Source organism: Homarus americanus, unplaced genomic scaffold (genome assembly GCF_018991925.1).
Source record: "Homarus americanus isolate GMGI-L3 unplaced genomic scaffold, GMGI_Hamer_2.0 scaffold16430, whole genome shotgun sequence".
Classification (NCBI taxonomy): domain Eukaryota; kingdom Metazoa; phylum Arthropoda; class Malacostraca; order Decapoda; family Nephropidae; genus Homarus; species Homarus americanus.
In genome coordinates this window covers 2,755,029-2,899,207 of record NW_024729259.1, presented here as the reverse complement: position 1 = coordinate 2,899,207, position 144,179 = coordinate 2,755,029, and the positions used below count along the sequence as shown (strand labels likewise).

Here is a 144,179-nt window from a genome sequence, read left to right as displayed (position 1 = left end):
GAATCCATGGGTGGTAGAGACAAATAAGTGGGACACATGATTAGAGTTGAAAGAGGTTACATACAAGGGTGTGATAGAGACTTTACCAACTAAGGTTAGTGGATAGAAATATTTACATATACATGAATAAAGCCTTCCAATAGGGTAAATGTGTAAGGATAGTAGAAGGCTGAAAAGGGAGTTTATGACTAACAAAATAAAGGCATGGAAAGCTATGTATAGTGAGAAGTGGTCTTTTAACAAAATAAATGAGTAGCTGAAGATAAGGAAAGGGAGTAATGAAATAAGACATGAAGTTTAAATTGCAGGTATACTTGAAATTTAGGAAATTATTTGTTTTGTACATTATTATGAAAAAACTGGACAATTGGGTCTAAATTGGGATACTTGAAATGATATGATCCAACAGAAAATATTTTATTTATTGGTAGAACTAAGTTAATTGGGTAGAAGTTGGTATTTATCAGAGATAGGAGACAGAAGAGCAAGTATTAGCACTCCTTTATTCTCGCCCTTTCCATAGTGGCTCTCATAATAGTGTACAGTACAGGGTACAGACTGGGAAGTTAGACTACAGTATAATGCACTATCAGCTACCTATTTCTGGAATTTAGGGTGATTTATTAACTTTTTACATATCCTCCCTCCTTCCCATTTGCATTGTCCCTTTATATTTTGGGTTATTTGGTGGAGCATTTGTTCTTTGGGATAGGAGGTTTTACATAGCCTAGCCTGTCCCACCCTACATGTTCCCCTCTCTGGCTTACATCTGCCAGGTAGTAAGCAAGACATAATGCTGGCTATAATCGAAAGTAAAGCACAAGCTTGACTTTTCTCAGACCACTATTTCAACAAACCAGAGTCAAAACCCTTTTGATAAGAAAGACTTTGGATAATCAACAGGAAATCATGCAGTTCTAGCTGTTACCATGCAGCAAGATTGATATTTAGTGCATGGATAATGGTTATGTAAAGTTTGTTATACAGTATATAATTACAGCCTCGCCAAATCCCAGCAAACCTCATGACGGGGTGGCTAGCCTTAGTTCTGGACATGTGGTTACCTACTCACATTCATGTACAGTACTGTAGTCCATAGTATTTATTTATTTATTATTTCTAAGTTCCATTTTTCATCCCAATGGAGTAAATCCAATGAGAATTGGCCTTTGAATGCATCACAGCACTTGAGTATATATTGCAAGTATCGATGGATGGTGTCTCTTGAGGGTAGCAAACCTGCTTGTTAAATCACCCTTTACAATTTTCTTGGGAGGACTGGTATGCCTACTTCTGATTTTAATACCTTAGTCATATGCATCCTCTTTAGGGATCTATGGGTAATGCTAATGGGTTAGGGTGGACAGTGTAGTGTACTTTTGATAGGTATGATAAATGAACTCCCCTGAACCTTGCTAGTAACCTAGGTACCCACTGTAATCAGTAACTCACTCCTTCACACTCCAAAAGGGACTTAACTGAGTTTACATTTTGGAAAGTATAGTTTTGAAGCAAGTAAATGTGTAAATTGTAACTTTTACAAACAAGTATAATGTGTATTATGCATATACTGTTCTTTACAAGAGTTTCAACTGGGTGGAGGAAGCCTTTATTGATGGCAAGAGGACCTTCTGTTTAAGTCAGTGGTTCTTAACCTTTTTAGGGTGCCCCCCCCCCCCTTATAGCAGTTGGTCCCCACCCCACCCCCCCCTCCTTCCTTCATATAAAATTCTAAATCTAAAAAATCTAAAACAATTTCCTCTTGAATTAAATAGGAAAATTGAGAAACTAGTTTTTCATTTGTTACTTTAATAACTTTAATTATTCAAAAGAGTCTGTATAAGCAACCGTTGCAGTCAGTGTTGACAAATATTCTAATGTGAATTATCGTACTGGAGCCTCAAAATTATCGTTTCTTTATCAAATTATGATACACTTCCCGACATTATTCCTTCCTTAATTCAGTCACTTTTAGTGGAATTTTACATTTTGATTGACGTAGTTATCATTTACGACATTTTGAAGTATCTGTGGGCAGCGAGCGCCCCCCCACACCACCACGAAAATTCAAATAAGTACATACACATACCTGTTAAGGCCATTCCTGTATAGAGGCAGGCTGAGGGATGAGAAGTGAGCCAGGGTAGGCCAAAAATGACTTGGGGAGAGGTCAGAAGAAATTACATTAGAGTTAGTAACCTGAGAAGAAATACTGCAAGAGTATATGCAGCATGGAGAGCTTCAGGCCATTTCTCACCTATGCATTCAGATTTTGTTATTTAATTTTTTCTTTGGTAGAGCGGGTAGTTTCAAAAGTGAAGTTAGATGTTCCAGTGCAATCATGAATTTTATGGTTCCCAGCTTCTCTTTTTCATGTTTACTTAGTTTAGGATTGTATCATTCTTACACTTAAGATTTTGTTCCTAATACAGTAGTACAGTATATTTTGTATTTCCATACTAAGAGAAACACAATTCCATTAACCCTTAAACTGTGACTACAGCAAACCTGGCAACTGCTGCATACTTAAAACACACAAAAAAAAATTTAAAGCAATTTATTTTCTTACAAATTTAAAGACCTATATGTAGAAGTGTGAAAAATGAAAATTATATATCCTTCATTTATCTTAATGTGGGGCTCGAGTGATGAAAGGGAGAAGGGAGGAGCTGGCGGGGTCACTGTGGTAGACGGCAACAAACCTGCATCTCTCATGTACACTAAGATGGTACTGAGGCCTGAGGGTTACTTGGGTATTGTGAGAGCTGTTTAGGGACAAGTGATGCACACTTATGAATGTTATTTCTGGTGCATAATTGTCAAACAGTCATGCATTATTGGAATGGAATGAATGACAACTGTTTCTACTGATTCTTTAAACATATAAATTTCATACAATATTATGTAATTTCCTCAGACTAGAACTTATCATAATTATGTTTAATTGCCCTTAAATCACGCATGTTGAATTAGTTCTTCTCATGGTTAAATGCTTGCCACTTGTATTTTTTTGCAATATGAATTCATAACCAGATTTCAATATCTGCACTAATGAATATGGTAAAGAAGATTGGTACAGTATTGTATAATTTTGCTATATTTTTACTTGAGGAAAATGCATGAAAAATTTAAATTTTGAAGGAAATATCCAGTACAGGTTGTACCTCTCTAGTCCGGCAACCTCGGGACCTGACCGGTGCCGGACCATGGAAATTCACCCTTTTCCTGGATAGATAGTTACTTGTGCTTATGCTTTGAAGCACTAGCACCACTTTTTCTGCTTCATGGTCTCTTTGAAGACATATTGAAGGGTTAAATGTCGTACAGTAGCTTCTCAAATTTCGCGAGTTTTTAATTCGACGTTTTCTATTTGAACACACAAAAAAAAAAAACACATTTAAAAATTTTGACGCCGGAAACTCGAATTTCGACGGGTTTGAACGGCCCGCCAACGTGCAGACAACGTGCACAATCGTGTAAACAGCGTCATTTCTCTTATGTACAAAATATTCATTATTGTTTATTACTGAAAGTCTTTTTGATTGAATTAATGTTTGTGTGTGCAAAATGAGCAATACAATTCATTAATAATACGTAGAATATTAAAACACACGAGGAAATGATACAGCATTGTTTTCGTTGATTACAAAACCACTGACTGACTGGTTCTACATATAAAACTGAAGAAAATAAGACCCTGGTTGTAGCTGTAGTAAAATTAATATGGTTGTTTTAAGTAATGTTATTTAATGTTAATAAATGGAACAATAGAAGTAGCTAACGATAATGGTAAAGAAAAAAGAGAGATCGCGTATGTAAGTGCGCACACGTGAAAACATATCGTCATTACTTTACATAAGAATATGAAAGCAACACTTATTTACTGTTCATATATATTTTAATTAATGTTTCTGAATTTGTTTTTAATGAATTAATGTTTGTGTGTGCAAAAATAACAATAAAATTTATTAATAATACGTGGAATATTAGAGGAGACGAGACGGCTGCCGGCATTGTCTTTGTTAAAGCTTACAAAACCAGTGACTGATTGGTTCTACATATAAAACTGAAGAAAATAAGACCCTGATTGTAGCTGTAGTAAAATTAATGTAAAAAAATTAATATGGTTGTTTGAAGTACCTGTAATGTTATTTAATGTTAATAAATGGAACAATATAAGTCGCTAACCATTAATGGTAAAAAAAAAATTGAGACTGCGCATATGTAAGTGCGCACATGTGAAAACATATCGTCATTATTCTACATAAGAAAATGAAAGCAACACTTATCTACTGCTCATATATATTGAAGGGTTAAATTTTATACTCTGTATAGACAAGCAGAGAGAGAGAGAGAGAGAGAGCAGCCGAACTGCCGGATGTAAACAAACCATAATTTCCCGCGGCTTTGTTGTTGTTGTTTTTTTACGGGGATTAGCCCACCCGGGCATAGGTCACTAACCTACATTGGGGCCTGAGGGGCAAAAATTTAATACTCCTGTAATAATAATAATAGTTCAGACAAGTAAAAAAAAAAAAAAAAAAGCTGCCTATCTACCTATTGGACAAACTAAAATCGTTCCGGACCACGGGAGTTTCCGGACCACAGAATGCCGGACTAGAGAGGTACAACCTGTACCATATTTAGACCATTTCTAGTCAAATTACTTTCATGTAAACCATACTGTTACCAGCAGACTTGATACAAGGTGCTTGTATAAGTTGTATAAGCTTATAATGAACTTTGTTTGTTGTGTTGTGCATTGGAAGTTGATATATGTTAATGTTATGCTGTCAGTGTTGATGTGGAAGTACCAGTCAATATAGAACTGGAAGCTGAGCTCTTTCATTTGCTGAATGTTCTCATATTCCTTATAAGCCTTAGAAGAGGGTTTCTAAACATTCTTTCTATGACATTGTAAAATTGTCTTGGAAAATAGAGATGCCGTTGGTGAGTGTTGAAGCTTGAAGAAAAAATTTATATAAAAATTAAAGCAGGTTTGGGAATTGGAATTTATTTCATGCTTGGTATAAAGTGATATAAAAAGATACCTGTAATAATTTGAAGATATGTATTCTTCCTAGTTTGATGCATGTGATCTACTCCATTAAGTTAGGGTTGGATTGACACTGATATATACAGTACAATAGAATAACTGATGTCTCCGTATAAAAAAAAAAACAATTACACCCTTTACTGTTCGATCACTTTCAGTAGTAAAGACAGACTGACATGATTAATAACTTTATTTGTAAGCAATTTGAGTGATTAATCATATACTGTAATTCTTTTAGGTGGGGAACCGAAATAGCAAACAGCGAAGTGGACATGTCGGGCTGGGACTGTCGTAACAAGTCTATACTATTTATACCTCCTCTGACATTAGAGTATGGTATATATAGGTTCACTTATTTTGTGAACATCACAGGTGAGATACATTTACATTTAGAATTAACAGGATCTCTTTCTGATAAATGCTTTAGTGTGTTAAGTATAATGGGAGTAGTGGAAGACCTCAACAAGGATTTGATTTACAAAAATTTGCAGTAACTAGAGTTTTTCCATGCTTTGATGTACAGTACTTCCTTGCCAACAGCGGATTTTCCATCCTCGAATTTCAGGTATCCACAGTTTTTACTCCATTCAGCGGTCCCTCGGTTAACGAGCACAATTCGTTCCCGAAGGTTGCTCGTTAACTGAAAAATTCGTTAACCGAAACCATTGTTTCAATGGGTTTTTGGGTAATTGGTTCCAGCTCACCGAAAATTGCCAAAAGTCAACAAAAAAGGTAGTGAAGTACACTTACTTTGAGGTGTGTATGTAGAAGGCTCCTGGATATTGATGCTGATGTGAATTTGAAGTGGGAGGTGCAGGAAGAGAAGGAAGAAGAGAAGGAAGTGGAGGTGGAGGAGAAGCATTTTACTGCCTCTTGGAAGGTGAGTCACCTTCCATGAAAATGTCAGGAATCTCTGGACTGACAGATTCTCCACCAGGAACATCCTCTCTCCTTGAAGTGGAAGGCTGAGGGCTAGCATCTTGTTCCCGCTGCCTTTTTGTGAAGAAACTGTCAATTTTTGCCTGTGGGGCATCTCTCCTCCTCATCATTAACTGAGGTTTGAAGAAGGAGACCACTGTGTCCTCAACATTACACAAAGCTAGTTCTGATTTCTCCACATCTGGGTGCCTTGAAGCCAGTTTCCTGAACTTCTCCCAGTGGTGAACAACATCTTTTAAGTCTGAAGTTGACATATGGTCATCACTTTCCCTTTCCTCCTCACCACTGTCAGCCTCTAACATCTCATCCAGTTGCTGCAAATCATCAGGAGTAAGTTCCTCCTCATGAGACATCACAAGCTCTTCTACATCATCCTCCTCCACTTCAAGGCCCAATGACTGACCAATGGACACAATCTCCTGGTCCAACTCTGCTTCATCCTGAAATCCCTCAAAATCATGGATTACTGATGGCCACAGTGCTTTCCATGAAGAATTGAGGGATCTAGTCGAGACTTCTTGCCATGAGGACACAATCAATTTTACGGCCTCCAGGATGTTGTATTGTGTCTTCCAGAACTGTGACAGTGTTAGATCAGGATCAGTGGAAGTTGCCTGATGACACCTCCTGAACATTTTCTTCATGTACAGCTTCTTAAAGTTGCTGATCACATTCTGGTCCATTGGCTGTATGATTGATGTAGTGTTGGGAGGCAAAAACAACACTTTCTCAAAGTCTAATTGAGACTCCAATGTGCTGGCAAGTTGAGGGTCATGACCAGGGGCATTATCCATAAGGAGAAGAGCCTTTAAAGGGAGTTTATTGGTGGTTAGGTAGCTCTTCACAGAAGGGCAAAACACCTCAACAGCCCATTCATTAAAGTGCTGTCTTGTTACCCATGCCTTACGGTTGGACTTCCAATAAACTCCAAGCCATCCTCTTACGACTTTTTGTTGCTTGAACACCCTGGGGTTCTCAGAGTGGTAGACAAGCATAGGCTTCAGTCGGAAATCCCCTGAAGCATTGGCACAAAGCAATAGAGTGAGACGGTCTTTCATGGGTTTATGCCCAGGCAAAGAGGCTTCATCTCTGGTGATGAATGTCCTTTTGGGCATTTTCTTCCAGAACAGCCCAGTTTTGTCCACAATGAACACTTGCTGTGGAAGATAATTTTCTTCAGCCATCAGTTCTTTAAACTCCACTAAAAATTTTGCTGCTCCTTCATTATCAGCACTAGCAGCCTCACCATGCCTAACAACACTAAAAATGTCGCTTCTTTTCTTAAATTTTTCGAACCAGCCTTTGCTGGCCCTAAAATATTCAAATTCTGTGCCTGAAGAACCAGGTTGATCTGTCTTTAAATGTTCGTAAATCTCCCTGGCTCTTTCACAAATAAATTCGGTCAAAACTGAATCACCTTTCATCCGTTTTTCCCTAATCCAAATGAGAAGTAACCTCTCTGCCGTTGTGGCTTAAAGGGAAAAATAAAAAAGTGTTGCACTTGGGGTATTTCAGCCATCGCAGCGTGGCTTACCTCGTGGCAGCTCATCTCCCCCCACAAGTGCACACTACCCGTATTCCCACTAAAACTAGATTTAGTCACCTTGTTCAGGCCAAGTACGACACCCTGGGGCACGGAGGAAGAGGGGAGGGAGGGAAGAATATCAAGTACTCCAATGAATAACAATATGCAAGTACAGAAATTCATTTATTTTTGTGAAAATTTTTATGTAATATTTTTATGCAATACATTTAACCAATAATTTACAATTATTTTTTCAAGTGAATTTCGAAAATAATAAGCATTTCTAAATATATTATGTATAGTTTGTGTAAAAATTGATGTAAAAATTATAGAAACTTTGAGCAAGGCATACTGTACAGTATAGTCTTCATTTACGCGGTCAATTGAACCCGTGAAAGTCCGCGTAAAACGAGAAACTCGTAAATGAAACAACAGAACATATGGGATTAATTGAAATAGAGACTGGGCCGACACCCAAACTCCAGTTTTTCCAACACAATATGCACGTTGTAGTCAAAATAACATCTTAATTTTATGATGGTATGCACACACAATTAATAATTAAGAGAAATATCAATAATACAGTGGGGTATGCTAACGAATCTAATTGGTTCTAGTACCTTGTTCGTTATAGCATTCGTTCGTTATAGGATTAATCTGTTCCAGGCCCCCAAATACAACCACTTAACACTGAAAAATATAATATAAAATTGTAATAATTGTAAAAAAGTGAATAAATATGCATCTAAACCCCTGAAATAAAGAATATCATTAATACTTGTAATAAAAAAACAATAAATTAGTAAAAAAAAAAAAAAAAAATTTTTTTTTTAAATAATGTTCGTTGTAGGAGTTTCGTTCGTGATAGCATTCTCAATTTTATAGGTAAAACCGTTCGTTATAGGAATATTCATAGTAGGATCCATTCGTTATAGCATACCCCACTGTATTAGGTTTTTTAACACTTACAATAGTAGAAAAGTTGGGTCGGCACACGTGGATAGCGGCTTGGGCTGGATGTGGTTGTGGTGGATTGCGGGCAAGGAAGTCCTCAATACTACGTTGACGACTAGCATTGATGTTGTCGAGATAGATCTGGATATATGGCTCCATAACTTTCGACAGATGGTTATTAAACACTTCATACCTATGCTTGTCTGGGTCGTTGTCAAGGATGAGCTTAATTTTCTCCCCCAACTCGATGATTTCCTTCACACATTCATGGCTTGGTCCAGGTAATTCAAGGTTTTCTCGGGTGGTGGGGGTCCAGCGAAAGCCATTGTGAGGGGAATAGTGAGCACAAGAGAGAACTGTATACGTGGACTGAGAACAATGAGACAGGCCCGGCTAGGTCAGTGGCTTCTACCCTCTGGTGGCAGGGCACATCATGTTACATTAGACCAATCACAGCTAGCGGCGGAGGGAATGCGTGGGTGGTAAGGATGCGTGGCCCAATCACAGTCCGATATGTCATATGACGTCAGCGATAACGTAAGAGCGGCCTAATGCACACCACTCACCGCGCCGCTTCCCGCGTAAGTGACCAAATTTACCGCGTAATTAAAACATTTCATTCTGGCAAGGCACCGTGTAAATGACCAAACGCGTAAACAAAAACCACATAAATCCAAGCTATACTGTATTCGCTTTTGGGAGCTTGAGTGGCAGTCATGCACTACAATTTGTGTTATACTCACGCTTACATATAGATTTGATAATTTATTGTGATTACCTCTATGAAACTATTTTGGGCTAATGTTTTTTTTTTTTTACAGGATTAGCCCACCTGGGCTCAGGTCACTGACCCACATCGAGGCCTGGGTGGCAAAAATTTAATAATAATAATAATAATAATAATAATAATTAGTTCATAGTAATAAAAAAATGAAAAGAGATCAATAGTGAGAAACGATATATGCATTTTGTGTTGTCCAAGTAAGAGAAGCAATTCAGACCCTGCAATTGTGTGTAAATGTGGCAGAAAGTCAGATCAGCAACATGGGAATTGGTCATAATTTTTGTGATGCCATATGGCAGCAGGGTCTACCATTAGACAACACATTATCTCCAATAGTAAGCTTGATGTGACTCGGTATGTGCAGTTAGCTTTTGTGCGCGATAGGAAAAAATTAATCTGTATTCTGCCTGGTCGCTCTCATCAGAACGCACAATTTACACCACCATTTTGTAGTGAAATACTGTACAGTATTACCCCGCTTAACGCGGTTTCACTGAGCGCGTTTTACCGTATACTCGGTGCCTCGCCAGAGCTGAACTTTCACTTAACGCGGGTTTTTTCCACGTATACGCGGTGAGTGTCCGGCTCGAGAGCTATTTTTAGATTCCCCCCACCCGCCACCCTGCCTGACTGCCTGTTTTAGCTCATAAAATTCATACAAATTACCCGGCCAGAATATAATTTACATTGCTGGAATTCTTACAATATGATGATCATTTTGAATATAAACATCATAGATTTTGTATTAGACATACAAATCTTAGATATAATGTTTACTCTGAGTAAATATGTTATCTTTTGTGCAAAATATATGACATTTATATTCAAAATATTCCTGGTCTTACAAGGAATCCAGCAATGTTTTATATTTTCCTAACTTTAGTCTGATTTATTACTAAAAAGGTAAACAGTCTGGTATTCCCACACATTTATCTGGGAGGGAGGGAGGGACCAGCGACTGATCACCTGGCACGGTGTGAAGAATATTTTTTTTTTTTATTAACTGAAGATATTTGTTTTAGCTTATAAAATTCATACAAATTACCCGGCCAGAATATAATTTACATTGCTGGAATTCTTACAATTTCATGATCATTTTGAATATGAACATCATAGATTTTGCATTAGACATACAAATTTTAGATATAATGTTTACTCTGAGTAAATATGTTATCTTTTGTGCAAAATATATGACATTTATATTCAAAATATTCCTGGTTTTACAAGGAATCCAGCAATGTCAATTATATTATCCTAACTTTAATCTGAGGTATTATTTAATACTAAATGTTAAAATCTAGTTTTTTCACCCAACCTTTCTCTTGAAGGGAGGGTTGGTGGGGGGTGGGGGGGAGGGTTGGGACGGACCGACCATCTGGCGCGGTTGGAAGAGGGGGAAGGCAAGGTGGGGTACTTTGATTGACAGATAGTGTCGTGAAGAATATTTTTTTTTATTAACTGAAGATATTTGTTTTAGCTCATAAAATTCATACAAATTACCCGGCCAGAATATAATTTACATTGCTGGAATTCTTACAATTTCATGATCATTTTGAATATAAACATCATAGATTTTGCATTAGACATACAAATTTTAGATATAATGTTTACTCTGAGTAAATATGTTATCTTTTGTGCAAAATATATGACATTTATATTCAAAATATTCCTGGTCTTACAAGGAATCCAGCAATGTCAATTATATTATTCTAACTTTAGTTTGAGGTATTATTTATTACTATACCTGGTTTTCCCCCAAAAATTTCTCAGAGAGGGAAGAGCCAGCGAGTGTAGTGTGAGAAGAGGGGGAGGGAGTTGAGTCCATTATTTGAATAGACATTAACTTGGCGACTGTATTTCTCTATTTCTCTTAAGTATTAATTGTGTGCATGTACCATCATAAAATTAAGATGTTATTTTTACTAGAACATAGGTATTGTGTTGGAAAAAGTGGAGTTTGGGAGTCAGCTGGTCTCTATTTCATTTAATCCCGTATGTTATGTTATTCACTTTACGCGTTTCTCACTTTCCGCGGTACCCTGTGGGTTATATTAACCGCGTGAAGTGAGGGTTGACTGTATTTACTTTTTTAGTAATAAATAATACCTCAGACTAAAGTTAGGATAATATAATTGACATTTCTGGATTCCTTGCAGGTCAGGGAATATTTTGAATGTAAACTTCATATATTTTGCACAAAAGATAAAACATTAGCTTATTTTCATGATCTCCTTAAATTACATCTAAAATTTGTATGTCTAATGCAAATGTTAAGATGTTTATATTTAAAATTATCACCATCTTGTACGGATTCCAGCAATGTAAATTATATATTTTATGAGCTAAAAACATATATATCCTCAGTTAATAAACAAATTATACTTCACCCGCGTAAATGAATAAATTCACCGCGTAAATCGGGCATCCCGGTTCTGGCAAGGTACCCCGTAAATGACCACACGCGTAAACGAGAACCGCGTAAATCGAGGTTCAACTGGACAGTATGTACAGTAGCTAAAACAACTATCTGTGCATACTTTGCTGGAAGCAATATGAAACCATGGACGATAAATTTTGGTATGTGAGGGCTGTCACTAGTCACACATAAAATTTCGGACCATATTGACCTCCAACTTCACAGATAATTGTTTTAGCTACTGTACCCTTTATAATGGAATAAAGTTTATTTTGCGATCACATGAAATAACTTGCGCTTACATATAGAAATAATTTTTTTATCATTATTAATTATATTAAACTATTTGTAGATAATTTATTTACAATACTAATGCAACAAACCCCTTTTTATTTTATCGCAAATACAGGTTGACAATCCCTTATCCAAAATCCTTGGGGCCAGATGTGTATCGGATTTCAGAATTTTTTGGATTTCAAAGTCAATAGGTTAGGTTAGGTATGAATGAAATTGTGGGGTAAATATGTATTTAGGATAATGTGTACATGTAAATGAGTAAAAATAAATGAACAAAGTTATGTATATCTACCCAAAAATACAGTTGAAAAACTTGTCCTAAAATGGACTACACTAGTGGACTAAAATTTATATCTCTTCTGCAAAATATATGATGTCTCCATTCAAATTATTCGCTGTCTTGCAAGGAATCCAACAATGCAAGTTATATTTTGCTGCGACACAACTGATGCCGACACAACTGATGCCTCACACCTGCGTGGGTCAAGCTTCAGCTGTGTCGGATCATGTTCGGCTTCATTCTGGGTATGTCGTGCACATGAGTGATGCTCCACAAAAAACTTTTGGTTTCCAGAGCTTTTTCTCATTTTGGAATTACATGTAAGGGATTGTGGACCTGTAGCAAGTTTGCTATGACTCATTCCATTCAATTACCTCTCGTGTTGTTCAGTTAAATGCGGTGAGGTGAGCATCTGGCCAGACCACGTCGGAGCACACCTCCCTAAACCCAAGACTGTTGAACCTGGCCCTAAGGCACTGCTCTCAAAGACATGTCCTTTGTGGTCAGCTTGGAAGTACTGTAGCTTTGAATTGGAAGAAAACACAGGTGTTCATGCTGCAATATACTCATGTAAAAACCAACCTTATATATGGTGTCATTTCTGATCTCCACAGGTAATGCTACGGATCCCCTTGATGCATCAGAACCATTTGTGCGTGCTACAGACACATATATAAACATTACCAAGACACCTTTAGTGTTGAAAATGACCAGTGGAGGAGTGACGAAGATAACCCGGGGGTTCAACCAAACTATCACTGTTGATATGTCAGCTAATTCAGTTGATCCTGACTTTCCTGGTGACAAGGTAAACTTCCTTACATTGTTCTTCTGTTTTACAAATTAGTTATCTATGTCAAGGTGGTGCTGTGATTCCTTATTTTTTAACAAATAATTTTACTCAAATTCCAGCTGGAACATCATTATGGATATACAGTCGGCCCTTAACATATTCGGGGGTTACGTAACAGAGATAACCGTGGATGTTAAAAATCCGCGTATATGTGCTGCCCCCCCAAAAAAAAGTCCCTGGCCCCCATGTCCTTATTTACCGTATATATAGTTCGAGTTTTTAAGACCAAATTATTTGGCAAAAAATTGGGGGTCGATCTCTAAAAGGGTACTAGTTTCGTTAGGTTGAAAAATATTTACCAGTAACTACCAGTAAACAATGGAAACGATGCACCAACGCACCACCACCTGTGAGTGTCGGTACAGTTGCCAGGGCAGATCTCTTGCGTCATCATAGCAAGCCCAAAGTAGCCAAATGCATGGTATGGTAGCACAGGACGATGTAAAACATAAAGTATTCATTTATTAAAGTGTATTTATAGATACTGTACATAAATTTTTGTTCATTACCTTTGAAACATCAATCTTTGTTAATTAAATTTGAAACAAAAGAAAACTACGATACCGTATTTTCATTAAAATATTACATCACAAGTATATTTTACCTTAACTGTGACTGAATGAATATATTCTCGGAAATAAATATGGAAATGTAATATTTTTGCTGGAATGACGTACATATTACAGTGGAAAGTGGGATAAAATCATGACGAAAACAAAGACTTTCGCTTTCTTTCATTGTTCAAAAGATTTTACTGTAATCTCTTTTCAAATGGTTTTCAGTTAAAAAACTGTTGTACTCGTACTGTATTGCAATAATATTCTATCCTATCATTAGCCTTATAATCCCACAACTGAAAACCATTCGAAAAGCGATTACGGTAACATCTTTTGAACGAAAGAAAGAGAAAGTCATTGCTTTCGTCACAATTTTATCCCACTTTCCACTGTAATACGTACATCATTTCAGCAAAAATATTACATTTCCATATTCTCAGAAGTAAATGGTAGTTTTGTTGAAATGTATGTACAGTATTTAATATTAAAATGCAAAAAGAGCTATAAAAACAATTAATACTGTACACCTGTAATGTACTGGCTGGCATCTCCACTCGTCCCTGCTCCCACCAGTCACCTCCTCCCTGCTCTATCCCACTGCCTCCTCCCCGCTCTATCCCTCTGCCTCCTCCCCGCTCTATGCCTCCGCCTCCTCTCCGCTCTATCCCTCCGCCTCCTCCCCACTCTATCCCTCCGCCTCCTCCACATCGTCACTACTGTTGTATTACAATAATATTCTATCCTAATTCACTTGAATAAATACTACGATACCATATTTCGGAATATTTTCATTAAAATCCAACAAAATCATTTTCCTTGTCATCGTCTTCAACACCAAACAGCTCCTCCCAGTCTTCTCCTTGAACAGGGCTAGAGGGTACGTGTTTTTCGAATCGTTTTCAATTAAAACAATGTTACAGCACATGTATATTTTACCTAAACTGTGCCTGAATGAATATATTCTCAGAAATAAATAGTAGTTTTGCTGAAACGTGATGTATTTCAATGTAAAATAGGATGAAATACATGACGAAAACAAAAGAATTTACCTAGCCTTCCAATGTTCAAGAGATGTTACTCGTTTTTTTAAAAGTTTTCGGTTAAAATACTGTTATATTACAATGATATTATATTCATACTGTGCTTGATATACTACATTCACGGAAATGTAATATTTTTGCTGAAATTACGTACGTATTACAGTGGAAAGTGGGATAAAATCGTGATGAAAACAATGGCTTTCGCTTTCTTTCGTTCAAAAGATGTTACCGTAATCGCTTTTCGAATGGTTTTCAGTTAAAAAACTGTTGCACCACAAGTGAATTAGGATAGAATATTATTGTAATACAACAGTTTTTTAACTGAAAACCATTCGAAAAGCGATTACGGTAACATCTTTTGAACGAAAGAAAGTGAGTCATTGCTTTCGTCACTTTCCACTGTAATACATACGTCATTTCAGCAAAATATTACATTTCCATATTCTCAGAAATAAATAGTAGTTTTGCTGAAACGTAATGCATTTCAATGTAAATTAGGATAAACTACATGAAAACAAAAGACTTTACCTAACCTTCCGATGTTCAAGATATGTTACTCGTTTTTTAGTAGTTTTTGGTTAAAATACTCTTATATTAGTGATATTCTATTCATACTGTGCTTGATATAATACATTCACGGAAATGTAATATTTTTGCAACTACAATGCTGATGTCAACACAAGCGTGGTTACAGCGAGACTGACTGAGTGAGGGAGAGCTGTGCGTGTGTGTGTGTGAGGTTGCGGGAGCGGGCGGTGTCCCGTGTTCGGTGCCGCGCGTGTGTTGAATGGCGCGCGATTTGAATGTACTTCAATTACTTTAATGTACAGAATATTCCTCCGGCGGGGCAATCCGCGTATTTGCAAATCCGTGTATTATAAACCCAAGTATGTTAAGGACTGAATGTATTCGTTTTTCTTGCCAACTTTTCAACTAGACTTTTACTTTTATCCTGTTCACCACTGATCGGCTCGTTAGCCGCTTGGGCAAGCTGTCGCGTCTCTGTTACTTTTCTTTTTCTTTTATCCTATTCACCAAATCATTGGCTCGTTAGCCTCTTGGGTGATCGGTCACGTCTCTGTTACGCACTGTTGGCAAGACTGGGCATGCACTGGCTCCTGAATGTACCTGAACCTGCTCCAGTGTTGGTCAAGTCTTGTCTTGAAAGAGCTCACACTCAGTGCCGTCACAACACTTTCTGGTAGATTGTTCCAAGAGTTCACAACTCTCACTCTGAAAAAGTTTGCCCTCACAGTTTTATGGACTTGCGGCTTCTTCAATCTTGAGCTGTGACCCCTTGTGGGGCGAGCGTCCGCCAGCTCCAAGTAAGGACACTCGACTGAGTAGTGCCCCTTAAGATGCTTGTACAATTAGGTCGCCCCTTGCCCATATTTATTATAAACTAGGCACTTTATATATATATTTATATTTATATATATATATATATATACACAATTCATTTTTAGTCCATATAACACGCGGACTTTGAACATATAATCAATGACCTCACCAGCCAGGACTCAAGCCCTCAACCTAATGCATGGGACCAGGGAACGCTACCGACCATACCACAAGAGCACTAAAAGCAGTTCTAAGACTGTGATATTTCACACAAAGCCTGTTCATCGAGCTGATGGCGCCGTGAACCTCTCATTGGGAACTGCCCGTGCTGCTTATGTGGATGTCAGTAGCATTTTACCGAATCCAACTGGTATGAAACACGAGGTACCATGTATACTTCATTTTCAGTCCATATAACACACAGACTTTGAACATATAATCAACGACCTCACCAGCCAGGACATATATATATATATACGAAATCCCAGGAACGTAAGCCTAGCGTAAGTTACGAGTTTACTGTACTCCACGTCACCTTTAACCAGTGTTGAGGGGTGGTATTCCCTGAGGAGCTGCTCCAATACTCAGAGGCGAAACTGCTGGAGGAGCTCCGAGTCCAAAAGTTGGTTAAAGTGGACAGGTTCTGCAAGAAATAAAATGGCATTCTTAGCCCTACACCAACTCTGTTATTGACATTTGATTGCTCCAAACTTCTAACTTCTTTCAAGGTTGCCTGGATCTCTCTTAAGGTGAAACCATACATCCCAAACACTAGATGATGCTTCAGTTGTCAGATGTATGGCCATGTCAGGATACAGTGTTCCATATTCATACTCTCTCAGACATATGGGAGTTGCAATCTCATACATACACAGTTTGGGTGCTTATATTTGTTTACACAGGCATCTACAATCCCACATTGGGACCCATTCCCACTAAAATAATGAATGTCATCTGTTTTCAGAACTTTGAGTGTGAATGGTTTTGTCACCGCATCCATCCAAATATTGAAAGTTTACTGCGAGATTCTGAAAACCATCTTCAGTCAGATCTGGTTTCGAACCCCCTGAACTCTCTCAGTGATGTCTTCTACTTGGTCTACAGTGCCACCACCAATACCACCATTACCATGGAATATGAGGACAAGGGAGGCTGCTTTGGAGATGGTCCAGGTAAGGTTCTATGCAGTCTGAAGTGGGTTTCAGAGACACTTCATTTTGATAGTATTTTCTGTCATTGCAAAAAATATCATCATCATCATCATCATCATTTTGCAGCCATTTTCCATGCTTTAGTGCAGTGGTTCTCAACCTTGTTTGCCCCATGCACCCCTTTCACCATATGTCAGAATGTCATTCCCCCCTCCTTTCCAAGATTGTCTGCCTCGAAAAGTGCATTCCAAATAATATGCATATAATACTGAAAATCCTTTATTTTTTCCATATTAGTAAATATACATTTACAATTTTACATGGATTATTTTTATAGTGGAGTTTTACAAATTAAATGCCAATTGAAAATGTTGATGGATTCATAAAACTTGAATAAAAGTAAAATAGTTTTTTTTATATTTATAATGAATTACTTAACAGACCAAACTGAAGCATAATGCAATAAACAAAAAGTTCAATAGAATACCAGGATATTGTAAACTTGTAATTAATTTTATTCAGATGAAGATTACAGTCAATGAGAAACCTGTGATTGTTTTTTCTTCGCCAATTCTGGGATACGCGGAGGAGTGCTTGAAAGGGCACAACGCAGGTCATTTTCTACCTCTAATCTACTACGTTGCTTCGTTTTAATTTGAAACAGAGTTGAAAAGCCTGACTCACAAAGATATGTCAACACAAACGGAAGCAATGCACGGATAGCTCTTTCTGCCACTTTTGGGTAGGAATCGCACATCAAGGGCCAAAATTCTGTGATTGATTTCTCATCGAACATATCTCTTGCTCCCGAATCAGTTTCCCCCCCCCTGAAAACCTGAATTCCCCCCCTGGGGGGAATTCCCCCCTGGTTGAGAACCCCTGCTTTAGTGGGTTAAGCCATGATTGCATGTTGGAAGCTCTCCATGCTGCTTAGTCTCTCCCCAAGTCAGCTTTGCCTACCCCTGCTTCTCCTCCCCTCCACATTTAGACTCGTGCATCTCCTAATCCAGTTGATCTCCTCCATCTTTCTGCATCCCTAAACTATCTCACCCTGTGTCTATGTAAAACCTCACCACTACTCTCAATATCTAGTAAAGTACAGTATAGGGTTTCTGTGCTCAGTGTCACATTACACATCCATCTCACCATTTTCATTTTAGCTCACCTAAGTGTGTGTACTGTATGTCATATTCTTCCTTCCTTTTACACAAAGAGAAGATCCTCTCTCTATCAATAAAGATAACAGTTCCTAAACTTCTTCCAGTCACTTCTGAGCTAGCTACAGCATCACCCCCAGCATTGATCGACACAGTCCAAGGATTTGTACCCAGTGTCAAGCTTTTCCAATCTTGCTGGGCCAAATGATTACATGTACACACAACACACCTTAACCCTTAACAAGGATTAATGTAGCATCTGCATTTTGGCAATTGCTGAAGATTATTGTGGAATTCACATTTTCGGTCTGCATGACAAGTTTTGAAACATCCCTTTTTCTCTGATGAATTCAAAAAGGGTTTATGAGTGAGCCTGCACCTGTAATGATTGCATACATTCACCCTCCACTCACAAAGCAAAAAGTGGCAAATGAGTTAGTTAATTACACCATTTAAAGAACTAATGCCCTTTCCTTTGGGATAATAAGTACAGGAATTCACCATGCATACAGTGTTGCAATATTGTACCCTCATATATTGCCCATAGTCAAGGAAGAATTCTGCCATGAATGCATCTCCATTAATTGGAATGTCCTTTTATAGTTATTTCTTACTGCACTGTTTTTCAGGAGAATATGTCAAGCCACATGTTAGATAATATTTATGTGTGCATACAAACATAGAGACTGTAAAATTTGAAGCTAATTCTTAATATATATACTGTATATATTTTTTTTACTGCTCCAGGAAAGATAAATATAACAGGTTGTCAGTTGGACCTAAACACTCTGCAGCTACGAGCCACTAACACAACCTACAGGATCACTGGAACCATAAAGAAGGACACACGTAGGGCTGAAAGTTACCTTGACTGTGAAATAGTTCCTGGATCTCCACCTGTGATTGATATCAAGTAGGTTGTCATTACTCTGCACAGATTTTTGTATTGGAGAAGAGAAGTGACAAGTTCCTGACAGCATGGTTTTTATGTTGATGGTAGCATTTCTTATACTGATAAGTGTTCTTTGTTAAATAGATAATAATTCAAGGATTTAATCCTGAAATTACGATTTCTGGTCAAGGATCACATAAAAGGGACAAACATTTCCAGACTGCATCTCTTTCATGGCCGACTGTGCCTTGTCACTAATAACTTCTTTAATAAGATAATGACAGGGAGTTGTACGTGAACTCCATAGATATCCATCGATTTGTTGGTTGTACAGTAAAACCTTGATAAATTGGACTTCTGTATACAGAGCATAGGTTATTTTTTTTTTTTAACTCTGATGTGCTCTCATCATCAGAAATACCCCCAAAAAATAAAGAACATATTTTAAGAAATGGGGAAGGTTAAAAAAATTATGAAATGAACAACACTTACTCAATGAATACAGTATACTCTCTATTTAATGGAATCCAATATAACGAACTCTCAATTTAGTGCAAGGAATTTTTTTCGCTATTTTTCGCTCGATTTATGGAACTAGTTCACTAAATCAAGATTAATTCCGTTAATACACTCACACCTACGGAGACACCTCAGACACATGATATGGTCAGTACTGTACATAAAACCATTAGAAACATTATTCATGGCTTACCTTAAACTAAGGGGTTCAGTGTTTGTTTTCCATTTTTCCTATTACAGTAGTACCCCGATTTACGCGGTCATGTGAACCCACAGGGTACCGCGGAAAGTGAAATCCGCGTAAATGGAACAACAGAACATATGGGATTAATTCCAATAGAGACTGGCCCGACCCCCAAACTCCACTTTTTCCGACACAATACCTATGTTGTAGTAAAAATAACATCTAAATTTTATGATGGTATGCTCACACAATTAATATTTAAGAGAAATACAGTCGCCAGGTTAATGTCCATTAGGGGGCAGGGAAAAAACACTTTTATTTGAGTTGCAGGCTGCACTTTTCAGGCATTGTTTGTATAGCTGTAACAAACACCTGTGCAAAATTTCATGCCATTTCATGCATACTTACCCTGCCGCATCGCGAAAGACTTTTTGTCAACTTTTAGTGTACAGTGGGGTATGCTATAACGAACGGATCCTACTACGAATATTCCTATAACGAACGGATTTACCTATAAAATTGAGAATGCTATAACGAACGAAACTCCTACAACGAACATTATTTAAAAAAAAAAATTTTTTATTTTTTTTTTTTTACTAATTTATTGTTTTTTTATTACAAGTATTAATGATATTGGTTATTTCAGGGGTTTAGATGCATATTTATGCACTTTTTAACAATTTTTACAATTTTATATTATATTTTTCAGTGTTAAGTGGTTGTATTTGGTGGCCTGGAACGGATTAATCCTATAACGAACGAATGCTATAACGAACAAGGTTCTACAACCAATTACAGTTTTACCCCGCTTAACGCGCTTTCACTTAACGCGTTTTCGCATATACGCGGTGCCTTGCCAAAGCTGAACTTTCACTTAACGCGGTGAGTGTCCGGCTCGAGAGCTATTTTTAGATTCGCACCACCCGCCACCCTGCCTGACTGCCTGTTTTAGCTCATAAAATTCATACAAATTACCCAGCCAGAATATAATTTACATTGCAGGAATTCTTATAATTTGGTGATCATTTTGAATATAAACAACATATATTTTGCATTAAACATACAATTTTTAGATAAAAATATTTCTCTAGGTAACTATGTTATCTTTTGTCCAAAATATATGACATTTATATTCAAAATATTCCTGGTCTTACAAGGAATCCAGCAATGTCAATTATATTATCCTAACTTTAGTTTGAGGTATTATTTATTAAAATTTAGTGGTTATCCCACACATCTCCTTGGGACGGTTGGTGGGGGGTGGGGGGTGGGGGGGAGGGAGGGACCGACCGACCGACCATCTGTTACCCGTGAAGAATTATTTTTTTTATTAACTGAAGATATTTGTTTTAGCTCATAAAATTCATACAAATTACCCGGTCAGAATATAATTTACATTGCTGGAATTCTTATAATTTGGTGATCATTTTGAATATAAACAACATATATTTTGCATTAAACATACAATTTTTAGATAAAAATTGTTCTCTAGGTAACTATGTTATCTTTTGTCCAAAATATATGACATTTATATTCAAAATATTCCTGGTCTTACAAGGAATCCAGCAATGTCAATTATATTATCCTAACTTTAATCTGAGGTATTATTTAATACTAAATGTTATAAACTCTGGAAGGGAGGATTGGTGGGGGGTGGGGGGAGGGTTGGGACTGACCACGCGGTTGGAAGAGGGGGGGAAGGCAAGGTGGGGTACTTTGATTGACAGATAGTGTCGAAGAATATTTTTTTTTTTTTATTAACTGAAGATATTTGTTTTAGCTCATAAAATTCATACAAATTATCCGGCCAGAATATAATTTACATTGCTGGAATTCTTACAATTTGCTGATCATTTTGAATATAAACATCATAGATTTTGCATTAGACATACAAATTTTTGATGTAAAGTTTATTCTGAGTAAATATGTTATCTTTTGTGAAAAATATATGACATTTATATTCAAAATATTCCTGGTCTTACAAGGAATCCAGCAATGTCAATTATATTATCCTAACTTTAGTTTGAGGAATTATTTATTACTATACCTGGTTTTCCCCAAAAAATTTCTCAGAGGGAAGAGCCAGTGAGTGTAGTGTGAGAAGAGGGGGAGGGAGTTGAGTCCATTATTTGAATGGACATTAACTTGGTGACTGTATTTCTCTATTTCTCTTAAGTATTAATTGTGTGCATGTACCATCATAAAATTAAGATGTTATTTTTACTACAACATAGTTATTTGTCGTCAAAAAGTGGAGTTTGGGGGTCGGGCTGGGTTCTATTGGAATTAATCCCATATGTTCTGTTATTCACTTAACGCGGTTTTCACTTAACGCGGGACCCTCTGGGTTCAATTGACCGCGTTAAGTGGGGTACAACTGTAGATTCGTTATAGCATACCCCACTGTATACCCAAAATTAGGTGTCATTTAATGTTTTCCAGGATAATGATAAATTTTACATGGGTGACATCGATTTGATTCGCATGTTATTTTACAGGTACACCGTATAGAAAATCATTACAAGTTCATATTGAAATTCTTTTTTGTGCGGAACCTTGGCATCATTTTCCTAGACAATAATCTTTGCCTAATATATCCATCTCTCGATTCGTATCCCGTCACTTCAGTGCAAGCTTCAGTCATCACTTTTATGCCTCTCTCGACCGCCTGAGTGCTGTTTGGCCACTTGGGCACCACTAATGGTGTCTCAAGAATGTCATTAACCTGTAGATTTGACAGAGAAGCAATGTAAGGAGGCTCAGTCTTGAGTTCATTCCTCCAGTTAATCATGGAATGATAGTTTTTTGCTTGCCACTTTAGTTTCGGAGTCACCACCTTTCTCATGTTGACTACAGGAGGCACATCCTCATTCCCATCTCCATCTTTACCCTCCTCATCAGTATAGTTTAACAAATTCTCGTCAACAGCAGCATCAGAATCTTCCTCCTCCTCTTCAGATCTGCCAGTGCATTCTTCCTTTTGCTGATTCTCCTCTCTAATTTTTCTTATCATTGAGACAGCTTTTTCTCTAACAGTCATGTCCTCATCTGCACACATACCAAGAAGAAGTTCATCTGTGTGGGTGAAGTATGCATTTCTCTGGACAGCCTTCTTCACTATCGTCTTCTCCTCACTATTCAGGTGTTTCATATATAGCAGGGACTGGAATACGTTCCTTGAGCCGTGTGTTACGTAAGGGTGTATCTTGATGTAAAACCACATTGGAGCACTGAACTTTATTATTGTAATGACAATTCTTTTCAACTCATGGCTGGGTCTTGATGTTGCTACATACAGCCTGAGGATTCTACTCCATAAGGTGTTCCACCTTGACACACAGGGAGGACCTGGCTCAATAGCAGCCAAGTCATCTTCAACAACACCTGTGATAACTCCTTTACAAATCCTATACAGGTATTTCTGATCCCAGGACAGATCTTTCTCCACTTCATCATTAAACACAGGTCTCCCCTACATTACAGTACAGTAACACAACATTGAGAAATGAAATGAGAAAAGGCTGATAATCAATATAGACATAGCACCATACTCATCTGCAACAAGACAACTTAAATGAAATAAGAGATATGAAAAAAAAGTTGATAAACACTGAACAGAACATTGCACCGCCACAGCGGCTGTTTGGCTAGTACTGTAGGTAAATTTAAAAATTTCAGTAGAAAATGCGGCAGACTAAACCTCGACATATCAGCTTCAAATTTGGCATGGAGTCTTAGATATGTATAAGGAACAATGCCTGAAGAGTGCAGCTTTGAGCAAAATTTCACTGCCCCCTAATGTCCATTCAAATAATAGACTCAAATCCCCCCCCCCTCTTCCCAGCTCACTAGCTCCTCCCTCTCTGAGAAATGATTGGGTGAAACACTAGATTTTAACGTTTAGTAATAAATAATACCTCAGACTAAACTTAGGATAATATAATTGACATTTCTGGATTCCTTGCAGGTCAGGGAATATTTTGAATGTAAACTTCATATATTTTGCACAAAAGATAGAATACTTGCTTTGTGTAAACCAAATTATTACATTAGATCTAAAATTTGTATGTCTATTGCAAAATCCATGATGTTTATATTCAAAATGATCATCATATTGTAAGAATTCCAGCAATGTAAATTATATTCTGGTCCAGTAATTTGTATGAATTTTATGAGCTAAAACAAATATCTTCAGTTAAAAAAAAAATAAAAATATTCTTCACGACACTATCTGTCAATCAAAGTACCCCACCTTGCCTCCCCCCCTCTTCCAACAGCGCCAGATGGTCGGTCGGTCCCTCCCTACCAGAGAAGCTTAGGGAGAAAATAGTAATTTACATTTTTAGTAATAAATAATACCTCAGACTAAACTTAGGATAATATAATTGACATTTCTGGATTCCTTGCAGGTCAGGGAATATTTTGAATGTAAACTTCATATATTTTGCGCAAAAGATAAAATACTTGCTTTGTGTAAACCAAATTATTACATTTGACCTAAAATTTGTATGTCTAATGCAAAATCCATGATGTTTATATTCACAATGATCATCATATTGTAAGAATTCCAGCAATGTAAATTATATTCTGGCCGGGTAATTTGTATGAATTTTTTGAGCTAAATAAAAAAATAAAAAAAATTATACTTCACGCATATATGAGTAGATGCACCGCGGAACGTGAAAGTCCCTCTTCCAACTGCATGGTCAGTCCCAACCCTCCCCCCCACCCCCCACCCCCCACCAATCCTCCCTTCAAAAGATGTTGGGTGAAAAAACTAAATTTTAACATTTAGTATTAAATAATACCTCAGATTAAAGTTAGGATAATATAATTGACATTGCTGGATTCCTTGTAAGACCAGGAATATTTTGAATACAAATGTCATATATTTTGCACAAAAAATAACATATTTACTCAGAGTAAACTTTATATCTAAAATTTGTATGTCTAATGCAAAATCTATGATGTTTATATTCAAAATGATCACCAAATTGTAAGAATTCCAGCAATGTAAATTATATTCTGGCCGGGTAATTTGTATGAATTTTATGAGCTAAAACAAATATCTTCAGTTAATAAAAAAAAAAATATTCTTCAGACACTATCTGTCAATCAAAGTACCCCACCTTGCCTTCCCCCCTCTTCCAACCGCGCGGTCAGTCCCAACCCTCCCCCCCACCCCCCACCAATCCTCCCTTCAAGAGATGTTGGGTGAAAAAACTAAATTTTAACATTTAGTATTAAATAATACCTCAGATTAAAGTTAGGATAATATAATTGACATTGCTGGATTCCTTGTAAGACCAGGAATATTTTGAATATAAATGTCATATATTTTGCACAAAATATAACATATTTACTCAAGAGTAAACATTACATCTAAAATTTGTATGTCTAATGCAAAATCTATGATGTTTATATTCAAAATGATCATCAAATTATAAGAATTCTAGCAATGTAAATTATATTCTGGCTGTGTAATTTGTATGAATTTTATGAGCTAAAACAAATATCTTCAGTTAATAAAAAAAAAAAATATTCTTCACACTGTAACAGATGGTCGGTCGGTCCCTCCCTCCCCCCCACCCCCCACCAACCGTCCCACCAGATGTGTGGGAAAACCAGAATATTTACCTTTTTAGTAATAAATAATACCTCAAACTAAAGTTTGGATAATATAATTGACATTGCTGGATTCCTTGTAAGCCCAGGAATATTTTGAATACAAATGTCATATATTTTGCACAAAAAATAACATATTTACTCAGAGTAAACTTTATATCTAAAATTTGTATGTCTAATGCAAAATCTATGATGTTTATATTCAAAATGATCATCATATTGTAAGAATTCCAGCAATGTAAATTATATTCTGACTGGGTAATTTGTATGAATTTTATGAGCTAAAACAGGCAGTCAGGCAGGGTGGCGGGTGGGGGGGTGGGGCGAATCTAAAAATAGCTCTCGAGCCGGACACTCACCGCGTATACGTGGAAAAAACCCGCGTTAAGTGAAAGTTCAGCTCTGGCGAGGCACCGCGTATACGGTGAAACGCGCTAAGCGAAACCACGTTAAGCGGGGTAATACTGTATATATATATATATATATATTGACCAGCGCATCTCAGACTCCGAAAAAAGTGAATTCCGATATATTGAAGTCCAATTTATCGAGGTTTTACTTTACTTATATTCTTTAACGGAAATACTTAAGGATTTTAATAAATGGGTAAAATTATATAGAGTACTGTACCTATTTTAAGAAATACCCTGTTACCGCCTCCAACGGCAACCATCCGATATGGGTGTGCAAGTGAAATGCCATCTACTTGCACTGATGGCATGCCGCTCGGACTTTACAGTGGCTATTTATACCTTCCCTCTGAAGGACTAAATTATTGGGAAGACATTGATTATCCCAGTATCCTTATTACCACTACAAAACATAAGTAGTTAATAAGGTTAATGTCCTTCTGGACCTGCCCTTCTTAATATAGTTACTGTAGGTTAAATCCCTTAGTGACATGCATGTCATATTACCAACTGGAATGTTTATAGTTCTTCCTCCAATTTTCTAGCTGAATTCAGCAACACAAGTCGCTTGTTGGAAGACTCTGGGCCAAAAATGGAGTATTAATTCTGAAATCTCATTTTTTTTTCTAGCTGGCAAGTAAGCAACTCACATACCCTCTGCACTATGAATGGGTTGAGGGAAATCATCTGAAACTGAGATATATATAAGTCCAGAAGTTTGATTATTGTTGATCCAGAGGATGGCAAGACACCTACATGCTAGTGTGATGTTACTACCCTTTAACCCACTGCTTTAATTGGTGACAATTGATTCCAATCCCCATTTTTGAAATCTACAATTTCAACAGGAGTATATAAATTAATCATTAGGGTAATTCCCTTCTTCTGCTGTTAATTGTTACTCATATTTGGTGCCTGGGGATATCAGGGACTGTCATGCCACTGGGAGATTGCTTTGCCCCTCCTCCGCATTAACCATACATGGGTGACTCATGGTTTTTTAATGGAGAGGGTCCCATTGTCTCTTTGACACCACCTGGTGGAGTGCTACAGTCTCAGAGATCTTCATCGTAAGAATCTCTCCCAGTGCTAGGGGAAGGGGCGGGGAAAACAGGTCTTACCGTCTCTTTTTGGTGCTGGGGGGGATAGTGGGTAGCGTGGGAGGGGATGTCATCTCCTTCATGGAGGAAGCCAGCCTTCTAAACAAGCTTTGAATTTTATATATTAATGTTTAAATGGTTTTTATGAAAGTTCTAGCTATTTATTATTTATGTTTCTTACCTTGCATTATTTGATTTTAGTCTTCTAAGCCTTTATTTTAATTCGCGACAAATGACCGAAGCTGTTGCATCGCCAGGGATGTAATTACCACAATCGGTAAATCATACTTGTGACTAATTACAGTTGCTTTTGCAGGTGTCAGTTTGAAAATATGTGCAGAATCACACAAGGGGGGGTTATAGTTAACCCCTCTGGTCGTGTTGCCTTAGAGGGCGTATGTACTGATTACTGCTCTGACGAACTCAAGTATGCCTGGAGTATCAGTACACTTGTTAACGGTGTGAAAAGTCTAATAACGGTAAGATGAATTGAGTGTACATTATTTATAAACATGTTTCTTATTTTACATATACAGTACGTACTTAACATTTTTAGATTTTTCAAGACTGAATTACTGTTAAGGTCCTGCTTTGTGAGTGATATACCGCCCTGAAAAATTGCTTGTTAGGTAAAATTCATTTAATGGGATCCATTTGCCCATAGGATCCCATGTTAAAGACTGGTTTGTGTTCTATCCCCTTTTTTTATAACCCTAAACCCCACTTAGATGTATTCCACCTCAAAGAATTTTTACCTTCAAATTTAACCTATCAAGATAATCATGATGATAATAAAAATTATAATAATATTAAAATAGTACTGTATTTATAAACTATGCAGTTATACACTTCAGCATGAATATAGACAATGTAGGTATACAGGGTACAGTACATTGTCTGTGGGAGTATGCAGTTTCCTGTGTGCAGATACAGTGCAAGTAAACAATAATGTTAAACAGTAAGGTAACCTGACCAAGGAGAGCCGACAAAGCTGTCAGCTGCTTATTTCCAGAAGGATCCTTTGCTTAGGCTTATGTTTGTGTATCTAATCAGTAATATTATGTCTACAGGAGCATTATTGAAAGTTTATTTCATAGAACTCAACAAGCATTGCATTGCGCTTCGACTGTCTAAGGCTGGCGGATCACTTCTGCAGATTAAACACTGGTTTAGTGTACTGTACTTACCAGAGCTGAAGAATAATGCTGCTTGTGTGGGCCTAACATTGTTGGTTTAAGGTGTAGATTGTTAGTGGGTGGAGAGGACAGGCATCTTCCCTGCCTTTCCATCTGAAGAAAAAGTTGTTGCTGATTGTGCACACTGTTGATGAAACTAACCCCAGAGCTCTGCCGATATCACACACACTTTTTCATTGTACTTCAGTCATTATAGTGCATCTAGTTACATCTCTTAGATGTTGGTCTTCTTCATTCTTGGACAGGTACTGCCTGTAGTGCTGGCTGTCTTCTTTGTACTTATCTTTGTTGGAGTTGATTGAAAAATAATGAGAAATGAGCAAATGAATGTGATTAAATGTCCTATGACTACAATAATGCTGTTGACAATGAGGAAATCAATTGTGCTTAGAGAAAATACTCTGATCGCCTGCAGAATGAGGCATTCAACTGAGGCAGGGGAAGCCTAGGAGCAGCAGAGCCAATATAATAAGGTACTTGCCCAAGTATTGAAAGGGAGTGGGTGAAGAAGGCAATTGACAAAATGAAGAATGGAAAAGCTGTTGGTAGCCCTGAAATAGTTGCAGAAATGTTGAAAGAATTCGATAATATTGTCATGATGATGTTGACAAAATTGATCACTGGTAATGACTTTATGATGTTGAAGAGCAAGATTGTGAATACTCTACTTACAACTGTAAAGGTGATGCACTTGGAGGTGTGAACTGCAGGGGCCTGAAGCTGCTAGATCAGCCAATCAAAGTTGTGGATAGAGTGTTTGAAAAATTTATAAGGGAGAGAGAGTGGACATTAATGAAGTGCAGTGTAGGTTTATGTTAAGTAGGGAACTACATAGGCAATCGTTATGGCCAGGCAACTACAAATGAAATATCTAGGGAAGGAGTGAAAACTGCATTTGTAGACATAGAGAAGGTATTTAACATGTGGGTAGTGCAGTGGGCACTGAGAATGTTAAGGGTTAAGGAGTCTCTTGTTCAAGTGTTTATGGCTTTGAGGTGAAAGGGTTTGTTTTAAGCCCCCTTCTTTTTATCGTGGTGTACAGTATCTTTATATTGTTTTTAATTTTTTATGTAATTTAAATTCAAGTAGAACATAACTTAAAGCATCTTACCTTTGACAATGTACTAAGATGTAGTGTTATTTTTAATCAAATACTTATGTGTCCTATTTTATTATAATATTATGATGTTAGTTCCCACTATTTTATTTGGTTTCCATTTATAACAAAATGTACCTGTATGGTAATTGATAAAGTGTACAGAGGAAGCTATTCAGCAACGTCTCATAAAATGACAAGATAAAATAATGTCTAAGAACCAGACACATTCAGACTACAGTATTTTTGAGTTAAGGAAAATATTACCTGTTCTCCTCAATAAAGTTTTGAGATTTTACATATTAAAAAAAAAATTTGTTGCACAAAAATGAATTTACTTGAGTATTGTTTCTCAAGTAATAATAGAATAGGATTCTTTAGAATTATAGTAATGGATATTATGTCTTGAACAGGATGGCACCAGCTATATGATTGGACATGATAAGCCCAAAGTGGTTATTCAAAAGACTCTATTCATTGATCATCCGACTGTACTGGAGTTTCACATCAAGCAAATTATATCGCGTTTAGTGGACAACGAGGGTGGAGTGGGCACCATGGTTTTGAAAATCAACAAACCACCAGGAGGAGGAACTTGCACACTCACACCTCCACCAGGCCGTGTATTTATTGAAGAAAATACAATTATTGATCCGGAAACAGGTGGGTTCTATTGCTGGTATACAGTGTCTTATCTGCATAAAGGTGCCTTTGGTATGGGGGCACCTTAAATTTAAAAAAATTCAGCATGACCTTAAATTTTGCAGGGGTTAGGTTCTCAAAATGGCCGCGAATAGCCAAATCCGCAAATAACATTTGCTGACAAGGGGGGGGGGAATATTTTTACCTGTTTGCAAAGAAATGTATATTCCCATTATGTGTTTGCCCTGTACATGCAAACCTCGCCGAGGTCCCACTTACGCTGCCTATCGTTTACGCACGTCAAAACCGAATGTTTACCATGCATCCCTTTATGAGAGCTTAGTCGCGCCATTTTTGGATCCAAACCTCCCGCCCTCTCCTGCCATCCGCCGTGTTGTGTAAGCGGCGCGAGTAGGTTGCGCAGTGTGTGTCTTTGTTGCGTTATCAGTGACGTCATATGACGTATCGGACTGTAATTGGGCCATGCATCCTTACCTCCCTCCGCTGCTAGCTGTGATTGGTTTAAAGTAATAATAATAATAATAATAATAATTAACGGTTTATTGAAAGAGCTTGGCAGCCAGAAGGCTGAAAATATACAGTTACATATTTGGGGAATGGGTTACGAATTACAAATAATATACAAGTAACATAAGTGATACAAATAAGATATATAATAACTAGATGGGGAAAAGCTCAAACTACAGTGCATTTCAACATAGTGACAGTGCAAGAAGTAGTATTTACTGGGAGTGAATACACTGGTTTATTACAAGTTATTGATTATTTTTACAATGGTTGGGACTGGGCTGTTCTTATTGCGATCAGTTCGTGCACGTATGGGCTGGATGCGGTTGTGGTGTCGAACAGCAATTCTCGGGCTAGGGATCTCAGGTGGTAGTAGGAGCCGGTGTCGAGGATGGTGTAGAAGCTTCTTACCAAATTTGCAGATGAGGTAGTGGTGATGGTCAGGAAGGGGAGAGAATTATCTTGCAAGCCCTCTTTTGCACTTTTTCTAGGTGTTTACGTTGTGTGGCATTTAGGGAGGAAGACCAGGTAGGGGAGGCATAGGTGAGCTTGGGAAGTATGAATGTTGTGTAAACACTGAGGAGCTCGGGTGCAGGAACTCCGAGGGACGTGTCCACCTGCAGGAGGGAGGGAGGAAAGGCGACGCTTGACCTAGCCGCGGCAGTTTCATCCCTCCAGGCCACACCGTGTATACGTGAATCCATTGTTCTGTAAAATGGCTTCCGCCGGACCACCGCCCCCAGAGAGAAACCTTTCCTTACCTGGACCCAGCCGCCCTAAGCCAAAGAAGACATGACGTTCCTTAAGCTACGAAATTAAGTATAAGATCATACAAGAGTTGGAGAAAGGAACAAGACAGGTTGATCTCGCGCGCCAGCATGGTGTTAACGAATCAACTATCAGGACAATTAAGAAGGATGCAGCCAAGATAAAGGAGCACATGAACATCACAAAGTCTACAGGTGCTTCTATGATCAAGTATTGCCACAACCAGGTGCTTCTCAAGACAGAAAAATTACTTGTGAGCTACTTGGTGTGTCAGGCGCGACGGAACATGGCGGTGGACACGCGCTCAGTTAAGGAGTACGCACGTGAACTGTATGCTGCATTGTCACGAAAGATGGGAATACAGAGCCCAAACCCTTTAATGCTTCCTCTGGGTGGTTACAGAGGTTTAAGAAGAGAAACAAGATCACCAATATTAACATTGGTGGTGAAGAAGCTAGTGCTGACCGTGTTGCGGCTGGTGAATTTCCTCCGTTTTTACGTGAGATTATGGAGGAAGGACAGTACACCGACGAACAGGTGTTTAACATGGACGAATCTGGTCTTTTTTGGAAAAAACTACCTTCCAAGACCTTCGTTGTGAAGAATGCCAGCAAGTGTCGGGGCCGGAAGTTGCAGAAGGAGCGCATCACCCTCCTGTTTACCACCAATGCCTCCGGTACCTGTAAGCTCAAGTTATCGGTGATCCACACAGCACGCAAGCCGCACGCCTACAAGAGCATGGACATGACCAAGCTAAATGTCCACTGGCTGACCGCACGTAAGGCATGGATGTTCTCTACACTGTCCCTCTCCTGGTTTGATGACTGTTTTGTTCCCGATGTGAAGAAATTCTGTGAGCAACAGAATGTGCCATTCAAGATTTTGTTGCTGCTGGACAACGCACCAGGACACTCGCCCCTACTGTTAGATCGTCACCCCAACATAAAAGTGGTCTTCCTTCCTCCCAACACTACGTCTATATTACAGCCCATGGACCAAGAGTTAATCTGTAATTTAAAAGCTGCATTCTCTACTAAAAAATTCAAGCTCCTGAACGACTACACCAACACCAGGGAAGAGTTGCGTAACCTGAGTGACACCAACACCGATAGCAAGAGCGAAGACGACGAGGATCAACAGTTGGCAGAGCAAGAAGTACTTTTAAAACAATTCTGGAGAACATTCAACGTCAAGAAAGCTGTGGACTTCTTGGTGGAGGCATGGGATCAGCTGTCTGTAGCAACTGTTCGTCACGCATGGAGACATGTGTTGCAAGGCATTCCGGGCGTTAGGCAGAGTAAATCTGTGACTGGTTAGGTTCAGACTGTTGCAGTAGCAGTGGACCTTGCCAGAGAAGCTGCACAGAGTGTTACAGCTGTAGGCTTCTCCGAGACCACCAACGACGACATCCTGGAGGTGATAAGGGATCCTGATGTGACTACCGACGAGATGGTACATGATGATGACGTTAGTGAAGAGGCAGGTGGTGCGTCATCCCAAGAAGAACACCGCTTATCCCATAGTAATGTCAGGGGTGCCATCGAGTGTGTCGAGAAAGCCAAGCTCCTCCTTTCCGACGACCCTGACGCAAACAGGTATGAAATCTTCACTACCCAGCTGTTGCAGACTATGGAGCCCTACATCAAGGTTTATCACGACAACATAAACACCAGCCGTCAGCAAAGCATAACAGAGTTCTTCGCCAGCAACCCACCACAGCCAGCCCAAGCCAGTGATAGTGACAGAGGTAGAGACAGTGATGATGACTTTGAGGGATTTGTCAGGGAGGCACTAGTAAGTGTGGATGACACCGATGAAGACTCAACTGAGGGCCAGTAGCCTGCCCTCTGCCTCGGAACCAGCCTCCATTTCCCTACGCCGACCCATCTCTTCTACTAACGTAAGTGTTAACCCCAGCCTTGTTTTTTTCTAACCTAACCTTCAGTTTATTCTTCTCTTATTGACTGTTCCCTTCTATATTATGTATGGGTGAATACCATCATAAAGTTAAGAGGTTATTTTTAGTAAAACCTACGTATTGTGTCGGGAAAAAGTGGAGTTTGGGGGTCGGCCCGGTCTCTATTTCAATTAATCCCATATGTTATGTTGTTCACTTTACACGGGCCGCCGTGGGTTGAATTAACCGCGTAAAGTGAGGGTTCACTGTATTGTGTATATACAGTGGTCCCTTGATTAACGAACGGTCCAATTAACGAAATTTCGGTTAACGAATCAGCTCCCTTAAGGATTTTCAATTCCATTAAAGAACAAAGCTTCGATTAACGACAGCCTTATGAGAAACACTCTTTGTTTTACGCATCAGCTGATCAGCTTGTCCGTTAATACGGTAATTGGTTCTATGTTTACTTTCATTTTATTTATTCCTCATATTTAATGGTAGAGTACTGTATATACAGTATTATTTTATCTTATTCCTCACAGCTAAATATTTTACTCTTAAAACATTTGGATAATATCTACCGTAATTTGAATCATCGCAGCACAGGATGTACTGGTAATAAAGATATTTTAAATTTGTGATTTTATTCAAGTTTACTTATAGAATACAGTAATAATATCCTTAGAAATTGACATATATTTGGGAGTGTTATAAAGGCATATTCCACCATTATTATACTGCACACATCCCACAGCACTGAGCGCTGAGGGAAGGCAGAGAGGCCGTCCCAGTTGGGGGCTGTGCTGATATGGTGAGCGTCACTGAGACTTCGACACTATGAACACTAACTTGTTTTATTCTATATTTTTTTTATGTTTGGATCATTGCCATTTATGTGCTTTCATTATTGCAGTTTATATGCCCACCACTTTAAGTTTTAAAGTTACAGTGTACAGTTAAAACTTTTTTAGGGTTGAATCTAGCGAAATTTTTAAATAGAAGCTAGTATCTGGCGAGCGCATCTGCTACTCCTCATCTTTCCTCCACCCTCCATTCTGGTACTGTACTACTAAAATTTCACCGAAATGCTATCGAGGGTCGTCATAGTCTCTGGAGGTGGATGGTCCTCCAGCCAAGGTCTCGATGGTGGAATTATCCTACTGTCTGTTGCGAACGAAGCAAGACCCCTTTACCAACTTGAGAACCCAATTCTAAGTCCCAGACACTCCAACAGATGTCAGCTCAGGCTGATGCCTCCTCTCCAGAGGTATCGTCTCATCCCCTCATGGATATATCTGGTGACAGGACCCCAGCTATACTTACAGTAGCAGCAGGGACCCCAGGTACAAGGGTCACCTCTACAGTGATAGCCCCATTAGCCGGAACAAATGGTGTAGAGCACTTCTGGGGATGAGACATTTCCAGGTAACCAGACGACTTTCTCAAATCCGGAAAAATTCCTTATCTCGGGGATTTTTTCCGGTTACTGTGAAAAGTTTTTGAGTGTCAAAACTACACATCTTGCACAGACAGACACTAGCCCACATGTCCAGAATGTTTCTGGGTGCTTGGGAATGTCTAGACTACTGGAATCTGTCAAAGCAGTTCTAATTAAGTTAGAAACTCAATTTCTTTACTTGAATAATCCAGAATAGTTTATCTAAAAGTTTGGTTAAATAAATATATTTAAAAACTAAATATCTCTGTGAAACAGGCTTGAATGAAGCTGTGTGTTACAGCAAAGACTGGTATTATTCACTCCCGTGGAGCTGTGAGAGATTTTTTTTTTTTTTTTTACAGAATTAGCCCACCTGCACAGGTCAAACGACCCACAACGGAGCCTGGGGGGCGAAAAAAAAACCGGAAAGAAATTGAAAATATAGAAAAAAAGGTTATACTGTATTAAATCTACACCACGAAGATGCCGGAAAACCAGCTTTTTAAAGTGAGACAGATTGTAAGAGCATGGAAACACAGAAGAAGGCAGAGCATTCCACAGTTTGGCTGTGTGAGGAAAGAAGGAGGTACTATAACGGGTTATTCTCGTGTGACCGACATCCACAGAGAAATGGTGGGCACCGCGGGCAAGACGTGTGTTACGAACCCACGGCCTTACCGGCGGTACACAGGATGCCAAATCCCCTGAACATTGCCCGTTAAAGTACCTGTAAAAGAGAGAGAGTGAAGCAACATTGCGGCGAAGAGAAAGGGGAGAGAGATTGTCGACTAAAGGAGGAGAGTTAATGAGACGAAATGCCTTTGATTCCACCCTATCTAATAGTTGGACAGAAGAAGAGCCACCCCAGATATGAGAGCAGTACTCCAAGTTAGGACGAATGAATCCCTTATATACTTGGAGCAACTGCTCAGGAGTGAAGTAGCTGCGGCATCTGTACAGCATTCCCAACTTTCGGGAGGCAGCTTTAGTTATACTAAGGATTAGTGGGTCTCATGTAACTGACCTGACCTGACGCATTGTCGGGTGGAGATAGGGTGTGGGGTTACTGGTTTCATATTACTGACCTTCTGATGCAATGTCAGGTCACCCATTATTGGGTGGGGGATTGGTGTTCAGTGGTTCCCTCGATTAACGAACACAATTCATTCCAGAAAGTTGTTCGTTGACTGAAAATTTCGTTAACCAAAACCATTGTTATAATGGGATTTTGGGTAATTGGTTCCAGCTCACCGAAAATTACATAAAGTAAAAAAATAATGCAGGAAAGTACACTTACTTTGAGGCTTGTATGTAGAAGGCTCCTGGATGATGCTGATGTGAATTTGAAGTGGGAGGTGGAGGAGGAGAAGGGAGAAGAGAAGGAAGTGGGGGTGGAGGAGAAACATTTTACTGCTTCATGGAAGGTGAGTCACCTTCCATGAAAATGTCAGGAACCTCTGGGCTGACAGATTCTCCAGCAGGAAAATCCTCTCTCCTTTTTGAAGTGGAAGGCTGAGGGGTAGCATCTTTCTCCTGCTGCCTCTTAGAGAAGAAACTGTCAAATTTTGTTTGTGGGGCATTTCTCCTCCTCATCATTAACTGATTTTTGAAGGAGACCACTGTGTCTTCAACACTACACAAAATAGGTTCTGTTGTTTCCACATCTGGGTGCCTTGATGCCAGTTTCCTGAACATCTCCCAGTGGTAAACATCTTTTTAGTCTGAAGTAGACATATGGTCATCACTTTCCATTTCCTCCTCATCACTGTCAGCCTCTAACATCTCATCCAGTTGCTGCAAGTCATCAGGAAAAAGTTCCTCCTCATGAGACATCACAAGCTCTTCTACATCCTCCTCCTCCACTTCGAGGCCCAATGACTGACCAATGGACACAATCTCCTGGTCCAACTCTGCTTCTTCCACAAATCCCTCAAAATCATGGACTGCTGATGGCCACACTGCTTTACATGCAGAATTGAGGGATCTAATGGAGACTTCTCGCCATGATGAGACAATCAATTTTACAGCCTCCAGGATGTTAAATTGTGTCTTCCAGAACTGTGCCAGTGTTAGTTCAGGATCAGTGGAAGTTGCCTGATGACACCTCCTGAACATTTTCTTCATGTACAACTTCTTGAAGTAGCTGATCACATTCTGGTCCATTAGCTGCATGATTGATGTAGTGTTGGGAGGCAAAAACAACACTTTGACAAAGTCAAATCGAGCCTTCAAAGTGCTGGCAAATTCAGGGTCATGACCAGGGGCATTATCCATAAGGAGAAGAGCCTTCAAAGCGAGTTTATTGGTGGCTAGGTACAGTGGTGGGCACAGCTAAGCAAAAAGTTAGCTTCGCTAACTGCTAATTTGCTAACTAAAAAGTTAACTTCGCTAACGCTAAAATGCTAAACATCTAAAAAAATTGCGGAAGCTAACGCTAACTGCTAACTGTTATTATATGAATTTAGCCTCGTTTTTTTTTTGCGTGGGGGGGGGTCTCTAAAACCCTTAAAAACAGACCTAAAGAGCTGAAATTTTCATATATATTTTTTTTTTAACAGGAATTAGCCCACCCGGGCACAGGTCAAACGACCCACAACGGAGCCTGGGGGGCGAAAAAAAAAGAACGGAAAGAAATTGAAAATATAGAAAAAAAGGTTATACTGTACTGTATTAATGTACACCACGAAGATGCCGGAAAACCAGCTTTTTAAAGTGAGACAGATTGTAAGAGCATGGAAACACAGAAGAAGGCAGAGCATTCCACAGTTTGGCTGTGTGAGGAAAGAAGGAGGTACTATAACGGGTTATTCTCGTGTGACCGACATCCACAGAGAAATGGTGGACACCGCGGGCAAGACGTGTGTTACGAACCCACGGCCTTGCCGGCGGTACACAGGATGCCAAATCCACTGAACATTGCCCGTTAAAGTACCTGTAAAAGAGAGAGAGTGAAGCAACATTGCGGCGAAGAGAAAGGGGAGAGAGATTGTCGACTAAAGGAGGAGAGTTAATGAGACGAAATGCCTTTGATTCCACCCTATCTAATAGTTGGACAGAAGAAGAGCCACCCCAGATATGAGAGCAGTACTCCAAGTTAGGACGAATGAATCCCTTATATACTTGGAGCAACTGCTCAGGAGTGAAGTAGCTGCGGCATCTGTACAGCATTCCCAACTTTCGGGAGGCAGCTTTAGTTATACTAAGGATGTGTGATTTCCAAGACATATTGGAGGAAATGGTGAGGCCTAACATATTTATTTCAGAATTTGGGAGGATGATAGCGTCCTGAAATGTAATTGGTGGGAGATCGTCTACTTTGCAAAGTGTAATTGGTAAATATTGAGTTTTGTTACTATTGAACTTAACCAAGTTTGTATCTCCCCATTCAGAGATGCTGCACAGATCCACGTTGATAGAAGTAATGATATCTGTTCTAGAAACTGATCTAGTTTGAGAGTTAGGAGGAAGGGGAAAATGTGAGGAAGAGTGAAGAGTAGAATCATCGGCGTAAGAATGGATACAATTAGTTGTAGTGTGAAGTAAATCATTGATAAAAAGAAGAAAGAGAGTTGGTGAAAGAACAGAACCCTGTGGGACGCCACTATTGGTAGAGAAAGAGCGAGAAATCGATCCCTCGACAACAACTGCCATGGATCGTTTCTCAAGGAAGCTAGAGATGAGAGAACAAAGTGGGGGAGAGAAACCAAAAGAGGGAAGTTTAGATAGCAAAGACTTGTGCCATACCCTGTCAAATGCTTTGGATATGTCGAGGGCCACGACAAAAGTTTCCCCATAATCCCTAAGAGTGGATGACCAAAGATGGGTGCAATAGGAGAGCAGATCACCAGTAGATCTCGCCTGGCGAAAGCCATACTGGTGATCCGACAAAAGAGAAAGGCGTTCAAGGTGACGGAGAAAATGGGAGTTCAAGATAGTTTCGAAAATCTTAGAGTGGGATGAAGTTAGGGCAATGGGGCGATAGTTAGAGGGATTAGAATGATCACCCTTCTTCGGGATGGGCTGAACCAAGGCATGCTTCCAAGAAGAAGGAAAAGTTTTGGTTTTGAGGCAAAGGCGAAAGAGGCAAGCAAGCACAGGGGCCAGGGCTTCAGCACACTCCTTCAGAACACGAGGGGGTATTCCGTCCGGTCCATGTGCCTTACTCACATCCAACCTGGATAACACACCGGCAACCCTGCGAGTGGAGATTATAGGAAAGTGCATAGGTTCAGTAGGAGGTGCAGGGGTAGGAGGGGTAGAGTGGGAATCGTCAAAGGTGGAATTAGAGGCGAATAAGGTGCCAAAGAGGTTGGCTTTCTCAGGGGGGAGAGTTGGCTATAGAGTTATTGGGACGGAAGAGGGGAGGAAAAGAAGGCGTGCAGAAGTTGTTACAGATGTTTTTAGCAAAGGACCAGAAGGATTTACTAGAGGAAGAATTAGTCAGGACAGCAGTCTCTCTTTTAATAAAATTCCGCTTGGCCCTACGAGGAATAGCCTTACAACGATTCCTAGAAGTAATGAAAGAGGTGTGGGTAATAGGAGAAGGAGATAGATTCATAGCTCGATATGCCCTCTCTCTCACCCTGCAAGCAAGAGAGCAGGAGCGATCAAACCATGATTGTAATGTGAAAGTTTTGGTAGAAGATGGGATAAATGCACTCATACCACCCTGTATATCCCCAGCAATGCTGTCAGCACATACTGAGGCATCCCGAGTGGAAAAGCAACATTCATCCCAAGGAAAGTCGGTGAAGAATTCTCGCAAGGATTGCCAGCTTGCCCTCCGATATTGCCATAGTTGACGTTTAGAGGGGGGTGGGGGAGATGGTCATGCCCAGTTTGATTTAATAGAAATAAGGTTGTGATCAGAAGACCCTAAGGGGGCAAAAATTGAGTACGAATAGTGTGAGGGGTTAGAGGTAAAAAACAAAGATCAAGAATGTTAGCAAGTTGATCGTGTCGATCAGGAACGCGTGTAGGGTGTTTGATTATTTGTTCCAAATCATTAAGTAAGGAAAAAGAGAGTGCCTCAGCTCCACCTGGGTCATCCCTTGCAGAGCCAAGCCACTCTCTGTGATGTACATTGAAATCCCCTAGGTAGAGGATCTCGGTGTAGGGGTGTGTGGAAAGCAACGACTCATGGCAAGAAGTGAGATAGTCAAAGAGTTCGAAATAGTTGGTAGAATTGGGAGAACAGTATAGGAAACAAAGAAAAATAGTCACAGTAGGTAGAGATATTTTGAGCCAGATGACATCATAAAGGGGAGATTCAAGATCCGTGAGTTGGGCTATAGGTGTACGTGTATTGCAGTAGGCGCATACACCTCCCTTAGAATGGAAGTAGGTATAAAGGTTGTAGTTAGAGACTTGAAAAGGTTTGGGTGAAGCTGCTTTGGTCAGTTGAAGTTCGGATAGTAGTAAGAGGTCGGGGGAAGAGGTTAATAGATGGTGCTCCACAGAAGAAAAATTGGATCTCAGTCCGCGAATGTTGGAAAAATGAAGTGTGAAAAAAGCCGATCCTTCAGCAACCGTAGTGGCGTCAGTTGAGGCCCCAGTAGCTTGATGATGATCAGGTCGGCCCTGGGGTCCACAACCTTCCCGACCAGTGGGACCCGTCCAAGAAGGCCCCGCTTCAGTATTAATATCAACTGACATAGGAGAATAAAATAGAATGAATAAAACAGATCAAGAATGAGTACGGTTTTAGTTGTGGTGTTGTCAATAGTAAGAGAGACAGTTGAGACCCTGCAACTGTGTGTAAATGAGGCAGAAAGATAGATCAGCAACCTGGGACTTGGTCACAATTTTCGTGATGCCATATGGCAGCAGGGTCTACCATTAGACAACACATTATGCTTCCAATATCTTCCCAGGCGGTAGTACCTCCCTGTTTGGTAGCTGCCTACTACCTACTACAGATGTTGTCTTGTAGCTTAGACATAGAGCTTTCCAAAAAGGTATAGCATGCCAAGATCAGATGATGATCAAGGTGTACACAAATAATTAAATGAACAAATGAAATTAAACATTAGTTTACATTCAAGTTTCAACATACACTTTATAATCTTTATTTACTGTACGAAAAGACAGAAAGTATTAAACGAATCCAAAAACTATAGTACTGTATAGCATAGGTAGCAAATAGCATCATGTCAAGATCAGATGATGATCAACTTATCAAGGTGTACACTGTACACAATTTCACAAATAATTAATTTGCATTCTCATACAACCTATCGGCTTTATTCATTATTCATGTAAATATGCAATACCAACCACATACACATTATACCAGTGCATTTTTATATATCTTATTGTTGGTCTTAGTCATGTAAATAAACAGAAAACTCAAAACTTTAATGAAAAGTAAGTTTTTAGAAAATTTTGTTTGGTGCACACCTTGGATGACATCCTGGTTATGAACTTATGCAGTACTTAGCATAGCCAAATATATTGACACAAAAAAATTCTAATTAAATTAACAAATAAATGAGAAATGAAATTATACATTAGTTTACAATTACATTCTATGATTCTTTGAACATACACTGACAGTCTTGTCACGTTTACACGTACTAACACACAGTCAGCCAAGCGTGCCTGACTGGCTGTTGGAGATACGCGTCGCGGCGTCACATGCTTACAACAGACAGGAACAAACATGTATAAATTTTGTTAGCGGACTTAAAGTTAGCGGAACTAAATTTAGCGGAAGCTAATTGGTCCGCTAATGGTTTCCAAAGTTAGCGAAAACACTAATCCGCTAACGAGAAAGTTGGCTTCGCTAATTAGCGATTAGCGGAACTGTGCCCACCACTGGTTAGGTAGCTCTTCACAGAAGGGCAAAACACCTCAACAGCCCATTCATTAATGAGCTGTCTTGTTACCCATGCCTCACGGTTGGACTTCCAATAAACTCCAAGCCATCCTCTTACCACACTTTGTTGCTTGAACACCCTGGGGTTCTCAGAGTGGTAGACAAGCATAGGCTTCAGTCGGAAATCCCCTGAAACATTGGCACCAAGCAATAGAGTGAGACGGTCTTTCATGGGTTTATGCCCAGGTAAAGAGACTTCATCTCTGGTGATGAATGTTCTTTTGGGCATTTTCTTCCAGAACAGCCCAGTTTCGTCCACATTGAACACTTGCTGTGGAAGATAATTTTCTTCCTCCACCACTACTGGTGATCTGCTCTCCTATTGCATCCATCTTTGGTCATCCTCTCTTAGGGATTATGGGGAAACTTTTGTCGTGGCCCTCGACATATCCAAAGCATCTGACAGGGTATGGCACAAGTCTTTGCTATCTAAACTTCCCTCTTTTGGTTTCTCTCCCCCACTTTGTTCTCCCATCTCTAGCTTCCTTGAGAATCGATCCATGGCAGTTGTTGCCGAGGGATCGATTTCTCGCTCTTTCTCTACCAATAGTGGCGTCCCACAGGGTTCTGTTCTTTCACCAACTCTCTTTCTTCTTTTTATCAATGATTTACTTCACACTACAACTAATTCTATCCATTCTTACGCCGATGATTCTACTCTTCACTCTTCTTCACATTTTCCCCTTCCTCCTAACTCTCAAACTAGATCTGTTTCTAGAACAGATATCATTACTTCTATCAACGTGGATCTCTGCAGCATCTCTGAATGGGGAGATACAAACTTGGTTAAGTTCAATAGTAACAAAACTCAATATTTACCAATTACACTTTGTAAAGTAGACCCCTCTCCCACCAATTACATTTCAGGATGCTATCATCCTCCCAAATTCTGAAATAAATATGTTAGGCCTCACCATTTCCTCCAATATGTCCTGGAAATCACACATCCTTAGTATAACTAAAGCTGCTTCCCGAAAGTTGGGAATGCTGTACAGATGCCGCAGCTACTTCACTCCTGAGCAGTTGCTCCAAGTATATAAGGGATTCATTCGTCCTAACTTGGAGTACTGCTCTCATATCTGGGGTGGCTCTTCTTCTGTCCAACTATTAGATAGGGTGGAATCAAAGGCATTTCGTCTCATTAACTCTCCTCCTTTAGTCGACAATCTCTCTCCCCTTTCTCTTCGCCGCAATGTTGCTTCACTCTCTCTCTTTTACAGGTACTTTAACGGGCAATGTTCAGGTGGATTTGGCATCCTGTGTACCGCCGGCAAGGCCGTGGGTTCGTAACACACGTCTTGCCCGCGGTGCCCACCATTTCTCTGTGGATGTCGGTCACACGAGAATAACCCGTTATAGTACCTCCTTCTTTCCTCACACAGCCAAACTGTGGAATGCTCTGCCTTCTTCTGTGTTTCCATGCTCTTACAATCTGTCTCACTTTAAAAAGCTGGTTTTCCGGCATCTTCGTGGTGTAGATTAATACAGTATAACCTTTTTTTCTATATTTTCAATTTCTTTCCGTTCTTTTTTTTCGCCCCCCAGGCTCCGTTGTGGGTCGTTTGACCTGTGCCCGGGTGGCTAATTCCAAAAAAAAAAGTTCCTTAAAGTCCACTACAAATTTTGCTGCTCCTTCTTTATCTTCACTGGCAGCTTCACCATGCTTAATAACACTGAAAATGTCACTTCTTTTCTTAAATTTTTCAAAACAACCGTTGCTGGCCATAAACTCTTCAAACTCTGTGCCAGAAGAACCAGGTTGATCTTCCTTTAAATGTTCGAAAATCTCCTTGGCTCTTTCACAAATAAATTCTGTCGAAATTGAATCTCCTTTCATTTGCTTTTCCTTAATCCAAATGAGATGTAACCTGTCTGTTTCTGCAATTAAGGATCTACCTTTAAACAGTCTGGTAGATTTCTTTCTCACTTTCACTTCCTTGAACTTGTCTTTCTGTGCAAGAATTGTCGACACAGTTGATGCCGACATGCCATAGTCTTTACTAAACACATTTGTTCTAATGCCCTGTTCATGTTTCTTTATTATTTCCTGTTTTACCTGGATTGAAATAACTTTTCTCGATTTCTTTGGAGCCATGCTGGATTCAATTTCAACACTAAAATTTTAAGTTTTATGGCTGTAAATAAAGATTATTTTATTTAAACAACACTGCACTGCGCTATATATTATCAATATGTGAAATAAATTTCAGAATGACGAATAATTGTACTGTAAAAATGTAAAAATAATTTATGTTCAAGAGAGCCTCAAGCAAGATGCTACCTCCATTGACCAGAGATACACACTGACGCCTTGCTGGGTGAGTCAAGTGGCTGATTGGCGCATCAAAAACTAGTTTCCTGTACTCCATTTATGTTAAATAAGTGTTAAAATGACTAAAAATTTTAATATTAAACTTGGAAAAATTTTTGAATAGTACAACCTTCTTGATATTTACTCAAATGGGAACGAATTTAAGCCCTAGAACTGATAACTGTATTGGCGGACTAATATTTCAGCTGGTAAGCAAGCGAAAACATGTTGACATGATTTCGTAAGAATTTTGTTAACCAAATTTTTGTTCGTTAACCGAAATGAAATTTCTTATGGAAGGTAATTCGTTAACCGAAATTTCGTTAACCGAGTCGTTCGTTAACCGAGGGATCACTGTATCTCATGAAGGCGAAGATGTCTTGAATAAAGACAAAAGCTAAAATATTTTTGAGGGAGATTGTGATAAGGGTAAGTATAAATGAGCGACATTGTATCCCTTCAACTTTACATTACATAATATTTTAAAATATGGAGTGAGGAAGCAGAAAGGTGTGGGTATTATAGAGAGATGGAGTGGGAAGGAATGGTAACATGCACAGGTGTTGCCAAGCTCCTCAACAGCTGATCTTTAACTCGCCACCATGCAGTCACACACGTGCAAATTTGTCATACAATAAGAACCACATTCTGGATGCTTGCTGTCTTAATTCCTGTGTGTGTGTGTGCATTCAGCTTCCTCCTAGTGGAGAGGTCTGGGTGAAAAAATTGCATTATAATTCGGCATGTCATGTAATTTTGATGTCAAATTATATATAGTATTTTTTCTATAATGTTTAATATTTTATAATAAAACATACACCAGTCAGCCTCCCTGCCTCCCTCCAACTCAGTGTCTCACACAAGACTTTAAACTCTAAATGTTGTTTGTGTGGTGTTGGGGTATTAATTAATGAATAATAACTGGCCTAAGGTTAAAATTGCTTTGAAAGCATTTGAGGAGGATGTAGGATAGATGATTAGTGGGTCTCATGTTTTGACCTGACCTGTTGTTATGTCACCCATTTTCCATAAGCTCTTCTTTCGTTTGCGGTGGAGGTGGTGTGTGGAATAGTGGACCCCATGTTATTGACCTGACCTGATGTTATGTATGATCACTCATCGTATATAAGCCTCTCAGTTCCTGTAAATTCAGTTGCCTCTGAAGATGTCTTGAATAAAGACACCGAGAGGTAGCAGTGAACCACACTCGCGATGGCAGCGGGACACTGACTGAACGGATGTAAACAAATCTTATGCGCCAAGTGACGTGTGGCTTGTTTGGTGCAGAATTTAATGAAATCACGTTCGATTTAGTGAAATATTTCGGTAAATCTAGCGAAAATAACGGAAGTTCGATTTAGCGGAAATTTTTATTTAATGGAAAGGGGTGGCTCGAATTAGTTCACTAATCGAGAAAATACTGTAGTGTTGTGACAACACCAGGGCTGCCGAGAGCTACCCAGGGCCCCGGGAAAGATAAATTTACGGGTACTCCTTATGCCTTTGAACAGTTAATATTATCTATATATAACACTTGTGTTTTATGACCTAATTTTAGTGTTCAATTTAATTTGATTAACTACTATACATGTACAGTATATTTAATATTTATATCCCCCTTTTCCTGGGCCCTCTATAGGCCCTGGCCTCTGGGATTTTCCCGGCTTCCCCACCCTCTTAGCGGCGCTTGACGGCACCAAGTGTGAACTCATTTAAGACCAGACTTGACCCACACTGGTGCAGGTACAGCTTAGAGCCAGTACTTGCCAAAAGTGTATAAGAACATAAGAATGGAGGAAACTGCAGCGGACCTATTGACCCATACTGGGCAGTCCCATTTACACCCAACCCCTATTGCTCATATAAGCATCCTACCTATGTTTGAAGCTATCCAGCATATTCGAGTTAATGATGATATTTGGTAACTTGTTCCATTCATCCACTACTCTGTTTCCAAACCAGTGTTTACCAATTTCACTCCTAAATCTAAATTTGTCTAACTTAAAACCATTGTTATGAGTTCGCTCCGGTTGGATAGTTTGAGTACCTTTGTAATGTCCCCTTTGTTTAGCCCTGACTTCCATTTATACACCTCTATCATGTCGCCCCTCGCTCTACGTCTCTCGAGGGAGTGCAAATTAAGACGCTTTAACCTGTCTCTGTACTCAAGGTTCCTAATGCCTGGGATTAGTCTTGTCATTCTCCTCTGGATTCTTTCCAGGGATTCTATATCCATTCTGTAATACGGTGACCAGAACTGCACTGCATAATCCAGGTGAGGTCTCACAAGCGCAAGATATAATCTTAAGATGACCTCGCTAATCTTGTAACTAACACTCCTTTGTATGAACCGAAGTACTTTATTAGCCTAGTACGAGCAAAAACATATTGTTTACTTGGCTTAAGATTCCTACTTATCATTAGTCCTAAATCTCTCTCACAGTCTGATTTCTCTATGGCATCGTTGTTCATCTGGTATCTGGTTTCCCTGTTTACGTCTCCTATACTGAGTACTTTACATTTGTCTACATTGAATTTCATCTGCCATTTTTCAGACCATTCAAAAAATTTGTTCAGATCTTCCTGTAGTTTTGCAGAGTCCTCGTCAGATTTAATTACACATCCTATTTTAGTGTCATCAGCAAATTTACTTATGTTGTTGTCTATGCCAATATCTATGTCGTTTATGTATATAATAAATAATAATGGTCCAAGTACTGAGCCTTGGGGAACTCCACTAGTGACGTTGCTCCAATGGGATTTATTGCCGTTAATGAATGCTCACTCACTGTTTTCTGTCTTGTAACCACGCCCTAATCCATTTTAGAATATTATCTTTAATGCCATGTGCTTCTACCTTTCTTATTAGTCTTTCGTGGGGGACTCTGTCGAAGGCTTTGCTAAAGTCGAGATGTACCACATCATAATTGTGCCCCTCGTCCACCGATTCGAAAATTGATGAAAAGAATGTTAATAGATAAGTTAGACATGAACGCCCACTTGTGAAACCATGCTGGGAATCATTGATCAATTTGTGCTTCTCCAGGTGGTTTCGAATAGAGTTTGAAATGATTGATTCTAGTAGTTTGCCTACTATTGATGTTAGGCTGATTGGGCGGTAGTTAGAGGATAGTGATCTATCCCCCTTCTTGAAAATCGGTATTACATTCGCTATCCTCCAGGATTCTGGGACTACACCTGTTTTTAAGGACATGTTAAACAACTTAGCTAAGGGCATACTAAGCTCTTCCTTACATTCCTTTAATACTCTGGCAAACATCTCATTGGGACCAGGCGATATATTAGGCTTTAGTTTGTCTATTTGCTTACTAACATCGTTACTAGTCACTACTATCTCGCTTAATTTGTATTTTTCACTACCTCTGAATAGAGTCGGTGCCTCGGGTATCATGTTTAAATTTTCGGTGGTGAAAACTGTTGAAAAATATTTATTCAGATTATTGCTCATTTCTCCGTCGTTATCAGTTAGCTCGCTTGTATCTGACTGTATTGGCCCAATCTTTTCTCGTGTATTAGTATGATACATTTGATAGATTCCCTTGGGATTTGTCTTTGCCTCCCTTGCTATCCTCAGCTCATTATTCCTCTTTGCTTTCCTTATCTCGGTCTTAACCCTACCGGCCAATACCTTATAATAATCCTGGAGGTAAATTTCGCCACGATTTATCCTCCTACCTATAGCCTTCCTTTGACCAATAATGTTCTTTAAATAATTATTTATCCATTTAGGGTCATTGTTGTTTGATCTGAGTTTTTTGTATGGTATGTTCTGCCTTTGTGCATTAAGTAACTCATTATTTAATTTGTCGTGGAACTCGGCAACCTCAGATCCCGTTATCAGGTCGGTTTCAATCGTCAGATCCAAGTAGTTCACCCCCAAGTGTGATTCCCCTTCTCTCAACTGCCTCTTCAAACTATCAAAGTTTGCCCTTCTGAAATCTGGGACTTTTGTGGAATTTTCCTTACGTCTGCCCTGAAAATCTAACTGGAATCTAATTTCTTTGTAATCGCTGTTTGCAAGTTTGTTCCCTACCTCGACATGACTAATGAGGTTTTCTCTGTTCGAAGGAACTAAATCGAGTATATTATTACCCCAGGTGGGTTCGGTTATATGTTGACTTAGGAAACAGGATTGTTTCAAGAAAATCCTCTTGATTCTGAGTTACCTGTAAGGTCAGTCCAATCTATTTGGCCAAAGTTAAAGTCGCCTACTATACAGACTTTGTTGTGTATGGAAGCCCTGCGCATTTCATCCCAGATATGTCGCTCATTAACTCTATCAAGATTGGGAGGTCTATATATTACTCTTGTGATTAATTTTTCCCTACCGTCGATTAATTCTATACAAATTGTTTCTGTATTCCGCTCAGTTTTTATTTCCTTATTTATTTCACACTTCAGATTATCCCTGATTTAGATTGCTACTCCGCCTCCTTTCTTAATCTGCCTATCGGTATGGAATAATTTGTAACCTGCAATTTGGTATTCGACAGGTAACTCGCGTGAGTCTAGGTTGATCCATGTTTCAGTGAATGCTATTATATCGATTTTTTCGGTACATACCAAGGCCCTGATATCATCCATTTTGTTTCTCATACTTCTACTGTTCGCATAGTACACATTTAAGTTAGTCGTGTTCTGAGTCCTCCCTTTGTTGCGTTAAGGTTTTAACTCGCTGTCTAATTTTGTTTTGTCGTCATTCCTAACACTATTTCCCTGTAACCTTTCACTTTGTTTACCCGCTCCCACTGCAGTCTCCTCCACCCCCGTGCTCACATATTCCCCCAGCAGTTTAAAGACTTCGACATCTTTTGGACTGCCCTTTCGAGAGTCCCAGCCAGGGTAGCCACGCCATCCCTAGACAGGTGCACCCCATCCCTAGCATAACGGTCCCTTCTGCCGTAGAAGTTGTCCCAGTTGTCAATGAATGGGACTGATATTGACTTGCAATATCTGTCAAGACGGTCGTTGACACCAACCGCCCTTGACAACCATTCACTGCCCTCCCTTCACCCTAATACGTTCTATATCTGTCTTGAACTTATCAAGAAGCTCCTCACTCCTACACCGGCCAATATCATTGCCTCCTGCACTGAGGCAGATAATGGGTTTGTTCCCATTACCAGACAAGATATTGTCCATCCTGTCAACTATATCCCCCACCCCAGCTCCTGGCAAACACAACCTCATACTATTTTCATCTTTACTGCAAAAAGCTCTGTCCATGTACCGTACCTGCGAGTCACCAACAATCAAGATTTTCTTCCCTTCCTTGTCAGCCTTGTCCATGACTATACTAACATCCAATTCATCTATCAAAGGACTGAAAGAGTTGGTACACTTTGCTGTTGTTGTCATTTCCTTGGTGTCTTTTCTCACCACCAGTTTGGTCGTCCCTCTCCTTACAACCTTCCATTCGTCATTCACCTGCTTTCCTTGTCTCGCTTCTTCCTTCATCCTCGCTATCTCTTCTTTTAATTTCAAAATATCTTCCCTGGCCTTCTCCAGCTCGGCCCTCAGAAGGGCACAGCCCTGTTCACAAGTCGCACTAGCCATTACTGACAGTTTATCCCCAGGAGCTAAGCCGCTGTGACCTTTCCTCTAGCGAGGTCACTCAACTCTGGTCATAAATTTGGATTTCCAGATCAGCCCCACTATATTTTCCATGTATTGATAAATTGGCATGAAATGTTATTAAATATATTTTGATGTGTTTTTACAAACTATTTATTCATATTAGAAGTATTACTAATAGATTTATTGTCACTTGACATATTTCATGTAACTAATATTTTACAGGGTATCCTCGACGCACAGGCAGAGCACTAACTGAAGACTTCTATATAGAATGTAAAAACTATGTGGATCCCCAAGATGATAAGATATCACAATACAGCTTCAGTAGTAAGATATTTATATTACTTTTCTTCTCAAACTACTGTAATTGAAACATTCCTCTTACTGGTGTGTTAATAATTTCCTCCTTACTTTTCATGTATATACAGTACAGGTTGACAACCCCTTATCCGAAATTCCGAAAACTGAAAACCTCTGAAAACCAAAAGTTTTTTCGTGGAGCACCGCTCGTGTACACGACATGCCCGATTTTTTTTTCTTTCCTCGGGGATTAGCCCACCCAGGCACAGGTCACTGACCCACATCGGGTCCTGGGGGGTGAAAATGCAATAATAACAATAATAATAATAATAATAATAATAATAATAATAATAATAATTCATAAATAAAATTTATAATAAAAAATACACAATTAAAAATAAAATAATAATAATAATAATAATAATAATAACACTAATAATAATAATAATAATAATAATAATAATAATAATAATAATAATAATAATAATAATAATAACACTAATAATAATAATAATAATAAAGAAATTACAAAATTAAAAAAAGATCAAAAGTGAGAAACACGACCTAGACCTATGAATTATTATTATTACATTCCCCCCCCCCAACCCCCCCAGGCCCCGATGTGGGTCGGTGACCTGTGCCCGAGTAGGCTAATCCCCCGAAAAAAAAAATATACCTAGACCCCGACTTACGACGGGGTTAGGGACCCAAATCCAGGTCGTAAGTCCGACATGGTCGTAAGTCCGACATAGATAAAAAAAAAATCTACAATGAAATACAGTACAGTAAAAGTAATGAATAATGATGAATGGATACAGTGTGAAAGTAATAAATAATAAGGAATGGATACTGTGACTGAGCACTTAACCTTTAATGTAGTCAGCTGAATGCACATGGGGCCCCCATAATTTTCTAATTATACATGGAGACTACATTAACTGGAAACGTTTCGGTATAGAAAATGCGTGTGTCATTTAAAATTTTTTTTTTTTTTTTTTTTTTTATCTATATCTGAGGCGGTCGTAAGTCCCGACGGTCGTAAGTCCATGTAGTCGTAAGTCGGGGTCTAGGTGTATATATACATGTATATATAAAAAAACGAATGTAGCCATTCTGAGATCCGAAAAATTCTGAAATCCGAAACACATCTGGCCCCAAGGATTTCGGATAATGGGTTGTCAACCTGTACATATATTTTACCGTCTGTGCCATGACAGGAGGTTCAAATATATAGTTTCAGGAATGAACAGTAAGGAAAAATAGGATATGCTCCCTACCCTGTAGATGCAGTAAATAAGTAAAATAAAAAAATCAATTAATAAATAATTACAACTAAACAGTCAACTCTCCTGGGGAGTTTGTGTTCTTGTTCCTGAAATTTGGGTAATTTAAGCTGCTGCATGGCAAAGGGCAAAATCCAGATATAGTATGATTGATCTTGAAATCCCTATTTCTGACAGAATCCATAGTTAGGTAGCTTATATATCTTTCATTCTTCTTGGGCTTTGTGGATTAGCCAAATAGGTAATGAGGTAAATGATAAAAAATTTCTGTACAAGAGGCAGAGATTTTTGTTGTAATGATTATTGATTGGTCAGTTGATCAGTTATCTGGAGAGAACAATTATTAAACCAAGTCCACCCACCCCCCACATTTTGACTATTGGAGTGATGGTGAGATAGGATTCTTACCCATTTAGATGAATACAGTATTGTATCCTAGGCTGAATAACTGGGGGCTTTCCAAGTACTGTACTGTACACTTAATTTGTAATTAGCAGTCTTTGTTGTGACCAAAACTTATGCTAGAAAAAGGGATTTTCTTAATCAATTCTACAATTTATGGCTGAGCTCATAACTAAACAATACATATACCTTCCCTCCTCCCGGTGTATAGTGCAGAAATCATTATTTTGGACCTGAATAGAATGAATCCTCTAATTCTAGTTTGGCTCATCAAGTTGACATTCACTATGCACAGTGTGACTTTTACATCAAATTATAACTAATCCTAAAGTTTCCTTCTGGGAAAATGGTAGTTACAAGTGTTAAGGAATTAATGGATTAGTCCCAGTCATGAATGTTTAATGATGTACTTGAGTTTTCAATCAATGAACTGTGTACGTACAATAATAATGTGAGTTGCTTAGTCATGGGGTTAGTTGTAAGAGGAATTTCAAGATAATTTTTTCAAGTTTTTCCATTCATTTTGTTAAGGTTTTACTTGAACTTGCTGTTTCATGCTGCTATAGTTATTGTTAATTCCTGCATTTTTATATACTGTAGGTTATCAATGATATTTTAAGGGTAACATTATCTTTTGTTTAAATTTGTCTTTTTTTTTCAGTCAGAGGCGTTGGACTTCATTTTGAGAAGATATTAAAATTTGGAATTGACACGAAGGACAAATTTGTCTTTCCACTCGGCTGCTGGGATCTGTGGGTCAAGATTGAGGATGAATGGGGGGCCTTTATTAAAGTCAATATCGGCAGATTTTGTGTAAGTTGAATGCTTCACACTCATGATTTTTATAAATATTGAGATTTTCATATGAAATATATGTATCACTATATCATTAAATTCATCTTTAGATATTTGTACAGGTAAAGTAGCCAGTATTTTTAATTAATATTTTTTTTTTAACATAGAGGATCTTGAGTTTTTCAAGTTTTAGCTTTACGATTCATTGGTTTCATGGTACTTTTCACTAGACAAGGTTTAATATTGGACCACAGAGCATGGTTTCAGGTTTTCTCTAGAAGACCATTGCCATGCATTACTGCCATCTTTGAAGTGTTCACCCAGATCCCAATCTACAGCTCTATGGTCATCATGTGCAGTGTGTCACAGAGACCCGTTTCCTGGACATTATCTTCGACAACCGGTTTACTTGGCAGCCCCATATTCATTACCTCAAAGAGTGTTGCCAGCGTGCTCTCAAGTTATTGAGAGTCTTGGGGCACACGTCATGGGGTCCTGCCCGAGGAACTCTGCTATACCTTTACCACGTGCTAGTTAGACTCAAATTGGATTATAGGTGTGAGGTGTACTCCTCAGCCACTGAGGCCGGAGTCAATACACTGAACTCTATTCATCATGCTGGGATGGACCTGGCAACTGTTGCCTTCAGGTCTTCACCAGTCCCAAGTCTGCTAGTTGATACTGATGAGCCACCACCTTGATCTTTGACGTCAGTATCTCCAGGTCCATTGCTGGTTTCACCTTCACCGTCTTCTACAGTCTGTAACTAACACTTGTGTAGTTGACTAGACTATGACCCCACACTACACACTCAGTATCAGGGCTTCCCACAATCTTTTGGCTTCAGGGTAAGGGAGGTTGTGAGCATTCTTTGTCTTTACTCTTGTTCAGATATGTCCCTTGTGGTTCCACAGTGCCACTCCATGGGTTCTCCCTGAAGTTCAAGTTTGTTAGTATTTTAATGAAAGGAAGGACTTATTCCTTCCCTGTGTGGTTCATTCTCTTTTTGTTCAATCCAGAATGCAGCGTCTAGCTTTATACCTAGGTATGTAAATGCCGAGCACTAACTCACCAGGCCAACATACAGGCAATTAGTTGTTTATGATTGTCACACTGGTGACTTATATAACAATGAGAGATATTAAATGAAATAACTTACTAAAATATCACAGTTATGAGTCATATTGATTATGTTTGGGAGAAAATATAATCTCCCTTGTATTATTAGTATGATACAATATGACTCATAGTGTTCCTCCTAGTTTAGATGAGTGATGTGCAACTGGAGGATGAAGGACAGTTGTCTGGACTGCTGGATGATGGAGGAGACCATGGAACTGTCCCTGGGGACCTAGTGTTGAGTGAGGAGCTAAAAGGACTGGAGAGCTCAGCTCATACACTACATACAAGGAAATGTCCATCAGTAGTAGTAGTTTCACCCAGGACCCAAGGGGACCATACTACATGTAATTATCAAGGATGTCGACCCACTTGGATTACCAAGTTAGATCCTCATTTGGCTTGCATAATTCATGGCAGCTGTGTCTCAGACAACCTGTTTTCACCATTGGATTGTGCAGTTTGTTATGATCAAATATTTTAAATTAATCAAGCTGCAGTAGATAAGAAGGAATTATTGAAGATACAAATTAAAAATAGGTGGAATAAGGCCTTGAAGAGTAAATTTCTAAATGTAAAACACTGGAAAGGTCCCGAGTTGGCAGAAAGTTTAGATTTATGGATGATAGGCAAGAGACTTAATCCTCAATTAGACCGATCTGCTTCAGCTAAGAAAAGTAGGTCATTGGATATTCTAGATAATGAGGCAGTAGGAAGATTACAAGAACCTCTACCTAGTCAGTCTGATTTTAGTGGATTCCAGGATCAGGATGAGGAGGCTGGCTCTAATCATAGTGTTCAGTTACCAGAGCAGGGAGAACCTGTTGAGACTGACTTCATCCTGTCCCCATTTTGGCAACCTCTTCCACCTGGGGCGAAAGTGTTGATTATTATGAGTGGAAACAGGCTGCTGTCAACTGCCATGCAGATGCTGGATAACATTGAGTGTAAAGATGATCCCAACAGGCCTTGGGTAACATTGGTAAGATCTAAGTCTTCTTTGTTTTCAACCTCATCTGAGTCTGTGGATTCCTTATTCAAGATATTTTATGAAAATGTTTCTAAACTTCCTGATCTCTCAGCACTTATAAAGAGACAGGAAGGCCAAGCAACTGTGGGTCATCATTCATTGTCTTTAGAAGGTGATACTACAATTTCTTGGCCTAATATTTGCCCCAAAATGATCTCTGAAATAGATTAATTCTGGGCTAATTTATTGAAAGACTTAACATTCATTCCCGCTGACAGGAATGCTCACAAGTTTAGGTTTTTGAAGTTCCAATTTAATGACGAAAAGAGCTCCTTAAATGAACTTTACCAGTATTTGTCGGCTCCAAAATATGGTGATATAAGTTATGAAATAAATTTGAAACGAGTTGCTTCTGCATTGTTGCTTGAAGAATTCAAATTTAGGAAGTTGGCAGCAGATATTTGGTCTGCAATTATGATGTGTCAGTTATTGAATAAGTTTGTTCTAGACTATGAGGACAGTTCAGAAGTAGACAGATGTTTTGCTGCTGCTGTACAAGGGATTCCATATTCCCTGTACAACTCATTTATGGAAATGTTGTTGAAAGCCCTAAAACTGAAAGCCCAGCTAAGGAAGCAGGCCACTAATAATGCTTCAAGTGGTAGTGCTTATTTATTGCTACATTCTTCCCCTCTTTCTCCAGCTTTGTTTGATGAACAAACATTAGTTAAATGTAGATCAGCTGTTGAGCAAGCTATTAATATTACTGTTCCCAGGAGTCCTAAGACCTTTTGGAAATTTAAAAGAGGAAGGTTTAACAAGGGAACAGGACCAGCTGCTAGGTTCAGTTATCAACTTAAAAGAAACTTTAGAGGAGGAAACAATTCAAGATGTAGTAAGGGTGGCCGTTTGTTCAGAAGCGGATGGAGATCTTATTCCACCACATCAGCGGTCACTCCCTTCCAATGAAGCCAGACAGCTGGGTCATCTAGGGGGTTGGGAGAACAGGTGGACTTCTTCCATATGGGCTTACAAGACAATCAAAGGGGGTCACACATGGACTTGGTTGAGGCGCCCTCCCCTAGCATTTCCAAAGAAGGGTCAAAAACCAACCCCATTACTTACAAAATTTGTATTTCAACTACTAAACAGAGGTGTGATAGAACTGTTGCAGTCAGAGAAATGTTTCATGTCTCGCCTATTCCCAGTCCCAAAGAAAGGCAGCTATAAATTAAGGTGGATTTCAGAACTTTCCGTCCTGAACAAGTTTATTCCCAAAAAAAGTTTGAAGATGCTCACTTACGATCATCTGAGGCATCTACTTCCGCCCAATGCTTGGATTTCAAAAGTGGATCTCGAAGATGCCTATCGTCACATACTTGTTGCTCCCAGGTACAGAAAGTTTCTGGTGTTCAAAGTAGGGGATGTAACTTATCAATTTACAGTGATGCCATTCGGCTTGGCAATTATGCCAAAAGTATTTACAAAACTGGCAAACATCCCCAGAGAGATCCTTGCGAAGGAAGGCATAAGAACTTTTGCTTATCTAGACGATTGGCTGTATTTCAAAACCTAGGATTATAGATAAACCAGGTTAAATCAAATCTCATACCATGTCAGAAACTGGATTGGTTAGGTTTCCATTGGGACACCAATCAGCAGTCAGTCAGTCTACCAGAAGCAAAGGTAACAGATGCGATAAACCAAGTAGAAGCCTTTTGTGTAAAGCAAGAGGTTTCTTGGCACGGTTGGGAAAAGCTATTGGGTCTGTTGAATTTTGCCACAATAGTAGTTCCTTTGGGCAAGTTAAGAAAGAAACAACTAATTCATCTGGGGTCAAATTTGCTTCACAGAAACAGAAATTTTGCTATTTCACTTCTCTCCCTATTCAGATCAAGAATCATCTGTCATGGTGGACAAATTTGGACAATCTAATCGGTTCATCTCCCTGGGTTCCGCCTCAAACAGACTTGGTCGTTTGTATGGACGCATCCGAAATAGGATGGGTACGTATACCATTCCTCAAAAGGAGAGTTCCATCAAGGGAAGTGGAGCAACTCCCTTTGGGACAAACACATAAACGTTAAAGAATTAGCAGTACAGTGGTCCCTCGGTTAACAAGCACAATCCGTTCTAGAAGGTTGCTCGTTAACCGAAACCATTGTTTCAATGGGTTTTTGGGTAAGTGGTTCCAGCTCACCGAAAATTGCCTAAATTAAAAAAAAAGGAAGAAAAGTACACTTACTTTGAGGTGTGTATGTAGAAGGCTCCTGGATGATGTTGATGGGAATTAGAATGGGGGTGGAGAAGGGAGAAGAGATGGCATTGGGGTGGAAGAGAAGTCACCCCATGGCGCCATTTCACCCATAAAATTTTAGTTCTCTTGGTGCAATTCAAGATTATTTTCTTTAAATCAACACTGCACTGCATTGTATATTGTCAATATGTAAAATAAATTTCAAAATGACCAATAATTTGCTTGGAAACACAGAAAAAAAGCATTTAGTTGAAGAGTCTCAAGCAAGATGTTACCTCCACTGAAAAGATACAAAGACTGACGCCTGTATGGTGTGTTGAGAGGCTGGATGGCACGCATAAAACTAGTTTCATTAACTTCAATTATGTTCAATAATTGTTAAAATGAGTAAAAAATGTAATATTAAACTTTTAAAATTATTGAATTGTATAAACTTCTTGATATTTGCTAAAATGGTAAGGAATTTAAGCCCTAGAACCGATTACTGTATTGGCGGACTAATACTACAGCTGGTGGACCGCCAAATGCAAGCGAAATCATGTTCAGGTTGGCTCGTAAGAAACTCGTTAATCGAGGGATTGCTCGTTAACCGAAGTTAAGAATCTTATGGAAGGTAACTCGTTAACCGAAATCTCGTTAACCGAGGGACCACTGTAGTCCTTTTTTTTTTTGTTGGCAAACCCAAATTTAAAAAATATGACGATCTTGTTTGCCATGGACAACAGAACGGCAGTGTTTTGTCTTAATCATCAAAACTCAACCAGATCTTGGCATTTTCTAAACCTATCAGAAAAATTTTTCAAAGTTTGTGTAACACAAACACTTTACCTCAAAGCAACTCACATACCGGGAGTACAAAACAATTGGGCAGATGCGTTGACCCATCTCAGGCCAGTATCAACGGAAACAGAATGGTCCCTAAAATTATCAGAGTTCAAGAGTCTAGTGAGGAAGTTTGGGACTCTGCAAATAGATCTTTTTGCCTCACAAAGCAATCACAAGACGCCGCTTTATGCATCTCTGGAACGGTCGAATCTTTTAGGAAATGCTCTACTCATAGATTGGAACAATTGGAATTCAATCTGTCTTTTCCCACCTGTGAAAATGTTGTCCAAAGTGGTTCACAAACTCAGATCCTTCCAAGGCAAAGTCCTCTTAATTGCACTATATTGGATCCTACAGCCGTGGTTCCTGGATCTATTGGACTGGTGCCCGGATCCACTACAATTGCAACAAGGATGTCTAGACTAGGTACTGCACTCTCACTTTGAGATATCCTTGGCTCTTCACACTTGGAGTTTCTCAAAAGATGTTTAAATACATTGTTGAGTAACTTCAATATAGTTAACCAAGTGATGGCAGGTCATAGACCCCAAACTTCTATGCCATATGAAAAAGCTTGGAAACTTTTTCAACAATTTATCAGGTTAACGACTCGAAACACATTGTCGGAAACAGTGGTGTTAGAATTTTTAGATTTTCTGTTCAGAGTTAAAGGCCTTCAAGGATCGACAATTGCATCTTATAAATCAGCATTGGTTGACCCTTTGGCTTGGGGTTTTAATATTACCTTGAACCCAAGGCTTTATCAAATGCTCAGATCGTCCTTTTTCATTCAAAGACCTCCTCGACCCAAGAGAATCCCACCTTGGTCTTTAGAAAAAGTTACTAAATTTCTTATGGGGCCTAATTACAATATAAATCTGAACCGGGACAGATTGCTCCAGAAGGCAGCCTTCCTTCTAGCAATAGCAACAGGTATGAGACTCAGTGAGCTGGTTTCAATTTCCAATAATCTATCATTATTGGTATTTTCTGAGGAAGATGTCACCCTTTTTCCTACGGAGATTCTAAGAAAAAATGAAACGGGATTTTGAAGTTCAACCTATTAGGATAAAATGGCTAATGGGTGAGACAAGAGTTACTCATATATTGTGCCCAGTTAAGAATCTTCAAGAATGGTTAACCAGATTCCCTAATCGAGGCCCTTATGTATTCTTATGACAGGATGGTAAGAAATTGTCTGCTAGTCAAATGACAAAAATATTTATCTCAGTTAGTGAATCAAGTAGACCCTGGCAAGAAATTTTTGGCACATGACACCAGGAAATATGCAGGGTCTATGGCCCCTCTGCGGCATATGAGCCTCAGTCAGATCAAAGAAGTGGGCTTTTGGAAATCTTCAAAAACCTTTCAAAACAGCTATCTTCATCTATCTCTGAAAGATGCTTCACATGTGGTGGTGCTGGGGTCCCCTCCCCCTCCTAGTCAATCTTCACAACCAGGACCTTCTTCCTCATCAGAATAAAGTGAGTATCCTCATTGGGATATGTAAATTAACATTTTTACCTTCCGTTAAATGTTCCTAATATTGAAAAATATTCCAAACATTTTATAATCATAATCTGGACCTAAGCTAGCGGAGCCTTATACACAACGTCACCTCCCTCTCGACCTCCTACTCGGCTATTCAAAGCTAGACGTCGCATTCTGGATTGAACAAAATGCCGTTTTTTTTTTAAACCAGTTTTTGTGATATAGTCCAGAATGCGACGTCGACATCCCACCCATCTCCACCCCTCGAGAGTTGACATTTGTTTACTGCGCGCTCTAGGGCAAGAGGTGACGGTGGCAGTGCGTATGATGGGGGGTGAGGGAGGGGGTTTTGAGAATTGCAATTAAATGCCAGGTAGCGACGTGTCCTAATATTACGTATTTAAGGAATTATTAGATGTTTTAATTGCTTGTATGTTGGCCTGGTGAGATAGTGCTAGGCATGTACATACCTAGGTATAAAGCTGGACGTCACATTCTGGACTATGTCACAAAAACTTTTTATTTTTTTTTTATTTTTTTTTTTTTTATGCATTCCTCCTTTCACTGGAAAAATCCCTGTTTACAGTGATGGCTCTAAGTCGGATGCAAGAGTTGGTTTTGGGGTAGTATTTCCCAAATTCTATAGGGATGGTAATTTCCCCACTATGGCATCCACTTGCCCTCAAGATTATTTTTGCCCAATCTCATAGTGATTTTACAATTTTTAATGATTCTCATAGTGCCCTCCAGGCCTTATCTAGTGTCTCATCGCCCCATCCCGTAGTTATAGATATTTTACAATGGCTGTTTCTCATACAACGTTATGGTTGGAAAGTCAGTTTTTGCTGGGTTTTGGCCCATGTGAGAGAAGGGGAATGAGCGAGCTGATACTGTGGCAAAAGCAGCTGCTTCTTTTACTGTGGCAGATCATTTTCCTCTACCTGTCTCTGATATGAAGCCAGTAATAAGAGCTGCCATCCGCTCGAGTTGGCAATGCAGGTGTGATGCTGATGAAGCAAACAACTTGGCAACATCCACCCTGCTTTGGGTGCCTGGGAATATCAGGGGCTGTTGTGCCGACGGGCGACTGCTTTGGCCCGCCTCTGTATTGCCCACACATGACTGACTCATGTGTTTTAATGTAGAAGGCGCCCCCTCCCCATTGTGATGACTGTCTAGTCCCATTGAATGTTCGACACCTTCTGGTGGAGTGCTTCATTCTCAGAGAATTTCGTCGTAAGCACCTCTCCCAGTGTCGGGGGGCAACAGGTTTTACCATCTCTCCTTGATACTGTTGGGGGGAGGGGGGGGTAGCTTGGGAGGGGATGTCCTTTCTTTCGTGAAGGAATCCTGCCTTCTACACAAATTTCAAGATTTAACTATTAATTTTTAAATGTTTTTTACAAAAGTTCTATGTTCTTTGTTTCTAAAAAAAAAATTTTTTTACCTTGCATTATTTGATTTTAGTCTTTTGAGTCTTTATTTTAATTTAGCGACATATGACCTAAGCTGTTGATCATCAGGGAGGTAATTATCACAATCAATCAATCAATCGCTAAAATTTCCAGCTTTTCATCATTTTCGATTTTCATTACTGGTTTCACGAGCCAAGGGAGAGCGGGCAGTGCACATTTTCGCGTTCCAGTTCTTATCTGCAGTCTTTTTGTTTACCATTGTTTGAGTGTGCGAGAGGCATGGCGACCTTGGATTATATAACCCATTGTGCTTACTTTTCGGGAGATTCTAGCATACTAACGATGAGTGAGGTGCGTGATGTTAATGTCAGGAGTTGTGCTGGTGATAATGATAGCCATGGAGAGGATGAAGTTGACAGTCACTGTGGTCAACTAGGAAAGCATGACTACTGTAAGGGGGTCAAGAATATGAAATACACCCTTGAAATGAAACGAGAGATGCTTGACCTGATCAAAAGTGATGCTTGTACCTGTGAAATCATGTGTAGGTTCAACTGCCTTGAATCAACCATACGTTCCCTTAAGAAGAACAAGGAAGCCTTAACTGCATCTGTGAATGTATTCTCATGATTTTCTAGTAACAGGACGTTCTCCGATGTTCCACAACGAAACCTAAAGCTTGTCGTCACAGAACATTACCTTCATAAGTGGGTAGAAAGAAGAAACCGTTAGTAGGGCGACCTGTCTGGGCCACAGATAAGGCATCAAGCACATGTTTATTATGGTGCAGTTTCACAGAAGAAACGTGTTAACTCTCCACCACCATTCAATGCTTCTGTTGGTTGGTTGGCTGCTTTTAAGAAGTGTTATGAAGTCAAGTTTGCCCACTCCCATGGGGAGAGTGCATCAGCTGACGTCATAGCAGCAGAAAAATATCCACCTGTCTTCAAGTTCTTGTGAAAGAGGGTGGTATTGCCGAGACCAGATCTTCATTTGTGACGAAATTGACATTTTCTGGAAGCGCTCACATAAGACCACTTTTATTGCCGAGGATGAAAAACAGGTAAGGGGTGTGAAGACTTAAAAGGACAGGATTACAGTTTTGTTTACAGCTAATGCAAGTGGAGAGTTCTTAATGAAAACCCTTGTTGTTCACCTTGCTGCCCGTCCTAGTGTAATACATGTGAGTTAACGTAAAATCAGACAATTTATATTACGCTCAATATCACATAAAACATGTAGCTATGCCTTCATTATCAAATCTCCCATCTGAGGCATCCATATTCTTATCGCTTAAGGACCCCTGAGTCCCCCGTTTTCTCTCAATCTTGTGTCTCCGAAACTATGATATTTATGAATCCCTCAAGTAGATTTCGGAGATTTAAAATTGAGAGAGAATCCAGTAATATTATAGTGTATTAGATATGTCTGATTACAGATGAAACATTCAAGATCCTTTGTGAGTGATGTTGAAAGCTTCAATTGTATTTATTGTTAGTAAAACTTTTCAAATAAGTGATTCTTGAGCCTGCTAGTAAGAATGACAAATCCTAATATCGCCCTTGGGGAATGCCATGAGTTTCCAATTGCTACTGAAGTTCGATCTTTGAATTGCCCAAACATCAGAGAATCTGATGTTTGTAGTTAAATTTTTATCAGTTGTGTAATTGATAAAGTCATTAATCTCCTGAAAAGAATATGTCAAACTTCTTATCTCCAGGATCTAACCATATACCCATAGAGGGTCCTTGTCTAAAATTTTGCTGAGAATGTAAGAAAAACGTTGTCAGCTTGTGTATTTAATGTCCATTTCAATATTTCTTGGCAAGCTCAACTCCAATTAGATTGTAACAATAGGTGTAAGAAATTCACCATATGCATGACACTGAGTTTCATAGCCAAATGTACAGCAACTGATTTAAATTAAAATTCTGTCTTTACGTGAATTGTCATTTCTGGCATGCCTAAGTTGCCAGCTAGCCCGTATATAAACGAGTGCACAGGGAGCACGACACTCTCGTCACGCTTCCTCATCGTATCTCCAGGAATGTGGTTAGTTTCCCACCCTGCCATATTAAGTCAGTTTAAATCACTTGAATTTTGTGAATATCAGTGTTCATGTTTTAACATACTGTAGTGAAATTGTCTTGTGCCCAGTAAAGAAGTAACATAACGTAAATATCGTCTGTTGTTGCCAGACGAATGATTGTTTGTGATTGAGTTTATTTTTTTTAGGACACTCTCGTCACACCTCCTCATCGTATCTCCAGGCACAGAATGGGTGTCAGCTAAATAGCCAGCAGCTACCGGGAGACCGGTAGCTGCATACCAGCTGGCTGTCCTGTAGGATGTCTTTAATTTGGCACGATTAATTCAGCGAGTCCCGCCCCCTGGGAACTAACATCCTTAAGATGAGCTCCCTAGCCATGCGTCGGACTGCAACCGACGCTAACACCGTACTTCATTTGTTTTGGAACACCAGTGACTGACCCTGGGCCTGGTGTAATAATCACAGTTATATAAGCAAAGTATTATTGTATATATGATTGGGGATAAATAGCAGAAATATAATTGTCCCAAGTTGAGTCTTGTAACCACAAATAGTGATATTACCAGTACATGTATTAAATTGTGCTGTGTGTTGTGAGTAGACCATCAATGTTTACCCACAAACTGAGATCTGGTAAATGTTTCATGTTGTTCATTCCGACATAACATGATGTTATAACTAATGTAGTTATATCTAGAATATTGACAAGTGTCTAAGATAACCATCTTTACTGTCAAAGATTAATATACCTAACAGTTTTTGAGTCTTGTAACAAATAATTGAAGATCTATTTTGGCTACTTGTAAAGTAAGGGCAAACTTTTTCGGAGTGAGGGTTGTAAACTCTTTGAACAATCTACCAGAGAGTGTTGTGACCTAATTGAGGTGTATAAACATCTCAGAGGGCACTACTCAGTTGAGTGTCCTTACTTGGAGCTGGAGGACGCTCGCCCCACAAGGGGTCACAGCTCAAGATTGAAGAAGCCGCAAGTCCAGAAAACTGTGAGGGCAAACTTTTTTGGAGTGAGTTTTGTGAACTCTTGGAACAATCTACCAGAAAGTGTTGTGACTGCACCGAGTGTGAGCTCTTTCAAGACAAGACTTGACCAACACTGGAGCGGGTTCAGGTACATTCAGGAGCCGGTGCATGCCCAGTACTTGCCAACAGTGCGTGACAGAGACGTGACCGATCGCCCGGGCGGCTAGCGAGTCGATCAGTGGTGAAGAGGATAAAAGAAAAGAAGACCTGTAGGTCCATTTTTGTCTGAGTGTGTTAAATTTACATCTTATTTACTATTGCTGTCAATAAATATTGCTTTAGAAAACTGCGAATATCACCACTCATTTCCTTCTACTAATTGTATCTCAAAAAATACTTACACTCACTTGCCTAAGCTCGAGGTCTGCCACACTACCTAACAGTTTGATGATATCAGTTATATTCTAGTACAGTAAAACCCTGGGTGGTGGCAGGCTACCCTTGGGAGTATAATAATTATTTTAATAGGTGTTGTAAAGAATGATATGATTTTCCCAGGTTAATCCATTGAATAGAATATAACTAAGCATGATAAAAAATTGAGAGAAAAAAGTGAGAAGAAAATATTAGAATAAATAATGACACTGAAAGAAAGAAACAGTAAATAAGAAAAGTGAAATACTGTATAGAAAATAACCAGATAGAAATAAGTAGACTGAAATAAAGACTTTGAAAAGATATTAACTTAGAAAACATAAATAGAAATAAAAACATAGAAAATAGAAAAATATAGAAAAGGAAATAAGCAGTTTTTTTTCTAAAGACCAGTTTTTGTGATATAGCTCGAATGCGACGATCAGCAATGCTATCTAGGTATGTTAATTCCTAGCCAATTCGCCAGGCCAACATACAGGCAATTAAAACATCTAATAATTACTTAATAAGTAATATTAGGAGGACACGTCTCTACCTGGCATTTAATTGCTATTTTGAAAGTCCCTCTCTCAACCAGCCTCCATGCGCCCTGCGAAGCTCATCTCTTGCCTGGAAGTAATACTGTATAACTAAGATAATTAAAGAAGATGATATAGAAGTAATATATAATAATAGAAAAGAGAAATAGAAAATACAGAACTTGTATATATATAAAAGAAAATAACTCTTCCTACACAGATATAATAATAATAGAAAAAAAAAAATTTCATCCCCCTCATTACGTCAAGCCAATATGTCACAGCTCAGTGCTTATTGAACGTTTAATAAGATGGCTTGGGATACAACTTCTATATGAATGATTGGTTTGACAAGCACTTTGTTCCTGATGCCCAACAGTACTGTTGGAGAGAGAACATTGACATCAAACTGATCCTGGTGACGGATAATGCTCCTGGACACTCAAGCTTCTAATTGGACGCCACCCTAATGTTCAAGTTATCTTCCTTCCTCCTAACACCACATCACTTCTGCAGCCACTTGACCATGAATTCATCAGTAACGTGAAACTGTTCTACTATCATTCACTCTATAAAGACGTTTGTCAACAGACAGACTCATTAGTTGAGTTACAACAAATCTAGGCAGAACTCTCTGACAGTGTCAAGGATCTGCCAACACCAGTTAACCAGAAGGAGGAAGAGGAGTTGGTAGACAACCCAACTCCTAGCACTTCACAAGCACCACCCCCCAGCCATGAAGTGTTATCAGTCTGTGAATTTTGGAAGAAATATAATATTAAAATGCAGGGACAGAATTAGTGATGCATGGCGTAAGATTAATGTTGCAACTGTACTACATATGTGGAAGCCTTTGTTTGCTAACCCTGAGGTAAGTGTGGCAGAGCAGACCGAGGATAACATGTCCTTGTTTTCTTTGGGGAAATACACCATTTTCATTTGTCTGATATATTCCTATGTCTTGAGGTAAGTTTTTACATTTAGTAAATTTCTGTTTTCTTTATAGACATCTCTGCCAAGTAGAAGAGAAAGAAGAGAATGGAATAAAAGGCAAGAACTCGAACGAGCCCTTGGAGAAGGAAACCAGGCGAGAATCAGCCAATTGAGTATTGCAGAAACATCCATAGCTAACAAGGAGCTTTCAGATGATCCGGTAGGGTGTTTTCAGCAATGTGTTATTTTTTAGTGTTATTTAGCATTAGTTAGAATTAAAATATTTTTACCATAGATTGAAACCACCAAGTAAACTCAATTTTAAATAACAGCAAAGCTTCCTGTTGTCAGTACAGATTTTTTAGAATGATAATATCTATTTTATTAATACAGGAACAACCCAGTTAAAATGTGTTTGGGTTAGTGAGGCTTGGGTGGTACGAGCAAACTTCCCAGAACTTAACTCGTTGAATATGAACTCTCCCTTATATTTATGAACAATATTTAATCTTTTAATTGAATTGAATTGAAACAGTTTATTTAGCCAGAAAAACACAGGTACAGAGTGGATAATAATAACAATGTTAACATGGCTGAGCCAGTTGAGAGCCTGATCTCTCTTGTAGGCACCTGATATATACCTGTACTGTTACATTTATCTCAGGGAAGTATTATGTAACATTTAGTATCATCTGGAATAGTACACATAGCATGGTGGTAATAAGAACTTATCAGTATGTTACCACAGTTATCAATTTTTTTTTTTTTTACATTTTTAAGTATTATACATAAATTACAGTGGAATTGAAAAACATAAGTATAATGGGGGAGCAGTACAACATGGGTTGTACAGTATTAAGGTTAAACAAGAGGACAGAGCTGTCAGGATTATTTCTAGTTGGCAAATATATTTATTGCAATGGTAATTTCTTATCTATCTACAGTACATGGTAATTTCTGATAAAACGGTTTTGATGGTACCATAAAAGCAGGTACTGTAAATATAGTAGGTATTACAAGAAATAGTCATACTTAGACAATAGATATTTTTTAAGAGATAATTTCAAGGAAGTAGAAAAGAAAAGATATTTCTGTGAGTAAGAGTATAGTGCAGTATATAGTACAGTAATTACAGCATGCCTTGACAACTCATGGATTTTTAATTCACAGTCTTTGATTATTTGTGGCCTGGATGTACCCAAGAATGCTTGCAGGTGGTTTCAAAGTTGCCGCCATTTTCACGGCCAGGACAGGGAGCCATTCATTCTAGACATTAATTTTTACAAGGAAAAAATTGCCATATGGTAACCCAACCAACTTAACTTTAATGCAAGGCATGTAGTTGACTTAAGGGTAGCCTCACATTTTTTCTATATTTTAATGCATTTTGTTCTCTTTTTTCTGATTATTTGTGAGAGGATTTTACCATTATTATTTATTTTTATATGTTTTGTTTGTGTGTGTGTGTATGTATATGTCTACAAACACACTACTACTACTACTTTGTTGTCACCCGGAATCGAGTATGACGATCATCCAGTTATGATATAATGATATAAGTTATTAGGGATGTCACCTAGGTTGGTGAGTTTTGAGGTGACTAAAGAGGCTGATATGGGACCCGCAGGGTCGTCCACATTCGTTGCACATGTGGAGGGCTGCATCTAGTGCGGGAGGGGCGGTGGCAGTGTCTTTCCGGCATTGGCGCTTGTCTGCCTTTGTTTGCAGTTGGGCTAACTCGAAAGTAATCACACCTTCTCGTGTGGTGCTCCTCCAAGCATTATGATGTGGAGTAATCATCTCCCAGGTGAGGGGGGGCGATTTGGCACTTTTTCATGTTTGTCGTAAGACTATCCTTATACCTTTTCAATTGTCTGCTGGCATTACGTTTACTATTTGTTAGGTGACTGTAAAGTAGCTGCTTTGGCAGGTAACATGGCCAGTCCAGCATAGCTGTTCATGGATAATGGTAGCCTCAATGCTCCTACAGTTGGTGTCAGCAAGAATATTGGCATTTGTTCTCTTGTTTTCCCAGCAAACTCAGAGGATGGAACGTAGACTATGTTGGTAAAAGTTTTCAAGTGCCTTGAGGTGCTTCCTGTATGTGATCCATGTCTCACTGCCATATAGCAAGGTAGGAGGACCACTGCTTGATATTCATACAGCTTTGTAGATAATTTCAGGTCCCTACAGCTGAAGACACGGTTTCGGAGTCCTCCGAAGGCTTGAGATGCACATCTGATCCGGTGCTGAATTTTTTCATCGATGTCTGCGATGGTGGACAGGTGTCAGCCGAGATACCGAAAGTTGGTAACATTAGAGAGGGTAGTACCGTTAAGGTGAATGGATGGTGGAGGTGTGTCTGAACCTGGGGCAGGTTGAAAGAGAATCTGAGTCTTACGTACATTCACCTCAAGACCGAAGTGCGCATACATCTGCGTAGGTGATCAGGATCTCCTGTAGGTCGCGTACAGTGTGAGTAACAAGGGTTAGGTTGTCTGCATATTGAAGTTCAGTAACGGAATCTGCCGACACCTTTGTTCTTGCTTGGAGTCGTCTTATGTTGAAAAGACCCTTCACCCGATACTCGATGTCCACCCCGCCGGCTAAATTGGCACTGGCATGAGTAAGGAAGGCAGTCAAGAAAATGGAAAAGAGAGTTAGTGCCAGTACACACCCTTGTTTAACCCCTGTTTGGATGGGGAAGAACTCTGACTGGGTGCCGTTGTGCAGGACACTGCTGTTCATGCCATCATGGAGTTGCCTCACATTGGCGATGAATTTTGGTGGGCAGCCAAAACGGCTGAGGGTCCACCAGAGGGCTTCCCTGATGACCGAGTCGAAGGCCTTGGTTAGGTTGATGAAAGCCATGTACAGGTCACGACACTGTTCTCTGCACTTTTCCTGTAAATGGCGGGCAGTAAAAATCATGTCAGTAGTGCCACGTGATGGTTTAAAGCCACATTGAGGTTCTGGGAGGAAGTTTTCGCCTCAGGAAGAAGTCTGTTTAGGAGGACTCGGGTATAATCTTGCCAGCTACGAAGGGCAGCTACATCCCGTGGTAGTTGCCACAGTCTGACCGGTCTCCCTTTTTCATATAAATATTGACAATGGAGGCGTCTTTAAGAGCTTGGGGGATTTCCTCCTTTTCCCATATACTATTCTCCAGGAGAGAGTGGAGACGGCCGGTAAGCAGAGTCCCTCCTGCTTTATACACCTCGGCTGGGATTCCATCAGGCCCTGAGGATTTGTTATTTTTCATCTGTTTGATGGCAGTAACTACCTCATCCAGGGATGGAGGATGGTTGAGGTTGGTCAGCTCGGGATGCTGAGGGACCTGCTGGGTAGTCAGGACATCCACATCGGTGTTTTGGTTGAGCAATGAATGGTAGTGCTCTTTCCAGTGCTGAAGGAGGTCTTCATCGTCTTTAATTATGAAGTTACCGTCAGATGAGCGGAGGGGGTCTATGCCATGAGTGGTTGGCCCATAAAATGTTTTAATGGAATTTAAAAATTTGCGCAGCTTGTGCTGATCTGCAAGTTTTTGTGCTTCACATGCTTTATTTTTAAGCCAGTCATTCTTTAGAATGCGAAGGTCCCACTGGACTTGCGCTTTCTTCTTGCGGAAGGTATTAGCTTTGTTCCTTACTGAGGGTTGTTCTACCAGTCAGTAAAAGCAGCACGTTTATCATCGATGAGAACTTTGATTGCCGGGTCATTTTCATCAAACTAGTCCTGGTGTATTCTTTTGATCTGGCCGAGGGTTTCTATGCAGGTTTTTTCATAACAGTGGTGAGAGTATCCCATTTGGCACTGGGATTCGCATGTGGTACTGCTGGATCCTCCAGACACTTAGTATTAAATTCTCATCTGGAGGATTGCTGCCTTCGCAGTTTTGGGGCAACGTGAAGTGAGTGCTTGGCTCTGACAAGTCGATGATCAGTGCCACAGTGGTCTGAGTCACGCATGGCACGGGTGATGAGGACATCTCAGAGCTCTCTTTCTCTGACTATGATGTAGTCAATGAGATGCCACTGTTTGGATCGTGGATGTTGCCATGAACCCTTGAACTTGTCGTCCTGCCGAAACAAGGTATTGGTGATAGTGAGGCTGTGTGCAGCACACTTGCTGAGGAGGAGTAGGCCGTTGGCATTACACTTGCCGAGTCCATTTCTCCCTATGGTTCCCTGCCAAATGCTAGCATCTCTGCCAATTCTGGCATTGAAGTCACCAAGGAGCACAACCTTGTCTTTTCTGGGGATAGAGGATAGCACTCTGTCAAGGTCAGGATAAAAGGCCTCCTTGATGTCATCCTCTGCACCTAGTGTTGCGGCGCATGCACTGATGAAAAAGGCATGACATGAGTGATCCAGTGGGACAGGAAGCGTCAAGAGGTGCTCGTTGATCTCAATAGGCATTTCAGTTAGCCTATGTAGGATGCATTGGCAGATGGCAAAGCCAACTCCATAAATGCGGTTTCTCTCCACAGCAGGTTTACCCTTCCAGAAGAAGGTATGGCCAGACCCCTGTTCTGTGAACTGGCCCTCATCTGGGAACCGGGACTCACTGATGGCTGTTATGTCAAAGTTATACCTAGCCAGCTCTTTTGCCACAAGGGCGGTTCTTCTTTCAGGACGCTCATTTGTGCCAGTATCCAGAAGGGTCCTGACATTCCATGCAGTGACCATAAGAGGTTGTATGGTTTGTTTTTGTTTGGATCTGTGATTTTCACTGTGTTTTCGACCACATAAGGATGACCTTACTGGGTGCGGTTGTCCAGTCAGGTTGGGTTTTTAGGCAGGCTATGTTTAGGGCACCTTTTCTAGCCCCCTCCTCATGTGGGGTGAGCAGAGTGGCTCCTCGAAAGGGCTGCTCAGTCACACAGACAGGACCGGATTGCACTGCTGCCTAGATCCCAGTGCATAAACGACCATCTTATCTGTGCCACCCATGTGCAGAGTTGTGATTCGAGACTCCCGGCAGTCATCTCTGCCTGTCCCCGTCGCCACTCGTCCGCCTCCATAGGACCTTTGGGGGTTAAGGTGTTTTCATGATGATGAGAGGTATGATGAAATGGATGATGGCTGAGCGTGAGTTGATTTATATGGTGAGGCAGGAGCGCAGGCTGCAACCACACATCTTGGCTCTCCCTTTTCCTGATCCAGTGGTGCAAGTGTTGCAATGACTGAGGAGAGGGAGAGTTGCAATGGACTGCCAATAGCCCAGTTTGTTGGGTTTCGCCTTAGTAGCCTGTCCATCATGCATTGCCTTTGTCTGCCAGTGTAGTTGTTAGGTTCCCATGGTGATCACCTCTGATACCTATACTGCCGTTGGGGTCTTGTTGGAGCTCTGTAAGCATGTCTGCCTGATGCGGGGCTCCGCCACAGATTTTTCATTCGGGGTTTTCTCCCGTAGCCTTATACCTACCAAGGTTAATCTGCAAGGCAGCTGGGCAATGGCTGGTAGGTGCCAGAACGTGTCTACATGCCAGTTGGCCTATGCTCTGTCCCTCTGGGGCCCATTGCTACTCCGAGATCCCCTGTTTGTCTAGCCTGGGCCTACAAGGCACCCAGTTACTGTGTGTTGCCATGAGGAGGCACAGCAGGAGTCTTGATGGTGAAGAGGCTGTGTACTGGCCGGGGAAGACTTATGCAAGTTGCTTCCCTGTTCGCCACGAGGGCTAGCCAGCAGTGGGATGAAGAAACTGCACTATTTGAGACTGAATGTGAGAAGGACCTTGGTGTGTATGTTGACAATGAGCTGAAGTTCTCAGGCCATTGCGAGAAGAAGGTAAATCAGGCAAATAAATTATTGGGTTTTATAAGAAGGTCGTTCAGATATCTAGACTGTCCGTCCCTCGTAATGATCTTCAAGAGTGAAGTGCTTCCCCATCTGGAGTACTGTCACCCTGTCTGGTCCCCGAGATATGCTAGGGACTGTCAGTTGATTGAAAATGTTCAAAGGAGGGCCACCAGACTGGTGCCTGCACTTCGGCACCTCAGCTACCCTGAGAGATTGGAGCGCCTGAACTTGCCTAGCTTATACTACAGACGGGCAAGGGGCGACCTAATTGAGGTGTATAAGTATCTCAAGGGGCACTACTCAGTCGAGCGTCCTTACTTGGAGCTGGCAGACGCTCGCCCCACAAGGGGTCACAGCTCAAGATTGAAGAAGCAGCAAGTCCAGAAAACTGAGAGGGCAAACTTTTTCGGAGTGAGATTTGTGAACTCTTGGAATAATCTACCAGAAAGTGTTGTGATGGCACTGAGTGTGAGCTCTTTCAAGACCAGACTTGACCAACACTGGAGCAGGTTCAGGTACATTCAGGAGCCGGTGCATGCCCTGTACTTGTCAACAGTGCGTGACAGAGACGTGACCGATCGCCCAAGTGGCCAACGAGCCGATCAGCGGTGAAGAGGATAAAAGAAAAAAGTAAAAGAGAGGGAACAAGCACTAACACAGTGCTACCACACTAGATGCATTTCACCACTCTGCTTGCAACACACACACACACACATATCCAATGCAGGTAAAAGAAATAATTGTCCTAAGTGCAAACACACAAAGGGAATATAAATTTCTTTGTACATGAGTAAAAATGTACCCCCCCCCATTATGACATTTTGAGACCCAAACCCCCGCAAATTTTCAGGGCATGCTGTAACAATAAATATTCACACATAACAATATAATAGTATTGTGGATTTTTTATTTAAGTCTGAATAAGGTGTTAATTCCTTGCTGTAATGAACGCACACAAATAAGGGTGTGTATAGCTCTCTCTTCTGATGCACTGTGGCAATAGTCTTTCTTTTTTTATAGCTGTTAATTAGGAATCAAAATATATTAAGATGTATTGTATAATTTTACACATTTATGTTTCTCCTTAGTGGGAAATAACCACCACAACCCCTGCTTCTCCTCAAGAAGATGTAAAGACCACTACCATGGACCCTGAGCTGCAGAAGGCGATTGAAAAGAAGAAAAAGATAGAATTGGACAAAATACAAACAGAAGCTGCTAAATTTAAAAAACGCATGTTTAAAAACCTTGAGAGCAATAATGTGGATAACTTGGATGACTGCACACAACAAATGTCCACTGTGTCAGCCATTATTGGTGACGGAGATACAATAGACCTGAATGGAAGAGATATGGCTGTTGATATGGTAAGTTACATAGAAATAATTATTTTTATCCATACATTGTTTGTTACTTAAGATTCATGAGTTGATTATTATAAGTGTTTATCAAGGTATTACATTATAAGAAACAATTGCACATGCATAGCTATAGAGATCCATACCTTAGTTGAAAATTTGAATTGAGTGATATCCCCATTAGCCGGAACAATTGGTACAGAGCACTTCCGGGGATGAGAGATTTCCGTGTAATAAGATGACTTTCTCAAATTTGGAAAAATTCCATATCCCCAGAACCTTTTCCGGTTACTGGTAAAAGTTTCCGAGTGTCTAAACTAGACCTCGTGCACAGACGACAAACTAGCCCTTTTCCCCAGGATGTTCCTGGGTGCTGGAGATTTTTTCCTTGAGTCGAAACTATTGTAATCCATAAATACAGTTCTAATTAAGTGAGAAACTTAATTTCTTTACTATAATAATCCAGAATAGTTTATCTAAATGTTTGGTTAAATAAATACATTTAAAAATTAAAAATCTATAGGATATGGGCATGAATGAAGCTGTGTGTTACAGCTATGACTGCTATTTTTCACTCCCATAGAGCTGTGGGGGATTAGTGGGTCTTGTGTAACTGATCTGACTTGATGCAATGTCAGGTGGAGGTAGGGTGGGGGATTCGTGGGAGGAGTATGGCAGTGGCGGAGGAGGAGGATGGGAACGGCGGAGGGCGGGAGAGGAGGAGGGTGGCGAGTCACTGAGACTGCCGAGCCGAGAGAAGGTGATGCGCCATAAAGAGTAGTCCCCGACGGCGCAAAACAACATTATACCGAGTCATCGGGACGTTAAATGAATTTTTGGGTATCTAAAGATTAGCAACGTAGTACCGAAACAACGTTAAGCGGGTGGACTTTATACGAGGACTTACTGTACTTGAAAAATAAACAAATAGAGAAAACTTCAGGTAATCCATTTAACCACAACCTCCAGTACACCAAAAACAATAAATCGGTGCTTTGATACTTTATAGAATCTCTTTACTAATTTTTTATGCCTTGATATAGGCAATTATTTGACCTGTCTATATATTCTGTTGTTGGGGGAATACTAGCTCTGAGCTACAATACTTCGGCACCTCATATAACCTGAGAGATTGGAGCTCCTGAACTTGCCTAGCTTATACGACAGATGGGCAAGGGGCGACCTAATTGAGGTGAATAAGCATCTCAAGGGGCACTACTCAGTTTAGTGTCCTTACTTGGAGCTGGCGGACGCTCGCCCCACAAGGGGTCACAGCTCAAGATTGAAGAAGCCGCAAGTCCAGAAAACTGTGAGGGCAAGCTTTTTCAGAGTGAGAGTTGTGAACTCTTGGAACATTCTACCAGAAAGTGTTGTGACGGCACCGAGTGTGAGCTCTTTCAAGACCAGACTTGACCAACACTGGAGCAGGTTCAGGTACATTCAGGAGCCGGTTCACGCCCAGTACCTGCTAACAGTGCGTAACAGAGAGCCAGTACATGCCTAGTACTTGCCAACAGTGCATGACAGAGACGTGACCAATCGCCCAAGCGGCTAACGAGCCGATCAGTGCTGAAGAGGATAAAAGTAAAAGTACATGTAAACATGAAGTATTCTGAATATTTTCTGAGCTGGAGGACTTAAGGACATCTAATGGATGGTAGTAGGATGTGTGTCCATACACTGGCACTAAGCATGGCATATTATTCTCATTGATGTTAGAATTTGCAAAAAAGGGTGATTTTTTTTTTTTTTTTATGTATTCAATCACATAAGACATCATAAATCATCACTGCAGTATGGGTACTGTATTACATAAGGGAGGTTAAACTATATACTTTTCCTGGTTTCTTTACCTCAGCCAGAGAACTAAGTGTAGCTGTAACCAGCAGGTCAGCCTAGTGACATCTATTAGCCTCTGGACACCTTCTCCTTATACTGTATCTAAACCACCAAAGCACTTCTATATGCATCTATAGACTCACTGGAAAGGGACAGTTTATGGTTTTGTGCTGGAGCTTTCCCACTATATGATATGCAACTGACCACAGGACATGACTAGGTCAACATCATCTTACCTGTCAAGACATGGCTGGTTATACATATGATAATTACATGTTAGGAAAATATATGGAAACTCCATCAATTTGATAGGGTCCCAACACTGACCAACTGTGGGGTTTTCCCTTTGTAAAATTTACCACTAATTTTTTCCATGAAAGCCTTTTGTAATTTTATACAAATATGTTGGAAGGGTAATAGATTTGCCTATTGTGAGATGTTAGACGACTGCATATATTTTCATCTTTATTTATATCTTAAACTTTTTTCATGATGTGCATACGGTATGGGGTTCAATGGGGGGTATGTGTTTTACAGATATCATGTTTTTCAGAAATAATAGATAAAATAGTTCATAATTCCACACAATGTTAATTTATTTTGTAACTTTTTGGTGTAACAGCTGTGTGGGAAGTGTATGACAATGATTTTGCTAAACACATCGTTGATTGACCCCGCAATGGCAGAAGGCTATGTTGGAAGTACCATGCAAGGAATATCTTCTCTCATTAAGGTGAGTATTATCGTGTGCATTTAAATTTAAATGCACATGGTGTTGTGTATGTGATATTCACTGTAACTGTTAGGTAAAGTCAGTTCTCCTATAACGCAATACATAGTTGCGTTCCTGAAAAACACCGCATTATTGAAAAATTGCATTGTAGTAACCATTGATTCAATGGTAAGTAAGGAGATAGGGGGTCCATTAGTAAGTTCAAGAACACCAACGTGACTGACAAGGATTCAACTGTGTTTTAGCTTAATAATATAATTCATTAATAAAATAGAAACAGGAAAAGGGGGAAAATGCTTGTTACATTGTGTTAGTGTATGTTGCTGTATGGAGCCATGAAGGAAGGTGGAGAATGAACATGATAAAATAATAGGAAGTGGAGTATGACCCTCTTGACAGCTTCTAATGATAAATCCCTTGAAATCCAAATTATGTTTAACCATAAGAAATGTAAATAAGCTTTTAAGATTGTTTTAACATTCACCACAAGAGAAGATGGTTGTTTGAGATGAAAGTGGAGGAGGTGGAGTCAGTCTGACAACGGAGATGAGGGTTCATACCATTTTAAGTGGGGGAACCTTGCATATCTCTGAAACAGTTGTGTCAATTTAGGAAATTCACAGAAGCGAACTTTTGTATCATGAACGTTTGTTTATTGAGGGATACCTGTATATCTACCTGAAAATGCAAGTGGAAAAAGACTTTTTTTTTTCTTCTAAAACCAGTTTTTGTGATATACAGTGGTACCCAGATTTACGCAGTCAATTGAACCCACAGGGTACCGCGGAAAGTGAAAACCGCGTAAAGTGAACAACAGAACATATGGGATTAATTCCAATAAAGACTGGCCTGACCCCCAAACTCCACTTTTTCCGACACAATACCTATGTTGTAGTAATATAACATCTTAATTTTATGATGGTATGCTCACACAATTAATATTTAAGAGATATACAGTCGCCAGGTTAATGTCCATTCAAATAATGGACTCAACTCCCCCCCACCCCCTCTTCCCAACTCACTGGCTTCTACCTCTCTGAGAAATGTTTGGGTGAAAACACTAGATTTTAAGTATAGTAATAAATAATACCTCAGACTAAAGTTAGGATAATATAATTGACATTTCTGGATTCCTTGCAGGTCAGGGAATATATTGAATGTAAACTTCATATATTTTGCACAAAAGAAAAAATATTTGCTTTGTGTAAACCAAATTATTACATTAGATCTAAAATTTGTATGTCTAATGCAAAATCCATGATGTTTATATTAAAAATGATCATCATATTGTAAGAATTCCAGCAATGTAAATTATATTCTGGACGGGTAATTTGTATGAATTTTATGAGCTAAATAAAAAAAAAAAAAAGTATACTTCACCGCGTATATGAGTAGATGCACCGCGGAAAGTGAAAGTCCGGTTCTGGCAAGGTACCGCGTAAATGAGAAATCGCGGAAAGTGAAACCGTGTAAAGCGGGGTAATACTGTAGTCAAAAATGCGACGTCTAGCTTTATACCTAGGTGTGTAAATGCCTAGCACTAACTCACCAGGCCAACATACAGGCAATTAAAACATCAAACAATTACTTAAATACGTAATATTAAGAGGACACGTCACTACCTGGCATTTAATTGCAATTCGCAAAACCCCCTCCCACACCCTCCATCACACGAACTGCCACCGTCATCTCTTGCCCTAGAGCGAGCAGTAGACAAATATGGCTCTGAGGTTGGGTGGTGGAATCATAAACGTGTATGCAAAACTGGTTTGAAAAAATCCAGTCCGTCTGCTGATACTCGAGCAGGAGGTGGAGAGGAGGTGACGTTGTGTATAAGGCTCTGCTAGCTTAGGTCCAGATTATAATTATAAACTGTTTGGAATATTTTCCAATATTAGGAACATTTACCGGAAGGTAAAATGTTAATTTACATATCCTAATGAGGATACTCACTTTATTCTGATGAGGAAGAAGGTCCTGGTTGTGGAGATTGACTAGGTGGGGGAGGGGCCCCAGCACCACCACCATTAAACTGTTATTATTTTATTGTCTAATCATTACTACATATAACATCATCCATCATCACTACATATAACACCATCCATCATCACTACATATAACACCATCCAGCATCACTACATATAACACCATCCATCATCACTACATATAATACCATCCAGCATCACTACAGATCGGTAAAGTAGTTTCCGAGATTCTTGTACGGACACAAACACACGACACGCAAACAAACAGACATACTTCTTTGTTTTATATATATATATATATATATATATATATATATATATATATATATATATATATATATATATATATATATATATATATATATATATATATATATATATATATATAGTGGTCCTCAGTTAACTTGTTACCAACCGTCTAGAAGGTTGCTCGTTAAACCAAAAACTCGTTATCCGAAACCATTGTTTAATGGGTTTTTGGGTATTGGTTCCAGCTCACTAAAATTGCCTAAATTCAACAAAAGGTAGAAAATCAACACTGCACTGCATTATATATTGTCAATATAAATAAATTTCAAATGACAATAATTTGCTTGCAAACACAGAAAAAAAGCGTTCAGTTGAAGAGGGTCTCAAGCAAGATGTTACCTCCACTGAAAAGACACAGAGACTGACGCCTGTATGGTGTGTTGAGAGGCTGGATGGCATGCATAAAACTAGTTTCATTCCCTTCAATTATGTTCAATAATTATTAAAATGACTAAAAAATTTAATATTAAACTTTTAAAATTATTGAATAGTATACTGTAAACTTCTTGATATTTGTAAATGGTAAGAATTTAAGCCCTAGAACGATACTGTATTGGCGGACTAATACTACAGCTGGTGGACGCCAAATGCAAGCGAAAACATGTTCAGGTCAGCTCAGTAAACTCGTTAATCGAGGATTTAACGTTAACCGAGTTAAGAATCTTATGGAAGGTACTTCGTTAACGAAATCTCGTTAACCGAGGCGCTAGTTAATCAGGGACCACTGTACAGTAGTACCCGCTTAGCACGGTCAATAAAACCACGCAGGGTACGTGTTAAAGTGAAACCGCGTTAAGTGAACAACAGAACATATGGGATTAATTCCAATAGAAACCGCCCGACCTCCAAACTCCACTTTTTGAAGGCACATACCTATGTTGTAGTAAAAATAACATCTTAATTTTATGATGGTACATGCACACAATTAATACTTAAGAGAAATAGAAATACAGTCGCCAAGTTAATGTCCATTCAAATAATGGACTCAACTCCCTCCTCTTCTCACACTACACTCACTGGCTCTTCCTCTCAGAGAAATTTTTGGGGAAAACCACTAAATTTTAATAAATAATACCTCAAACTAAGTTAGGATAATACAATTGACATTGCTGGATTCCTTGTAAGACCAGGAATATTTTGAATATAAATGTCATATATTTTGCACAAAAGATAACATAGTTACCTAGAGAGAAAATTTTATCTAAAAATTGTATGTTTAATGCAAAATATATGATGTTTATATTCAAATGATCACCAAATTATAAGAATTCCAGCAATGTAAATTATATTCTGACCTGGTAATTTGTATGAATTTTATCAGCTAAAACAAATATCTTCAGTTAATAAAAAAAAATAATCTTCACAACACTATCTGTCAATCAAGTCCCCACCTTGCCTCCCCCCTCTTCCAACACGGTCAGTCCCAACCCTCCCCCATCCCCCACCATCTCCTTCCAGAGTTTTTAACATTTAGTAAAATAATACCTCAGATTAAAGTTAGGATAATATAATTGACATTGCTGGATTCATATAAGACCAGGAATATTTTGAATATAAATGTCATATATTTTGCACAAAAGATAACATAGTTACCTGAAAAATTTTATCTAAAAATTGTATGTTTAATGCAAAATATATGATGTTTATATTCAAAATGATCACCAAATTATAAAATTCCAGCAATGAAAATTATATTCTGACGGGTAATTTGTATGAATTTTATGAGCTAAAACAAATATCTTCAGTATAAAAAAAAAATAATTCTTCACCGGGTAACAGATAGTCGGTGGTCCCTCCCTCCCCCCCACCCCCACCAACCGTCCCAAGGAGATGTGTGGGATAACCACTAAATTTTAATAAATAATACCTCAAACTAAAGTTAGGATAATATAATTGACATTGCTGGATTCCTTGTAAGACCAGGAATATTTTGAATATAAATGTCATATATTTTGCACAAAATAACATAGTTCCTGAAAAAATTTTATCTAAAAATTGTATGTTTAATGCAAAATATGATGTTTATATTAAAATGATCCCAAATTATAAGAATTCCAGCAATGTAAATTATATTCTGTAGTAATTTGTATGAATTTTATGAGCTAAACAGGCAGTCAGGCAGGGTGGCGCGGGGCAAATCTAAAAATAGCGACTCGACGGACTCACGTATATGTGGAAAAAATCGTGTTAAGTGAAAGTTCAGCTCTGGCGAGGCACACGTATATGATAAAACTGAATTAAAGTGAACAACGTTAGGGTAATACTGTATATATATATATATATATATATATATATATATATATATATCTATATATATATAGTATATATATATATATATATATATATATATATATATATATATATATATATATATATATATATATATATATATGTATATATATATATATATATATATATATATATATATATATATATATTTATATATATATATTTATATATATATGTATATATATATATATATATATATATATATATATATATATATATATATATATATATATATATATATATATATATATATATATATATACATACATACATACATACATACATACATACATACATACATACATACATACGTACTTAGATTCATACATACATATATATATATATATCATGTAAATCCACAATGAAAACGTGGATAAGATAAATCTTGATAAAATCACACGGGGAAAATGGAAACAACGGAGTACCTTAGCTTTCGTCTTTATTCAAGACATCTTCAGAGGCAACTGGATTACATGGACAGAGAGAGGCTTAAATATATAGGGTGACCTTAAAAACATGAGGTCAGGTCATAGTGATGACATCCACTAATCACCCACACCAACACTCTGAATTTATTGACGATGAATTGAAACACATTCGTTCTATTGCACAGAAACTCGGCTACCCTTCTGTGTTTGTTAATCGTTGTTTTAAAAGGGCTAAAAAATCCTTTCATTCCTCTCAAACCAGACAAGTTCCTACACTTAAGAATATTTTGACTCTGCCCTATAGTAATGAATTTGTCCCGTTAGTTCGGTCCCTCAAGCTTCTAAATATTAATGTTGTTTTCAAGTATGACTCAACCATTACCAATATGTTAATAAGGAATAGCCCAAGTTTGAATGTAAATGGAAGTGTTTATTGTATTCCATGTAGCAAATGTAATTGTAATTATGTAGGTCAGACAGGAAAAACACTGCAGCTCAGAATCAAACAACATAAGTATAATATCAGAACTGCATCTGAAAGCAGTGCCTTGTTCGTTCATGTTAGGAATAATAATCACCCCATTGTTTGGGAAAAAAGCTTAGAAGTATTCAAATCATCTTGTGTCACAGAAAGACTTCTGGTTGAAGCTAGTTTGATTAAGGAATTAAAATCAATAAACCTTAGTGATGGTCAGTTCAAAACTGATAATATTTTACATAAATTTATTTGTCAGTGGCCCAAGGTTAAAAATGCTTTGAAAACCTTTGATCTTGATGTATGATAGTTATTTTGTGGGTCCCTTTTTTCTGACCTGACCTGTCTAGTCACGTCATCACCCTTCTCTTAAACTCCTCTACGTGTGTGTTGGTGTGGGGATTAGTGGATGTCATCATTATGACCTGACCTCATGTTTTTAGGTCACCCTGTATATTTAAGCCTCTCTCTGTCCATGTAATCCAGTTGCCTCTGAAGATGAAAGCTAAGGCACTGTTCTCCATTTTCTCCCGCATATATATATATATATATATATATATATATATATATATATATATATATATATATATATATATATATATATATATATATATATATATATATATATATATATATATATATATATATATATATATACACACACACAATGAATTGGTCCTTATTTTGGGGCAAAAAACAAAATTTGCCATTTCTTGTCACAGATCCTGGCAAAAGTTTTCATTTGGGGTAGAAACATTGCCTGTAAAATATTTTTTAAATATCTTAATAATTAAAGGTTGCTCAAGTCAAATAAAATTTAACAATATTATGCCTATGCTTAATGTTCATAACACATCATTTCCTAGTCCCCAAGCCTGCCCCCCCACTTAGTCTAAGTGGGTATTAGCTGTTCAAGGCAGGGGTCGCATGAGGACCAGTCTCACTCTTTGTCGCCCAGTAAGGTCTGCTTGAGGGCATTAGGGAATGATTTCCTGTGGTCAGCAACTGCCTGCAGTAGATACTGCAGTTGCTGTTCGTCCTTGGTGATGCGGCCTGAGAAATCTTGGACTAAGGCTACTCCTCTTTCTGCATGATCATTGATCACAGACAAAGCTTGTGCACTGGGTTTTGCATTTTGGAAGCCAGGATCATCTTTCCACTGTTCTACTGGGAGGGCCAGGAAATCTGTATTCAAGTTGAGTTTTTTGAAAAATGACTTTGTGTTCTTTGTCGTGAAATCATATAGGTTCTTCACTTGAAGTGTGGCTGGATTGATTGTAACCCGTTTGACATGCTTTCTTCTCCAATAACGATGTTCGTAGCTTCCAACATGCGGTCCTTCACTGCTGGGAGAATATCGTCATCAAAGAAGGCCAATGCAACCAACTCTTCTGACAAGTACCACAGGTGTCTCATCATTTTGTGGAAAGTTGCCTTTGATATGGCATCGCTGATGGTACTGTAGTCTTGTAGAGCTTTAAGCAACATCAGATCTTCTTTTGGTGCCTTTGCAGCAAGTGGAGCAGTTGTCCAAGCCTTCACATATATTCGGGCAAAGAAAATGCACAAATCTCTTATTCCTCTGTTCTCCTTTGGAGTAAGCTTAAACTGAGAGCGGAATAACCACACTTTGAAGGAATAAATGGTCTTTGCCATCCATCGTGCTTGGTGCATTGCACCAGGAGCAGAAAATCGTACTCCCAGAGAAGGTGATGTGCCAAGGAAGATGGAGGCCAGTTCTAGCAGCTCTCGATAATCATCTCGAAGCTGCGTCTCCAATAGAGCCTTCTCAATGAAGTTGGTTAGATCGTCCCTAACAGCTCTGACCGATTCTTCTGCCAGATCGTCGGTGGAGGAGTCTTCAAACTTCTGCTTGTCAATTTGTTCCCATTTGGCTTGGAATCTTCGGAACAGCTGTATGGAAGGAGCAGCTGAGTGCCCCATTACAGCTTCAAAAGCAGCTCCAGCTACAAGTTCTAGTACATGGTGGCGGCAGGCAAAATATAGCAAATCACGACCCAGCAACTGCTCAATTTTGACACACGCACCCTTGTGGTGACCAGTATTTGAGCTTGTTGTATCAAAACACATGCCATGCACGATGTCTGCAATGTGCCATTGCTGCAAAGCCTTCACAACAGCTTTTGCTTGTTCATCACCGGTACCAGAGGGAAGTTTTGGAACAGCAATAAGTTGGGAGGTGCCATTGCCTGAGACAAGAACTGGGAGTCTGTCAACATGGCCCCCATGCCCCGTCAAATCAGGCCTCAATTTACCATCCCAGTGAGCAATTAAAACGGACGCTGGTTTGAAGTTTGAAAGGATTTCAGCTGCCCTGCTACTGTGATGATGCTGACGTTTCCTCCTGATGCTTGATCGATTCAGAATCAATTCACTGACATCATGGCCCAGACTCCGAGCAGTTTGGGTGACAATGTGCATGGCCATTCAATCTGAGGACTTGGTCCGATCTAATGCTGCAGAAAGTTCTGGAGTTAGAACTTCTTTTCGCCCACGCTTCTTGACAGTAGGTGGAGTTTGAAGTGCTCATGGGCCAGGAACTGGGTTGGATTCCTCAGAAGAAGACGTACTACTGCTGTCCAAGACAACGATGGCCTGGCATTTTTTGGCTTCTTCCTCTGCACTGTCTGCAGCCAACTTCCTTTTCATTGCTTTCTTGAGAATTTTTTCTCGTTTCTGTGTTTTCAGGAATACTTTGTCAAGAGATGACATTGCTCCACGACTCCCTTTTTCTCGTTGCACTATTAAGAAATCCTTATCCTCCTGAACTATCATCATATTCAAAGCATTCACATGTGCATTGTCAAAGAGATCTTCAAATGTATCAGTGAACTCTTTCTCTTTCTGCTTTTGAGTTTCTGTCTTTCTTGAAGAGTTCTTTTTCAAACTATTCCACTTGTCAAACATTTTGTGCTTTTGATTCACACACTCTGGTTTGTGGTGTGTGGGAATGTTTGCTTTTGTCCAAAATTGAAGAACTTTGTCTGTGACTTCCCCAGCTGCCACTCTGATGGTTTTTTTCTGTATGCGATGCAGGCTTAAAAAATACTGTGACACTTGCCTGTTTGAAGGTAACTTAGCCCCTGTAATGTCATCACATAATGTCTTTATCAAATACACATTTTCTCGTGTTTTTACTCCTGCATTAGCCATTTTGACCTGAGGAATAAAGAAATTGACTATTAATATCTATTAATAATGAGAATACTCTGCAGAACTGTTTCTAATTTCCCCAATCATCAATCACGACCAGCAAAAACTCACCACAATCGTGCCAAATGCGACACACTAGTGGTGGGCGTAATCGGCTACAAAATAATTGACTACATCGATTACTTAATTTTTGACAGCTTTGAGCAACCTCTAAATATTATTATATTTAAAAATAACTACACACAATGTTTTTGTCCTAAATGGACACTTTTAGCAGGGTCTGTGGTAAAAAATTCCAAAGTTGAAAAATATGGACCACCCTAATATACAGTAATACCCCGATTTACGCGGTCAATTGAACCCACGGAGGTCCGCGTAAAACGAGAAACGCGTAAATGGAATAACAGAACATATGGGATTACAGTGGTCCCTCGGTTAACGAGCACAATCCGTTCTAGAAGGTTGCTCGTTAACCAAAAAACTCGTTAACCGAAACCATTGTTTCCTTGGGTTTTTGGGTAATTGGTTCCAGCTCACCGAAAATTGCCTAAATTCAACAAAAGAGGTAGAAAAGTACACTTACTTTGAGGTGTGTATGTAGAAGGCTCCTGGATGATGATGATGATGGGAATTAGAATGGGGGTGGAGGAGAAGGGAGAAGAGAAGGCCAATGTTAGGCCCATTCCCCAAGACCCTTTCCCTGACCCATCCTCACCACCGGGATATCAACATAATCAAAAGTGACAATTTCGTTTCGGAAAGAAGTGGGACCAGTGTTGAACAGTGTTTAAGCCAGTGAATTCAGCACTAGACAGTACCAGCTAATGTCGTGACCCACCAGTGAGAGAATCACCCCTGGGAACTGACCGCCATCTTCTGACCAGGAGGAGCTAATCAGTCCACCATGGGAACAACAGTGTGTTGGCTTCACACCTGACTTCGAGATAACACAACACCACCCATGACCACGTGAGGTCCTTCATATCAACACCCGAGGACGAGTTACTGCACCATGGGAACACCACACCACCCGGTGTCCCCATGACCTCGTGTGTAAAGGCCTGGGACTTAGGAATAGAAATCCCTTGCCAGCCTAATCAGGATCTTATAAAAGGAAAGTCAAGAACCATGGTTTTCCCAGGGGTAACAAACAGCCGTTCGAGATTGACATCTCTTTACTATAAAAAATATAACACAAAATTCTGACACCACTCAAACAAACATCAAATAACAATTACGGGAGTCAAACAATTATGAGAATCAAACAATTAAGGGACTCAAACAATTAAGGGACTCAAACAATTAATGGAGTCAACAATTAATGGAATCAAATAATTAAGAGAATCAAACAATTACGGGAGTCAAACAATTACTGGAGTCAAACAATGAACAGATATTTCCTACGGCAGCGGCCCCGGGGAAGGTTCTGGAAAGCAGTGATCCACTCTTAGGGGGAAGGTCAAGTCAGCTTCCTCATTTGGCCTCAATAGGCGATGTCTTGCTACACAGGAGAAATGGCCAAGTGCACAGAGGGTGTGGAGGAACTGGCGATGACGTGGCAGCCGCGGTAGTGGTTGGGGCAGGTGTCTGGAGGTTGACTGTCGATTTGTAAAGGTCTGGGGAAACAGCCCACGAGTCCAGAGCCTCAGATGAGAACACAACCAGAATTTGGACGAGCAGCGGGGAGGTGTAGCTGTGGTGCTAACTGGGTAGTGTCTGACCTCTGTGTCGAGGCGTCATTCACGTTCTCACCTCCATCTACCCCCCCCTCCCCCCAAGTGGGGGACGAGAACAAGCAAGCGGGTGGCGAACAATCATCCTGCTCGTTACCACCCATATACAGTGAGGTCCTTCATATTAACACCCAAGGACGAGTTACTGCACCACGTGAACACCACACCACACCACCTGGTGTCTCCATGACCACATGAGGTCCTTCATATCAACACCCTAGGACGAGTTACTACACCACGTGAACACCACACCTCCCGGTGTCTCCATGATCAGCCCAGGCCCGGGCCATCGATTGTAAACTATAATAATTTGTGTGTTCAATCATTGTTCCTTCTTCTTTCAGGAATGAAAGCTTTTGTTAAACGACCCACTTACCCCATGTCTTTGTATGTATGGTAATAAGTCATTTTTGTCCAATTTATATTTTCAGTCTTCGGGCTGCAGAACTTTTTCAATAAACCGTTAATTATTATTATTACTAACACACACACACACACACACCCACACACACACACACACACACACACACACACACACACACACACACACACACACAACACACACACACTCTTCCTTCAACCTTCATAGGGTAAGGACGTGTGTAGTCTGCCCTTCCCGCGTCTCTTGACCATGGAGACAGCTGCCAGCCTGGTCTGTCGGGCCTTCCCCTTCCCCATCTGGATTTATCAATATCCTCCCACCAACAGTACAGTGCAAAGATTGACGATCAACCCGCAATTGATAAACAAAAGTGACAATTTCAATTTGAAAGAAAGAAACAACTGTGTGAGTGACAGTCGTGCTTAGCGGTCAATGTTGACCTGACGCGGACCTGACACACCCAGTGTCCTCCGTACACTCGCCACCACCAACACTGGATGAGAAGCCAAGAAAGACTCTAAACTACACCAGGAGAGAAATGAGGACTCCCTTCTCCTCCCAGGTGAGGAACTATGAATTCCTAACTACATCACATGAGGAACAAGAACCATCTCCAACACCCTGTGTGAGCTGGAGGACCTACCCGGACCACGTAGTACATCTGCAGCTGTAGTGAGGTAGCGGCTTAGCACCCAGGTATAACACAACGGCCATCCAGTGAGGCCACAAGAATGTCTACAGACCAGCTCCCACAGTACCAGATCTATAGTTAATCTATATGTTGACTCTATGTTTCTTATATTTTTTATTGAAAGCTTTTGTCAATCAAGTGACCCACTCCTTGATTTCACCATATGTAACTTTTCATCTACTACAAAACAACCTTGTAAAGGATTGCCAACACGGTTTTATGCCGAGGCGCTCCTGCTTAACAGAATTGCTCAAAGTATTGGATATTTGGACTCATATTCTGGAATGGGGTGGTAATATAAACAATATACTCCTAGATTTTGCCAAGGCTTTTGACAGTGTACCCCACGAAAGGCTGAAAATCAAACTAGAAGGGTACGGAATTCGGGGAAATGTCCTAGCGAGGATAGAAGACTTTCTACATGACCGCAAGCAGTTGTGGTGATTAATGGCATGGAATCATCACCCGTACCTGTCACAAGCGGGGTACCACAGGGCAGTGTATTGGGCCCGCTGTTGTTTGTTCGTTTCATAAATGACATGCCTGACTTTATACACTCCTCCATACAAATGTTTGCCGATGACACCAAGTTATTTCGGGAAATCAAGAACTAAGCGGACTGTGAAGAGCTGCAGAAGGACCTCTGTGGGCTCCAGGAATGGCCAAAGAAATGGCTGCTGAGATTCAATGTCACGAAGTGTAAGAGGATGCACCTGGGGCGTACCAACGGTAAGGAGGCGTATCATATGTCCCAACGGGATGAAGAAACTGCACTATTTGAGATTGAACGTAAGAAGGACCTAGGTGTGTATGTTGACAACGAGCTAAAGTTCTCGCGCCATTGCGAGAAGAAGGTAAATCAGGCAAATAGATTATTTGGTCTTATAAGAAGGTCGTTCAGATATCTAGACGGTCCGTCCCTCGTAACGATCTTCAAGAGTGAAGTGCTTCCCCATCTGGAGTACTGTCACCCCGTCTGGTCCCCGAAATATGCTAGGGACTGTCAGTTGGTTGAAAATGTTCAAAGGAGGGCCACCAGACTCGTGCCTGCACTTCGGCACCTCAGCTACCGTGAGAGATTGGAATGCCTGAACTTGCCTAGCTTATACTACAGACAGGTAAGGGGCGACCTAATTGAGGTATATAAGCATCTCAAGGGGCACTATTCATGTGAGTGCGCGTGTTCCCACAGTATCTACACCACCCTCATACATACTTACTTCTCTTAGTTCTTACTCTTACTCAGTTCTGTCACCTATTCTTTTGGTAGCATGGTCGAGGGTCTAGGCACATGGGTATGGTAATTCTGGTATCATGTCACTTGGACGGAAATAAAGGTAAAATACTGTGGGAGAAATGAATACACCTAAAGTACTCTAAGAACAAATTTATTAATATGAAATCAAAGGGGAAAAGATATAGTATTAATCATATAACTACCAGGCTCAACTCCTGGGCTTATTGCAGACTCAGAACTTTCTTATTTACTTATTTCTTTACTCAACAGTAATTACTCAGATCTTACACTCTTACTGCACACAACATTACTGGTGTTACATTACCTGGCATAATAGGACCAGTTCCTTGGCCCTACTCACAATACATAGTACATGGCACTCATTGTAGATTACTTTACTCAACATACTCGTTAATAATGACACTAGCATATACAGGGGTCCACTACCCAACATGGGATAATTATTTCCAACTAATTATCCCTAACATACATCTTACAACACTCTCTGTTGACATATACTTCCAAGGAGTAACCCAGGGTAGAGCACTGGGGCTCACGACCATTGTTATTGTGTGGTAGCCAGACACATGGCGAGTCTGGGGTCTGGTCCAACAAAGCAGTGGAGCACATTAATCAGGCCGCATCGGTGCCATCGTTTCATATATGGTCCCTGTTGGGTATCTACTACATCCGGGGCCGTTGTTGAGCGATGCAAGAATCACAATGGGATCTGGAGAAACATTGGAGCAGTATCAGGGGACGGACTGGGAAGCATGACAACACAAACAACTCTCTTGTCTAGACGACAGACGTATTTACGTTATATTACTTCTTACACTGGGTGAATGACCATTCAACTGTTAAATCATGAACACTGGTGAACACTGATATTCACTACAATTGACTGAATTAACTGAATGGCTACACATAAACTTACCTGGAGAAACATTGGAGCAGTGTCAGGGAGCGCTCTCCCTGGCGATGCACGGGTATAAATACCCAAGTTGCCAGTGATCACTACTCACGCAATGACAATAATCACAAACAAACTAACTGTTACTCATTCAAAGATGACCCTCAGTTGACAAAGGTCTGGCGAATTACTTGAGTTGATATACACAGACTAATTCAAGATTGAGCTTCCCAGGAGAAAGTGGAATAACAACCCATTGATAACTGTCTTCACAAAGGCGGGACTCTGGGAGGGAACACAAGTGTAGCGTCTATGGGGAAAAAACACGTCTTCTCAGGGGTCGCTAACTCACTCATGTTTTGCGGTCGTGGAGTTTAATAAGAATCATTAGTTAAATAGATCAGCAGTCAACGTGACCATGACACTCAGTCTAGTGTCCTTACTTGGAGCTGGCAGACGCTCGCCCCACAAGGGGTCACAGCTCAAGGTTGAAGAAGCCGCGAGTCCAGAAAACTGTGAGGGCAAACTTTTTTGGAGTGAGTTTTGTGAACTCTTGGAACAATCTACCAGAAAGTGTTGTGACTGCACCTAGTGTGAGCTCTTTTCAAGACCAGACTTGACCAACACTGGAGCAGGTTCAGGTACATTCAGGAGCCGGTGCATGCCCAGTACCTGCCAACAGTGCGTAACAGAGAGCCAGTACATAACTAGTACTTGCCACAGTGTGTGACATAGACGTGACCGATCGCCCAAGCGGCTAACGAGCCGATCAGTGCTGAAGAGGATAAAAGGAAAAGGATCTCTGTTCATTGTATATTTTCAGTCTTCGGGCTGCCACACACACACACACACACTAATAATAATAATAATAATAATAATAATAATGGAAGCTCTCAAAATCGAGGATGGCCGGCTCAAGGGCCACCTAGGCGTGAATTTGTTTAAGGTGTAGAAGCTGTGGCCAACACAACAACACCCTAAGTTAACGAGTTGCCTGACCCAGTGTCAAAGAATAGTCCGAGATGACCGGACAACTCTCCAACTGCACTGGCTAACCATTACCCCGGAATACGATCCGCAAATCGATTAACATCTAGGTTCCCAATTACTGCTGGGTAGACAGAGGCAAATGTAATAAAGAAACTTGCTCATAGTTTTACCCTGCCCAAGCATCGAACTTGGGTCCACTAGCTTGCAAGGCGAGGATGCTGACCATTACACCACAGGTCACCTGCTGTGTGTGTGTGCACACACACACACACACACACACACACAGATCAATATACTTGTTATGTCTCTTTTTTTACTTTCCAGGAGAGTGCCTAAACCTCACTATCTCTCTAAAATTTGATATCTGAACTTTCACAAGCTGTGTGAGTGCTAACCATTTGATCTTGAATATTCCCAAGACTGTAGGATCAACTGTGTCTTGTCAGCTGATTGTTTTTGGTTTGTTTGTTTTAAAGAAAATAAAGAACTATTCTCACCAACCTAACACTATTGTCCAGCTTGTATATTTTATCGATGTGTAATTTTATCAATAGCTACAAGACCAGTGTTTGGAAGAAACTAATCAGCCCAATGACAAAATTAACTTGCCTTAGGGTAAGTACACAAAGAAAGCAGGTTACCCGCTTGCCGGTTTCCAGCACCGGCAGTCAGCGCTGGTAGGCGGACACAGAGGATGTAGGTATATCTGCGAGTTGTGGTCCAGCTGTCGTACAATAAACAGATCTAGTTCGTCATCTGATGAAGATTTTCTTTTGCTCAATAGTGTTTATGCAAAAAATGAGGAGGAAAAGAATTAGAATACATGAAATCAATCTCAGTAGAGAAAATTACAATGAGCTAAATTAGGGACCCAAGGAAGTTTTTTCAATACATGAAAATGACTTAGGAAACTTATAAACTACATAGGCTATCAAAACCTCTACTTCCACCATGAGAAAATGCAGTGGTCCCTCAGTTAACGAACGATTTGATTAACGAAATTTCAGTTAACAAATTAGCTCCCATAAGGATTTTCAGTTCGATTAATGAACAAAACTTTGATTAACGATGTCCTTTCGACAAACACGTTTTGTTGTGCGCATCAGCTGATCAGCTAGAAAGTTACAGGTAGTTCTGCTATAACGCGATAATTGTGTTCTTGTAAAATATCGTGTTATAGAAAATCGCGTAATAGAAATAACAGGGCTTATGGAGAAAATAGGGTTAGGTGCAGATTACTCGAAATCGAAAAAATTTAGTAGTTAGCCTAACACAAAGGATAGCACAGTCTAAATAAATGTTACATTCATATCTAATAATGAAATCATACAGTAAATTTAACACTTTACCTTGAAAAAATATGAATGTAACTTGATGGGGAGAAGGGTGATTTTGAGGTTGATAACATCAAGCTTCTCTTCAAGTGTTATATCCTTTCTTTTACGATAATCACCGGGAATTCTATCATCAGAATGCTTTTTGGAGATATTCCTCTTTACCATATTCACAGTTAATACCACAAAATTGGAGAAATAGTAAGCAAAAATCGCGTTATAGCAAACAAGCGATCGCGTTATACAAATATTGTTCCGAATTCATAAATCGCGTTAGAGCAAATTCGCGTTATCAAAACACGCGTTATAGCAGAACTCACTGTAGTCTCTTGAATATTTTTACATATTTCATATTAAAATTATTGGTCATTCTGAAATTTAGTTAACATATTGATAATATACAATGCAGAAATTATTATGAAACATGAAGAAGGCATTAGAACCAATGCACTCTGTAAAGAATATGGCATCATCATCAACTGCCTCTACAATCAGCTGTTTGATATGTAAACAAAGCTGCTGGTAATATAACATACACACTTCAAAGTAAGTTATAATACAGTATTCTATTGTTTTTTATATATTATTGTACAGTATACTGTACAGTACAGTACTGTATTTAGTTTATATTTAATGTTTTGTTAATTCTATTACTGGTATACAGTACAGTACTTTGTATGTACAGTTAACCCTCACTTTACGAGGTCCCGCATTCCGCGTTTCCACGTTAACGCGGTGCCTTGCCAGAACCTCACGTGCTCACATTACGCGGTACGTGAACCCCATTACGCGGAGAGTGTCCGGCGCGACGCTATTTTTAGATTCGCCCCACCCGCCACCCGCCCGCCTGCCTGCCTGCCTCTCCCTCCTCCTCCCTCCGCTTGGGCAAGCGGCGCGGTAAGGTTGCGCAGTGTGTGTCTTTGTTGCGTTATCACTGACGTCATATGACGTATCAGACCTGTGATTGGCCATGCATCCCTACCCCCCTCTGCTGCTAGCTGTAATTGGCTTAAAGTATTATGACGTGTCCACCCGGGGGAGGGAGGGAGGGAGGAAAGACGACGCTTGACCTAGCCGCGGCAGTTTCATCCCTCAAGGCCACTCCGTGTAAACGCGCATCCATTGTTCCGTAAAATGGCTTCCGCCGGACCACCACCCCCAGAGAGAAACCTTTCCTTACCTGGACCCAGCGGCACTAAACCAAAGAAGACACGACGTTCCTTAAGCTACGAGGTGAAGTATACCATCATCCAAGAGTTGGAGAAAGGAACAAGGCAGGTTGATTTGGCGCGCCAGCATGGCGTGAACGAATCTACGATCCGGACTATAAAGAAGGATTCAGCCAAGATAAAGGAGCACATGAAGATCACAAAGTCTACAGGTGCTTCTATGATCAAGTATTTTCACAACCAGGTGCTTCTCAAGACAGAAAAATTACTTGTGAGGTACTTGGTGCGTCAGGCGCGACGGAACATGGCGGTCGACACGCGCTCTGTTAAGGACTACGCACGTGAACTGTACATGGCAGTGGCACGAAAGATGGGAACTTCAGAGCCCAAACCCTTTAATGCTTCCTCTGGGTGGTTACAGAGGTTTAAGATCCGGAACAAGATCACCAATATAAACATTGGTGGTGAAGAAGCGAGTGCTGATCGTGCTGCGGCTCGGGAATTTCCTCCGTTTTTACGTGAGATTATGGAGGAAGGACAGTACAGTGACGACCAGGTGTTTAACATGGACGAATCTGGTCTTTTCTGGAAAAAACTACCTTCCAAGTCCTTCGTTGTGAAGAATGCCAGCAGGATTCGGGGCCGGAAAATGCAGAAGGAACGCATCACCGTCCTGTTTACCACCAATGCCTCCGGTACCTGTAAGCTCAAGTTATCGGTGATCCACACAGCCCGCAAGCCGCACGCCTACAAGAGCATGGACATGACCAAGCTAAATGTCCACTGGCTGACAGCACGTAAGGCATGGATGTTCTCTACACTGTCCCTCTCCTGGTTTGATGACTGTTTTGTTCCCGATGTAAAGAAATTCTGTGAGCGACAGAATGTCCCATTTAATATTTTGTTGCTGCTGGACAACGCACCAGGACACTCGCCCCTACTGTTAGATCGTCACCCCAACGTAAAAGTGGTCTTCCTTCCTCCCAACACTACGTCTTTAATCCAGCCCATGGACCAGGAGTTGATTTGCAATGTGAAAGCTGCATTCTCAACAAAAAAATTCCAGCTCCTGAACGACTACACCAACACCAGGGAAGAGTTGCGTAACCTGAGTGACACCACCACCGATAGCAAGAGCGAAGAAGATGAGGATCAACAGTTGGCACAGCAAAAAATACTGTTCAAACAATTCTGGAGAGTATTTAACATCAAGAAAGCTGTGGACATCTTGGTGGAGTCATGGGATCAGCTGTCTATTGCTACAATTCGTCACGCATGGAGACATGTGTTGCATGGAATACCAGGTGAGAGGAGGAGTCAATCTGTGACTGGTGAGGTTCAGAATGTTGCAGTAGCAGTGGACCTTGCCAGAGAAGCTGCGCAGACTGTTACAGTTCCAGGCTTCTCCGAGACCACCAACGACGACATCCTGGAGGTGATCAGAGATCCTGAAGTGACTGCCGACGAGATGTTGGAAGAAGAACACGTCAGTGAAGAGGAGGAAGAAGGTGCGTCAGTCTCCGAAGAACACAATTTAAGTCATAGTGATATTAAGGGTGCCATGGAGTGTGCAGAGAAGATGAAGTCCTTCCTTTCCCGCGACAATGACGATGACCGCTATGAAGTCTTCCATAACCGGCTGGTGCAGGCTATGGAGCCGTACATCAAGGTGTATCACGACAACATCAACGCCAGCCGTCAGCAAAGCATAACAGATTTCTTCGCCCGCAACCCACCACAGCCAGCCCAAGCCAGTGATAGTGGCAGTGAAGATGACTTTGAGGGATTTGTCAGGGAAGCCCTGACAACTGTAAGTGACAGTGATGGTGATTCACCTAGTAATGGTGATTCACCTGAGGGCCAGTAATCTGCCCTCTGCCTCGGAACCAGCCTCCATCCCCGTATGCCGACCCATCTCTTCTACTACCGTAAGTTACACCTAATTTTTAGTTTTCTAACTTTACCTTTATTTTTCCTATGTTAACCTTTATCTTTCCTAACCTAACCTCTTCTATATTACTTGTTTTTTCATACCATCATAAAGTTAAGATAAAATTTTTACTACAACATAGTTGTGTGTCGTCAAAAAGTGGAGTTTGGGGATCGGCCCGGACTCCATTTCAATTAATCCCATATGTTATGTTATTCACTTTACGCGTTCCTCACTTTCCGCGGTACCCTCCGGGTTACATTAACCGCGTAAAGTGAGGGTTAACTTGTACTTTTTCTGTGAGTTGGAACCAATTACCCAATATCCCATTGAAATAATAGATTCGGTTAACGAACGACTCTGTGGAATAAATTGTGCTCGTTAACCGAGGGACCACTGTATTAGTAAAACACCTCGCACAACTAGCATTGCCTCAACAACATGTCGACCCCCATGGGCAGGCGAGAAAAGAGTGTTTTGTTCATTCCGGTAAATTTGTCAGCGCAGGCAACCAATGCTGGCAGGCTTCAACATGCTTCTACTGTATGTGGCCACACTTGATAGCATGGTCACATTCATGACACTTGTCGCTGGCAAGCCGCTAGCGGGTAACCTGTTTTCTTTGTGTTCTTACCCTTAGACAATGGGTTCCCACACTCACTCGTATTTGCTTTAGTATTTCCATCCTCTTGTTGTGTTCTTGTTATTAAAGATTAAAAATAATGTACAATAATTGCTAGATTCAACACCTCAAAACTTGTATTTAAAATATCTAAAACTTTGCTTCTATTTCCTATCAGAGCAACAGCAAAAAGGTGATTGGGGATATGGTCCTTGCAATAGATGTACAGACAGCAACTTTAGGTGAATATTCATCAGCCACTGAAGTAAATAGTGGTGATCAAGGGACAATAGGTGAAGATGAGGAACTGTCCAAAGAGAAGACTCTTGGGGTAAGTAATATCTCTGTGTTTTTAACTTTTTGTTATCAGATATGCATAACTATGATGTTATACACATCTATAAAACACTGCACTATCTACTTTACTTTATCCTCTTTGCCACTGATCAGCTTATTAGCCACTTGGTCGGTTGGTCACGTCTCTGTTTCGCACTGTTGACAAGTACTGGGCATGCACTGGGTCCTGAATATATCGGAACCTGCTCCAGTGTTGGTCAAGTCTGGCCTTGAATGAGCTCACACACAGTGCCTTCACAATGGTGTCAGGCACATTGTTCCAAGAGTTCATAATTCTCACTCCGAAACAGTTTACCTTCACAGTTTTCTGGACTTGTGGCTTTTTCAACCTTGAGCTGTAACCTCTTGTTGGGCAGATGTCGGTCAGCTCCAGGTATGTACATTCAACAGAGTAGTGCCCCCGAAGATGTTTATACACTTCAATTTGGTCGCCTCTTGCCCAACTGTTGTATAAGCTTGGTAGTTTCAGGTGTTCTAATCTCTCTGGGTAATTGAGGCTCCGTAGAGCAAGCACCAGTCTGGTGGCCCTCCTTTGGACATTTTCAATCAATTGACAGTCTCTAGCATACCTCGGGGATCAGACGAGGTGACAGTACTCCAGAAGGGGAAACACCTCACTCTTGAAGATCGTGATGAGCGACAGACCATCCAGATATCTAAACGATGGCCCGGGAACTTAAGTTCATTGTTGACATGCACACCCACGTCCTTTTCTCATTCGGTCTCAATTAATGCAGTATCTTCTTCCTGTTGAGACATGAGTTATGCCTCCTTACTGTTGGTGCAACCCAGGTGCATCCTTTTGCACTTTGTGGCATTGAAACTTAGCAGCTATTTCTTCGACCATTCTTGAAACTCTAGAGATCTTTCTGTAGGTCTTCACAGTCTGTTTAGTTCTTATTTTCCCTAAATAACTTGGCATCGTCTGCAAACATTTCTGTGGAGGAGTGTAAAGCTTCTGGCATATCAAATAATTTATTATGAAGTAAACGAACAACAACGGGCCCAATATACTGCCCTATGGTACCCCGCTTGTCACAGGCTCATGACTGAGTACCATTTATCACCACACTGATCATGCAGAAAGTCTACGATCCATGCTAGGACACTTCCCCAAATCCAATACCCTTCTAGTTTAATTCTCAGCCTTTCATAGGGTATGCTGTCGAAAGCCTTTGTAATATGTACATATATATCGTTGATATTTCCGCCTTGTTCCAGAATTTGAGACCAAGCATCCAGGACCTTGAGTAATTGTGTTAAGCAGGATCGTCCCAGCAGAAAACCGTGTTGGCAATCCTTTACAAAGTTGTTTTGTAGAAGATGTTCCATCATAGCGTCTCTTATAATGCTCTTTAGTACTTTGAACACTATGCTGGTCAGGCTAACTGGTCTATAATTATTTGTGGAGTGACAATCGCCCTTTATCAATATAGGACTCACATAAGCCATTTTCCAGTCATCAGGGACCTTTCGCTCATCTAGGCATTTGCAGAACAAGATCTTAAGGGGCTCCACAAACTCGTTACACAGGTCTCTTAACACTCTTGGGTGTACCATATCAGGGCTGGGCCTCTTGTGAATCTTTAACTTTGAAATTTTATTTCTTATAACCTCATCTGAGAACACGGTGTTGGTCAGAACTGTGTCAAACTGTCTTTCCTCAAACGCAGGAAGATTGTTCACATCCTCTCTTGTGAACACCAATAAAAAGAATTTGTTCAATGCCTCTGCCTTATCCTGGTCAGAATCTGCATAACTACCATCTTCAAGCCTCAGGTCTGATATGCCTACTTGTGTTTTTAATTGTGACTTTGCCTTGTGGTTAAAAGCCTTTGGGTTTGACTTGACCTCACTTGCAATCTGCCTCCTGAACTCTTTTTCAGTCCTGCTATACTCTGACTTTGCCTGGTTCCTGGATCTGGCATACTTCCTCCTGTCCTCATTATTTGTCTGAACCCACATCTTGAGATCCTGAGTTTTCTTCTTAACTTTGCCAACCGCCACATGGTTCATGTGTAGCGGTCTCCTTGTATTCCTAGAGGCACTGGGTTTGGTCTTGGGTATATATTTATCAATCGAATGGTTAACTTTACTGGCTATGATATTCAGTGTAGTATCCAAGTTCTTATGCCTTAGTGAGTCAGTCCACTGTATACTCATCTCCTCCCTTATCCCATTGCAATTTCCTTTGTAATATTTGAACCTTTGCCTGGTTTTGTCATGAACCAAGTAACAGTTAACTCTGAAGGATATCATTATGTGGTGACTGGTGCCAACTGGGGCTGGACATTCCAGATTTGCCACCATTCCCTCCTCATTTGTTATGACAAGGTTCAATGGTTTGGGTGTTTGCTCCTCTCTGTAGTGAGTCGGATCTTTAACATGTTGGAATAGAAAATTCTCTCAGAGTTTCCACGAAAAGAGTGGCTGGATTATTTTGGTTGTATGGCGTGGATTCATTTCTCCAGTTGATGTCACTATAATTAAACTCCCCCGTGACAAGGAGGTGGCTAGGGTTTAGCGCTGTTACATTGTCAATTAAGGCTCTTAAGTTCCTTTGGTTTAATATGCTACTGTTTGGGAATTTGTAGATACATCCCACAATAAGTAAGTCTCTCTTCCTCAGTTTAATTTTACACCACTTTGATTCTTCGAAAAAATCCTCTCCCTGTACCCTCGCCTGGCTGGCCCTAAGGTCTTGCCTAGCATAGATAACCATGCCCCTCTTGCAAGTTTCCTGGGAAAGTTTCATAAATGGGTCATATCCATCTTTATTGAACTCATTCCTCCGGTTCGATTCTCCTGCTTTAGTACAACAGCTCTACAACACCTACTACATATACAGGGTTGATGTACCCTCAGTAGTGTTTCAGACTCCGCTCTCTTGTCAAGGAATGTGTCAGTATTAGTGTACAGTACTTGTCTTTCAAGCCGGAAATTGTCCTCAGTAATGTTTCTGGTGTTGGTAATGACTTCAGCCCTCCTCCATTATCTGCAGCTGCCTCGTTTACTGTATCCCTTGTGTTTTGTGGGGTGTGATCAGAGATGACATTGTTTACATGGCACTCGCCTCCTCCTGGTTGGGAGGTAGAGCGGATGGGGGTTGTCCCACTGTCTCCTGGCTCTGAACTGGTGCACTTGCTTCCACTACCCTCCCCCTGCATATAGCCCATTTATGTCATTCCCCATTCCTCACTGACTCCTCCCTCCTTTGCTTCAAGGACTCAGAAGTTTTCTTGTTGTTCCCTCTGCATTACTTTGCAGTCTCTGTTATGTACTGTGGGCAAGTCCTGGGCTTACACAAGCTCCAGTATGTACCTGATCAGGTGTGTGTGCCAGTTACAATTTTACATCAATGGAACAGCTATTACTAATAGTTCTGTATGTGAAGCTATTAATAAGATTTTGTCTATTTTTACATAGTTGTCTGTTATAGATGCTTTAGCTTGCACTTTTATTGCCTGTGTTTGTATGTTCAGTAAAACCTCAATAAATTGGACTTCAATATATCGGAATTTGTCTTTTTTTCAGACTCTCCGAGTTGGTTACCAGAAATACTAAAAAAATATATACATGTATCCTCGATAATCGTGGGGATTAGGTTCCAGAAAACTACCGTGATAAGCAAAGCCGTACATATAAACACATAACAATCTGGAAAAATTAGTTTCTTCTCACAACCCCAAAGAAGCATCCCCTAACTGACCAAAATATACCTCAGAAATGTGTAGGTACACTAACAGTAACTTAATAATCAAAAAAAAATATCAGTGATTATCATGCTTATGGGCATGTCTTTGAAACTTCTACTTACTGAGGCTGGAATCTACATCAACATCCATGGAGGGGGCGTCGTTGTCATCGTTGTAGGTGTGGGTGTCAGCTTCATTAGGGGTTGGAGATGGTGGTGAAGGTGGGCTGTCTGGATCAGAGTCACTGTCACTTACTGTAGGGGTTGATGCATGGGCATGAGTGACCCCTGATGGACCTGGTGTTGGTTCTTGTTGCTCTTTCTGTTGTTGTGTTGCAGGTAATAGCACTGATGTTGGTGATGCAGAGAAGCTCTGGAAGAAAGTCATGATCATTGGTTGCTTGATTGTTGCCAGATGTTCCCAATAAATTTCCTTGTAGGGTACTATGTCTCTAGTTAAATTTGAAGTTAAGGTCTCTTCTCTCTCGAAACTGGGGTCAGCTTCATATATGAGATCAATTAACTGCTGGTGGAGGGTCAGTATTTTTGCAAGGTTTGGCATGCTTAATGTAGGGCTGGGCTCAACATGCTCCTCATCTTCCTCTTCTAACCCAGGATCATTCGGTGACCAATCTGTTAACTGAAGAACGTTGCTGTTAGATAATTCTTGTTCAGGAGCTTCTACAAGGTTAATGATGTCAGCAGATTGTAGGTCTTCAAAATCCTCTTCGGGTAGTGCTTTTGCCCTATTCAGGACTGGAATCAAATGATCCTGCTCAAACTCAACAAAGTCAGGTGCTATGTCAGGTAACAGTTTGTGCCAACCATTCAAGAGAAATATTTCACCGACGGCAGCCCACGCTTTGCCAATAAACCGGACACCATGTAGATGTTGAACTTATTCTCCCATTACTGTTGAACTGTGAGTTCCTCATCCTCATCCATTGCCTTGACAATGGCCTCAAAGGTAAGGTCCAGATAGAGCAGCTTGAATGTAGACATAACTTCTTGATCCATTGGCTGTAGCAGTGATGTAGTTTGTGGAGGTAAATAATTAACTTTTATTTCACTTTGAAGATCATTGATGTTTGTGTGGTGGCTGGTGCAGTTATCTAACAGAAGAATAACTTTGAAGGTGATGTTTTTCTTTGCACACAAGTTCCTCATTTCTGTGCGTAAGTGAGTCATATACCATTCTTCAAAAATAGTTTTCGTCATCCAGCCCTTCTTATTAGCATGCCAATGCTCAGGTTGGGTTAACATGCTTATGTTCTTAAAGGGATGAGGTCGGGCTGAGCTATTAGCAGGGTTTACACTTGTAATCACCTGAAGCATTGGCGCAATCACCTGAAGCATTGGCGCAGAAAAGAAGAGACACACTATCCTTTGCAGCTTTGAAGCCTGACATCCTTGTCTCTTCTTTGGCAAGGTAAGTCCTGTCAGGCATACACTTCCAAAACAAAGCTGTTTCATCAGCATTAAACAGTTGGCAAGGTAAATATCCACCTTCTTGTATGATCTGTCTAAACTCCTGTGGGTACCGAAGAGCAGCTTCAGTATTGGCAGATGCAGTTTCACCAGACACCACCTTGTTTGTTACAGTGTACCTTGCTAAAAATTTCTGCAGCCAGCCCTTTCTTGCTTGAAAAACATGCTTATTTTTGTCAGGAACATCAGAACATTCAACCAAATTATTGTAGATGTGTCTTGCCTTGCTCTGCAGCGGTTATGTCGTCACAGGAAGCTTCTTGTAGCAATCCTCCGTCCACTCCTTTCCACTCCATCTCTCTATTCACCCATCTTTCTGCTTTCTCACTCCATATTTTAAAATGTTATGTAATGTTATGTTGAAGGGATACAACTTTGCTTATTTATACTTATACTTATCAAAATCTCCCTAAAAATACTTTAGTTTTAGTCTCATGACATCTTCAGGTCATGAGACCCAATAATTCCCCACTCAAGAAAGGGTGACCTGACATTCCATCATAAGGTCAGTAATATGAGACCAATAATCCCCCACCCTACCTCCACCCAAAATGCTTTAGCTTTTGCCTTTATTCAAGACATTTTCAGAAAATGCTCTCGATTTTCAACCTCGGAATTTGTTCCCAAAGCCGGAATTTTTGGAAAATTTAATTTATGGGAATGATTTTTCAAGCAAATTTTAATTCTGGCTTTCAGAGAGTTCAGGGTTTGAGGGATTCTGGCTGACGGAGATATTACTGTTTACAAGGGGTCTCTGACTTACGAACTCCTGACGATACGAATGTGGTTAAACTTGAAATTTACAGTACAGGGTATTTACCTGATGACTTATTATTTACTTTCATTTACTGTATTTTGTCTTTTTACTTCTTCTTTTCTATTAAATTAAGTGATTCTAGTTGTATATAAGGACTTAGGCAAAGATATAGTGAGATTTTAAACATTGTTTTATAAGTATGGTACTGTATATACATAGCATGTGTTCTGACTTATGTACAAATCCGACTTAATAACGTCCTCAGGAACGGAACCCGTTCGTAACCCGGGGACCTCCTGTACTCTTGATTGTATTGATGCAAATCTGTTTAAAAATAATTTTTTTGCAAATGTTTTGTAGTGTGTATCATTTTGACCTTTGTCTATGATTTTCAAATGCAATCAGATGATGATTTGCTTTTAGTGTCTTGTGTACATTATAGCCTAATACATCCTTGCTTTTCAGCTCCAAAAGGCTAAAGCAATGGAACATGGAGCTCAATCTTTGAGATCTGCTGACTTGGCAATGAACAAGCTTCTGTCCATAGTGTACCCTGGAGAAGAACCCGTCACAATTGTCACTGAGGATGGTCTTGTTATGACGTTGGCTATGTGAGTCATAAAAATTTAATTGTGTAACTACAGCATATAAATTTTAGTCAGTATGTTATTGTCTCCTTTATTAGCTTAGAAATACAGTTTTGACAGCTAATTTAATGTAGAAGTAGATGATTAAAATTTCTTGAATTTACATGCTTTATAAGCTGTCACGTATCTTTTTTGCTTACTACTGTAAATTCCTGTTTATACAAAGTTGCTTGGGACTGGATTCATTCCCCCAAAAATTGTTTTCTTAAAAAATCAGTATTGGCTGTTGTACCATTAAAATTACACTTACTCCCCTGTATTCGCGAGGGTTGTAGTTCTTGGAAATCGTCACGTATCGTGAATTCGCCCATACAGTATGCTTGCGATTTAACGGAATCCAATATAATGAACTCTCTATTTAGTGGGAAGCATTTTTTCCCATTATTTTTCACCCAATTTATTGAACTATTTCACTACGGAGACACTTCAGACACACGATACAGTAAAACCTACTTCACCCTACGGAGAATGTACTAAATGTATAAAAATGATAAATAATGATATTAAAATCACCATATAAGATTCACACATATAAGATTCACCCAACACTCAGCGCCTCAGAGTCGGGATCATCTCATCAGGGGGAGAGGGAACATGTTTCCACACGTCATACCCACTTTCCGGAAGCAGTGACATCAACAGGAACCCCGGAGAAGGAAAACCAAGTATTACAAGATATACAGTAAGAACGCCCAGGACGGATGGAAGGAAGGCCATCGGACACGATGCTACCAACCCAGAGACTGGAAGAGTTAATGGCCATTATGAGGCTTCCCCAGAGGCCGATGCCAAGGTTCAGCGGAGGGACTTGCGATGAGTATTGGGAGTTCAAGCATGCCTTCCAAAGACACATTGGGGAGGCGCCCATACCCTATGCACTAAAATTGGAAACACTTCCCTCGGCCTACACCGGCCGCGCTAAGAAATCCCTGAGAGCGTACCTGCAAATAGAAGACCCCAGGGCAGGATACGAACGAGCTCTAGCCTTGCTAGAAGAGCATTATGGCAACAAGCAAGCCTACATACAGGCAAGGTCCTACGTGGCCCAGCCGTGAGAACAGATGACATTAAAGGACTTCAGGAGCTCGCGGACGATCTGGGAAATTGCGTAAACAATTTAAAGGTACTGGGAAAACTGCACAAAATAGACACGTATGAATCACTGAATACTTTGGCGAAGAGATTCACGGGAAAGATTAGGGAGCGATATGAGGAGAGAGCATATGGCTATGAAAGGAGACACAGGAATTCTCTAGGGGTCGAGTGAATGTGTGTGTTGGTGGTGTTGGAGGGTGTGTGTTTGTGGTGTTGGAGGGTGTGTGTTGGTGGTGTTGGAGGTTGTGTGTTGGTGGTGTTGGAGAGTGTGTGTTGGAGGGTGGGTGTTGGTGGTGTTGGAGGTTGTGTGTTGGTGGTGTTGCAGGGTGTGTGGTGGTGGTTGGTGTTGGAGGGTGTGTGTGTTGGTGGTGTTGAGGTTGTGTGTTGGTGGTGTTGCAGGGTGTGTGTTGGTGGTGTTGGAGGTTGTGTGTTGGTGGTGTTGGAGGGTGTGTGTTGGTGGTGTTGGTGGTGTTGGAGGGTGTGTGTTGGTGGTGTTGGAGGGTGTGTGTTTACTTTTACTTTTATCCTCTTCACCACTGATCAGCTCGTTAGCCGCTTGGGCGATTGGTCACGTCTCTGTTACGGAATGTTGGCGGTAACACTCTCCCTGTTGAGCTTGCTCGAAACCCATTGTCTGCCGGGAGTCTCACTCTCCGACTCCCTCCAATAGGCAGAACTTTGTCACTGGACGTATTAACACTGAGTCCTTCGTCTTACTTTAGCACACCGCACCAGGCCATCATCACCCGGTACTGCTTCCAATACCCTTCCTAGCATCCCTTTGCTCCTTGGGAGAGGATGTCCAGATATGATGACGATGTCCCCAGTGCAGAAGTTGCAGTGCACCCGGAAGTGCTTCTGTCGCCGCCAGAGTGTCAGGAGATATTCTTTCGCCCACCTCTTCCAGAATTGGTCTGCAATAAATTGGGCATGCTTCCATTTTCGTTGGTACGCTTCTGCTATGGACTGATCGCCTCTAGTGGGGGGGGGGTGGGTGGGGTTCAGGCGTGCATTCTCAGTAGGTGAAGCGGCGTGAGTGCTTCTAGGTTTCTCGGGTTGTTGGATACTGGGGTGATGGGCCTCCCTTTGACAATCTCTTCCACGGCACAGAACAGGGTGTTGAGTCGCTCGTAGTCTAGTACCTGTGTGCCCATCACCCCCTGGAGAACCTTCTTCACCGTGCGTATCTGACGCTCCCATACTCCACCCATGTGAGAGGCAGTCGGAGGGTTGAACTCCCATTCTATTTGTCTCTGCAAGAGTGTGTTCCTAACATTGTCACTGCTGTTCCACTTACTCACCGCCTCCTGAAGTTCTCTGTTCGCTCCAATCATGTTGGTTCCATTGTCGGATTTGATGTGCTTGGGAGGTCCTCTGCAGGATGTAAACCTCGTCATGGCTTTGATGAATGAGTCTGTGTATTGTGAGGTGAGGACTTCCAGGTGTATAGCTTGGGTGGCCAGACATGTAAACAAGCATCCCCCTCTTTTCGCCCGGGCCCGGCCTTGTTTAACCACGAAGGGACCAAAACAGTTGACTAAGGTGCAGGTGAATGGCCGATCTTCTGGATGTACCTGGTCCTCTGGCAGGTCAGCTTGGCATTGGTGGGTAGGCCTCCAATTGTTTTTTCGACAAATTACACACGTACGTAGTACACGAAGGGACCAAAACAGTTGACTCAGGTGCAGGTGAATGGCCGATCTTCTGGATGTACCTGGTCCTCTGGCAGGTCAGCTTGGCATTGGTGGGTAGGCCTCCAATTGTTTTTTCGACAAATTACACACGTACGTAGTACACGAAGGGACCAAAACAGTTGACTCAGGTGCAGGTAAATGGCCGATTTTCTGGATGTACCTGGTCCTCTGGCAGGTCAGCTTGGCGTTGGTGGGTAGGCCTCCAATTGCTTCTTCGACAAATTACACACGTACGTAGTACTCAGTCGATCAACGTACAGCACTTGGGTATCCAATATGTCTCGCGTAGCACTGCTAGAGTGTGCTCGCATCCTGAGTGGCCAGCCCTGGTCGAATGTACCTCTTGTACGATAAGTTCTGTGGTTTCTTTGTCCCTGGGTAACAATACGGGGTTCTTTTGCTCTCGATGGAGAGCAGCACGCTTCAGTTGTCCGCCTAATCTGATCAGTCCGTCTGCACCCAGGTAAGGTTCCAGTCTGCTTATGTCACCAGTCCTGATGGAGTGTCCTCGTTCCAGCGCTTCCATCTCGTGGGGAAAGCCCTCCCTTTGTATCAGTCGCAAGACGGCTAATCTTGCCTCATCTAACTCACTGATCTTCAGTCGATCTTCCTGGTGACGTTCTTCCTTTGGATTGCTGGAGCGCCACTGTATGAACCTCCTGAGCCACGCCACAATTTCAGTAGCTGATGCCATGAGGAGTACCTTGCCCATAGCCCGTTTAGGGTACTCTCCCCCTGGTCAGTGCTCATTGCCAGTACTCTTGCATCTCATTTTACCTCCGGGTCTCCATCTGCAAGGTTAGGAATCGGCTTTGGGTTCTCTGGCCAATTGTTTTCTCCCAACAGGAGAAAGGGGGGTCCCTGAATCCATCTGCAGTTCTTGTTCAGTTCTGCCCCATGCAGTCCACGGCTGGCATCATCAGCTGGGTTTTGGTTGGAGCTCACGTGTCGCCATTGTTCTGCGTCAGAATTCTCATGTATCATTGCAATTCGGTTTGCCACAAAGGTATGGAAGCGCCGTTCAGTGTTTTGTATGTATTGAAGGGTGACCATGCTGTCTGTTCAGAACACTGATCTGTCGATCTGCAACTCTAGTTCTTCTCTCAGTTGTTTGTCTGCTTTGGCCGCCAACACTGCTGCACATAGCATGAGCCGAGGTATGGTTTGCTGTTTCAGAGGAGCTGGCTTGGCTCTGCCGCACACAAAGGAGGTAGAGTGGGCTCCATCTCCACTTGTGATCCTGAGGTAGGATACAGCCCCGTATGCTTGCTGGTAGGCGTCGCAGAAGTGGTGCAGTTGTACCGTAGTTATTGGATTTGCGCATTCAGGGTGGTAACATCAAGGGATGCGTACTTGAGACAAGTGGGGAAGTTCATTTAGCCACTGCCGCCAACTGCTGTTGTGTTCGGTCATTTGCTCATCCCACCCGATGCCTCGCCTGCACTCATCCTGGAATATGATTTTGGCTCGTATGGTGCTCGGAGCAATGATTCCTAATGGGTCGTATATGGAGCTGACCATACTCAGGAGACCTCGCTTCGTTTGTGGCTTCGTTGGGATCTGGATTGGGACTGCAGGTTCGTCATTCTCTAGATTCCACATGATTCCCAATGCTCGCTCAGCTGGGAGTCTGTCATCCTTCAAAAGTACTTCTTTCACTTCCATGGCCCTTTCCATTTGTGGGACTGCTCTGAGGACCCCTTTGTGGTTGCAGATCCATTTTGTAAGTCTGAACCCTCCTTTCTTCATTAACTGCCTCAGTTGGTGAGTGACTATCGCCACCTTCCCTGGTGATGCTACTGAAAGAAGCAGATCATAGACGTAGAAGTTGCGACTTGCTTTCTTAATTTCTTCATGGAGCCTTTGCCCGTGGTCTTGGAATGTTCGTCGTAGTGCATATCCAGCACATGTTGGGCTCCACACTCCCCCGAAGAGAAGTACCTTCATCCGGTAAGTGACCGGGTCTCCCGATTGTTGGTCGTCTGTCCACCACAGGAAGTGCAGGGCGACTCGATGCTCAGGCAGTACTCGTACCTGGTGGAACATCGCCTCGATATCAGCCATGAGTGCCATCCTTTTTTGTCTTGTCTAGCTTCTCCAGTACAAAATCGTTCATTCACTCGACCCCTAGAGAATTCCTGTGTCTCCCTTCATAGCCATATGCTCTCTCCTCATATTGCTCCCTAATCTTTCCCGTGAATCTCTTAGCCAAAGTATTCAGTGATTCATACGTGTCTATTTTGTGCAGTTTTCCGTGATTCATACGTGTCTATTTTGTGCAGTTTTCCCAGTACCTTTAAATTGTTTACGCAATTTCCCAGATCGTCCGCGAGCTTCTGAAGTCCTTTAATGTCATCTGTTCTCACGGCTGGGCCACGTAGGACCTTGCCTGTATGTAGGCTTGCTTGTTGCCATAATGCTCTTCTAGCAAGGCTAGAGCTCGTTCGTATCCTGCCCTGGGGTCTTCTATTTGCAGGTACGCTCTCAGGGATTTCTTAGCGCGGCCGGTGTAGGCCGAGGGAAGTGTTTCCAATTTTAGTGCATAGGGTATGGGCGCCTCCCCAATGTGTCTTTGGAAGGCATGCTTGAACTCCCAATACTCATCGCAAGTCCCTCCGCTGAACCTTGGCATCGGCCTCTGGGGAAGCCTCATAATGGCCATTAACTCTTCCAGTCTCTGGGTTGGTAGCATCGTGTCCGATGGCCTTCCTTCCATCCGTCCTGGGCGTTCTTACTGTATATCTTGTAGTACTTGGTTTTCCTTCTCCGGGGTTCCTGTTGATGTCACTGCTTCCGGAAAGTGGGTATAACGTGTGGAAACATGTTCCCTCTCCCCCTGATGAGATGATCCCGACTCTGAGGCGCTGAGTGTTGGGAACCCTCCTTGGGTGGGTGTCGAGGTGTAGCAGGTAGACACTCCCGGTTCCGGCGGTTGACAACGTGTGTCTTGTGGATACCTCGTTGCGGCTCTCATCCCCTCACTCGTTTCCAGAAAAGGCATTCCTCCTGGTAATGACAGCATCTCACCAAAGTCCTCTGTATCGCCTAAGTCTGCAGTTGCTCCATATGATCTTTCATATTCTGCATCATTGCTGTCAATTGGGTGAGTTTCTGCTGATAACCCCCGATTACCCTATTCATCCAGCCTGTTGGCTTCATCCTTCTCTCGGGTGAAGGGGTTTCTCCACTTCACCCTGGCTGTGTGAGTGACCGGTTAGCATCTCCCATCATTCAAGGCCTCCAGTCTTCAATGCTAGCTAGGCTTATCTCCTCTGCCTTGTTCCCTTCCATGACTGGTGACACAGTGAACTCGATTTGGCTCTTTCGGTCGACAGTTATAGAGACGTTCGGTTAAGCGGGAATGCTTTTCAACTGACGCACCTGCTCGTTTATAACGATTTCATATTACTGAAGTCATACAAGCGATGTCATACAACTGAATTCATATAAGTGATGTCATATAACTGAAATCATATAAGCGATTTCATACAACTGAAGTCATATAAGCGATGTCATACAACTGAAGTCATATAAGCGATGTCATGCAACTGAAGTAATATAAACACGAGTGATGTCGCACTAACACGACAACAGAGGCACCACAATCAGTGTAGGGATTCATTTCACAGCTGCTAAGATCATAAACTGATGCCACAAACACTACCGTGCCCTTACTCACAACGTTACTTAACTGTCACAACCACTATTTTCTAATAGAAAGGGCAACTCACTCGTTCTTAAATTTTATTTACAATTGGCGATCCAGTCTGGCTGTACGCTTTGAACACTATCTCTCCCGCGTGTTCTCACGGATGTTATTGACACAGAGTCCACTCCTTCCTGACACGCGGTCCTCGCGGCAGGCGGCGTGCCTGTCCCGAATGAATGATAACACTCCCACTCGCCCGTACGAACAATTTTGGCACCGAGACCAGTCCTTTCTGACACTGGACCCACCTACAGAGGCGTCACGCTTCTCTACGTACACATACGAGTGCTATACACACACTCAACCCACAACCCCCTTTTTGCTCGGGTTAACTATTATTATATTATAGGCATCACACTTTAGTCGATGATTCACAATTCACACAAAGGCGTCCGCGCTCTCCAGCTGCGTAGCTGCGGCGTGTATCGGGTGCCAGAGGGAAGGGCCCCGCTGAAGGTCCATTGACGGTCAAGTCTCTCGCCAGTTCTCAGTAGACTGTATCGGCAGACCCGGAGGACCCACGTTTTGACTGTAACCGCCCGATGAGCGACTGTGGGATAATGAGACCCCTTGCACGTAGGACTCGATTGTTCTTTATTCGGTCAAAACCTGCAGAGTATAAATTACATGTTACGTATGAGATAATTAATTCACTCGTACATTCCTTCACTATTAACAACTACATATAATATATTTGAGTAGAGTGGGGTGTTAAACCATATAAAAACTTACGTGTTTCGGGTCTAATGTAGGACTTATTAGCTCCCTGACTTGTTAGCTCACTGGACAGCAAGAGACTATCTTCTGAACCCCACAGGGAGCGAGTTAGTCAGCCCCGAGGAGAGGGCCATCTGTTTCACATTTAACAAGTCAGCAAAGTTTGTTGTCAACACTCCCTCTGTCTCTCTCCTGTCTCCTTTTCTCTCTCTCTCTATCCCTCTCTCTTCTAGTTTATCCTACTGTGGCGGTAACAATATATATATATATATATATATATATATATATATATATATATATATATATATATATATATATATATATATATATATTATATATATATATATATATATATATACAGTCATGCGCCGGTTAACGTCCAACCGAACAACGTCCGATCGCATATACGTCCATGGCCCCCCCCCAAAAAAGTGACGCCTGCTGGACCAGCACTCCACGACCCCCTGACGGAGACACGATGATCCTCCCCATACTGGTCAGATATTATGTGTTAAAAGAATATGCTTCCTTACTTAGGCTTTTTTTAAGCATTTGCCTACAGGTGAAATGTTAACCTACATCTATTGAGGATAAAATCTTTCACCTACAAATTGACAATAACACATTTGCTGTAATCAGACATATCTAGTTGCCTCAACAATTGCAAGTTGCAATTGGGGTTGCAATTTCAAATTCTGTGGCATTACTAAATATAGTAAAGTTTCTGGTGCACTCTAAGATAAAGAGAGAAAACGGAGGACTCAGGCGTCCTGATGTGAGAGAAAACGGACTCGTGTGACAGGGACCAAATAAAAAAAGCATAGCTACAAGTTTTGTGGACTACAGTATTATGGTACAGGGGTCCCAAGTGACAGCACTAGGATCCCGCTTCCTCTATCAAGGAATAAACAATTAAAATTTAAATTGAAAAAAAACATTCAAATAAATTACTATCTTACAAGAATCCCTCCAATGTAAGCTATATTCATCCAGGTCATTTGGGTGGAAAATTATGAGAAGAGCTTAGTCACTCTTAAGTAATGATAAATAAACACGCAGGCAGGCCTTCAACGCCAACTGTCAAATCTTATCTCAAATAAATAAACAAACAAATGCCAGACATTCTGTCACCTCACCTCCCACCACCCTCCTGTTCAAGATAAAAGATTGGTGATTTCTTTATGTTTATTTTATATAATATCTCAGACTAAAGTTAGGATAATATAATTTGCATTGCTGAAATCCTTGCAAGACAGAGATTAATTTGAATATAAACGTCATATATTTTGCTAAAGATATAAAAAATGTAGTACATTAGTGTACAATACTGTAGTACATTTTATAAAAAGTTTTTCAACTGTATTTTTGGGTAGATTTACATAAATTTCTTCATTTATTTTCACCCATTTACATTCACACACCATACTAAAATAAACGTAAAATAAATTAGTGCAAAGCTGGACTGCACATGTTCTAATTTGATTAGGTACTAAAATTGTTATGTCTAGTGCGAATTACAACATGTTTATATTCAAATAAATCAGTATCTTGCAAGAATCCAAGCTATGTTAATTATATTCTCCTAGGTCATATCACTGGCATTTTAAAATGTGAGAAGCTTAGTAGGTCTGTTAAATAAACACACAGAGACCTTCGCCTCAAACTTATCACCTCAACCCCCCCCAACCCCTCGCTGGGTGGCGGAGCAGTCAGTCCCCCCCCCCCAGCCTTTTAGGCTTACAGTTTTTATCTTATCTCAGACTAAAGTTAGGAGATTATAATTTGCATTGCTGGAATCCTTGCAAGACAGCCAATAATTTGAATATAAACGTCATATATTTTGCTCAAGAGATAAAAATTGTTGTACATTAGTGTACAGTACTGTAGTACATTTTATAAAAAAAGTTTTTCAACTGTATTTTTGGGTAGATTTACATAGATTTCTTTGTGCAAAGCTGGAGTGCACATGTACTAATTTGATTACGGTACTAAAATTGTTTTGTCTAGTGCAAATTATAGCATGTTTATATTCAAATTAATCAGTATGTTACAAGAATCCCAGCTATGTTAATTATATTCACCCAGGTCATTTCACTGGCTTTTTATAAAAGAGAAGCTTAGTCACCTAAGAACTGATAAATATACACACGTTAGACCTGGGCCTGTGCCAACTGTCAAACATACCACCTCACCTCCCCCCACGCCCCCTCCCACCCTCTCTCTCCCCCATCTGCCCGGCGTTGCTGGAATCCTTGTAAAACAGTGAATAATTTTAATATAACCGTCATGTATTTTGCACAAGAGATAAAAATTAATCACCTGTATCACTTTACAGTAGTGATTTAACAGTAAAAGTGTATATGTACGTATATAGTATTCCACATACACATAAGTATAAATAAAAAGTTTATGTGATGATCGGACAACGTCCATTTCGGTTAACGTCACGTTTCCAAAAACGTATCTAGGATGTTAACCGGCGCATGACTGTATATATATATATATATATATATGTATGTATGTATGTATGTATGTATGTATGTATGTATGTATGTATGTACGTACGTACATACATACATACATACATACATACATACATACATACATACATACATACATACATACATATATATATATATATATATATATATATATATATATATATATATATATATATATATATATATATATATATATATATATATATATATATATATATATATATATGCTGATAACCACAAGGAAAGAAGAAAACACGAAGTTCCCAAGCGCTTCCGTGTAATTCACATCTTCAGGGGTGAGTACAGACTAAGGAGAAGTACAAAACAAGGTATATATATATACAGAGGAGGGTGAGATCAAGTCCACACTGGTCAGGTATTAGGTAATGACCCTACTAATCTTCAAAAAGCTCCGCAGCGGTCGGTAGTCAGGTCAGAGGGTAAGCTGACCCAACCGGTCGGAATTCTCTCACTTGGGGTTTTTGATTATAGTGGATGGTAATGCAGTGGAAGCGTCCCTTTGAGAAAAATCCGAACCAGCACTTAAAAAATATTCTCCATGACCCGTGGAAAGATAGCACCTGTGATTGGGGTGAATGAGACGCACTGTAAAATTTGACACTTCTATTCCCTTGAACACTACAGACACAATCAATAATGGTACACCAACATTTGCGCACTTCTTAGCCTGGCTTAAAACACTACACTGGGGAATAAAGGTTATACATGATATCAAAAATAGGTAGAAATATTAAATGCCTTATGAGCACTACTAAGGTAACAGTGTTACTTACACCAGAATGAGGAGCTCATTTAAAAACAGTTCCTTGTTATCTCACATCCCTTAGTGGCAAATAAACATTAATAAAACAAGAGTATCAAATTATTAAGGAATAGTAACTACACCCAACAAGATAATATCAGTCACTGAGGAATAGTATCAAAATATTACGAAATGTTGCTTACACACATGAACAGGCCCTAAGGGCATTCAACAAAATAATATAGTCACTGAGAGAATGGTATAAAAAATATTAAGAAATTATTAACTCCACCATGAACAGGCCTTAAGGGCATTCGACAAAATAATATCAGTCACTGAGAGATAGTATCAACAAATATTAAGACATATTAACTACACACAGAAAGAAAACCCGAGAAAATCACTCATGACCCATCAGGCAGGCGGGTGCTCCACTGGTTTTGTCAGTACTTTCTCTAAGATTCTCACGACTCATGAATGTTTTTCGCCACCAATACCCGTAAAGCATGCTCCTTAATCTCACCCATAGGTTCCGAATGCACCCGTAATTTTAAGGCACTAACAAGCCAATCACAACTCTGGATAGGAATTCTTACGTCTCACATGTGAAAATCACCCATGAGGAGCGCTGTTTTCACACCTGGACCTGGGAAATTCTAAACACACCTTACCACCATATCCCAAAACATGCATCACACAAGCGCAGAACACACCCACACTGGGGAGATAAAATGTCTCTTAGTACCCACTAGACTCCTGGTCTCAGTGTGTGACCGATCATTCACTCAGACTGCCTCAGTTTTACATTCAGTACATCCAAGGACCGGAAGAGAGCGAGGGCCAGTCAGCCAATGAAACCTGCCCAGCTGAGGGGGGGGGGGGGTTCTATTTTCCCATTAGTAAGAGGTTTTCACTAAACTGACTGAAGATATGAAGATATGTAGTGTTGTGAACCAAGGTGGGGGAGATCTGGTGACCCCAAATGATCGTCAACCGAGGGCGGACGCTGGTCCCACGTAGTTAGTTGTCAGGAACACTCGTTCCTTTGGGCTGTCCCAGCTAAAACTTTGCTAACCATTGGTCAACACAGACAGCTCACTCCGCTCCACCCTTCAAACTGCTGAACTCGACCGCGTGGGCTCTACAGAATCCCTGCAATAAAGCCTCTGTTAGCTATTGTTAACTTCTTCTCCGCCCTATCTACTAAGCCTTGTCTGAGATCGAATAAACTTACTTGCAACACTGATGAACTGTGCATTCAACGAGACCAGGCCACGTGGTCGTTTTTCCTGGACGCGCACACATCCTGTCTGTCCGATCGCTTCTGTGTGACTGAGCTAGCCAGGGCGTGTCCCCAAGGCGTTAGCCTGCTAGTGACATATTTACCTTCATAACTAATAGCTTTGTTGGGACACACGTAACATATTTATACTGACAAACTATCTATAGTAATTTTGAATTTAATAAATGTAATTAAATTTCATGATTCATGTCCATATTAATTCGGTAAATTACATTTAATATCATATCGGCCTAGTTCCAAAAGCTCTCACTACGTTTGGGTAGTCGCCACCCTCACTCAGTCAACCTATCGCGTAGGCTAAGATGACTCAGTGTATTGCCTTATTGGTATTTACGTACTAGTACTGTACTAAGGTCTCTAAATATCATAGGACGTAAATATCAATATGGCGATACGTCCTCAATATCCTCTGATTCCAGCTCATCAAAGCCTGCCTGTTTAGCCAAGCTGAGGATATCTCTATTCACAGCTGGGACTAAGTCCGTGAATCCCGTAAAACTGTTGACACACTCGGGCCACAGTTTACGCTACACATCATTAAGGCAACTTTCTGAAACCTCTTCCCATGCCTTGCCAATGTTGTCAATTGCATGAAGAATGTTGAAGCCAAGCCAATATTTTTGGATCGTAGGTTTACTTTCTTCGCTGTAGCCTTGAGCAGCTGGGCCATGGTACGACGTAAATATACGCCTTGGATGCGGCGATAACGCCTTGGTCCATAGGCTGCATCAGTGCTGTTGTGTTGGGAGGCAGGAAGACAACTTTTACACTGTCATGCAAGTCGTCGAGATTGGGAGGATGAGCTGGAGCATTGTCAACAGTCAGAAGAATTTTGAAGTCAAGGTTCTCCTTGGCACAGTATTCCTTCATTGCAGGGACGGCGTACACGTTTAACCACTGGCTAAATATGGCGCCGGTTATCCAAGGCTTCTTATTTGCCTTGTAGATCACAGGAAGATGATCCTTAGAGTAACCTTTCAAGATCCGTGGGCTAGCAGCACGAGAAATCAGCATAGGCTTCAGCTTGAAGTCACCGGCAGCGTTCGCACCAAGCAGTAGTGTTAAGCGGTCTTTTGCCAATTTAAAACCTGGCACTCTTTTCTCCTCCTTGGAGATATAGGTCCTCTCAGGCATCCTCTTCCAAAAGAGACCAGTCTCATCCACATTGAAGACTTGTTTCGATGAGTAGCCTCCTTGCTGGATAATCCGTTTGAACTCTGGCGGGAATGTCTCGGCAGCAGCCATATCTGAACTGGCAGCGTCACCAGTCATCTTAATATTGTGGAAGATATACCTGCACTTAAATCATTGAAACCAGACTTTTTCTATCACAGTGCTTCTAGTAAGAGTTGTTTTAGTTGCACTGAGAGTAGTACCACTTCCAGCACTAATCTTAATCTTGTCAGCGTTGGTCTGGATAGTACGCATCGTTGTGGGGGTTAGACCAAGCACAGTGGCTATGTCCACAGCACGTTCCCCTTTTTCAAATCGGGTTAATACATCCATTTTCACAGCAAGGATAATGGTCTTACATTGCCTCTTTACTACACTAGCTTCAGTAGCACTTGATGAGCACATTTCGAATGGTTAGAGCAGTGATTTTCAACCTTTTTCATCTCACGGCACAGTGAGCCAGGCACTAAAATGGTCGAGGCACACAGTCAGTATTTAAGGATAGATTTGATCATTTAAAAGAAAATGAATGTTAAGAATGTGTTCATAATTTAATAAAACTAATAATTTTTTAATTTTATTGCCAAAAGTATATTGTTGATCATGGTTTTCAAAATGATTTGAAAGTTTTGTGCATATTTGTTATTACTACACATTGAAACAAGTTGTCATTGAAAAGATGCCATTCATTAAAAAATAATATGAAACTTTCAGATATAGATTGTATTCAAATACAAACATGAGTAAAAATAAAAGGCCTTTGCTTACATCAAAATATCAGTGGGAAATCTGTGCTTGGTGTTGTCTCATGATGTTCCTTGTCCGAGGTCGAATGGTTGACAGGCATACCCTCAAGTCCTCCTCCAGTGTTTGAAGCTTCGATCTGTTCTTGCTTTCATGTTGTTCATAGCAGAGAAGCCAGCTTCACACAGATACGATGTTGAGAAGGAAGAAGTGCTTCAATTGCCTTTTTTGTAATGATGGGGTATTCCTCTCGAAGGGACAACCAGAATGAAGTCATATCTGTTGATAGGTGCTTCAGTTTCAGTCCTCTGTTGTTTCTGATTTCCGTCAGCTCATCCTCTTCGGCAACAGTTAATCCTGCTGACTCACAAGCACTTACCACAAACGGATCTCTCACCCAATCCAAGGAAGATACATCAAGTGATGGGAAATACTTTTTAATGTTTTTACTCAGTAGCAACAAACGTTGTAGAATTAAACTGACAAGATTTTTTTCCAGTCTGCAACCTTTTGTCAGTTCAAACATTTTAACTTTGTTCTCTTTTCTTATTCTGGCTCCACACAGTGTTAGTTTTTCCTTAAAAGAGCTAACTTTGTCAGTACAAGTCAGAATATTTTCATTCTTTCTCTGCATACTCTCATTAAGAGTGTTCAAGGCTTGGAATATATCAGCCAGGAATGCAACTTCATTGCACCAGGTTTCATTACTAAGCAGGTCAGCCAGCTCAGACTCTTCTGATGTCAAAAATATAAGAAACTTCTCCCTTATTTCATAAAACCGCAAAAGCACCTGCCCTCGAGACAACCACCTCACTTCTGTGTGTAGTAGAAGTTGTGTGTGAGCAGATTCCATGGCAGAACACAGTGTTGAAAACAACCTTGATTTTAATGGCTTACTTTTGATATACAGTGGTCCCTCTGTTAACGAACACAATTCGTTCCAGAAGGTCGTTCGTTAATCAAAAATTTCATTAACCGAAACCATTGTTTCAATGGGATTTTGGGTAATTTGTTCCAGCTCACCGAAAATTACATACAAAGTAAAAATAAATGCAGTAAAGTACACTTACTTTGAGGTGTGTATGTAGAAGGCTCCTGGTTGATGATGATGATGGGAATTAGAAGTGGGGGTGGAGGAGAAGGGAGAAGAGAAGGAAGTGGGGGTGGAAGAGAAATCACCCCATGCTTGATGCAGTAATTTCACCCATAAAATTTTAAGTTCACTAGGTGTAATTCAAGTTTATTTTCTTTAAATCAACACTTCACTGCACTATATATTATCAATATGTTAAATAAATTTCAGAATTACGAATAATTGTACTGTAAAAATAGTTTATGTTCAAGAGAGCCACAAGCAAGATGTTACCTCCACTGACCAGAGATACAAACTGATGCCTTGCTGGGCGAGTCAAGTGGCTCATTGGCACACGAAAAACTAGTTTCCTGGACTGCAATTATGTTAAATAAGTGTTAAAATGACTAAAAATTTTAAAATAAAACTTGGAAAATGATTGGATAGTACAACCTTCTTGATATTTACTCAAATGGGAATGAATTTAAGCCCTAGAACCGATTACTGTACTGTATTAGCGGACTAATATTCCAGCTGGTGAGCAAGTGAAAACATGTTGACATGATTTCGTAAAAATTTCGTTAACCGAATTTTTTTTCGTTAACCGAATTGAAGATTCTTATGGAAGGCAATTCGTTAACCGAAATTTCGTTAACCGAGGCATTCGTTAACCGAGGGATCACTGTAGTAGTTAACTATTTTGATCGTCTCATCTAATACTTTTTGGAGCTCAGGTACTACTGGTTTTGAAATGCGCTCCATAAAAGTACCAGTAATGTCAAAACTTATCCAAATGCTATTTAAACTCCCGCGACACACTAATGTGCCGCGGCACATTGGTTAAAAATCGCTGGGTTATAGTATAGTTTTAGAGCAAAAGCACTTCAGCACACACAAATGATGTGAAGTCGTAACAGAGACTGGCTTGGCGTCTCTGTGAAGTTCCGCGAGTGAGGGCAGCGCGCCGAGCCGAGAGAGCCTAGCGCGGCCCGACAAAAGCGGGTGGCGCGCCATAGAAAGTAATCCGTGACGACGCAAAGCGACGTATTGTAGTATCGTATCACCGGGACGTTAAACAAATTTTTGGTCTCTAAAGTTTAGCGATGTAGTACCGAAACAACGTTAAGCAGGACGACGTTATACGAGGATTACTGTACTCTAATATGGCACAGAAATAAAGAAAATATAATATAAAACTATAAAATAAGAAAGGTTAAGAGCATAGGTGTGTTTGTTTGGAGGCAGTGAGCTCTACTGTATCGCTGAGGACCACAGGCACATACGTCTCGGAGTCAGCTGATTGAGTTCCTGGCTGAACAGTGTGGCATGCATATAATATATGTTATTGTATTTCATGATACAGGGTATGCTATGTATAATTTTTATTATTTATCATACCAATTTTTGTTAACAAAGCAGTTATAGCCCTACTGGTGGCAGACACATGAAAGAATGACTAAAGTTGCATTCAGTTTATTGGACTAAATTTGAATTTTTACTGAACAGGACCAAAGAGGACAATGTCCAGGTGCCTGAAAGCTTCAGATAGTTGGAATTTAGATAAGAGGAAATGCTCAATAAATTAAGTAAATTTTATGATATCGGATTTACCATAAAAGTGGAGACATTCTGCATACAGTGGCCTGACATAAATGGGGGAGGTTGTTAGATGTTACTGGGTCACTACTACCAGAACCATATTTTACTAGGGAGTGCTGAATGTTAATTCAAGGTGCCCCAGATACTCTGTGGTGCAATGTACAGCACCTTATACAGTACCTAAAATATTGGGGTGCTTCAGCACCCTCCCTTCACACGTCCATGAACTGGGTGGAGTAAGAGGGGGACGACAGTGTCACACACATGAGAACTGACTAACCTCGGAGCGTGTGCGGGAGATTCACATCTGCCAACGGTCGGTAAAAATAATTCTAACAGCCACGTGAATAAGTTAATTCGCAAATACAGGGGATACGTATATAATAAAACACAAATATATTATCAACCTTGGAAAATACAAATTTAGACTTGTGTTTTCTATCATTAATCATCATCATGATTGTTTTATGGCCATTTTCCTTGTTTGTGCGGGTTATCCGTGAATACCTGATGGCAGCTCTCCATGATGTATGGTCTCTTACAATCTATCTTCTCTTGCAATATTTGAATTGTATACATTACTCATAAAAAATATAAAATTTCTGAGCACCATTCAGCATTTCACAAATATATATGATGTTACAAAAATGTACAGTATTTGAAAGTAAGTTATGTATGATACAATTGTTTAATTACAGAGGAATTTTGTATACATATCCTTGTACATAAACATTCCATCTATACAGAAACATTTGGTAGTAAAGTATTTGAAGGTAAGTTATATGTTGTCACGTGAGTGGCTGCCTCTTGTCACAGGACTCCATGTGCCTTTATGTGTAACCCATAAACTTTTATGTCGTCACCAATCATTGCTAAGTTCTTAGATACTGTACAATATTAAAAGACTCGAGCAGAACCATGTTTATTCCAAAAATTTCCTAAATTATGTAAACATAGCTATACCAGCAACAACAGTATGTGAGGAAGAGAATGTCATTACCAATATTTACTCAGTGTTTTACTTACAGCACTATGACAATAGATCAAACCCAAAATTACTCAATCCTGAAATATTAAAGATTACCAAAGCAAAGTCATATTTCCTGTAAAAGTATCTTAATCTTTAAAGGGCAGGTAAAATTAGGTGTACTGTGCACCCTGGATGGAGTATATTTCTCTATGTAGAAAATGGAGCAAATTGCATAAAATAATATTGATTAAATACATGTAGAATGCACCCTTGGAATTTAGAGTATTTGTGAGATTTTGTGTAGAATTAGTTTGAGATGGTTTGGGCATATAAAGAGAACAGATGAGACCACTTGGGTCAAGATGTGCATAAGCCTAAATGTAGAGCCAGGGGTAAGCCAAGAATGACATGGGGAAAGGTAAAAAAAATTCCCTCTAAAATTATAACCTGATGAGAGAGACTGCAAGAGACCATGCAGCATGGGGAGCTGCTAACAGTAGTGGTGATGATGATAGTGACCGTGATATTCGTCTTTTGTAGTGATCTGTATTATCCTTTGGTGCATCCAACTTATACTTTCCAAGATTATTGTGGCTGCTTTATTGCATTCTGCAAGTAATACTTCTGATATTTTATTTAAATTTTGCATATATCAGCAAAGTCATAGGTAATAACTGAGCTTTATTGTATATTTCAGAATGTACGGTCACACACTAAAGGGGTACGAGTTATGGCAGGGTGGTGGATTATACATACTACCAGATCTTTGTGATATCTTGAAGGAAGAAAAAGTGGCACCTGGAAATTGTTCCTCTACAGAAAAAGGCACTTCTGTTTATGGGATCCAAGCAATAGCATGGATGAGCATCGTTCAGGTAAGTATGCAACTTCCACTTATTTTTAAAGTTTAGGGTTATCCACAGAGTTTATCTGCGTGGTGGGCTACAGTTAGTGCTGTAGGGGTGGCAGCAGCACTTTTTTGGCACTGGAATTTTACTGTCTTGGCATATAGCAGCAGTCAGTTAACTTGAATTGTTTTAGCACCCTCTCATGTGGTATTTCTCTCCCAGTTATGAGTATGGATTTGTTATTTTCTTTAAAGATGGCCCTGAATGTATCCTTGTACCTTTTCTTTTGCCCACAACATTACATTTACTGAAGCTGACTGTAGAGTAGCTACTTTGGTTCTCTATTGGGAGTACTGTAATATGTCTACTTTGATATTTCTACAGTTGGTTTCAGCAAATATTTTTCTTGTAAACTGTACTGGGTTGCCACCCAAACTGAGGAAAGAAGGCCAGTGGCCTATGAAGGAATCCTCCATTGCTCTTGATACTCTTGTCATGGGCTATTTTGAAGCCCAATACTGCTCTTAAATCCACAGCTTGAGTTAGTAGACTGTTCCATAGGTCTACTACCTTTTGTGTAAAGAAGTACAGTATATACTTATATTTGCCCTGCATGATATCGTGGCATGTGACACCATGAAAAAATTGCATGGGTTTATTTTTTCTATCCATTTCAAGATATTCAATATCTCTTATAAGATCTGCCATAATTTTCTTAATTGTCTGAAGAGTTGTTAGTCCAAAGACACCTCAATCTACTTGGATAATCAAGATGATATGGTGAGGAATAATCTTAGTCGCTCTATGTTGCACCTTTTCTCGTGATGTTAGGCCTCTCTGGAAGGAAGCTTTCCATGTTTCTGTACAGTAATCCAGATGGGGACATGTGAGAAACTTTAAAAGTTGAAGGTCCATTTTCTAATCTTTATATTTAAAAGTAAGACTTATCAGTCCTAAATCTTGGTTTGCTTGTTTCACTGCTGCTCCCACTTGTTGCACTGCCTTTAGTGATTAGTCTATCACAATACAGTGAGCCCTCAAAGACCCAGACCTGAAAAATCCAGATTTCAGAAGATTCAGACAAAATTTGGGTGTTCCGGGGGCTAAGAAGCCTCCCTAAGAAGCATTCCCAAAACAGAGCAAAGATCATTGTAGGCCCTTGTAACTAAGATGTCAGTGCGTGGGACACAGGAGCCCAAGGAGGCGGGAAATATAACAGAGTTGTCAATCGTTGTTTGTGGGAATATTATTTCATTCACTCTAGTAATGATACAATGTTTCTTATTATGTTATCATAGGTAAATGCTTGGCTTATATAATTTGCTTATCACTGTACCCATCACCATATTCAAATTAAACTACAAGATATGTATTTCTCCCATATTTTGATTGTACGCCTGGCAACGGGAGCGAGTAAGGGAAGTGAATGACCGCTAGTTAGCGCATCGTCTGCTGTTGTAACTCTCCTTACTCCCTGCCATATTTCACTGGATTTATTGTTATTATTAGTGTCAATGATAATAATGCTTAATAGTAATTAATCATGGCATCACAAGCAAGTGGTGGTGTGAGGAGAAAGCATGTACAGGTTGTACCTCTCTAGTCCGGCATTCCGTGGTCCGGAAACTCCCGTGGTCCGGAACAATTTTAGTTTGTCCAATAGGTAGATAGGCAGTTGTTCTTGTTGTTTTTTTTTTTTTACTTCTCTGAATTATTATTATTATTACAGGAGTATTAAATTTTTGCCCATTCAGGCCCCACTGTGGGTCAGTGACCTATGCCCGGGTGGGCTAATCCCCGTAAAAAAAAACAACAACAAAGCCGCGGGAAATTAAGGTTTGTTTATATACGGCAGTTCGGCTGCTCTCTCTCTTTCTCTCTCTCTCTCTCTATGCTTGTCTATACAGAGTACAACATTTAACCCTTCAATATATATGAGCAGTAAATAAGTGTTGCTTTCATATTCTTATGTAGAGTAATGACGATATGTTTTCACATGTGCACACTTACATATGCGCAGTCTCACTTTTTTTTTTACCATTAATGGTTAGCTACTTATATTGTTCCATTTATTAACATTAAATAACATTACAGGTACTTCAAACAACCATATTAATTTTTTTACATTAATTTTACTACAGCTACAATCAGTGTCTTTTTTTCTTCAGTTTTATATGTAGAACCAATCAGTCACTGGTTTTGTAAGCTTTAACAAAAACAATAAGAACATAAGAACATAAGAAAAGAAGGAGTCTGCAATAGGCCGGTTGGCCTGTGCATGGCAGCTCCTGTCGAGAGTTACTACCACTCTCTATCATCCATGAATCTATCTAGCCTCCTTTTGAAACTTTCCAGAGTTCCCGCACTTACTACAAAGTTGCTAAGCTTGTTCCACTCGTCCACCACCCTATTTGTGAACCAGTTTCTTCTTATCTCCCGCCTAAACCTAAACTTATCCAACTTGAATCCGTTGCTCCGAGTCCTATCCTGCTCGGATATTATAAGAACTTTATCTACAGTATATCCCCTTTATTGATTCCTTTCACCCACTTAAATACTTCTATCATATCTCCCCGCACTCTTCGTCTTTCTAGGGAATGCAAGTTAAGTTTCTTCAACCTATCCTGATATGGAAGGTTTCTAAGTCCCGGAATCATTTTTGTCATTCTTCGCTGCACCGACTCAAGTGAATTTATATCCATTCTATAATAGGGGCACCAGAACTGAACCGCATAATCGAGGTGCGGCCTGACTAGTGCAAGATATAGTTGCAATAAGACCTCTGCACTCTTGTTACTTACACTTCTAGATATAAAACCCAATACAGTGGGGTATGCTATAACGAACGGATCCTACTACGAATATTCCTATAACGAACGGTTTTACCTATAAAATTGAGAATGCTATAACGAACGAAACTCCTACAACGAACATTATTTATTTATTTATTTATTTATTTATTTTTTTTTTTTACTAATTTATTGTTTTTTTATTACAAGTATTAATGATACTCATTATTTCAGGGGTTTAGATGCATATTTATGCACTTTTTTACAATTTTATATTATATTTTTCAGTGTTAAGTGGTTGTATTTGGGGGCCTGGAACGGATTAATCCTATAACGAACGAATGCTATAACGAACAAGGTTCTAGAACCAATTAGATTTGTTATAGCATACCCCACTGTACTCTGTTGGCCTTATTTCGAACAATAACGCACTGTTTTCTAGGCCGTAGGTCCGGGCTTACAAGTACCCCTAGGTCTCTTTCACAAGTCGAATTCTCTAGGTTGATGTTATTAAGGCTGTATACATTATAAGTATTTGTTCTTCCAATATTAAGTACACTGCACTTGCTGGTGTTGAATTTCATTTGCCATTTTTCAGACCACCCCTGCAGTTTATTTAGATCCTCCTGTAATGCATTTGCATCCTGCCCTGAATTAATTTGCCGCCCTATTTTGGTGTCATCCGCAAAGTTGCTTATGTCACTGCTGATCCCAGTATCTAGATCGTTTATGTAGATTATGAACAAGAGTGGGCCTAGTACTGACCCCTGGGGAACCCCACTGGTTACACGGCCCCACTCAGATTTAAGACCATCTACGCTGACCCTCTGCGTTCTATCGGTGAGCCATGATTTTATCCAATTTATAACTTTCCCCTAGATACCATGAGCCTTAATTTTTCTCAGAAGCCTCTGATGCGGTACTCTGTCAAATGGTTTGCTAAAGTCTAAGTAAATAACATCGTAATTTTCGTCATTATCTACTACCTCAAAGACTTTCCTAAAGAACGTTAGCAGATTTGTTTGACAAGATTTTCCCTTTGTAATCCCATGTTGAGAGTCGTAGATTAATTTGCTTTTCTCTAGATGCGATCGGATGCTATCTGCTATAATTGATTCAAGAAATTTCCCCACTACTGATGTCAAACTGATTGGCCGGTAATTTGACGCTGATGCTCTGTCTCCCTTTTTGAATATGGGTACTACATTTGCCTGTTTCCACAAGTCTGGCATAACTCCAGTGTCTAATGATTTTGTAAATAAGTTTACGAGGGGTCCACTAATCTGTTCCCGACACTCTTTCAAGACTCGAGGGAAATTTTCATCCGGCCCTGGGGATTTTATTTTCTTTAGTTTATTTATCTTCTTAAGAACATCCTCTTTTCTGATAGTGATATTCTTTAATTTCTCTTCTTCCTTTCCCTTAAATATCAGTTCCACCTCTGCAATTTCATCGCAAATTTCTTCTGTGAAAACTTTTAAGAAGTAGCTATTCAATGCTTTGCTTATTTCTTCACTGCCATTTATCACTTCTCCCCTCCCTGACTTTAAAGGCCCAACTTTGTCCTTGACCTTTGTCCTATATACCTGGAAAAATCCCTTGGGATTCGCCTTGGATTCTCTTGCTATTTTGATTTCATAGTCTCTCTTTGCTTTCCTTACATTCCTAGATAGTTCATTACACCTATTTCTGACCTGCTCCTCCCCTCCCTTTAATTTCTTATATATTCCTTATATATTCCAATGCCGGCAGCCGTCTCGTCTCCTCGTGTGTTTTAATATTCCACGTATTATTAGTAAATTGTATTGTTAATTTTGCACACACAAACATTAATTCAATAAAAACAAATTCAGAAACATTAATTAAAATATATATGAACAGTAAATAAGTGTTGCTTTCATATTCTTATGTAAAGTAATGACGATATGTTTTCACGTGTGCGCACTTACATACGCGATCTCTCTTTTTTCTTTACCATTATAGCTAGCTACTTCTATTGTTCCATTTATTAACATTAAATAACATTACTTAAAACAACCATATTAATTTTACTACTGCTACAACCAAGGTCTTATTTTCTTCAGTTTTATATGTAGAACCAGTCAGTCACTGGTTTTGTAATCATCGAAAACAATGCTGTGTCATTTCCTCGTGTGTTTTAATATTCCACCTATTATTAATGAATTGTATTGCTCATTTTGCACACATAAACATTAATTCAATAAAAAAGACATTCAGTAATAAACAATAATGAATCTTATGTATATAAGAGAAATGACGCTGTTTACACGATTGTGCACTTCGTCCAAATTCGAGTTTACGCCATCAAAATTTTTAAATGTGTTGTTTTTTTGTGTGTTCAAATAGAAAACGTCGAATTAAAAACTCGCGAAATTTGAGAAGCTGCTGTACGACATTTAGCCCTTCAATACGTCTTCAAAGAGACCATGAAGCAGAGAAAGTGGTGTTTGTGCTTCCAAGCCAAGTCACTATCTATCCAGGAAAAGGGTGAATTTCCATGGTCCGGCACTGGTCAGGTCCCGAGGTTGCCGGACTAGAGAGGTACAACCTGTACAGTAAAACCTCGATTAACCGACCACATAAGGGGGGAAGTGACCGACGGAAAATCCAAAAGGTCGGTTAATAGTACATAAAGTCTACGGAAATAAAACATACATTTTCAAAGTACCTTTCCCTAACCTACCTCATTTAATTCCCTCTATTCATTTTTGTTCATTTGCCATTCATATTTCAATAGAATTTGCTTTAAAACATTAATCACTTTAGTAAATAAATATGAACCAACACAGAAACCGTGAATAAAAAATGGAAAAGTCAAAGAACATACAGTCGGCCCTTAACATACGCGGGGGTTAGGTAACAGAGATACCCGTGAATGTTAAAAATCCGTGTACTTTTGCTGCCCCCCCCCCCAAAAAAAAAACCCTGGCCCCCCATGTCCTTATTTACCGTATATACCTGTGCGTAGTTCGAGTTTTTAAGACCAAATTATTTTGCAAAAAAATTGGGGGTCGACCTCTAAAAGGGTGATAGTTTCGTTAGGTTGAAAAATATTTACCAGTAAACAATGGAAACGACGCACCAACGCACCACTAGCTGTGAGTATCGGGACAGTCGCCAGGGCAGTCTCTTGCGTCATCATAGCGAGCCCAAAGTAGCCAAATCCATGGTATGGTATACACAGGACGATGTAAAACAAAGTATTCATTTGTTCAAATTTATTTATAGATACTGTACATAAATTTTTGTTCATTACATTTGAAACATCAATCTTTGTTAATTAAATTTGATACAAAAGAAAACTACGAAACCGTATTTTCATTAAAATATTACATCACAAGTATATTTTACCTTAACTGTGACTGAATGAATATATTCTCAGAAATAAATATGGAAATGTAATATTTTGGCTGAAATGACGTACATATTAATGTACAGTGGAAAGTGGGATAAAATTATGAAAACAATGACTTTCGCTTTCTTTCGTTGTTCAAAAGATTTTACCGTAATCGCTTTTCAAATGGTTTTCAGTTAAAAAACTGTTGTACTGTACTCGTACTGTATTACAATAATATTCTATCCTATCATTAGCCTTATAATCCCACAACTGAAAACCTTTCGAAAAGCGATTACGGCAACATCTTTTGAACGAAAGAGAGTGAGTCATTGCTTGCGTCACAATTTTATCCCACTTTCCACTGTAATACGTACATCATTTCAGCAAAAATATTACATTTCTTTGTTCTCAGAAATAAATGGTAGTTTTGTTGAAACGTAATGTACAGTATTTAATATTAAAATGCAAAAATAGCTATCAAAACAATTAATACACCCGAAATATACTGGCTGGCATCTCCACTCGTCCCTGCTCCTGCGTCCAAGGTCATCTCACCACTCCTCCCAACTCGCTCCCTCTGCACCGTCACTACTGCCGACAACAAACACAATTGTTTTGTGAATAACTGCACCTCCACTTCCTATGTACAGTACTTGTACTGAACTGTACTGTGCTGTGCATTTTTACAAACAATAAACATGGCAAGAAAAGCTATTAAAAAAAAGAGATAAGAATTTCACTTTACTGTACCGTACCTCTCCTCGGCGACAGGGCGGGGGTTATCGGGCTCATCGTCACTCAATTCCATAACAGGTGGTGAAGTGGGGGCGACTGTGGATTCAGCTGCTTCCTCACTGCCGCCAGTGATTGATGGTGTTAAATCTCTCCTTCGGTGATCAAAGAACATGGTGATGGGGAGTTGTCGTCTCTTTCTTTCATTTCTTCCATGATGTTTTTGTATGGAGCGAAAACGTCATCCATCCCTCGCATGAATTTCAGGGCACGCACCATGGAGGGGTCCATACTATAGGCCAGGTTTTTCAGTGCCTCAATATTCCTGGTCATCTCCCCCAACTTCTCCAACGTTATTTCTTGGTGCTCTTCCTCATCCTCTTTCCCTTTCGCTTCCTCTTCCTTGCCTGAGTCTACTAACTCCTGTAGATCCTCCTCGGTCAGCTCAGTGTTGTGCTCTTCAATTAGCTCCCTAATCTCGTCCTCTGCCATGTCCCGGAAGCCTTCAGCAGCCACTTTCCTTGACAGTGCCAGGGTCTTTCTAAATATTTTCATTAAAATCCATCAAAATCATTTTCCTTGTCATCGTCTTAAGCATCAAACAGCTCCTCCCAGTCTTCTCCTTGAACATGGCTAGAGGGTACGTGTTTTTCGAATCGTTTTCAATTAAAAAAATGTTACAGCACATGTATATTTTACCTAAACTGTGCCTGAATGAATATATTCTCAGAAATAAATAGAAGTTTTGCTGAAACGTGATGTATTTCAATGTAAAATAGGATAAAATACATGACGAAAACAAAAGACTTTACCTAACCTTCCAGTGTTCAAGAAATGTTACTCGTTTTTTTAATAGTTTTCGGTTAAAATACTGTTATATTACAATGATATTATATTCATACTGTGCTTGATATACTACATTCACGGAAATGTAATATTTTTGCTGAAATGACGTATGTATTACAGTGGAAAGTGACGAAAACAATGACTTTCGCTTTCTTTCGTTCAAAAGATGTTACCGTAATCGCTTTACGAATGGTTTTCAGTTAAAAAACTGTTGCATCACAAGTGAATTAGGATAGAATATTATTGTAATACAACAGTTTTTAACTGAAAACCATTCGAAAAGCGATTACGGTAACATCTTTTGAACGAAAGAAAACGAGTCATTGCTTTCGTCACTTTCCACTGTAATATGTATGTCATTTCAGCAAAATATTACATTTCCATATTCTCAGAAATAAATAGTAGTTTTGCTGAAACGTAATGCATTTCAATGTAAATTAGGATAAACTACATGAAAACAAAAGACTTTACCTAACCTTCCGATGTTCAAGATATGTTACTCGTTTTTTTAGTACAGGTTGTACCTCTCTAGTCCGGCATTCTGTGGTCCGGAAACTCTTGTGGTCCGGAACGATTTTAGTTTGTCCAATAGGTAGATAGGCAGTTTTTTTTTTTTTTTTTTATCTGAATTATTATTATTATTACAGGAGTATTAAATTTTTGCCCCTCAGGCCCCAATGTGGGTTCAGTGACCTATGCCCGGGTGGGCTAATCCCCTTAAAAAAAAAGCCGCGGGAAATTAAGGTTTGTTTACATCCGGCAGTTCGGCTGCTCTCTCTCTCTCTGCTTGTCTATACAGAGTACAACATTTAACCCTTCAATATATATGAGCAGTAAATAAGTGTTGCTTTCATATTCTTATGTAGAGTAATGACGATATATTTTCACATGTGCGCACGTACATACGAGCAGTCTCACTTTTTTTTTTACCATTAATGGTTAGCTACTTATATTGTTCCATTTATTAACACTAAATAAAATTACAGGTACTTCAAGCAACCATATTCATTTTTTACATTAATTTTACTACAGCTAAACTCAGGGTCTTATTTTCTTCAGTTTTATATGTAGAACCAATCAGTCACTGGTTTCGTAAGCTTTAACATAAACAATGCCGGCAGCCGTCTCGTCTCCTCTAATATTCTACGTATTATTAATGAATTCTATTGCTCATTTTGCACACATAAACATTAATTCAATAAATAAGACATTCAGTAATAAACAACAATGAATCTTTTGTACATAAGAGAAATGACGCTGTTTACACGATTATTCACGTCGTCTGCACGTTGGCGGGCCATTCAAACCCGTCGAAATTCAAGTTTCCGCCGTCAAAATTTTTATTTATTTATTTTTTTGTGTGTTCCAATAAAATACATTAAGAATTAAAAACTCGCGAAATTTGAGAAGCTACTATGCGACATTTAACCCTTCAATATGTCTTCAAAGAGACCATGACGCAGAGAAAGTGGTGCTAGTGCTTCCAGGCATAAGCACAAGTCACTATCTATCCAGGAAAAGGGTGAATTTCCATGGTCCGGCACCGGTCAGGTCCCGAGGTTGCCGGATTAGAGAGGTACAACCTGTAGTTTTTGGTTAAAATACTCTTATATTAGTGATATTCTATCCATACTGTGCTTGATATAATACATTCACGGAAATGTAATATTTTTGCAACTACATTGCTGATGTCAACACAAGCGTGGTTACAGCGAGACTGACTGAGTGAAGGAGAGCTATGCGTGTGTGTGTGAGGTTGCGGGAGCGGGCAGTGTCCCGTGTTCGGTGCCGCGCGCGAGTTGAATGGCGCGCGATTTGAATGTACTTCAATTACTTCAATGTACAGAATATTCCTCCGGCGGGGCAATCCGCGTATTTGCGAATCCGTGAACGCTAAACCCGCGTATGTGAAGGGTCGACTGTATGTCATCACAAAAATTGTGACCAAGTCCCAGGTTGCTCATTTGACTTTCTGCCTCATTTACACACAATTGCAGGGTCTCAATTGTTTCTCTTACTATTGACAACACAACATACATACAGGTACAGTACTCCCTCTTTATCGACGGGGGTTACGTTCTGTAAACGGCAGTCGATAAAGAAACCGTCGATACCGTGATGGTTACGTAATTTTTCTAACTATTATTAGCATATGTTGAATAAATGTACCTTTAAGCATTAATGCGTTTCCTTTACACATAACCTTAAATAATAGTGTATAAATAATAATATAATAAGTGGACAAAAATACTAGCAAACTTACGATTTCATTTATTGAAGTGAACATCGGTCCTTACAGTAAACAAAACAGTGTACAGTACAGTAAAAGTCCAAAAATCCGGCTGCCCAAGGCAAATTGTTTACCATTTATTATTACAACACTTTACACTGAAACGCGGGTAGTTTCAACAAAAATATTGTATATTTCCATTCAAGTATTTATTCAAGTCAATTAGGAGGGAATATTATTGTAATACAACAGTTTTTTAACTAAACCATTCGAAAAGTGATTACGGTAACATCTTTTGAACGAAAGAAAGTGAGTCATTGTTTTCGTCACGATTTGATCCCACTTTCCACTTTAATACGTACGTCATTTCAACAAAAATATTACATTTCCGTGAATGTATTATATCAAGCACAGTATGAATAGAATATCATTGTAATATAACAGAATTTTAACCGAAAACTATTAAAAAAAACGAGTAACATCTCAAGAACATCGGAAGCTTAGGTAAAGTCTTTTGTTTTCGACATGTATTTTATCCTATTTTACATTGAAATACATCACATTTCAGCAAAACTACTATTTATTTCCGAGAATATATTCATTCAGGCGCAGTTTAGGTAAAATATACGTGTGATGTAATAATTTTTTAACTGAAAACGATTCGAAAAACACGTACCCTCTAGCCCTGTTCAAGGAGAGGACTGGGAGAAGCTGTTTGGTGCTGCAGACGATGACAAGGAAAATGATTTTGATGGATTTTAATGAAAATATTCAGAAATATGGTATCGTAATATTTATTCAAGTCAATTAGGATATTATTGTAATACAATACAACAGTTTTTTAACTAAACCATTCGAAAAGTGATTACGGTAACATCTTTTGAACGAAAGAAAGCGCAAGTCATTGTTTTCGTCACGATTTGATCCCACTTTCCACTGTAATACGTACGTCATTTTAGCAAAAATATTACATTTCCGTGAATGTATTATATCAAGCACAGTATGAATAGAATATCATTGTAATATAACAGAATTTTAACCGAAAACTATTAAAAAAACGAGTAACATCTCAAGAACATCGGAAGCTTAGGTAAAGTCTTTTGTTTCCGTCATGTATTTTATCCTATTTTACATTGAAATACATCACGTTTCAGCAAAACTACTATTTATTTCCGAGAATATATTCATTCAGGCGCAGTTTAGGTAAAATATACGTGTGATGTAATAATTTTTTAACTGAAAACGATTCGAAAAACACGTACCCTCTAGCCCTGTTCAAGGAGAGGACTGGGAGAAGCTGTTTGGTGCCAAAATAAAAATCCGGCTAAATAATCCGTCGATAATCGAAACCGTCGATAAAAAATCCGTCGATAAAGAGGGAGTACTGTACATTGTTTCTCACTCTTGATTTTTTTTTCATTTTTGCATTTCTTTATGGTTCTTTATTACTATTATTATTATTATTATTATCATTATTATTACATTATCGCCCCCCAGGCCCCGATGTGGGTCAGTGACCTGTGCCCGGGTGGGCTAATCCCGTAAAAAAAAAATTAGGGGTTCGGGATTGACGGTTAATCCGAAAGTCGGTTAATCGAGGTTTTACTGTACATTTATCTGTTGTGCAGAATTTAGTGTGTCTGTGGCTTGCATCTGTGATGGATACAGTGTGAAGAAACAAACTGTGTCAGACATATGTAAGACCAAGGATAAATTTAACGCATTTGCAATGAAATATGATGTTGATGGTGTCAGTACATATGCATCCATTAACATCACTGGCAGCATTGTAACCAGGTTAGACATGTCTCTGTAGCCACCAGGTCACTGGGTCAAGCTGTTAGGTGTTAAGGTTTTTTTTTCAAGTCGTATTTTTAGGTCGATATATGTAACTTTGTCATTTATTTTACTCATTTACATGCACACACCATCCTACTTACATATTGTAAAAAAAAAGCCGTTTTTTTCTAAAAACCAGTTTTTGTGATATAGCTCGAATGCTACGCTCAGCAAATGCTACCTAGGTATGTTAATTCCTAGCCAATACGCCAGGCCAACATACAGGCAATTAAAACATCTAATAATTACTTACTAAGTAATATTAGGAGGACACGTCGCTACCTGGCATTACTTGAATTTGGCTTTTATTTACTGATTTGGCAATACTGGACAATATTGCGGCTACAGGAGGAAAATTCACATAAAAGTTTTTTCCTAAATACTCCCTGCTAAAATGGGGGTGTGTCTCATATGCTGTAAAATACGGTACTGTATTTTTTTATCGTTTTTATACATTTTGTACATTCATCATAAGATCAAGACAATTGTCCTTTTCAGACAGGTGGTCCCCCTTTTAGTCCAAATCTTCGAGGGTTCATTGTACCTAGATCTTTTTCCATATCAGCTGTATCCAAAAAAGTGTTATTAACAGAAAAGTTGTGATTAGGGTTGTTCTATCCTTTGTGTAGTCTTACATTTTGTAATGTGAAAGAGCATTTGCTAGTTATGCAACTATATGAACAGCTCATACATATATTTTTGCATGGTTCTGACATCTACTTGACCTACTTACTTTCCAAACATCTTCTTGTCGTCCACAAACATGCCTTGTGTTACTCCACTGAGAAATTTTAATTACAGTATTACCCCGCTTTACACGGTTTCACTTTCCGCGATTTCTCATTCACGCAGTACCTCGCCAGAACCGGACTTTCACTTTCCGCGGTGCATCTACTCATATACGTGGTGAAGTATAATTTTTTTTTTTTTTATTTAGCTCATAAAATTCATACAAATTACCCGGCCAGAATATAATTTACATTGCTGGAATTCTTACAATATGATGATCATTTTGAATATAAACATCATGGATTTTGCATTAGACATACAAATTTTAGATCTAATGTAATACTTTGGTTTACACAAAGCAAATATTTTATCTTTTGTGCAAAATATATGAAGTTTACATTCAAAATATTCCCTGACCTGCAAGGAATCCAGAAATGTCAATTATATTATCCTAACTTTAGTCCGAGGTATTATTTATTACTAAACGTTAAAATGTAGTGTTTTCACACAAACGTTTCTCAGAGAGGTAGGGGCCAGTGAGGTGGGAAGACGGGAGATTTGAGTCCATTATTTGAATGGACATAAACCTGGCAACTGTATTTCTCTTTAATATTAATTGTGTGAGCATACCATCATAAAATTTAGATGTTATTTTTACTACAACATAGGTATTGTGTCGGAACAAGTGGAGTTTGGGGGTTGGGCCAGTCTCTATTGGAATTAATCCCATATGTTCTGTTGTTCACTTTACGCGGTTTTCACTTTCTGCGGTACCCTGTGGGTTCAATTGACCGCATAAATCGGGGTACTACTGTATTCAGAATGTAATCCATTTTTGACCACTCATTGTTGGCTGTCTTGAAGCCAGTTTTAATTCCACATTAATATTTTGCCTGTGATGCCATGTGACTGGATCTTTGAGGCTAGTCATGCATGTGGGACTTTGTCAGATGCCTTAGAAAAATCCATTCACAACAACACATACAATGTAAACAAAGTCTGTTACCATTTCTATGAAATTGAGAAGTTTTTCAGGCAGGATTTTCGCTACATGAAATCATGTTGGGATGATGAATGATTTAATATGGCTGGTCGTATACTGTTGAGTTTCTATAACTGTCTGGTAGTCTCAAGTGACCTGGTAGGTACTATAGATGCTGTTCTTTTATCTCCCTTTTCTGGATCTCCTTATTTTCTTTACACTTGGGAAGTGTGCAGATGAAGGTCAAGACTTGATTTAGTAAAATAAGACTCTCTTTTGGGAATTGGTAAATCAGGGTTACAAGCAAGACGTCTATGCTAATCGCCACACTGTTCAAGTCCCTTTCATCTTGTCAATTCGTCGTTTTAAGTAATTCTCACTCAGAAGTGACACGTGCTGATAGTAAGCCTTAGTTAAGTGGTATGATCACGGTATGTGATAATGATTGACTTTTATCAGCAGATAGAAGGAAGTCAGATCCTGACACTACAGTAAAATGATACAATATCCGTTTTAGCAATATGTACATGTTACATAATATATATACTTTTAACCATGTTGTGATGCATCGATAAGACTGTGCTTGGTCAGTTTATAGATGTAACAGGGCCATGATTATTAAATTAAATTATGTCATGCTTGAGAGAAAATACAGTATACCCGTATATGTATGACCACCAAAACGCCCTATCTTGTCACCCGACAAGCTAACAGTTCCTTGAGGGTGCCTTAGGCATAAGCCAATCACAGTTACCTGTAAGGGTGATATCATAGGCATAACTGGGCTGATTGGCTGGAGACTGGGGCTTCGTACCCAGTGGCAAGTGCGCTTGATTTTCTAATACAGAGTCTGTGCTTGGAAGTGTTGAAGTGTAGACTTGTGTGGGGCGGCAGATTCAACATGGCGGGATATATACTGTATAAGTGAGTGCACTATAGGTCTTAGCCTTTTCACGAAATGTACAGTATTGTGAGTCATGTGACCCCAATTAACTATCTTGGAGAATAGGCTATTGTTTTGAAAGTGTAATTGTCCACTCTGAATAATGTCATTAATAAATGAAGAACTGTTAAGAATAGTTCTCAATTCCCCTTCCCTGTATATGGAGTGGAGTTTTCCTCATAAGGGTCTTTGTTGTGTACAATGATACAGTGAGCCCATGAGTAACAACATAACTATCACAAATTTCCCCGAGTATATATGTTAGTGCACGATATACTTACTCCTACCATTGTTCCCTCCTCCCTCCTTCTCCCCTTGCTGTTTGACCACAAATCGGCCTTTTTCACTCGTCCTCCCCTCTTCCCTCGCTCCTCCTTCCTTACCTTCTCTCTCTCTCACTAGTATAAAGAACAAAGAAAGATTAAGTTTAAGAAATGAGAATTAGAGAATGAAGAAAGAGTAAAAGTAAGTAAATAAATAGAAATAAGAAATAAAATAAAGGAAATAATACACATTTATTACATAGATGATGGTGTCCCTCAAAATTTTTAGCGACAAATTTGTACCTGTATATATGTAATGTTACACAAATCAATCTGTACATTTTACTGCCATTCTTGTGTCCTACGGTGAAACTGGCTGATTTCCAGTCCGAGGTACTTATTCTTGATCCAGAGATTTCCTAAATAGAACTCTTAGAGGAGTGCAAATCTCATTTGCTACTTCCACTTGGTCTGTGCTTCATCCATTCCAGGAGCTTTGAATTCTTTCATGCTTGCTATTTTCTCATTGATGACATCATCTGTAATCTATGTCTCTTAATTCATTTTGCATTCCTGAGGTGTACATTCTCTTAGGTACAGTAAAATCCCCATTAGGCAGAACAGTTGATGCAGAGTGTTTCTGGGTTTGAGAGTTTTCTAGTTATTGAGACGAATTCTCTTATCCCTGAATTTTTTTTACATTTACGTAATACTTTCGGGTGAATGTTTCGACGTCTAAACTATGCATCTGGCACGAAACACTGTTGCTACGGAGGCTTAGCTTCAGTTGGACAAACACATAGCTGTACTGTATTTATTTATGAGTATGCAAACATTACTGTACACGTAGAGTGTATTGTTTAATAAATAAATGTGCTGCTGTATACACTCTACTGTACTCACCAGCAGATGCTGTCATCTTGAGCTTGTGATGCAAACCAAATGGTATACACTTTCCATTCTACCATGTACAGTACTGTACATTACATATGGTTTTTTCACACTTACTGAATGTACAGTATACAGGTACTCCTTGACTTACGACCTACTCGACTTATGACCACCCGTACATACAACCGCCTTAGTCTTACCCAAAAAATTTCAAATTATGTATTTTTCGAGTCCCAACGTCTGTGTACTGACAAAAAAACTTTTTGTTATTCCCTTGAAAATGGCTGGCAAGCTTAAAAGTGAGAGTTTTGTGGTGCTGAGAAGAAAAAGAGACACCCATATTAGATTTTCTATGTATTATTTTCGCATTTTCGACTTAAAACCAATTCGACTTACAACCTGGATTTGGGTCCCTAACCCCTTTGTAATTTGGGGACTGCCTTATGTAGCTGCAGGGGCAGATCCAAGGGGGGTCCTGGTGGTCCGGACCCCTCTTTTCATCATAAAATTCCAATACTTCTTCTTTAATGCAGTATTGTACTCAGAAATTTTTGTATAGTAAAAAGTAATCACTATTGAACTCAGAATATCTCATAATGCCAAGTGAACATGGCTTCAAAATGGCCTTAAAATGCCCATGATATTGGTAAGATTTAAAAAAAAATTCTGTTTGTTTACAGCTCCCCCCCTACCCCCAGCTATGTGGACTCGCAATGCTTGCCATGTTCCCCCACCCACAATTTCTTGACCTCCCCCACCCCTTCTTTTGATATTCCTGGATCCGCCCCTGAACTGAAATCACTTTTTACATCCTGACACTGCTTTAACAGTATTCATGGCTGATTGTACATTACTGCACAACACAGATTGAATGCAAAAACAACGGTGAGCGAGTGCACAATGGCAGCAGACGATGAACTAAGAGTGTTATGCTACTAGAGTTTGAGGAGACAGGCTGTAAGATACATCAGCCAATCATAGGCATCCCATACAGTCACATGACAGTAGTAGCCAGTCATAACACACAAGCACTCTGAGCCTACTCACCCACACACTCAGCACTTGTAGGTGCATGATGCAATCACTCGGAAATTCATTCGCATGCCTGGAATGGAGAGATTTTTCTCAGAATGCTAAAATTTTATTTTCCAGATACCGGTAATTGAAAGTACCGGGGATCGAAGATTCCAGCTTTTTGGGATATTACTTGTACTGTACTGGCATGATATCCATCATTTTGTTTGAATACCTCATCATCATAATCAATGTTTTATAGCCACACCTGCATGATTAGCCACAATTACCTGATGGCAACCCCCAAGCTGCACTATCTCTTTCAGTCACTGTTAGCCAGCTTTTAACTCTAATATAATTTCTTGCAACATCTCCCCATGTCATACTTAGCCTCCCCCTGGCCCTCCTCCCCTCCGTATTCAGACTCATGCACTTCTTGATCCAGTTGGTTTCCTCCATTCTCTCCACTTGCCCAAACCACCTCATCCTACTTCTCTGGAAAATTTCACCAATACTGTACTGTCAGTACCCAGCTTCCCTCTTAACAGGGCCTCACCTCCAACTCACCATTCTCATTTCAGCTCGCTCAAGACTGCTTATGTCAACCTTTTTGGTGGCCATTGTTTCACTGCCATAGTACATCACACTTCTCATGCCAGCCACATATAATTTTCCTTTCATGGAGGGAAAGTCCTCTTGCCATCAATAAAGGCAGGAAAATCCCTAAATTTCCTCCATCCACTTCTGACTCTTGTAACTGAGTAGGTTTCATTACCCCCACTGGCACTGATCATGTTGAACACTGATGCAAAGTACAGTAATTATTTTTGGCATTTGATGTCTATTTATCATCATCTTGAGCCACATTATTTTTGTCCTTTAGAGAGCCAACAGTGTCTTTGGTTTAAAGTTTCCTTCTGGTATAGGCAATAGGCATGAAAAGACTTGGGATCTTTCTTGATACATTAAGTCATTTAGCTAATCTAATGTCTTGATTGGCCACATTTAGGATAGTGCTGTTCTGTTTTGACTATCCTCTTGGACTGATTATGAAGAATTATTTAGAAAGAAAAGAAATTACTTCAAATCCAAATGGCAGGCAGTATGCCTTAGCATGGCTGATGCTGATTGTGTAGACAGTTAAAATATCACCTCCCACCCCCTAGAGAGCAGCTGTTGCACCAGGTCTCTCTCTTTTAGGGAATTAAGATGGGGAGGAAATTTTTTAAGTATGTTAAGAGATTAATGAGTCAGCCCTACCTTATATCTGTGGTGTTATTTAAGTCCCCCCAGTAGCTTCTCTTGTGAGGGTTCCCTTTTATTAAAATGTAAAAAAAAAATTTATTTAGCAGAATTTGTTTCACTAATAATGCCTTTATATTTACACACTATATTATTTTGATGTACAGGTAAACCTCTATTTGCAATGGAGCTAGGTTCCTGAAAACCCAATTGCAGGTCCAAATATCCTAAATCAGATTCATTATAACATGGGGCTCAATGGGGTAGGTTCCTGGCCAGTCAGGCACCCATATGTATAAAAAAAAAAATCCTAGAATACTACTTGCACTAAAACACAATTAAACAACACACCACATTATTAAGAAAAAATCTAGTCGACATCACATGTCCCTCTTCAAGGCTAAGGGTACACTTAAGGTGGGGTGGAGACATCAACCTGAGTCCCACACAGACTATGAGGAGTCTGAAGAGTGGGGACTGGAGGTGTAGCCTTCGTCCTGGCCTAAAAGATGGTGAGCAAAAAGTTTGCCAAACATTTTGAAAGTTACACTATTCACTTCACAGTCACAAAAACATGATAATAGGGATGGGGACTAAATTCTTTAATGACAAAAATATATAAATTGTGATGGAGGTGTGGTAGAGGATTAGTGGGTGTCATGTTACTGACCTCACATGATGCAGTGTCAAGTATACAAAATCTTCTCTCATTTACAGTGGAGGTGGGATGGAGGGATTTGTGGTCTCATATTACTGACCTTTTGATGCAATGTCTGGTCACTCATAGTCGGGGTGGAGGATCAGAGCGAAAGCACTTCACAGTCACTAAAATGGGGAAAGCACTTCACAGTCATAGCAAAAGATCATCACAGTCACTAAAACAGAGTACAATGTGAACTTCAGTGATGTCCTCTCACTGTAAGGTGAAAAAACAACACTGATGGTGACTGACAAACATTGAGCTCCATTTCTTACATACTTGTAACCAAGAAGAAACAATGCCTGGACTGTAGTTTACCAGATGGCCACGAGGCAGCATTCAGGTAGATGGCACTTCAACTGACAAATGAAGTGAGTGATGCATTTCATATGGCAAGTTGGGGGTATGATGAATATTGTTAATGTGAGTTTGTTCACATCACAAATAGGGATTGGTTTTAATATAGCAGCATTGTTAATGTGAATTATAATAGATTGGGATATCATAAATAGAGGTTTACCTGTACAGTATACTGTAGTATATTTAAAATAAATTATATGTTGTTGTTTCATAATGATTTTTGCCCCACAGTCTTATGGTGATGGAGCAAAAGACAAGCTCTCTCATAATACTAAGACTATGCAGATACAACTTGTAGAAATCAGTGACACAGGGGTTGAGCTAGTCCCTGTTGAAGATCTGGATCCTGAGAGTGAAGTAATCATATATGTTCCTCGTTTGAATGATGAGGGAAAAGCAGCACAAAAGCAAAGTAAGTACGTGGTAGTGATTAAGAATTCACCATAAACTGATCATGGAATATTGCTACTAATTGAATAATTTGGATGTATTTAATGCAGCAGGTGAAGGATGGAGTTATTTTCTTGTGTAAATGGAGGAAGGAGAAGGATTAAGTTGATAATGGAAAAGACAGTAGGTGAGTAGAAGTCCAGACTGGCTGTGAATATTGGAATAATACTGCTTTGAGTGTTAACCGTATTATCTTTGCTGTAATGTTTCTGAAGGTTACCCTATTATCAGTGACAACCTAGAGTCTTACCAGATCTTCACCCTTTTATTCTCCCCATTATAATAATTTTTTTTTTTTATGAGATTAGCCCACCAGGGCACAGGTCAATGACCCATATCAGGCGTGATTTATAAATACACTTACTTGTATCATTTCAGACCATGATGAAATAATTACTACAGACACTCCCTAGGTTACAGGCAGGTTCCGTTCCTGGAGGGTATCCGTAAACCAGAAGTGACCTTTCCATAGGTAGTCATAGAACACACAGAGTTTTCTTTTGGGGGTGAGAGGGGGTGGGGGGGGATTAGCACACTCGGGCACAGGTCATCGACCCACAACGGGGCCTGGCGGGGGGGGGGGGGGGATTGGCCCCCCCGGGCACAGGTCAACAACGACCCACAACGGGGCATGAGGGGCAAAAAAAAACTTTTTTTTGTTCAGTCCAGACTGCGAAGCCTAGCTTATACCTAGGTATGTTAATGCCTAGCAGTATAATGTGCCAGGCCAACATACAGGTAATTAAAACATCTAATTATTTCTTAATTCGTAATATTAGGAGGACATGTCGCTACCTGGCATTTACCGTATATACTCGTCTATAACCCCCCTTCGTATATAAGTGAAGCCCGATAACACTTTAATTGTAATATTAGAGGACATGTCGCTACCTGGCATTTAATTGCAATTCTCAAACCCCTCCATCACACCTATTGCTACCGTTATCTTGCTCGTGAATCAGTTGTAACACATAAGGAAAGCCCTCTAATTTGTGTTGTAATAGCTGAAATAGTAAGTGCCACGAGGATTTTATATACGATATTTATACATCTTAGCATGGTGAGAAAATCGAAGGACTTTTATTTGTTTATGTCTCAGATATTGTTTGTGATACTTCCTATACCGTCTGGTCAGCATGGCGACCACCACATCTTCTATTATGAACACAGTAGATCGTTAGTGAGTAATATCCTCTGCTTTCAAGTCACTTTTTGAATGACGTTTTTCTATATATATATATATATATATATATATATATATATATATATATATATATATATATATATATATATATATATACACACACACACAATAAAATACATATATACAGTGGTCCTCGGTTAATCTAACTCAACTGCCCAGGTTTTTCGTTAACCTAAAGCCTCAACCTAAACCATACTAATGGGTTTTGGGCATTGGTTCCAGCTCACTGAAAATTGCCTAAATTCAACAAAAATGGTAGAAGTCACACTTGGTATGTAGAAGGCTCCTGGATGATGATGATGATGATGGGAATTAGAATGGTGGAGGAGAAGGGGAAGAGAAGGCATTGTGGGAAGAGGTCACCTCATGGCAATCCATTTCACCCATAAAAATTTTAGTTCTCTTGGTATTTCAAGATTATTATTTTCTTTTAAATAACACTGCACTGCATTATATATTGTCAAATTATAAAATATATTTCAAAATGACCAATAATTTGCTGGAAACACAGAAAAAGCGTTTAGTTGAAGAGAGTCTGCAAAGTTGTTACTCTCCAGTGAAACAGAGAGAGACTAACGCCTGTTTGCTGTGTTAAGAGGCTGGATGCCTGCGAAAACTAGTCACTTTTACCTCAATTATGTTCAATAATTGTTAAAATGACTATAAAATTGAATATTAAACTTTTAAAAATTATTGAATAGTATAAACTTTGATATTTACTAAAATAGTAAGGATTCTAAGCCTCAGAACCGATTAATGTATTAGCGGACTGATACTAAAGCTGGTTGCCCGCCAGTGCGCTTAAAACATGTTGAGGTCGGTGCAGAAGAAATTAACCGAATTTTGTTCCTTAACCTAATTGAAGATCCTTATGGAAGGCAGTTCATTAACCGAAATTTCGTTAACCGAGGCGTTCATTAACCGAGGGATCACTGTAGCAAAGCACAAAGCAGGGATAGGAAACAATTTGTAGTTTTCTCATTTATTTAGTCTAGAAATCACCTGAGAAGGAAAAGGCCGACCCAGATCAGACATAACTAGTTATTTAATATTATTACGTTATACTTACAAAACAAGCGCCAACTGTTGTCATATTCACATATTTGTAAAATACAGTCGTAGGAATTAAAACAAATACAAACCCAACCACCAGCATAACACAGGAGGGCTGTTGTCGACTCACCCAGGGTGAATGTCTGTAGAGCAAAGGAATTAGCTCTGATTTGGCCACAGACTACCTCCACGAGATCATCACATTCTTCATATAACATTTATTATGCTCAATCTTCAAAACACACTCTAACAGAGCAAGAAATGCGGGACACACCTGTTACTGGGCCCATCCGACGCGTTCTTGGATGCAAACAACGCCGCATTGCGTCTCCCCTCGCTGATGCATATTCGTTCTAGCGCGGATTCACAATATCTTTACTGCTTTTTTCTCAGCTCACAAAAAAAAACATATCCATACCAATAATATTCTAAATCACCAATAGTTGTCTCCTGAGTTCTCACCAATATCTGCCCCCCACTTTAATCTTTATCATGTCTCATGATACTGGGTACAGTATATAAGAAAATAAATGACCTAACATTCTGAGGCATTGAGCAGTTGTAGGAAACTCATAAATTGTACTGCCAGATAGAACTAACAATATAAAACTTAAATCTATAGCATCAAAATACTTTGGATTGTCGACTGAGGTAACTTAAACATATTTGAGTGTTTTCCCCGCAGAAGCTTCTTTCTTTTACGGACTGCAAGTCCCCCTGAGACTCTTCCTCACAGCTGCTACTACTACTATCTGTTACGGGGTCCAGGTCCTCATTAGAACCTTGTGTGTCTACTCCTGCCTCAGAGCTTTTCACCACTGTCAGGACGTGGGTCCCCCACCGGCAACCCGCATCGTCCCTTATCATCGCCATCATAGTGTTCCATCTGAGCCATCAGCTACCTTGGGGTATACCTTGAGGCCCCACTCTTCCTCAGAAACAACCTATACACACTTCCCTCCTCATTCAAATATGGGATAACACTTATCATCTCATACCAGTTGTCTCGATTTATTCCTTCCTTCCATGAAGGTTTCGCACTGTCATTAAATGGACCAACATCCAATGCTTTTCCTCGCTTTCTTATCATACATAAGCTCACAACTGACACTTATCAAATTACTGCTTGCAACTCTCCAGGCATTTTCACTACTTTCTGTAGTAGGCCACCCAATCATCGCACGAGTCCTCTGCCTGAAGTTGATAAATATATTCATCCGAAGCTTGGGATCAGTCCCGAAGATCAAAGTGTGAGGAGAAACCCAGTGGCTGAGTTAGGAGTCTTATTAGAAGCAGCACCATTCCTGGATGCTTGCCCAATATTTTTTGATTGACCAACGTTCGCAACAATTGGTGCATTGTGCAGAAACCTCTGCAACCGTCCGTTTCAGCTGGATAGTATGGAGAAGTCCCAGATTTTTTACCCTAGGTCAGGCAGGCCTTTCAGTAATGTAACTGAATGGGCTCCCGATCAGCAATTTTCTAGAACATCATATTTGGTAAATATCTCATCAACCAGGATCTTTTGCTACAGTCGCTGTCTTCGATCCCTGTGGCGAATGCCCAGGCATAGCTTAGAGAACACATCTGTCACCACCAGCACATTTTCTGCCGTCACTCAAGTTCTAGCATCTGTAAAATCCACTGCCACACAAGTGTCAAAGGGTCTACTGGCTGTCAGCGCTTCATTTTCATGCGTACCTCTGGGACAACTGCTTGCTACAATGCACCGGTGGCAGTCCCTACAGTATTCAAAGATATCCTGATCCACTTCTAGTGACTTCAATCTAGTGGTGATGTTCATGCCCTGATAGACTACGTCATCATGCAAAAGTCTCATTATCTCTTCAGTTGTAGAGGGCAAAACTAGTTGTTTTAGCTCCTTCTGGCTGGCTTTCCATTTCCTAAAAACAATATGCTACAAATGATAATCTTCTCTGTTTCATAGGCTGTTAAAATCCTGGCCCTTTCTAGCTGCTGTAATTCACTTTCTCTCCTAGCTGCCTTTCTAGGCCCTTTTTCGGCACGATGAAATGTTACTGTCCTCTCCTGCAATTGCTCCAAACCTTCCTGAGATATGCTGGGAAGCCACACATCCTGTCCAGTCAAATGAGGGCTCTGCTCCTTCCTCAGCTGGGCATGGGGTCTCATATCCTCACCACTAAGGAACTCTCCTCCCTCGAAAGCATCTATGGCCATAGCTTCAACCCTCGGAGGAGTCATCTGCCCTCAGGTTCTGGGTCGCGGTTTTTCTACAATCCATTGTATTCCCATTGGCTTTCTGCCCGATATTCAGATGATAATCAAACCGGGCTAAATCAGCCAATCCATCTCTGTTTACTGTCTCCAAGCTTGGCTCTGTCCAAGTAAGTCAAAGGATTGTTGTCACTATTAGACAGTAAACTTGCTGCCTGCCAGATACTTTGAATTTCCGTGATGGCCCACTTCAAAGCTAGCAGCTCTAACTCTCATGCTACAATGTAATTCTTCATATTTCTCTCCGACCTTCTGCTCCCCTACCGGCATAGGGCAATAGGGTGTTTTCTGCCCTCACACTCTCAGACAAGACAGCTCCTAGCCCCTGAAAACTGTGGAATTGACTTAGGAAAATGGCTTGATAAAATAGTACAAATCAAAATGGGTGCCCTGACTAACTGCCCTTTAGTTGGTTGAATGCATCGCCATGCACCTGGGCCTCACTTGGCAGATGGACTGGATTTTGGGGCGGCAGCAACAGCTAGGTGTTAATGGGGTAGCTAATTTTGAAAATCCAGGCACAAAAACAGTCGGTAAAAAGAGGCATATCCAAGGAAGGAACGTAACTC

The 144,179-nt window shown here is 40.0% G+C and overlaps 1 protein-coding gene across 1 annotated transcript; it reads left to right on the top strand.

Moving 5' to 3' along the window:
* Positions 1-34,444: 34,444 nt before the first annotated feature.
* LOC121866534 lies at positions 34,445-141,711 on the top strand. Its single transcript, XM_042366301.1, has 11 exons — positions 34,445-34,553; positions 49,657-49,761; positions 52,081-52,232; positions 65,279-65,425; positions 72,096-72,374; positions 74,827-74,937; positions 94,777-94,929; positions 101,360-101,505; positions 119,579-119,756; positions 138,879-139,059; positions 141,608-141,711. The coding sequence occupies exons 1-11, from the start codon at positions 34,445-34,447 to the stop codon at positions 141,709-141,711; spliced, it is 1,665 nt and encodes a 554-aa protein (XP_042222235.1).
* The last annotated feature ends 2,468 nt before the right edge of the window (positions 141,712-144,179 follow it).

Bases quoted from the DNA above. Each gene is read 5' to 3' on its own strand.
- LOC121866534 (XM_042366301.1), top strand. From the start codon at position 34,445: ATGTCAGCTCAGGCTGATGCCTCCTCTCCAGAGGTATCGTCTCATCCC. The intron at 52,233-65,278 runs GTAAGTTGAATG...TTTTCTTTATAG, and splicing joins TCAATATCGGCAGATTTTGT to ACATCTCTGCCAAGTAGAAG. The intron at 74,938-94,776 runs GTGAGTATTATC...ATTTCCTATCAG, and splicing joins GAATATCTTCTCTCATTAAG to AGCAACAGCAAAAAGGTGAT.